Genomic DNA, 131423 nt, shown 5'->3' on the forward strand with positions numbered 1-131423 from the left:
TAACAGATCAGAGATGCTAGTTGTAACTGATGAGAGATGCTAGTTGTAACTGATCAGAGATGCTAGTTGTAACTGATGAGAGATGCTAGTTGTAACTGATGAGAGATGCTAGTTGTAACAGATCAGAGATGCTAGTTGTAACTGATGAGAGATGCTAGTTGTAACTGATGAGAGATGCTAGTTGTAACTGATCAGAGATGCTAGTTTTAACTGATCAGAGATGCTAGTTGTAACAGATCAGAGATGCTAGCTGTAACAGATCAGAGATGCTAGTTGTAACTGATGAGAGATGCTAGTTGTAACTGATGAGAGATGCTAGTTGTAATATATGAGAGATGCTAGTTGTAACTGATGAGAGATGCTAGTTGTAACTGATGAGAGATGCTAGTTGTAATATATGAGAGATGCTAGTTGTAACTGATGAGAGATGCTAGTTGTAACATATGAGAGATGCTAGTTGTAACTGATCAGAGATGCTAGTTGTAACTGATGAGAGATGCTAGTTGTAACTGATGAGAGATGCTAGTTGTAACTGATCAGAGATGCTAGTTTTAACTGATCAGCGATGCTAGTTGTAACAGATGAGAGATGCTAGCTGTAACAGATCAGAGATGCTAGTTGTAACAGATGAGAGATGCTAGTTGTAACTGATGAGAGATGCTAGTTGTAATATATGAGAGATGCTAGTTGTAACAGATCAGAGATGCTAGTTGTAATATATGAGAGATGCTAGTTGTAACATATGAGAGATGCTAGCTGTAACAGATGAGAGATGCTAGTTGTAACTGATGAGAGATGCTAGTTGTAATATATGAGAGATGCTAGTTGTAACAGATCAGAGATGCTAGTTGTAATATATGAGAGATGCTAGTTGTAATATATGAGAGATGCTAGTTGTAACAGATCAGAGATGCTAGTTGTAATATATGAGAGATGCTAGTTGTAACATATGAGAGATGCTAGTTGTAACAGATCAGAGATGCTAGTTGTAACTGATGAGAGATGCTAGTTGTAATATATGAGAGATGCTAGTTGTAACAGATCAGAGATGCTAGTTGTAATATATGAGAGATGCTAGTTGTAACATATGAGAGATGCTAGCTGTAACAGATCAGAGATGCTAGTTGTAACTGATGAGAGATGCTAGTTGTAACAGATCAGAGATGCTAGTTGTAACAGATCAGAGATGCTAGCTGTAACAGATCAGAGATGCTAGTTGTAACTGATGAGAGATGCTAGTTGTAACTGATGAGAGATGCTAGTTGTAACAGATGAGAGATGCTAGTTGTAACAGATCAGAGATGCTAGCAGTAACTGATGAGAGATGCTAGTTGTAACTGATGAGAGATGCTAGTTGTAACAGATCAGAGATGCTAGCTGTTACAGATAAGAGATGCTAGTTGTAACATATGAGAGATGCTAGTTGTAACAGATCAGAGATGCTAGTTGTAACAGATCAGAGATGCTAGAAGTAACTGATGAGAGATGCTAGTTGTAACTGATGAGAGATGCTAGTTGTAACTGATGAGAGATGCTAGTTGTAACTGATCAGAGATGCTAGTTGTAACAGATCAGAGATGCTAGTTGTAACAGATCAGAGATGCTAGTTGTAACAAATGAGAGATGCTAGTAGTAATATATGAGAGATGCTAGTTGTAACATATTCGAGATGCTAGTTGTAACTGATGAGAGATGCTAGTTGTAACATATGAGAGATGCTAGTTGTAACTGATGAGAGATGCTAGTTGTAACTGATCAGAGATGCTAGTTGTAACATATGAGAGATGCTAGTTGTAACTGATGAGAGATGCTAGTTGTAACAGATCAGAGATGCTAGTTGTAACAGATATGAAATTCAAGCTGTAACAGATTAGAGATGCTAGCTGTAACAGATCAGAGATGCTAGTTGTAACAGATCAGAGATGCTAGCAGTAACTGATGAGAGATGCTAGCAGTAACTGATGAGAGATGCTAGTTGTAACTGATGAGAGATGCTAGTTGTAACTGATCAGAGATGCTAGTTGTAACAGATCAGAGATGCTAGTTGTAACAGATGAGAGATGCTAGTAGTAATATATGAGAGATGCTAGTTGTAACATATTCGAGATGCTAGTTGTAACTGATGAGAGATGCTAGTTGTAACATATGAGAGATGCTAGTTGTTACAGATCAGAGATGCTAGTTGTAACTGATGAGAGATGCTAGTTGTTACAGATATGAAATTCAAGCTGTAACAGATTAGAGATGCTAGCTGTAACAGATCAGAGATGCTAGTTGTAACAGATCAGAGATGCTAGCAGTAACTGATGAGAGATGCTAGCAGTAACTGATGAGAGATGCTAGTTGTAACTGATGAGAGATGCTAGTTGTAACTGATCAGAGATGCTAGTTGTAACAGATCAGAGATGCTAGTTGTAACAGATCAGAGATGCTAGTTGTAACAGATGAGAGATGCTAGTAGTAATATATGAGAGATGCTAGTTGTAACAGATGAGAGATGCTAGTTGTAACAGATCAGAGATGCTAGTTGTAACAGATCAGAGATGCTAGTTGTAACAGATCAGAGATGCTAGTTGTAACAGATGAGAGATGCTAGTAGTAATATATGAGAGATGCTAGTTGTAACAGATGAGAGATGCTAGTTGTAACAGATGAGAGATGCTAGTTGTAACAGATCAGAGATGCTAGTTGTAACAGATCAGAGATGCTAGTTGTAACAGATGAGAGATGCTAGTAGTAATATATGAGAGATGCTAGTTGTAACAGATGAGAGATGCTAGTTGTAACAGATCAGAGATGCTAGTTGTAACATATGAGAGATGCTAGTTGTAACTGATGAGAGATGCTAGTTGTAACAGATCAGAGATGCTAGTTGTAACAGATCAGATATGCTAGCTGTAACAGATAGCCAGGGAAGCTTTCCAACCTAAAAACATAAATATATTTGCATCAAATTAAATATGGCAAACATCACAATCAATGCTAACATATGAAAATGCTTGGATTCCAGGACTTTTTGAGTTCAGGAATGAATTTTTTAATGGACAGACAACCAAACCCCAGGATGAATCTGGAAATCCTTGATGTGTGACAACCTTGGTTACAACGTACCCTGCTATGCAGAGGCTGCACTGTAGCCTGGTTAGCCCTCGGGTTCATTCCATACAAGCTGGAGCACATCTGTCTCCACTTATTTAATCATGTGTGCTCTTGCTTGTTTGGAATGAAAGCCTGCAGCTGCACCAGACCCTTTGGTTAAGATTGGACCTCTGCCCCCTGACCTAGAGTGTGCTAAAAGTATGGTAAAACTGTGTATGATAAAAGTAACTACTATGGTAACAGAAAAAAAGTGAGTCTTAGAGATACGCTATATGGCCAAACTCATTGGGACGCCTGCTCATTCATGGGTTCTTCTGCAATCAAGGGTATTAAAAAGAGTTCATCCTGATTTTGTTGGAATAGCTGTCTCTACTGTCCAGCGGAGGCTTTCTGGAGCATTGCTGTGAGGATTTGATTGCATTCAGCAACACAAGCATTAGTGAGATCAGATCACCACCTCAACCCTCACCCACCTGCTCAACTCATCCTAAATGTCTTCAATGGAGCACCATCATTCCACAGAATGCCTTTTTACTGCTCTACAGCTCAATGCTTGGGGGTTTTATACCCCACTAGCACAAGCCTGGCTTTAGGCACTGTGCCAACAGGTTCATGTTTATCTGCTCCTGAGAGTCCTGTTCTATTGCAATACTTCTCTACAGGGACTAGACAGGCTGTGTTACAGCAATAGGTGCAACTTAAAGTAGCCGAATGCATTCATTAGAAAGGGTGTCCACAAACATTTGAACATATGGTGTATCTTCCTAATTACTGTCAGAATTCACAAATGGCGCTGCAATGGGAATAGGAGACAGAAAAGGCCAACGTGTGGTTTATTTAAAATTTCAGCTATATAAAAAGTCAATGTAACCCTAAACCTTAGGTCTTTGTCCCTCTCCACCCTATGGTATAGAAGTATGTGGGCTGACTGCAGCCAAAACAAATGAAGAAAACTCCATATTTAACTTCTATTGCGTTTGCCTGATTTGGTAGCCATGTGGATCCTCATGCTAATCAGTTGTGACAGTATATTTGTTGTGGCCAAACTCTACAGATCAGGCCAAACTGAAGACAGATAGGAAAATGCAGTTATATTCAACTATTCTGGTGCATTATAGGGATGATTTTATTAGATTACAGTTGCAGTTAGAGATTTGTGCAGATGTGCATGCAATATCCTAAATATTCACTAGATGTCAGCCAAGGACAATAAAAAAATCACATCCAGTTTTAACTTGGCCGTCACAATTAATGGGTAATTTATTGATATATAATAACAAGGCTTTGCAAATATACATTCAAAACTGGTTACTCTTATAATTGACCATTCTCGCAAAAACGAGAACTGAAAGCATCCATGATGTTTCATAAATGTAAATCCTAAAGTAGTTTTCCAATCGAAGCCCCAAATCATTGGTTATGCAAGGTTAGAGGGGAGATTATGGCTTCTTCAAAAGATGATTAGTTATTAGTTAAGTGTGAAGGAAGCATGAGTCTTTTTCTCATTTGTTTTTAGGGAGCTCCACCACCTGCTGTGCTGGGCCTAATCAAAAATTAATAAGTGAAACAGTGGGGCGTGCAAGAATATCACACTACAAAACAACGTCCGCCAGTTTTGCATTGATATTCACATGGCGTAGACACTTTTGAGAAAGTGAACTCTGACACATGGGGTACCATTTAGTTTCTGTCCAGTCTTACGCAGGAAGGAGTCAGAGTGGAGAATCCCAATTGAGGACTCTTTTATACACCGAGATTAGAGTTAAGCTAACCCACTGTGTATAGTGGAGATCAGAGGTTTGGTGTTGCTGTCAAAAGGCCCTGATGCAACAGCAGCCGCAACACAGACTTGTTGGTCTAATTTTCAGTCTCCTTCCCCCTGAACCCAACCAGGCCTGAAACAGGATACCTGTTTAAGCTTAACGACTTTCATACAAGACATCCAACCAGAGTGACTGCTGTTTCTGTACCTGTGTGCCCAAACCGTCTACAACGAACACTGCCAGGGGGTCGGGTTTTGCTTAGGGGTCAAAGATGATTTCACTTTTTTTTTTTCCTTTTCAGGATTAATTAAGAGGATACATAAATAAATAAATAAAACTAAATAAAAACTCAGACAAGATCTCTTCAAGCTTCTTACACTGCATGCATTCATAAGACATCTGTCTCTGTAAACAACACAGTGCCAACTTTGCGAGCCTGGCCCTTTAAACCAAACGAAATGGATCGTTCAATTTTCATTGATATCCCGTCAAATCCTTTAAATATTTTCTTCATATTTAATATTTCCCATTATGTGTATGGAAAGAATAGACTAAGCTTATGTCTAGACTGTTGTTTACTTGTTTGAAGTGTATCTGCTGTTGGTATCTGCTAAAATAACGGCCTTATTCCATTGGCAGATTATTTAGCTAATTTGAACAAATACTGCAGATAATATAGTTTTGATGAAACAAGCACAGTTCTCTGACCAAATAAACACTTTCACTCCATTAAATGAATCAAAAAGTCTAGATTTAAGATGATCACACCCACCCAGACATCCTTTTTGCAGTGAAATGGCAGCTGATGGGGCTCATGTGTTCTCAGTCTGTACTGTTTGGTTGCTGGTGCAGGTACATTAGCCTTAATGATAAATTTAGAACAAAAAGGCCCAGTGAACTTTTTCAGCGGTCATTGTGAAACCATCTGACATTTCCCCAAGTGCATAAACATGTTCTGTTCCAAAAAGATGGAGACGCATCCTGCAGCAGTACACCCACACATTTATGCCAACTCTGAGTATTTTAGTTCCAGTAGTGTGTTTATAAGTCTGTTATGCACTTCACTCTTACAAAAAGAAACAAACAAAACTAAGTGCCATTTAAAAAGTACCATAAATGTGTCCCTAAATTAGCCTCTGCTCAGTGATCAGACTGGAGAAAGTCCACTCCTTAACTGAGCAGGGTGAGTTCAGGGAAAGTGGGGAACTTCAGCTCAGTAAAACGATAAAGCTGGAGTTTTTTTCTCAAGCATTATGTAACTGCCTTTGGTTTTTAAATGAGTAGCGTCCCATTTTATCTCTCCAAACTGTCCGACTCAATCTGAAAGCCACTGTACGAAATTTAAGTCAGATCCTCTTTAAACGCAATTCAGCATAGAAAAGTACATAGAAAAGCTCCACTTTAGCAAAAATGGCACCAGGCGTTTACCTGAAATCTCCCTTGATATTTTACTTTTTACACTTATCTTTCATTTGGACGGCTCTGAAGGGATTGCTTGTGGAGCGTATAGCTTGATAATTGATATTTGATTAATAAACACACACAAGTCTTGAAAAAGTCGGTCAGAGATATGGATGCTTTACATGGTCTACATTGTAGATCGATTACAATCTGGGCTGGATTTCCAGAATCCGTCTAGCTTAGAAAGCTTCCTCAATGGACGAGCGAGCCTCACACTCAACACTCTCCCTACCAATTAAAAAGATCTTAACTGTAGGATGCTGGCGGGAAACTGGGTCTATTTTTTGTTTAACTCTCAGGGCTCAGTTTCCCAAAAGCATCTGAGCGAGCATCACGCTGAACCCTCTCTCTTTCTCTTCCAGTTAAGATGAGTTTAACACTAAGATGCTTATGGGAAACTGAGTTCTGGACATTTGTGTGTTTTCTCAATAAAATGAACTAACTAAGTTGTAACATATCAGTAAAGAAGAGTTATGTCAGAAAAAAGAGAAGATAGAAAACACTAAACAATGAAAGAACCGGAGGGTCATATTGGATACACTGACAGGTCATTAGGAGGTGTTAGGACTGAATAGTGAAAGGGGAATTCCATTCATTTTACTATAGGTATAGTGGTTCAGTGACATTTATCAGTTATACAATATAATATAATATAGTATATAATATATAATATAAATAGTTCTGACCAGAGGAGGATGGGTCATGCTTGTGAGTCTTGGTTCTTCCCAAGATTTCCTTCTCCGGCTTTGAGGGAGTTTTTCCTTGCCACTGTGGCCTTCGGCTTTCTCACTGGGGGTCTTTGGTTTCATGTTGGTTATTTAATTTAATTATTTGATTATTTGATTTATTTTTTACTAATTACTGATTGTGTAAAGCTGCTTTGTGACAACACCAGTTATATATATATATATATATATATATATATATATATATATAGAGAGAGAGAGAGAGAGAGAGAGAGAGATCAATATATGTATTAAAAAGAAAAAAGGCCAAAAAGTTAAAAAGTTTGGTGCAAGACCCTTTATTCTAAAATGGGGGAGCCCACTCACTTCAAGACAATGTTACAAACTGTATCCTTAATAAAAGGATTAGCTGCTGTCAGTGGAAAGGCCTCTTCCTCGCCACACAGATTTTTAAGGGGATTTTCTTGCATTGAAAAGCCCAATAGTGTCTAAACCCACAGTCTATTAGTTTAACAGTACGTATACTGAAGCCTGAAAGATGAACGGCGAACCCGGGGCTGAAGGGGTTAACTGTGCCGGCGCGTGAGCGTATACTTTATATGGTCTCGTGCTGCTTCGTGCTCTCTTTCAAAACACCTCCATTCACTCCAGCACGTGCGCTCTGGAGCGCCTGGTCGAGGCTGGGCTGCCGCTAACAGGCTGCTCATTTCTGCGCGTTAGAGCCAAACGGCGAAGGGCTTTGTTTCTGTGAGGGGAGGGAGGGAGGGAGGGGAGCAGAGGCTTCGCTCCGGTTCTCCTGTTCTCACTCGCCGGGGGAAGAGAAGAAAAGGAGAGTAGAAGGGAGGAGAGGAGCGGAGAGGAGCGGAGCGGCAGACGGCGACCGGCCGCAGGGATGTACACCAAACACCGACAGAAACATGGACACAGCTCGCCGGAGACACACGCACGGATACTCTTCAGTCTCCTGCTGCTGAGCGGCTTGCTGGAGACGGGCAATGGAGAGCTAGGAGCTGAGAGAGGTGAGAAAAGGGGGCTTCAGCTGGAAAAGTTGCCCGGTTCAACATCGAGCGACCAGTTGCGCGCAACAGATGGAGAACTTTTGTACTGGGGGGGAGGCGAAGCTGTGTTGGTGCTCAGCAGCCTTTCAGAAAGTAAAGTAGAGGCTTGATGGCGTGTTTGTGGTTCTGTAGAGGCGGTGTGTGGTAATACCGTAAAAGGACGGATGGCGATGTACGAGGGAGGACGTGGGGGGACACGACCGTTAGCGTTGCCAAACTGCCCTCTTCTCTTCTCTGATGGCTTTAGCCCATATCCTAGCGGGGGGAGAAGGGGTATTGGTCAGTTTGCTGTTTCACAAGTCCAGCGTGGTCGATCGACGTTTATCAACAACAGTCGCAGCCCCCCTCTCCCCCCTCCCTCCCCTCTGAGACTTTTAAAAGTGAGGATCTGTCAGTCAGTGTAGCTGCGTGGTGCTGATTTCCACCTAAAGCAGCGGCTCTAGCCAGCTGTTCTCCCTCTCGATCTGCCGAGGTGTCTGCTGTGTGTGGGGACGCTGCACAGGGGAAACCCTGAGATTTGTCAGTGGACGAAGTTAAAAAATGACCCCTGACTACTCTACTGTAGTGGCTCATGACTGCTCTCTCCATTAGATGTGGAATGCCCTCACTTTCTGTGCGTAAAATGAGTTAGATGAGTCAGGTGTTAAGCTCAGGTATTGCTTTGTAATGCTGTAAATCATAAAACAAAAAAACAGGGGGAAACATGTTGTGAAGGAAGGGGAGCATCAATACTGGGTTTCCGGGCTGATACCAGCACACTGACATTTCTAATAAATGTAGAAATATAATTACAAAGATATTTTTGTGTTTGATCTTTTGTTTGTAAAGGGGCAGAAATGAGGCTTTGCTGTATTGCTGCTCCGCTGGGAGTGAATGGGTGCTTGTGGTATCCTGCGAATGACTGGGACCCTGTCCAGGGAGGGGGGTATAATCTGGCTGTGCACCCAGTGATTCTGGGTGTGCTTTGGACCCACCACCAGTTTTATTTTTTTTTTAAGTAGTTACCAGCAGTAGTTCCAGCACCCCTCTTCTAAATCATGCCATACTGCTAAGGTAATGTGGCAGCCCCATCCACTTCCTTGTAGCATTGTTCATAATTCTTTCTACCCTCTGCACCCTCGTAAACCGCCAGTGGCCACCTGACACGATGCAGCGAACTAAACTCGGTTTTACTACAGTTTTAACTTACCTGGCAAAAAGGCTCATCAATGCTATTAATAGCCTCCATCATTTCCTTCCTCAACCCGACAACCTCAAGCTCATCATTGAATAACCGGACCCAGTCCTCCATATCCTGATTTCCCCTGTATGTATCTAAGATCCATTTGTATGTCTCCATTCCACAATTCTGTCCGTGTTCTCCACATCGCAGAAATCACAGGGTCTTATTCGAGTGTCGTGAGAGATTGAGCTAATGACTGATCACATCATGCACATCAATGATCAATCACATCATTGAGCAGATGTTGCTCTCTGATTTTGTCTGTCCAGTCTGCCCATTGCCGATATAAGCAGCTAACTAACTGAGAGTGTCTGTTAGGTCCTCCTCTAGCTTTGATGACTGCCTCACAACACTTTAATGTATTTTTAATAAACATGGTTTCCCCCCAGTTGTACCCCATTTTTCCCCCCACAGGCCTCTTATAGAGGTTAGTCTTTTCTTCTTCACCTGAACGTCCTCACTCCTCAGCTCACTCCTCATGTGAGTGGTACAACTTCTTGCATTGTTTTGCTGGCACACCAAGGCATTTCTTTGTGGGTCTCCACCAAAAAAAGAAGAGACAGATGCCAACACATCCAACACAGCTGCTAAACATCAGAGTATGACATGTGTATCTGAGCAATTCCTTTTGACTGCCAGTTTAGACAGATAGACAGATTCTGCGTGGTTCAGTGGTGTGTGGGGAATGTGAGGTATTGCAGATGTGTGTGAGAAAATAATATGTGCAACACAAAAAAGCGTAATCATGTGAGAAGGAAGTGCTGTGTGTTACATAGGCTATTGTTTGTGTGGAAAGATTCAGTCCTGTTGTTCGTTCTGAGAGGCTGGGGGGTACCATAGCATGCTGAGCAGAGGAATTGTGGAGTGTGATGGCATTTGGAAGTACAGATCCCCAGTAGTGCTTCCTAGAGAAGCGCTAATTATTTTCTTCCTCTCATTTATCTGTAGGAAAGTGAGTTAAAAACCTTTAATGGCAAAAACAATTGTGAAACAGCATTTCGCAACTGTAAGGGTGATTACAGAAGGTTCAGCTGAAATGTTTTCATGGGAGACTTGTATGTATATTTTGTAGATATCAGCCTATTTTAGCACCAGTTTCTTGACTGAACATGTCACATTTGCTTCCAGGATTTTCCAGGATTTTCTAGAGATTTCTATGCTACTGGTTATCATACAGCTCCAAAGCAATAACTGATCCTCCTGATCCACTGTTTAACAGTTGACAAGGTGTTCTTTTCATCAAATGTTGCTCCTTATATTTGGCTGAAGGATTTCATGTTAACTTCTAGATAAGCCAGAGGCAATTTAGAAGCAAGTCCTGTGAAATCATTTTGCAGCACTTGTTTCTAAAATGCCTCTGGCTTATCTAGAAGTTGCTCTTCATACTTCACATGTCAGCGTTCGTGTTGAGCTCGCAGGTAAGCTTTCTTTCTGATAACACTTCCTTGCAGATCATGTTTAAGTAACACTGCACTTCTAAAAGGACAAGATTGTTGAAGAACCTTTGGAAGTTCTTCAGTTGAAAGCTTAAGGTGCTTTGAGGAACCACCAAGAAAAGGTTTTTAGAAGAAGAAGGTTCCTCCACGGAACGTGCTCCAAACGTTTCTCAACGATCTTATACAGTGTACCACCATTCCTGTGTCAGCTAATGCTAACCAAACACTAGAAGAATTTGACTCTCTAGATAGTTTGTCATAACTCACAGACAAAGACATCATTATGGTCAAAAGCCGATCCGCACCTAGAGCCCTTCAAGCTTCAAGTACGGCTCGGCTCGACCCGCCATCCCTCAAAATTTGTGGAAGACAAGCGTCCAGGCTTTTTTCTGTCCTGGCACCAAAGTGGTGGAACGAGCTTCCCCTGGGTGTCCGAACAGCAGAGTCGCTCGCTGTCTTCAAACATAGACTGAAGACCCACCTCTTCAGAGAGTACTTGGACGATTAGAGTACTATGGTCACCTTATTGTCTTGTGTTTAGTAATGTCTAAGCTTAGAGGTATCCTTTGATTTATTGGTAGATTTTTTGCAACGTCAAGACGAGCAATCCTGAACCATCGAGACGACAGGAACGCACTGCAACTCTAGCAAGACTCAAAGGATTTTACTCCAACATTGGAAATTTGCTTGAAGAATTGTTCGAACAGTCATTTGATGTGAGGCTGGCTGAAGCCTTCCTTGCAGGTCCTTTGCTGGTTATGCTTTGCTATTTGTTCTATTTGCCAGATTTAGTCTTGACTTAACTGTTATTTCTTAATGATGTTTCACACAGTGGAAACTACCCGCTTTATAAGTGAAAGGATTTCCAAACTTTTGCACATGCCACTTTGAGGCCTACTATTTTATTTTCTTCTTCTTTGTAGGTTAATCTAATATAAAGTAACTGTGTGAAAACTTTTGAATGGTCAAAGATCTGTCCAATCTGTTCTCTGATTCCCACATGTTCTTTCCCACTTAGTTCAGTACAAATGCGCCTCCAGCCTCCCGTATTCTGCACTGTACATGAGCCACCACTCGCCAGATTTGACCTGGGACTCTGGGATTTCAGTTCAAGTCCTGCTCTCGTTCTTGTCGGCGGACTTTTTAATGCATTTCTAACAAGGCTACAGATGTTATCCGGCTGTGCTTGTGGACAACATCTCCAAAGGCTTTTAAAGAGGGAGCCACTTTTTGCATACAGTTACCTTGCCTGCTTCGCCTTGCGAGTGATCACAGCAGCGCTCCGAATTACATAACCCATTAGGAGCTCTGCCTCCGCTGCCTATTCAGATCAGCCAGAGATTACAAGAATCGTATCTATGATAAAGTTGATAATGCGGTCATGCGTCATCGCGAAGGGGCTGTTTGATTTGCGCGAGAACTTGCTCTCAGGCTTGTTATGCAGCAGCATTTTTAGAGGTCTAATTCTCTGACTCATTCAACCCCAGCGCTCCCTGCATGCACACTCTGCTATTCTTGAGCAAGAAGGAATTTTAAAATGGGACAAGTGCTCTTGTCCATTGAGCTACAGAGCAGGACTATGCTGGACTACACACAGACACAAGCGCGCGCCATACTTAAACTAAGAGCGAGAAAGCCATTAGTGACCTGGTTTAAAATGAGCCAGAGACGTTTTCTTTTCTGTAGTCCATTGGCATCAGAACACATTCGTAAGAATAGCTCAGGTCCATTCCTTTCCTGTTTATGTAGAATATTTTCAAAGCATTACCGAGCCGAACGGAACAGTCAGGCTTTTTTAGCAGCTTTCCCACGGAGCCCACTGCTCCGCATTGCCGCTTCAGTTAGTTATGGTGCCATTACTCATTTATATGCCTTATGTTTATGCGATGAGAGGCAAGATAGATGACTTTTGGGGTTTCATCAGTATGTCTAAAAAGCCCCTAATTTCTGGAATGTTCCATTAGCCACTGGCCTATGGCGCTTTTGTCTCAAGATAATAGCTGAACATAAACCCTCTCAGATATTAGATATGGTGCACGTGCCTTTTGAGAGCTGTTAAGAGCAGTGTGGCCTGAGCGCTATCATAACAGTATTCTTTTTTATTTTGCGCCTAATCGTTTAGCATCCACTTCGTTAGGCCATTTGAAGCACTATGTGTTTTTATGAAGGTTCCATTTTCAAGCTTAGCTTTGCATAAACAATTTCACTCCATTTTTACAACCCTATGCATAGTGGATTTATTGCACACACTCACAACTGCACTCTATTTGAATAACTGCTTAATGCAGATGGACATGCAAACTATGCATTGTGATGTTGAACAGTATTTGGTTGCCACTGAAGGGGAATATTGAAACATGCCTGAGCCAGGCTGGATTATGTGCAAACTGGTAGGTGCACTTGTGCTGTAACTGTGGAAAAAAATGAAAACAGATAAATACACAGATAGAGAAAGGCAGTAAAAGAGGGTGCCGGCGAAAGCGTAGTGAGAGAAGAAGAGAGATGAAAGAGGGAAATTGGAAGAATTTAGGGTATTATTCGTTTGTGAAGGTGCCGGAACAGTGTTAGTGCGGTTTTGTGAGCTGTCAGTGTGGAGTCTGGTCCCTGGGGCGCTTTGAGATTGCACTCGCTTTAAACGGCGCCCTGGAAAGAGCGATAGAAACAGCTTCATTCAGGCCATCCTCTCGCGCTCCTGTAGCAAACCTCCATTCAAGGCCATCCTCTCGCATTCCTACACCAAACCTCATTCAAACCACTGTCTCACTCTGTTGGACCAAACCTCATTCCAACCAAACCACACAGCGTTAATGTTCAGTGCAGGCCTAGCACCGTACCACAGTCTCTGTCCTTTACCCTTAGATATCGACAGGTTACTTTTACAGTCGTACACCACGTGTACGTGCATCGGTACTGGAATGTCAGTTGTATTAAACCCAGTGTGCGGAAAGTAAATGTACTTCACCATTAGCTTGGCACTAACATGCCACAGAAAATCTCCTGTTATTCCACAGTTAGTTCCGTTTGCTCTGACCTTGCAATTCAATTGACCGAGAGGTATTCCATGAGTGCCAATAAAATGGCAATCTGACCGAACCTCTTTCAGTACCACTCAGTGCCTTATTCGGCTGTAACCTATCAATGACCATCAGCTCTTAAAAGTAGCAGACGAGCATAAAATTACGAGTAGCGAGCCCGGTACTCAAAAAAAAAAAAAAAAACTGCAACAAATAACACCTTGTCCTAACGACAAGTGACAGTGACAAAATCAAAACACCCCCATTATAAGCAATGAAGCTGTCCACACCAGCCGCAAAAGAATCGCATCGCACGGATGTTATATTTAGTCTATGACTAGCTCCTGACTGCTGCAGTTAAGTCAGTCACACTTCATGAAAAAACATGGAAAACATGAAGAACAAGAACACCAAAACGGAAGTAACCTATAAGGTAGAACACAGAGAGCTGTATGAGGCATTCTCTGTTTTTAATAAGGATAATAACTGAGAATATGCAGTCTTTAGGGCCATGCCTGAGTGCTGGAAGTTTCACTTAATAAATGCCTTCTGCCTTGTGGCTGCAACCACAGCGGACTAGTGCCAATATCTCATTCTATAGCACTACATCTTGGGTATTATTGCATATGAGCAGTGTGCATACGTACAGCATACAAAAAAGGCTTCTTACAACACATATGCTATTTAGTCACTCCCTACTAGTTAGGACACAATGCAACCTGTGCTGTGAGGGTGAAGGCTAGCATGTGCTTCCTCTGAGTCACATGAAGCCAGGCAGCTGTTTCCTATTCAGACAGGACAGTTGGACAGCTGAGCACGCATTGGAGGAGAACACAAACTGCCAAACTTTTACTAACTAGCTACTATCAGCAAACAGATGGCTAGCATCACACTGAGTGATGGGGGAGAGGGAGGGCCAACCTATCATCACAGAGAGAATGAGGTTAATTGTGCTGTCTGGGACTCCTGGTTGCGCTTGGCTGTGGCAACACTGAGAACGGAACCTGCAATATCGTAGTGCGTAGATAGCTGCACCACTCCAGAGTTCTGTTTCGTTGAACTGGCTACCTGATATGCATCCTCTGCTCAGTTAGCACAGCACAGATTGGGTGGGGGACGCGAAACGGGTAGCAACAAGCGTGCATGTTCTAGCCTACTGTAGGTAGCGACATATTAGTGCTAAGCATGTGTGCTGATTGTGATGCATCTAATATCCCATGATTAATGTAAGTACAGGGCAATGACTATACAAAATATGGACGCCGTGGTTCCAACCTAAATGATCAGAACTGGATTTATCAACTGCGTACTCAGTTTGTCCAGTAGGTGGAACGATTCAACAGTAAAAGTAAAGTTCATGTGTTTTATTTTTCCAGACCTGGGCTAGATAGTGTACGTTTGGTCAAGTGTGTGTAGTGTTTTTGAGCCTGGAAGCGGCCCAGAGAACCGATCTCTGGTCCTTCTAAATCGGTGGTCTGGGGTTTGCTTTAAGTGGACTCTGGTGCGGCCTGCCAGTGTGTGGAAGCTATCCACTTCCGGCGCCGAGTGTGAAGTTGTGTGATAGGTAAATTTTTTCATGTTTTTCAACGCTTATATGGCTTATATTTTCTATGAGACCGGCTTCTTGTTTGCAGGTAAAGTAGATCACATCAGACCACAGTTTCTTAAGGGGAAATAGAAATGTGCCAATATTAGCACAGCGACAACTAACATATTGGACACTGGAGATAGAAAGACAGATTAGAGGAGATACATGAGATGGAAATTGGGCTGTTTTGTCACAGAAACATACAGGGATGGGTGATGGGCAACGTAGCGATGAAGGAAACATGAATGCTGTAACCATATTCTGAGCTAGCGCACAATTTGTACATCATAAGAATGATTGAAAGATCGTCAATAACACAAATCTAAAATCTGTTCTACCATATCCAGTCATTAGTCCCTACAAATATAGTATATCATCATCATGCCATGCTTTTACTTTTTGACATAATTTGACCAAAGACCAAAATGTCTTTTTACATTAACTCCCATTGAAAGAAAAGATCATAGATCAGAGATTTGGAGGTTTTTGCATGGCAGCGCTAATATGTACCCGTACCACATTGCGACAGCCCAGAGTTTGCATTTTCATATTGCAGCCTTTTGCAATATCAGTATTGCACAGGCCAATATCCTGAAAATGAACAGATGCCACACAGCGCAGCACTAATTCTACCTCAGTTCCCCTGTACAAGCAAATGACTCCCTCAAGCTCCATAAACTGTTCGGATTGGGAAACAGTCTTTTTCTTGTGCAACAGGAAGGTGAGGTGGTTGTTCTGCAGACAGAAAGCTTAGCTTCTTTTTTTGTCGTTTTCTCAGAGAGAATGTTAAAAAGGAAGTCCTTGAAGAGCTGTTGATATGTGACTGTTAAAAGATCTTGAATTGCCTTCCCTCCCCTCTCTGTCTCCCCCCTTGTTGTTGAAGTAATGATGAAGGGATCTAAGAGGGAGTGGAACTCTAGAATCGCCTTATCCATTTATCTCATTGCTCTATAATGAAGTCTGTGTAGATGATCAATAGGTAATCATAACAGCACGGTTGCTTTTATATATTTAATGAGTTTTCACGGGAGAAATGAGAGTTCTGGCACCTTTGGAGCCTTTCATTTGATATGCTTGTCCATTTGTACTGACTGGCATACACGTGGAAATATATTTCACTAAAGTTGACACTAGTTCTTAGTGGAGTTTAGAAGAGGAAATGCTTCTTTCTGATTTGAGAAATAAAATGAAATGATTTCAGCTATAGATGAGCAATATGACATGTTATATGGCTGGGCGGTATGACCAAAAATATGTACTATGGTATTTTTTCAATGTGCTTTTTAGTTATATTTATTTATTTATTTATTTGACTGTGAATTTGACTGTTATATTGGTTACACATAAATAGAATTATATGTATTTTAAATTAGTACTGTCGGGTTTGCTTTGCACCATGAAAAGTAACAAATATGCATGAAACAGCTGTATAATGTCAACAATTTTTATTTTAATATTTAAGTATTAAAATGGCTGTTGATCAGTCACAATTCCCTTGGCTCTACCATAAAAAAGTCGTACAACAGTTTATGACAGTAAAGCCAACTTTACTCTAAAAAATGACTTATTGACTTCTTTTAAAAATAGAAACCTATTAGAAAGGCTTTGTATGCCAGCAGTAACTTATATTTCTACTAAGACACATATTTAACAACTAACCTGCATATCAAATATTTTTATTGTGCAAAACAGACCTAAACAATAACTATTAACATTTGAACACTGATCTTTTGAAAGGAAATAATTTATAATAAATAATTACAATAATGTTACCCCTGAACACTCCAAGGCTTTTTACACACTAAGCTGTATTACTCAGTAACTACAGGGACTTCTGTACAAACTGGGAAGGTTATTAATTGGTAATAGAAGTTTGTAATAACACTTGCTGGCATTTTAAGCGGTTAAAGTGAAGTTTGACCCCAGAAAGCTTGAGTTTCGCAACATTATTGTAACATGTTTAGAACGTGTTTGCCATCTCTGTAGAGTTTTGTGTGTGTGCTTGCCTGCTAACTCGACCTCTCTTCTCTTACACTAGCACTGAGTTAGCATGTTTAGCCAGTGTAGATATGGCAGCTAAAGTGTGATTTTGGGTAGCCAGTCTGGACTGTTTGTTTATCTGCATCAGAACAAGAGCCAGCAGCATCACTTAGCGTTTAAGACATCCTGAGCTTTTTGGCTTTACATAAAAATATATATATATAAATAAATAAATAAATTATATATATATATATATATATATATATACACATAATATATGATATTTATATAATAAACTATATAAATATAATATATTAAATTTATATTAATACATTTACTCCACTATTTAACAGTGGAGCAGATATCTGACTGGCTCATCTACACTGAACCACCCTACTACCTATCAAGAGATGACTGTCACATTCCAATGCCCTACTAACTCTAGCTGTGTATAGTTTTTTTGATCAGCAATTGGCAGGTCAGATTGCTACTGATTACCCGATATGCATCCTCTGCTCAGTCTGCTCAGGATGCGAAACAGGTAGCAACAAGCCTGCATGTTCTAGCCTACTGTTGGTAGCAACGTATTGGTGCTAAGCATTTGTGCTGATTGTGATGCATCTAAATTACGTGTGCTATATTTCGCATTGTGCTTTATTACCGTTGCATAACAGTAACGCAGACCATAAGGACAGATTTTAACCAGTAAACCGAATAAACTGGCATATCGCCCAGCACTACATGTTGTTATTTTTTTTTTTTATTGGTACTGTGATGCAATAAACTTTCCTGAGTGTTTTATATCATAGCTACTCGCAAATCCGTAATCACAGCTGGTTAAAGGCTACATCTAAACTAAACTCCTGTGAAAGCAAAAGTAGCTCAACTACACAATTAACAAGGATCACACATACCGTTACAGTTAGTAAGAGATATTTCATTCAGATGCAAACATGATGAATGAATGAACTTTCTGCAGAGCACAGCGTTCCATATAAATAAGGCTGAGTCAAATGAAGTCAAACGGCTGTTGTTTTTCTACATGTATATATTTCGAAACAGTTGACATGGACACCTCACATCCCGTCAAAAAAACACTTTGTCTTCCTCAGGAAGCTTTAACAGGCCGCTGAAACCCACAGACACTTCTACAGAATTTCCACAGGAGCTCCATCGAAAGCATCCTAACCCAACTGCGTAACAGTGTGGTATGCCAGCTGCACGGCCGGCGAGCAAAAGGGGCTGCATGCCACGGTGAAGGCGGCACAGTGCATTGTTGGAACAGGGCTCCCAAACTTGGACTTTTAATTATGCTAGCTGACTGAGGAAGAAGGCCAGCAGCATCATCAAAGACATCACACACCCCGGTTGCTCCTTGTTTGAACCTCTGCCGTCAAGCAAACGGTTCAGGACAATAAGATCCCACATCAGTAGACTGAGGGACAGCTTCTTTCCCAGAGCTGTGGCCTCCATCATAGCCCTCCCAGCCCAACTAAAGACCTGAATACAAGGAGGACCATGAGCACACACACATGCATCAAGGACCATGCATACACACACACATACACACTCAAGAAGGACTACAACACATTACATATCATTTCAGCAGTCTCTGTACTGCCTTTGAGATGCCTGTAGGAGAGATGTAATGTGAAGTTTCATTGTACCTGACATAAACATTTTATTTAACTTCTGCTGTTCTGCACATTTTAATGGGTCGATGTAGACTGGTCAGCCATACCATTAAAACCATTGACATGAACTTAAGTGAGTAATGTTGGTTATATACTCCACCAATGGTTCAGATGACACTAGTGAAACGTCGTGGCATGGACGATAAATGCTCCACAGTGGCGCATTGATTGCTCTGTACCACTTACCAGAATTGTTGGCCTCAGTGGCCTGTGTGGCACCATTTTTATGCCATTATGAGGCACTCAAAGTCAATTCTGGGTACACCTTCAGTACCACGGCTCTAGAATATCTCTCAAGGTTAGCGGTTTGAGAGATGCTACCACCCTTTGCAAACATATACAGTCATATCAGAATATTATGACCACCCCTGTCAGTTGTAGCAAAGTGAAAAATGATCGTCATTGGCAAAGGATGCGATCTGAATGTCCAAAAGAGCATGATAATAGGGTACAGAGCGAAGGGTAGTAGCATCTCGGAAACCCTTACTTTTGTGGTTATGTTCTAGAGCCGCCAAAGTGAAGGTGTACCCTTCGAGCCACTGATGCCAGAGGGGAACGCCAACTTCGGTGAATGCTACAGAGCACTGTGGAGCAGTTAACCTTTACAAGGAACACCTTCCGTCACCTAATACAGTCCATGCCACGACGTCTTGCTAGTTCCATCAGAGCCAAGGCTAGTCATAATATTCTGATATGACGCTGTATATATATGGCATAAAATGGCACCTGTCAAGGGGTGGGGTGCATTACACAGCAAATGAACAGTCAGTGCTTGAAGTGGATGACTTGGAACCTGCTAAAATAGGCAAATGTAAGAAACTGAGCAAATAACAAGTGCCGATTTGTGATGGCTAGACTGGGTCAGAGCATCTCTAAGCCAGGAGGTATTTTTGGGGTGTTTGCAGTGTACAGTTTAGTACCTACCAAAAGTGCTCCAAGGAAGGACAATCGATGAACTGACAACAGGCTCATGGGCACCCAGTGCTGATTGTTGCACATGCAGAGTAAATGCAAGCAAAAGCATCTGGTCCAATCCCACAGGAGAGCTACTGGAGGAGCTACTGGCTTCATGACTCGACTCGAAGTCAGAGCTGTTTTGGAGGCACGAGGAGGACATAGACAGTTTTAGGCATGTCGTTTTAATATTATGTTTGGTTTGGTAGTACAGACAGAGAAAACTGTGTGTGTGGGATAGCTAGAATTTTCTTTTGCTATATTGGAAGACAAAGACACACACAGAGAGAGAGAGAGAGAGAGAGAGAGAGAGAGAGAGAGAGAGAGAGAGAATAATCATCTTTCTCACTGACGTAGGATCTCTGAATTTCACCCAAGCCATATAATCGAAAATCCTGGTCAGAGGAGCGAGACCCCTTTAGAGAATCCCAGAGGAAAGTGGTGCACAATTGAACGCCCAAGGGACTGTGGATATGTCAACCAGAGAAAGGTCATTCTTTCAGTCTGTCTCTGTTTGGCTAGCGGTTAACCCCACTCCTGCTTTGGCCAAAATGTCCCTGTCTTTCTCACTGTCTCGCTCTCTTTCTCACACTCTTTCAGTCTTTCTCTCACTCTCTCTGTCTCTCTCTCTCTGTTTGATGATGGTGCAATGCCATGTGTTAGCTCATGGCGAATGCTTCACTTAAACCCATTATGGTTTGCTAAATAGTTTTCTCAGCGGAGGTCAGATACTGTGATGACGGACTCTGTGTGCGTGTGTGTGTGTGTGTGCAGTATTTTTGGGCAAGCAACAGGTCGCACTATGACCTACCGCTGTGGCATGGCTACAGGGTTTTTATGGTGTGTACTGCTGAAATGAAAGAAGAGATGTGTAGCATCAGAAGAATAAGAAGATGAAAAGAACCTAAAGAGAATGTGGATCTGTGAGAGACTCTCACACTCCCCCCTCTCTCCGATCAATTCCATCGCTTCCTTTTTAGTCGCCGAGGTATTTCATCAACTCGGGCCATAAATGGATATTGCGAGGACGGTAATGATCTTATTTTTCCACATTTGTGCTTGGTGACAGCCCTGGGTGAAGAGCTGTTATGGACAGATAAGCCCGAGTTCAAGCAGGGAGGGGGAACGCTTATGTGTTTCTCTTGGCAGTACGAGTCGCCCATTAAACATGGCTGTCACAGGGAGACAGAGAAAGAGCGGGAGAGAAAGAGATTTCTTGGCCCGTGGTAACCTGAACTCACCTTCATCTTCTAAAGAAATCTTTGAGCAGTTATTGATATTCAGAACGCCTTGCAAAGAATACCTGATTACGAACTGTTACTGTTGTTGGAGTCCCCTGGTTCGGATGTTCAGCCTCAGCGTCTTCAGCTCAAGCCCAGACATGTTTAAAGACCCCCAAAGAGGAGAGTTATGATCTATGGAACGATTCATGTTGTTGAATATCCCCCCTAATTGCCCATGATTAATGGAAAGCAAAAGTTTGACCCATTGACCACAATTAAATTTCACTCCGGAGCTGATGAGTCTAATAGCCAGTCTAAGCCAATTAGGCATTGTAGTGAGCAATATGGATGAGCCTGACCTTAGTATGTGGTGATTTCCATAAAAATGGGTTGTATTAACCTAAAGTATTCCCATATGCTGCATAACATGGTTTCTGCGCACAGACAGATAGATCTGTGATCTTTTTTTTTACAATGATATTATGACAGATAGGTTGAAAACCTCCCGATGCATTTGAAAACATGCAAATGGTAATACATGTATTTAAATGCAAATTGAATTTCTGTAGTCTTTCTGTCCGCGAAGTCATGTGTGTGACTTTGTTTCAGCAGGGAAGGACCGGGGGCAAAGAGCGAAGGCCCACTGGCTGACGCACAGAACGGTACAAAAAGATAAAGGAGCACCTATGCAGGTAAGGATTACACTCTTGATCAGTCAAGCAGCTATTGTTTAATTAAAGGGTCCATATTACGTACAACTGAATTTTCCCTCACTGTATAAAATCAAAGAGTTTAATGCAGTGTGAAAAGGCTGTTAAGAAAACCCCCCATTCATCTCCAGTTTAAACAAAAAAAAAAGTCTCTATATGATAATTAAGCTGCACAGACAGCCCATTTGAATGGATTGTTTTTGTGATGTGACAAAAAACAACAGATATATCGCTGCTGTCCAATGAAAAGCATGTATCTCCATTTTTGTCATTTTTCTTCATGAGTCGAACTCTGGAGCTGCTTTGTAAATGAATGGACCAATAGAAATGCTCTAAATGACTTGGAACAGACTCTTATTTTACATTGACTTCCTTTCTAAGTTAAGAACCCTTTTGCCTTCTCCTATAAAGTCACTATTTTGGAGTTACATGTTTTTCATTGGACAGCAATGTTATATCCACATCTTACAGCAGTTAGGCTTGTCCATTTATGTGTAAGTTACAAGCCGTGTTTCAGCCTGGACTGCTTTCTGAATAAGGCACATTATAGCACAGCCAATCTGAACAAAGTCCTAAAGGCACAGAAACTCAAACTGCCTGTTTAATTCTGAGGCAAAAAGAGCTTGAAGAGTGTAAAAATGGCCATGTAAGTAAAGGAATGAGTGTTTCATTCATTGATCAAAAATGAAAATAACATGAGGAGATATTTTTCATTGTTACTTTTGCATTTACTTTTGCACATAATAAAATTGCAGACGTTTTCACATTAAACTTCCCTATTTTGAATCTTTAAGCTTGTTACGGAAATCAGGAGTATGAACCTAGTTCTTCATTCATTTTGCGAGCGTGAATGCAGCAGTTGCTTTTCTGCAAAAGCTTGTTTCTTGTTCTGCTCTCGTTTTCTCTCTCCTCAGAATTGAACACATATATCTCTTCTGCTTCTGTTCAGCCTTTTTTTAATAGAAAAACAGATGTGATTACTGTTTCCTGTGAGAAATGGGCTTCCTGCACACAGTCAAATTTGTAGGCCAGCTAACTTGTTTCAAGGCAGGAGATGGCTAAGACAGTCTGCACACACATATATGCAACACATGCAGTGGCATGCAAACGTTTGAAAATTTCATGAACTGAGCTCCAAAATGCAAAAATGTTTGTTATCTTTAGTTTGCTATGGCTTGTTGACTATTGTTGTTAAGTAAGGCCATTTTGACTGTTCTTCTGTTCTACTGTGCAGTGACACCTGCACAAAAATGCCCTAATGGGGGAGTTACCAGAACCATTATACACCATTCCTGCATTCCCACCGCAAGATTTAACTCCAGAAATTCTAAAAGGAACAACAAAACAAACCTAAATAATTTGGGGAAGTTTTGTGATTAGAACAGGAATAGGGTGGATTGATCAGGCTTGCACATTCTGAAAGCAAACATCTCTCTGTCTCTAAAAACACTGATGTCCTGTACAGCAGAATAATGATTCTTAACACACGTCACAAAATCTATGGACTGTCTCAAGAGGTGCAAACTGAAGATTTTGCCATGGCCCTCAAAGTCCACTGACCTAAACATGATAAAAGAATCTGTTAGAAGACTTAATAGCAGTGCATGCGGGACCAAGAATGGCTCAAGAATTTCACAGTACTAGAAGCCTTTTTTAAGCATTTACAGGGGGCTCTCAGTGGCCCATTGAACTAAGGCGCTGTCACCATGCAGGGTGCCCAAACATGAGTTTTTCTTATTTTATTTTAAGGAATAAAAAAGTAAGCAAACACTTGGTCTGTCATCAGAGCCCTTTCTCACTTATTAACATATCCACCAGCATAGATCGGGTGACCTTCGCACACGTCTGACCTACTCTACATGATGCGAAGCTCCAAACAGACTAGAAATGTCAGACTATACAAAGACCATGAATGACAAAACGGAGCACTTTTTAACACGCATCTTCATTACTTGCACAGAACAGATGACGTTCATATGGGACATCTGAACGTATGGATGCCATTCAGCAATGAATTCTACATGTGGGCGTTCATGTACATATGTGTATGGCAGTGCTGGGATGTATTAAAGAGACAGGGTGGTTTGGTGCACCACTTTGTGTGGTCAGCATGGCCTTTTTACCCCAGCTCTGTAACTTGTAGCACCTGTGACCCAGATGTTGATGGAACCAATGTGTGCTGGTGTGGAGGTTTATTGAAGTAAACATGAAAGGCTGTGGATCTGCTGCTCCATTCGTTACGGGGCTGCTTAATGAATCGTACAAAGCAAGGGTAAAGCAGGATTTGGCATCGGAAATGAATAACATCATATGTAACATTTTTTTTTCCTTTTTATTTCTAGCATTTATAGTTCCCAATAGTAGGTGGATTTAATTAGCTTCATTTACGTAGGCGCCAAGGGCAAAGATTCCCAGGATTCAAAGGCAGCAGTACTTCATTGGACAAAGAGTCTTTTTGCTCAATTCCAGTTTATTTCTCAGATCTGATCTACTTGATGGTGCTTTGATAACTCGCATTAAAGGGGCACTAGAATGTCAAACTGTGTTTACCTTGGCATACCTGAATAATTAGTTTGGTACATGGAAATGACAAATTTCCTCTGTCGTCCTTCAAAAGAAAATCTGGCATAACCTAAACATCCCCCAAGCATGGGTTCGAGTTCTTCTACTGCGTACACTGACACAGGAGAAGTGACGCCACCAGACCCGGTTCACGTGACAACTCTTATTCCCGTAACTAGTAACGGGTCTGGTGGGGATGTGCTGCTCTCCAGTATTAACAGCATCATCATATTCTCTGGAAGTCGCTGTTGTGTTTTATTGTTTTGCCAGCTTTGGGGCTAGGTTTATGTACATTTTGAGGGTGTATATATGAGCCCTAAGGCTGTCCTGAAAGCCACTGGATCCTCAGAATTACAATGTTGAGCTTACACTGTTTCCTGTTGCCCTGGCATCATAAGACTGGCTACCTCAACAGAATACCTCTAGCTAATTACTGTCTATTTACCCATCTGTTCCTAACTCCACCTAGCACTAGCAATACTCCCCACGCTAGGAGGGTAAGGGCTTAATACATCTCCTCTAACATATATACAAAGGCAGCCACTGCCTCTTTTCGAACATTGTTGGGCAGTCAACACGCTCAGAGGAAGTCGCAGGGTCCAGACATATTAGTTGTTGAGTTTTGTGTAACACCATTTTAATGCGAGCAGTATTCGCTTGCTTGTAGCATCGAACTGTAGTTTGATTAGCTAATGGCCTCAGAATTCAGAGCATCCGGTGGTGCTTGGAAGAAAAACGTGCACAGTGCACATAAAAGCTATTGTGCTTGGAGCATGCTTGTTTACCACAGAGCGAAATGGCAGCGATTTTCAAAAATCTCATTCATTTCTCTCATATTGAGATTCAGAGCTCTTAGTAAGGTAAAGTATATAGCATTGATAACTTTTGGGACTGTGTTAGGAAATGCATGGATAGAAAAACAACCACTGTACGAGTCTGTGAAGAGCAGTGAAAATAAGTGTAGGAAAATATGAGTGTGAGACAGTCTTCAAGGCCAGAGGAGAGCTGACAAAATGCTGAAAGACACTCAGAAAGGTACATTTATGTTTCATTTGATTTCTGGCGTATATCAGTGGCAAAAAAAAGCAACAGTTGTACAGTTCTTTTGAACTGCCAAGCTATGGAAAGGCTGTGATTTGAAAATATCAGCCTTTACCTTCGCACAGCTTTGAAAAAAATCATATCTGTGTCACGTTAAGGCAAAAAAAATTGGATTTGTGCCACTTTAGGCCTTTATGTGAATGCAGCCAGATCCACACAATGTCCAATTCATTGGTTGAAATGGACGTAAATATGACTGCATGCAAGGGCTAGTTTCCCAGACAGGGATTTAACATAGTTTTGGACAGTGCTGCGATTCCCAGCTGGAATTCTGTTCAGTCTAGGCTTAGGAGATATGGTCCTAAATGTAGAAGCAATGGAGCTGTAATGTAAAATCAGAGGGCTGTAGCAGGCACTGTACTCGGCATACTCAGTGAAGGAATCAGAAAGCCAGTCTGAGTTGTTTGAATAGCCATGCGTTTTTGCAGCTGCTTCGACCGGCTGGAAAAATATTGAGCGCAGGCCACACCTACCTGTGAGTGTGCTGGGTTCGGACTGAGGCCACCCAGCACTACTGCTCACAGGAAGTCACAGGAACATCTGTTGTGTGCACTGCACTGGCATGGCAACTGCCCCGTCACCCGGATGCTTCCTTTTGTGAAGATTTTGTCACTGCAAATATGGTTCTTTTCCGAGAAGTCGTAGAATGTTCTGAATGCTAATTAGCATGAAGCCCAGGCACAGCACCGCTCTAGATAATTCATGTTGTCAGTTTTGTCCAAAAAAGGCAATGTTTTTTTCTACTTTGCTAATAATAGCAATAGTCAGTCATAAGTATTAGCCACATTTCTTTAAATTGCACTCTCTCTCTCTCTCTCCCTCTGTCTGTCTCTCTCTCTCTCTCTCTCCCTCTGTCTGTCTGTCTCTCACTCTTGATCAGACTTGCAGCCTTTTCCTCTCTCTCTCTCTCTCTGTCTCTCTCTCTTTCTGTCTGTATTACTCTTTTTATGTCTTTCCATCCCTCCCTCCCTCCCTCTCTCTCTCTCTCTCTCTCTCTCTCTCTCTCTCTCTCTCTCTCTGTCTCTCTGTCTCTCTTTCTCTCTTTCTGTCTGTCTCTCTCTCTCTCTCTCTCTCTCTCTCTCTCTCTCTTTCTTTCTGTCTGTATTACTCTTTTTGTGTCTTTCTCTCTCTCTCTCTCTCTCTCTCTCTCTCTCTCTCTCTGTCTCTCTGTCTGTATTACTCTTTTTATGTCTTTCCCCCCCCCCTCTCTCTCTCTCTCTCTCTCTCTGTCTCTCTCCCTCTCTCTCTCCCTCTCTCTTCCCCCCTCTCTCTCTCTCTCTCTCTCTGTCTCTCTGTCCCTCTTTCTCTCTTTCTGTCTGTCTCGCTCCCTCTCTCTCTCTCTCCCCCTCTCTCTCTCTTTCTTTCTCTTTCTGTCTGTATTACTCTTTTTGTGTCTCTCTCTCTCTCTCTCTATCTCTCTCTCTCTCTCTCTCTCTCTCTCTCTCTCTCTCTGTCTCTCTTTCTGTCTGTATTACTCTTTTTATGTCTTTCCCTCCCTCCCTCTCTCTCTCTCTCTCTCTCTCTGTCTCTCTCCCTCTCTCTCTCCCTCTCTCTTCCCCCCTCTCTCTCTCTCTCTCTCTCTCTCTCTGTCTCTCTCTGTCTCTCTCCCTCTCTCTCTCCCTCTCTCTTCCCCTCTCTCTCACTCTCTCTCTCTCTCTCTCTCTCTCTCTCTCTCTCTGTCTCTCTCTGTCTCTCTCCCTCTCTCTTCCCCTCTCTCTCACTCTCTCTCTCTCTCTCTCTCTCTCTCTCTCTCTCTCTCTCTCTCTCTTTCTCTCTCTGTCTGTCTCTCGCTACCTCTCGCTACCTCTCTCTCACAAGATCACTTCACAATTGGCCTCTCACACACACACATGCACATACACACACATATCATGAGAGATTTTGGCCTCTTGACTGGACTTGTTGCTGTTCTGCTGATGAGGTAATGAGTCACGGAGATGTTTGGAGTGGAACTGAATGTGTGTCATGCGGATGTAATTTTACTCACACACACTTGTGCGCGCACGCACACACACACACACATACTAGCATGCTCCTCCCTGAGAATAGGGGCCAGGGAGCAGGCTGTCTGCCAGACTACTCAGAAACAGAAAACCGTTAGAGACTCGGAGAGAAAGAAGTGGCCTCCTGCTTGCTGCTTGCCTTCTTTCCAGTGTGCACTGGGATTAGAGCTCCAGTTTTCACTTTCCAAAACTCTCCCATCTTCAAACTCCCCTCCCTTACTGCCGTTTATTTACTGTACAAAAATATCATTGTGCAATTGACGATCGCTTGCTCTGAGAGAATATCAGCAGATTCTGATTATGCACTCATGCTGTTTGTGACATACAGGCTGATTATCTTGTGGTTTTTCATTTACTCATTAGAGGTTAGAATGTTGTAGTCAGGGCCTTCAAGTACGCCTGAGTTGTAGAACCATGGCACTTTCTATGTGTGAGGGTGTGAGGGCGTTAATTACCTCTAAAATCATTGAACTGTGTTAATGAACATTAACCCTCTGGAGTCTACGAACGTGCTGGCACGTCAAATTTAATGTTTCTTGGTGTTTCTATTAATATATTTAAAAACAGTACAGAAATACAGAATCTGACAAATCTGTAGAGCCCACCCTTTCCACTGCACCTTATTGCCAGATCGTACATGTCTCACAATCCGAATTTACGAGGCAGAGACAGGTTGAGATACTCTTGAGTCTCTGTATCAAACTGGCAGATTCATGTGTCTGTCATCTGCCTTACATTTGTATGTGGTGGATCTGTGTGTCTGTCTATGGTTTTGTGTGAAACTTTTTCAGGTCAGGGTATCTGTTCACACAGGGCTCTAGGTTATATTGGGTCTCATAGAAAGAGCTGAGATTGTTCTGAACATTTTGATATAGAACGTGGGTTTTATTTTAGATGCAAGTGCATTTAAAGGTAAATTTAAAACATTTAAAAAAAATTAGGAAAATAATTTAAAAAAATATATATAGTAATATTGTAAGTAATGTAGAGTAATACATAAACATTTAGTCACAGTCACAAAAAGCAGAAAGGGTTTTATTGTAAACACCTTTTACATAATATTATTTTTCTATTATTTAGATAAACAGAATAAAATATAGTTGCCTTTAGGACTGTGTTTTGGCAGGAACCTAGCGATACGATATGTATCACGATACAGAGTTTACTGTAATATACTGTGATACTGTAAGCAGGACAATATATTGTGATGTTTCTAAATAAGATTTTAGAAAAACGTGTATAACGTTCATAGCATAAAAACACGGCACATTTGACATGAGAAATGAGTATGAGAAAAGTAGCAGTGGGATCTGAGGCCAGAGTACCACACTGCTATCTAGTGTTCTGGGTTTAAACGCAAAGCAGAATGAACCACTGTCTGACACCAATTTTTGCATCTATTTATTTATTTATTTTTTGACAATTTATATAATTCTGCAAAACATAATATTGCATTATTCTGTATATATCGATAGTTCCCTAGTGGCCATAAAAAAGTCCTCTATTTAGACAGTTCTAAATGTGTCTAAATAGTCCTCCTGGTGTGTCTGACAGGCTGATATTTTGTGTATGAGATTTTAATTTGATTTAAAGATCAATTGTTTTGGACCAAACAGTGGAGACTCTTTTGATGTGTTTTTTTACATTTATGTTTGGGCATCTCCTGCTCTAGCTCTCTTTATCTGAGAAGCAGTTGGACCATTTGGTGCATGTAGATGCAGGTACATGTTGATCAATCACGATGGAGAAGTAAACACTAACGTAAAATCTATGCGAAATTCCAGCCATTTTATGCTATTTAGAAATATTATGCATGTTTAGAACACAAAAAAAATGACTTGTCCAGAATAAAGAGGACAAATGGTCACTCCGTGTTTAAAGAACTCACTGCCTTCCATTGAATTTGCACTGCCGTGTCTGTGGACTAAAATATCACCTTATATCAGAGAATGTCATTAGTGTATTGAACACACTATCATCATCTGTCACAATATGGCGTGATCACATTCATGTGGAATTATTGTGAGCCTCTAGAGACTAACTGATGACAGCCAGCATGTTCTAATAGTTCTTATTTACTTTGTCTGATCAATAAAACAAAGATTTACCTTCAGCAATTGAAAATCGTGCACCTTCACAACCTCATAGCTTCTCAAATCCCTTTAGAATTCTCTCCGACATGAAAAAGAAGCATTGCCTCACTCTCTCCTCATGGAAACACTCCTTTAATTCCCTGAAATGTTGACCAGGATCCAAGAAAACAGGAGTGAGTAGGAGATAAACATACACAGAGAAAAAGAAGAGGCAGGAGGAGACGGGATGGGGCTGTGTAGGGGGAGAAAGAGAGAGCTATCAGTGCAGCTTTTCACCTCTGTCATTTCAGAAGAACTGTGATCATATATACACATTAGTGCAGACTGTAGGCTGAGGGGACCGAAGCCGGCCAGAGAGAAAGAGAAAGGCCGAGGGGACAGAAAGAGAGATTGCAGGGTTATGGGGGAGAGGGCCGGAGAAACAAAAATAAGCACATTTGACACCAGCAATCCACAAAGAATTAGGTTTACCCCATCCCCCAAACACACACACACTCCTCTACTCCACTTCCCCCCTCTCCTCTTCAGCCTCTTTACCTCATCACACAACACTAATGGTTTTAGGAGCGGTACGGAGAGACAAACATGTAGTTAACTATAATGTATGTCTCTTTGGATTGTTTTAAAATATAGGCAAAAGTATTGGGACACCTGCTCATTTATTGTTTCTTTTGAAATCTAGGGTATTATAAAGGTTTTTGTTGATGTAACTGTCTCTACTGTCCAGGGAAGGCTTTCTACTATATTTTCTACTAGAAGCATTGCTGTGAGGATTTTATTGCATCCAGCAACACGAGCCTTAGTGAGGTCAGGATGCTGGATAATGACCCCACAGCATCCCCAACTCCACAGCTCATCATTGCAGAGAACCCTGTTCCAGTGCTTATAAGCTTAATGCTTGGGGGCTTTATACTCCTCTATCCCAGGCCTGGCATTAGGCATGGTGCCAGGCCAAGGTTTATCTTTATGTGCTCCAGAGAGTCCTATTCTATTGCCGGTACTGCTCTACAGGGACTATACAAGCTGTGTGTACTTGCACATCTGTGTCATAAAGTGGTCGCAACTCAGAGTAGCTGAATGCATTTATTAGAAGGGGTGTCGAGAGCAAGACTCTGCGTTTAAGTCCTGGCAGGAAAAGGTTTGTTTCCTTTCTGAAACTCAGTTTCAGTCTGGTTATCATTCACATTGCACCCACATGAACTTAGATCAGATTAGTAAGACATTCCTTTAGCATGACGCAGTCGGGAATGTATTTAAAAAAATAAAACAGAAGTATCATCCTGTAAATTCCATTGATTTTTATCTTATCAGTCTGTTTATATATGACTCACTCTTTGGTCTTCACTCATTGGTTCCTCCATCTACTCATCCTTGTTTTCCCCCTTAAACCCTGTTTCCTTTTCTTCTCCATGCTCCGAGTTGTTTTTTTTACGTCACAAGCAGTCCAGGAAATCGTATTCTGCTGAGGCTCTATTTGGAATAGGGCTGAAGTTATGCCCCACTTAGACGGTGATGCGATGTTCAGACCGGCTCTGTTTGTGCTCCTTTGGACAAGCAGTAAAAAAAAAAGAGGCTGTGTTCCCGTCCAGTGCTGCTGCCCCCCCCCCCCCTTCCTCCACTGGTCGTGAGCGTGAACTCTTTTGACGTTTATGTATTCATGTTAGAGCCTTGCACAAAAGAATTAGAAAATGTGTTCCAGAAGTAGTCAGTGTTGCCTTATTATTCCGTGTGAATAGTGTGTATATGTGTGTGTGTGTGCAGGAGAGAGAGAGAGAGAGAGAGAGAGAGAGAGAGAGAGAGAGGTGGGGAGTGTTTTAGTGTGTTTGCGTATATTGCTCTGCTTGGCCCAGCCATTAACAGCATTGATAAGCCACAAAATAATGCAGACTGGAGCAAGTCTGTGGGCACTGGCTGAAAGGCCTCTTTTGTGCAGGCCAAGCTAATCTTATATAAAGTGACGAGAGGAGTGTAGCAATGAGGCCAGTGAATGCACAGCACACACACAGAGGCTAATAGAGCTTGACGAAGGACAACTAGCTGGTCATTCCAGTGTTCAACACGTTTATGTAATGTTTTCTTTAGTCAAGCAGGTCAAACAGCGACCCACTTTGCTGAAGTTCTGATTTGTGAAAGGGGAGGATGGCGTGTGGGTCTTTTTTATTTATTTCTTTTTTTGGTCTCTGGAAGGAATCAGATTCCACTGAAGTCTTCACGCAAGTTGTTAAAGGTTCTAAAGTGCTAGCAGAACAACAGCAGCTTCGAATGACGTTTATTGCGTCTTTCAGTTCCAGCAGATGAACAAACCAAGCCCGTTTCAGAGAGCTCAGATTTACTCTGTGCTTTTTGCGAGGTGCTGAAAAAATATGTGGAAATGCAGTCCATGTCTATGAAGATGGACAAGCTGTGATAGGACTTGAGCTGCAGTAAGTTACGACTACGCAATCTCTCTCTCTCTTTTTTTTTAGTTAGGCCACAGGAATTCAGAAGAGGCTGCTTTTGAAAAGGCAGGAATGCAGCGGCTCGGTGCTCTGGTAATGTTTTAATACACTGAGGTGAATGGGAGAACTTTCATTTCTGCCCTACAGTGTCTGTCGCCTACATGTTTCGGTGCACCTTGTGCCAGGGTTGTGTGAGTGTGTGTATGTGTGTGTGGTCTCCCACACAGTGCTCTCTCCCACTCTATATTTCAGAAGTGTTGGAGGCTAAATGTAAAGCTTAGCTAGACATTCGCTTCGCTACATATTATCACAGCATGCTGTATGTTTGCAAATTTCTGAAGGAGTTGAGTCGAGGACAGGAACAAAAACATTGGCATAAACAGGTAAATGTGCCATCATACCCAGGGCCCCCAGTAAGGTCTGGGGCTGTTACGATTACATAAATTGAACTTCATTGAAAATCATTTATTCAAAATTGCCTACTCAGTGAACCAGTAATGATTAGCTGGCAATTTGCATGGTAATTATGCATATTTAAAATTATTTAAGAAGCAGAACTCGATGGACATCATGTTTATATGTGCACAAGAATGCATTTTCATTGTGAACCAAGATGTTTCTTGATGTGTAAACAATATGTGAAAAATGCTCAGATACCGTTTTGCCCCAGAATGAAATTTTTCAATGCAGAACTGTCCAGCTTTACAGCAATACGACAGCCAATAGCACCAAAGCAATGCAACGCCTAGCCTAGCATAGAGTCTTACTGGATAATGTCGCTCTCCTCTCTTGGTCCTTTTGCCATTCACTCGGCAGGGTGTAGCTAGCTAAAGGGATTATAGTAGGGGAGCTGGTAGGGTTAGCTTCTAGCCTTGCACACCACTAGCAACAGGATAGCTTCGTATGCCTCCCCAGCTCACTCTCCCTAGACAGCTGTAGCACCTGGCTACTTTCATCAACTTCCCCGCAACATGCATCTGAGTGGTGCTTGTTTCTTCTGGTCAGCTGACTCCTGAAGTAGTTAAGGTATTTAGCCTCAAAAGGCTTTGGCTAGTGGGCTGGGTTTACACAAATTTTGGGGTTTTGGAATTGGCCCAATTTACAGCTCTAGTGTTTTGCTTTTGAAGAAGGACACAACAGTGTTGGAGGTGTATGCTATGTCATGTCCATGTACCGAATTCTCATTATTCAGGTATGCCAAGTGAATAGAGTTCTCCATTTAAACACTTACTCTACTAGTTAAATCAGGATTATGCGAGAATTGGAGTCTCTTGCTCCTGGGCCCCCTATAGTCGGGAAGTTGAATTGTGTGCTTTGAGCCACCCCTAAAGGACACTTTTTACATGCATTTTACAAGCTGAGAGATGCAGAACCGCCATCTGATGTAATTTGTTGAGTAATATACAGGATTTATACCAATAAGCCTTGGGTTTCACAGCTATACACAGTTTCCACAAGTATTACATAGAGCTGCTAACAACCTGGACTAGCAACAATAGCTGTGCTTTCCCCCCTAGTCACAGCATAGCATCAACCTGGTTTTACATTTACATTTACATTTATGGCATTTAGCAGACGCTCTTATCCAGAGCGACTTACAAGGTAACTCGTATTACAGAGGTGGGTTAGTGTAGTGTTAGGAGTCTTGCCCAAGGACTCTTATTGGTGTAGCGCAGCACAGTCACCCAGCCCGGGAATCGAACCCCAGTCTCCCACATGGTGTGGTAGCTCAGTGGCAGGTAGTGGTGTTATCTGTTGTGCCACACCAACCAGCTAGTGGTTTTAAAGCTGCTATTGTATTTGTAAAAATGCAACATATTGCTGTTTTAAGATGATCTGAATTCTACAAAGCATTTTGGAAGATGAGCCCAATTAATTGTATTTGTATTATTTGCCCTTTTAATAAACTGCTTCCAGTTAATCATAATATATGTAAATTGAGGAGCATAAGCAAGGACTGTTTTAGGATTTTTTTAGTCCTGATTCTGTGAAGTCTGAAATTAGGCCATACAACTTCAGACTTCAATATATTACACTATACTCTTCCTCAGGAACTGAAGCTGAAGGTGTGGATTTGGGTTTGGGTTTTGGGGCAGGGTGATAGGGAAGGGCTCATTTTTCAGTGTCATTTGGAAACATGGCAGTGCAGGTTTGCTGCATCTCTCTCCTGTGAAATTCTCTTTGGAGACAACACAAAGCATGAATGATGGTGGGTCAGGTAAGGCTGAATGTCATGAGGTGGCTGTGGTAAATGTGATCTGGGAGTAACAAAGACAGACAATGGCAGACAGGTCATATTAAATAGGTCTGTGCCGAAACGGTCTCTGTAGCATGTACTTTACCACTGCAGTGCTTCCTCTGACTTCCTGCTGAGCTTCTGAACATAATGTCTCATTTTCCTGAGTCAGAATCAGAAGGTTGTGCGTTGTAAAACTAACAAAAAAAACGAAGCAAGTAGGCTAGTAGCTATCTTGCTAAGATGTTATGTAAGTGTTGCTTACAAACTTAGCAGCCCACGAAAAATAAGGGTGGTTATGTAAATGAGAATGAGGTCCCGGGCAGAGAATGATGTGGCCTGTTACAGATGAGGGGGTTGTTTTAGTGTAATTGGATAGTGTGAGTGTCCCTTAATGACATTTTCTCAGTTGTCCTTGACTGCTATTGTGTGTTATAATTGCCCCTAATCATCTTAAAAAGGATCCCATGCTGTCAGCCCACTTAGGTGACCCTTGGAGCATCAGTGAAAGCTGAACACACATCACTCTTCCTGCTCATTTCAATGCACTGCCCTTTTTTTCTTTTTTTATAAAACCTTCTAAAATTGCAGGAGTGTTTTTGTATTTTCTCTCTGATAGCTAGAAGGCAGCGTAGGTTGATGTTTTATTCTCATCGCACAATTTACATTTTAACTCTACATCCTGCTTTGACTGTTTACCTCTTTGATGCTCTAAGAGATGTTCTACATCGCGGATCCACTGAAAGTGTTGCTTGGAGCGTGGGATTCCACAGGGAGTATGTTTTGAATGGATTATTTTTCAGTAGTGTACAATAGATTATTTATTTACACCGATCAGCCATAACAATAAAACCACCGACAGGTGAAGTAAATAACATTTATCTCGTTACAAAGTGGTGGGGTATAAATATTAGGAAGTGCAAGTGAACAGTCAGTTCTTTATAGCAGGACAAATGGGCATACATGACGCTCTACCATCAAATTGTGATGACGAGACGAATGGGTTAGAGCATGTCCAAAACTGTAGGTCTTGTGAGGTGCTTCCAGTAGGTAGTGGTTAGTACCTACCAAAAGTGGGCCAAAAAAGTCAATCAGTGAACTGGCGACATTAATGTACATCTCATTTGGACAGGTAACGTTGCCAGATACCACAGGACACCTTCTGATTTCTTGTGGAGTCCATGCCTTAATGAATAGGAGTTGTTTTGGTGGCACAAGGGGGGCCTACACAATATAAGCAGTGGTTTTAATTTTATGGCTGATGAGTATATATTTTTATTGTTTTATGCTGTTTTATAGTTTTGTTGCATGATTAGTTCTGGATCATCAGTGCCACTCTAACTCACACCTAAAGGCAATCGGTGGTCTCCATCACTTCAGAAAACACAGCCCAATTCAGCATCTTTATGCCCCTTCAGCCCACTCTTGGGTTAAGGCATGGTGACTTTAGGCTCATGTGTGATTGCTCCTGAACACCCCATTCTACTAGGAATGATTTTACAAATTGCTATAGCTGTGTAAACACCTCTGTTATGGTAGGTGACCTTAAAGTAGTTGAAGTCACTAAACAGAAGTACTCACTATATTAAAAGTACAGTGTGTGTGTGTGTGTGTGTGTGTGTGTTTGTGTCTGTATATATATTGAGAATCTGCACTTTTGGTGCTATAAGTGCAACCTTGCTTTTCTTGTCTGTGCAGAATGCATCTCTGCCTCTTGCTGCGCGAGCTCCAGCTGGGCTAGGTGGCTTAACGCTAGCATAGAGCCCCAGCAGGGTGCAGTCCTTCAGGCTGGTGCAGCGGCTCTGCAGCTCAGTGTGAGCTCTCTGTCAGTGGGCACCATGTACCGGGTGCCAGACTCCCGGATCTGCTCTCCTCTTTCATTTGTCATTCAGACGTAATCATGTCAGCAGAGGAGCGGCTAAGTCCACCCGTATAAATATTTATCCTGTGGCAGTGGAGAATATTCAGCCGTATCAGACTGTGTGTGTGTGTGTGAGCGCGTCACGCCGCTGGTGTTTGTTGTGATGGCTGGAGAAAATGATTTTTCTCCAATTGTTGTTTTTAATGTAGTCGAATGGATGTCTGTCAAGGACGATACAAAATGAGATTTCATAATAGCTCATTCGCAAAATCTGCCTAAAATATGGAAGATATTTGGTAACCTTGAGGAAGAAGAATTCCAGTAGTCTCGCACTGGATCATCCTGTTGCATACTCGACACACTTTCCAACCAGGGCTGAACAAAATGGACAAAATACCACATAGAGATTATGTAGCTATATGTTAGAATATGCGTTGCAGTATGTTAAAAATCCTAGTACTAACTCTTACTACTAGTACCTCTACTGTTACTACTACTGTTACAGCTTCTACTATTACAGCTACTTACAATTTAATTCTTTATAAGATTACTTCTATTACTACTACTAATACTGCTACCTCTACTACTACTTTTACTATTGTTACTACTACTGTTACAACTACTACTTCTACTATTACTGCCACTTACTATTTAATTCATTCTAAGACTACTTCTGTTACTACTACTACTTTTACTAGTACTGCTACTGCTACTACTATTACTACTGTCTCCATTACTTTTACAACTATCACTACAATTACTGCTACTTCTATTATTACTACTACTACCTGTACAACTTCTACTACTACTACTATACCACTATGTCTGCTACTACTACAACTGCTATCTCTTTTAATATTAGTACTTACTATTGCTACAACTGAAGTATTACTTCTATTACTACTGCTACTAAAACTACTATTGGTCTTACAAATTATAATAATTATAATAAAATGTATTTTACATAATAATATTAAATAATTAATACGATCACAATAGCTATTTCATCAATAGACAAAATGTGGATGTTGACTATCTTTTTTGCCATAGATCAATCAAACGAAGTGGAATCTTCAGCCTATAAATTGAAAGGGGCTTCAATTCCACTATACAATATACTATATATGGTGTTGCACTTTAATTAATAACACAGTTTTTGGAAAAGCAAAAACTCTACAAATCATTTTCAATTAATTTCATCTACAATTAAGATTGATGTGATATTATTCTCAGCCTTTCTACCGGTAGATGTGTTTAGACTGCAGACTGTGTCGACATGTTGTCCTGCCACACACGTTTCCAGGAAACCGCAGCATAATTTTTCTCGGTAAAAAGATGGAAACAACGCAAGTTACCGATGTTTGATATGGTAAGATTTCAACTACATTTTATACTGTGATATATCTTTAAAACTGATAACTGTCCCATCCCTACTGAAGACCCTTGTCTAACATCTTTGTCTCTTATCCTGTTCCACCTTCTCCATTCCATTCCTTCTTCCCCATTCCCTCCAGCATCTCAAGGCCTCTTAGAGTCACTAAATGATTGCATACTCAAGAAACGATCTCATCTCCCTCTTTCTCTCTTTCCCTCTCTCGCCGTCTCAACCTCTCCCCAGTCGGCACACTAGCCTGAATTGCTCTCAAGGCCTCTCCATCTCCCCTCCTCTTATCCCACGGAGACGAGCACTTCAGCCTATAATATTCTCACTTAGATCTAAATATACAGCGCTGTACTTTTCAGCGCATTAAACTGACATTAATTATGCATCTCTATATTAAATACTGTCCTAGGGAGTGCTATTAGCCTGAGTTAACTCAGAGTTCCCTCCATATGCATAGTGTCACAAAGTAAGATGTACTGCATTGTGTACAATGAAAGATGTTCAGTAATTCTGTGTCGTGGTTTTTGTGTGATCAAAGCGTTTAACACGCTTCATTATTGTAGGCCTTTAAAATACCTCATAACCTCATACCCTCAGTCTGACATACCAAACATCAACCTCAAAAAACATGTTTGGACTCATCACTGACTGTTTACTTGCAGCCCAGTCATGTCTGGGTTGTCCATAGTGAGGCTGTTTATAGAGCATTCTGGGCATTTTGGTCTCTGTTGGCCCGAAAGCGTTTCTCTCCTCTGTTCTTGTTGTATCTCTCCAGGCTGAGGGGCAGCGGGAGGGGGGGGGGGGGGGGGGGGGGGGCTTGTCTATTGACGAGGGCTTCTTGGAAAGGGGATACATGTTTGATGAAAACCCTCAGCCTCCTACTCAAAGGCGCTCTTTTTTATCAGCTAGCACAGCTAACCACATGCAATGCATATAGAGCAAACAGGAACAGAATAGCTAGCAGCTAGTGCTTGTGCGTTGGCTGCGGCACGATGCCTTTTCATAGTGACAGAGTTTAAGTGTATTGCTGGCACTAAAATGAGCACATTTGTTTGCCTGGAAAGGGATTTTGCTTGGGTCAATGAGTGGGATAACACTTTTTAAAAAATGTTTCATTTTTTTCCTTCTCTCACATTTTGGTCGTTTGGATTTTGGTTGTTTTGATGCTGCAAAACAAGCGTTGACAGTGTGTGTTGGTTCATGGCATTTAGAGAGCAACGCAATAAAAAAACATATTGGGCTCTGTTTTCCTAAAGCAATTTGTGACTGGATGAAGTGACCCTGCTATTAGGAGGTTTAGTTTTCAATCGTCACCTGTATAATATGACCACAATTGCTTATGCAGCATTTAAACCATATTTGAATAATATACTTAAAATGTATTTGTCATATTTCTTTGAAATATAAAAGGCCAACCGAGGACTGTTTTTGAAAAACCTACATTAAAGATGCTGATTATGATTTCAATTAGGGCTGGGCAATATGACAGTATATTACTGTATTGTGGTAAATTTTGTTATTGTAGTACACAATATTAGGAGTATATCATAGATTTCTTCAGTGCAGTGATTAAATAGTTTGTAATGAAATGTGCAGTTATTCCTAATTAATTGAATGGAGTGTTGCTTATTTTGAGCAAAAAGCACAGTACTCAGTATGGGAGAGTATTTGGTTAGCAGTAAAAAAAAAAATATATATATATATATATATATATATAGAGAGAGAGAGAGAGAGAGAGAGAGAGAGATATTACGCTGTTGGTGCATAGGTCTACATGACAAATTATTGCGATAAATATTGTACATCTAAAAAATGTCTTTAAATATTGTGATATAACATTTTTACCATATCGCTCAGCTCTAATTTCAATTGAGTAAACTATTTGTAAAATTCAGTAAATGATTCCTGATTGTTCGCAAGCTCTTCGGTCTGTTTGTGTGCTGAGGGAAATTCTGGTTTTCATACTCAGCCCTGGCTCTGAAAATGGGAAACAAACAAAAGTGGCTCTGGTTAAGCCACACAAAACTATTTCAGCCTATAAGCAACATGAGTTCCTGCTCATGCACAGGATGGGGGGGAGAGAAGGGGCAGGGGTGATTATCTGGTACTTGCTAGTTATTTGTTGGACTGCACGCATTGTCAAGGAGAGATGGTTGAGAAACAGCCAAAAAGGAAAAGATGTGATGAACAAAAACAAAGCAAAATAATTCTAGATCAGGCGAGGGTGAATGTCGAGGGCGAGGGACACATGTGAACATTAGTGAGGAGGTGGAGAGACCTCTGTATGTTAAAGGGCATGAAAAGGGTTGAGGATGTTGCTCTATTCCTGCTGGACTTATTTTTGCTGTTCACAGAAATAGCTCTGCATTGTTTTGTCTCATTTGCGAATGTTTGTAATAGATAATTACAATTTAGCAGCAGCAACTTTAGCAATAGTTTGCTATGGCTAACTTAGCAAAAGATATTTAAATGCCATGACATTGCTCTGTCTAACTTTATATCATGGTATTTGATCATACAACATTTGAGAAGGTTTTTATGGCCACAAAGTTCTAAGAAGATGTTTACTAGCACAGTGGGATTATTTGGTTTCATGCATTATTCAAAATGCTATGCCATGTAACATCAGTTGGATGAGGCTGAGGTGTGCAAATGCTGTGGTAGCGATGTTGGATGTTAATTATTATTATTATTTCTGCACCATTTGTTGGTGGTGTGAAAACGCAGGCCACCACAGGTGCTGCTACTCTGTCAGCGCAGTGTGCGGTTAGCCCTGCTAACTGAATCGCTTCATCACATGTGGAAGGAATAGGTTTTCAGTTTCCAGCTTTCACAGAAACAACATAACTGAGTCGTCAAACCTTACAGGTGGTGAAACCGCAAAGAGAGCTCATGACCTCTGTCCGAGTCGCGAGATTTTCAAGGAGATTCTTTTTCAACACAGCACATTCCTTCGAGGTTGCAGGTGTGTCACTTCCTAATTCTGGACTGTCACAACACTTGTTTTCATTGCAGTACAATGGATTTTTTAAATGTGTGGATCAAATGTTAGCATTCGGCTTCTATAAAAGAGGACATGCCTTAGGAAGTGCCTTCACTCTTTAGTTGAAGGCAACCTGGAATGAATGGAAGTTGATGAAGAATTTCTCTGAAATGCATATCTAGCCCTGAGAGGCCCAAAAAAGGTCACCTTCGCTGGATCGCATAAGGAGCCCTATGCAAACAAAGTTTGAGTGGAACAGAAAGCAGGGCGTGGTCATTAATTTCAGTCATATTACTCCAGACACATACTTAACCAGCTGTGCTTAGCGCAATTTCTATTCCCAAAAAGGCTTCATTAGAGAGGCAGCACTCAGAGTGCTTCACTAAATAGAAAAGTGAGGACTGCACCAGAGCATTTATTTGCCTCATATTCTTTGCAGTACTGTATTCCATTACTCAAACAAACCAAAGCAAAATAGATGAACCATTCACCAGGATAAGTAGTGAAAATCAAATATGCGGCATGCAGTGAATGGGGATAGAAATGTTGAGCTTAAAGAGATGCTACAATCTGTTCAATCTGATCTCTGTCCATTGTCATGGTAAACATGCTTTTCTGAGTGCACTGAGCATATTGTCAAAAGTGAAAGAACACTTACCAACGACATGTTTTGTTACAAACAGCACAATAAGTCCAGTAGTTTACAGTAGCTTTTAAAATCTGCCACTTTTGTTTCTTTGTCAAACTGTCAAAGTTACCCATCATGCAATTTGGAAATGTCTTTGCGTATCGCCCACCCTTATGTAGCATATGGTTAATTGCTATGGACAGTAATGTCCCTGTAATAGCAGAAATCCTGCCAAAGCTTCAGCACCTGTCCATTGGCTTCAGTAAGTATGTCTCCACTGAATGGGGGAATTAAATTTTTGTTCTTATACTCAGTACAAGAAAACCCACCAAAGGCATTGTCTGTGGAGAGGGTAGGTTGTAGTGTTCCTTTAAAAGTATCAAAGAATTTATATAATAAGTATTTTAGGTTCGATGTATAAATAGTATGTGACTAAGTGGTAAACCATTTGTCAACACACCAAACCGGGAATGAAACTAACGATTGTCAGCTCAAATTACAGAGAGTTGGACTCTACAGCGATCCATCCAAATGACTAAATCATTAATGAATCATGGACATCGATGTGTAGTCAGGAACTTCCAGCTAACTGAGGCTCAAATGACACCCGTTTATTAGGATAAAACCTCATATTTAAGAACACAAAGTCATTTTCAGCTGTGTTCAGGTTTGCTTGCATTCCCTCTTACTTGAACTTAGCATGTCACTAAATTTGCAACTACAGTGGGCTTGGTGTATTTCCAATTTCGGTGCCTGGATTCCAGTTCTTTCTGCAAATTGCAGCAATAAATTAGAGAGCTCCTGCTGAATCGGTTTGTACAGTCAATCACACGATAGCTCTTTTCCCTTTTGTGTAAGCAGCATTCACACTAAATGCTAACGCTGCCCATCACCCCGGTTGGCCGTCTTTTTGCCACTCAGTGGGCTTGGTCGCACTGATTCCCGCCACCTAACCAGTGACCAGTGATGTTGTCCTCTCGGGGTCTCAGCACAGTGTGTAGTTAGCTAGCTGAAGAGGTTGTAGCTGGTTAGCTTTTAGCCTTTTCACGCTAACTTCCCTGGGTTTGGCTTTCTCTATTATTACCAGTAAAAGAAGCCGGGACTTTGCTTTCCAATATGTGTTTAGCTCCAGTTTGGTAATCAGCTGAGGCTGTCCAGTTTGTTTTTGGGGAAAACGGACGTTGGAAAGAAGTGATGGTAAACGCTGGTCGCCTTGTACTAGCTTTGATCCTGGAACAGATTCTACAGACATTAGCACAGAAAATAATGTGGTCATGAGGCCTAGTGATGAGCTGCTCTATATTATCATCATAACCATATTCTCTTTTCCATTCTAGGTTACCTTAATTAATTTTCTCTTAACTCTTTATAGGCATGTCAGGTTAGGATGGAACGGCTCCATATCTGTGCTCAATTACTGTATATCCATGTATTGCCATATCATAAGTATAATTATTAAGGCTGTTATTCCATGATCTACTGGAATTGCTGCACAGTTCCAAAATGCATTTCACCAAATGATCAGACTGCACTGGGATTAGACAGGCTCCTTGGGGTTCTTACCACAATAACTTGAATTTCCACAAAAATCCCACCAGTTTGTCTTGTGATTCCTTGTTTCCATGCAACTACTTTTGGTGGTCTACCACTCCTTGCATTGCACAGTGTGCTCTGCAAAGGACAAAATGCACTTAAAGAATTCACTATAGCACCACTATAGCACAGCAAAAATGCCTTCAAAAAATGTTCTGTTTTTATCAATATCATCTACTCTCATGTTAGCATGAAACCCATTCCTGTATGCTGTTTGTGTGTGCAGGAGCAGTTCCCAGAGCGAGGGGAGATTCTGGTCTCAGCTGAGGATTTGGAGCTGGTGCTGGAAGTTGAGCGCAATCAGTAAGTTTCCTACTTAACTCAGAATCATACTGACATCACATGACATTTATTAATTAACAAAGAATACAATTTTATTTATGTAAACTCTGTATAAGCTTTAAGTAATACAGGGTTCCTTTACAATAAAAAAGACAAAGGGAAGCATCTTTAGAAGCATTTTAAGGACGAAGCAGAAGTGGTCTTGGGTAAGGAACTCCAAAGATTTGGGGAAATAACAAGGGTGGGTGTGTGGACACGTACACCACTTGAAACCCAGATTTGAGATTCTACTTAGCTGTTGGCTTCAGAGCCTCAGCCATTGGTTCTCCGCAGGAACAGACAGTTGCCATACTACTTGGCAACATTAGCTTAGCCCATTCTTCAGCTGTCACAGTCCTGCCAGCTCTTGATAAAATATACCCTTTGTTAATAAAGATTGAGGAAGACAGCCCTGGCATATTATGAGAACTATCCCTTATTGTAGAAGACACTTGAAAGATCTGTGACTGTGAGTAACTCTGCAGTCATATTTAACCCTTAGGAGCCAAGTTATTGCTTTTGTTTCTCTCTGCTTTTCAAATGCACGTAATTACGTAATTTAATTTAATTACGTATTGAGTTACACAATGGACAGCATTTATATTCGGTTTTGTGTTGTATTGACAGCTTTGAGTCCGCCCTTCTGTTTGTTTCCATCTCAAACAAAAGCAAAAACATGGCAAAAGTCTTACTGCGAGATCAGGACTACACACTTTTCTATCAAATTAAAATATATTTTCATCCACTTATGAACACAATTTTGGTATGGATAAAAAGTTTCAAATCTGCAGATTGAGACACAAGGCTGTAATAAATATGTAATTATATATAAATACCCAACATATTGAATGTTCTTGACTTCTATGGACGTTCTCTTGCTTTTTTCACAAAGGCAACAATGATGCTTATGTTGCTGCATGGGGCCCAGCTGCATAATGAATGTTAATAGGAGGAAGCTGTAGTACTATGCGACATTTCATCTGGTTCTGGGAAGGCAGCCTGGACAGTGCAGGAAACGAGCTGGACGTCAGACAGACTGTAAATGGCTTCAGCTGTAGATAATGTGACAGGAAAAAAGCCGGCCAGGTAGCTCCATCACAGGCTGATTGATTAGCGGAATGCTGACACACACAGCTGCGGAGTCCTGGTGAGAATGGCAGCGAAGAAGCCTTGGAGGATGGATCGAGTTTCCAGAGAGACTCAGGGCTCACATTAATGTCACTTGGCAGAGTTTATGTTTGTGTTAACCCCATGCGATGACTCGCATTCCCTCACTGTCTGGTCTGCTGTGGTTCTTGAAATGTAGGTCATGACGTACACACACGTACACGCTCACACACTGCAGCTACAGGCCAAAAGGAACCCTGCAAACCTTTTTTTGAACTTATCAAGTCAAAGTACTTTCCCAAGCAGGTCAGAGTGAAGTAGAGAGATGTTAAATGAGGAGGCAGAGAACAGAAAGGTGGCTAAGAATTTAGATCACGTCCTAAGTTTAATGGGTCTTGGGATAGGGGAAAAGTCTCCAGGGCTGTTTGATGAATTGACTCCAGTCATGACTTTCTTTTCTTTTCTTTTCTTTTTTTTACCCCCACTCCCATTATCTTCGGATATTATCATTGCCAATTCCCAGCAGCTCTCTGCCCAATGCACATAATCAAAATCTGAACTAATGGTCACAAGCCCCCACACACTTGCTGAGTAAACACTTGACCCTGACAAGAGGCCGTTCAGATTCCGGAACAGCTCGTACCAAAAAGAGGCAGTGACTGGCTTTACATGTGTTGGAGGAGACGTGCAAGTCTTTACCCCGTCCTAGTGTTGGTGGGCATCACTAGTGATAGGGAAGTTCACATAAATGGGGATTGGGTAATTTCAAATGTCACTTGGGTCCAAGCACTATATTTTATTTTTTTTTGTTGTAGATGTAGGGTCTCCAAAAAATTTTCTCCCACAAACTATAATGTCAGACTCCGCTACAGGGGTTTGGCTTCCTAACTTATCACCTTCTTCACTGCCCATAGGTTTTCATGTGTAAAAATGGATAGATGCGAGAATCCAACAACAAAATAAAAAGAAACTCAACATCAGAAGGTAAAGCAGAAGTAAGAAACAATCTAAGAGCTAAAGTAAATATAACTAGTTATACCCCCCACCTATACCTCCCCCCAAACCCCTTTCGACATCACTCCTCTACTAGTAATTTGGCCTAGCAAGTCTTAAAGGTTGTCTTCTTAAACTCAGTGTCAGGCGGCCCTGTTTGCTCCACAAAATCCATCTCTGTTCCTTAACAAAGGCATATTAGTTATATGCTTAAAAACAGAGACATACTCATTTCCATGCTTTTCGCCTCTCTCACTCAAATGAGTCTGGGGACTTGAACAAAGCGCTCAGCTCACTCTGGGCTTTACTGTGTGCTTTTAGTTAATGATTTAGAGTTTGTTTTTCTTAAGCCTGGGATTAGTGTGTTAAGTCAATAAATGCTGGGTTAAGTCAACAAATCTGAGGAATTGGAAACAGTAAATTACAACAAGGAGGAGCAGCCTTGCATTAAAGGCGCATTAGTCAAGCTTCAAGAAACACCACCTCTAGCAGTTAAAGCAACACTGTGGAAAATGAGCATTTCTTGCTCCTGGACCCCCTACAGTCAGGAAGTATAATTCGTGCTTTGAGCTACCACTATAGGACACATCTTTCTGGACTAGCTGAGAGATACAGAAAGAACTGTCAGTGAAAGTGAAATAAGCCCATAGACTTAGGCCAACTTAGGACATTAACAGAAATATGACGTAATGCAGTCAAACAGGCAAAGAAAGAGGTGGAGTAATGGACATTAAGGAGTGTTTCATTTTCATGACTTACAACAGTCTTTTTAAAGTCTTTTAAACACAGACAGTGCTCTGGTTCTGAAAGTGGTGTGTTAGAGTGAGGTTATCATATTTGCTTGTGGCTAGATTGTTAGAATGGGACACTGTAGAGCACAGCTTTTATACTGCTAAAGACTGTAATAAACTGAAAATTAAAAACAAAACATTAACATATTAATGTGAGGCGCATTTTCAGCCACTAGTTTCCATTGCTGTCATTTTTTAAATCATATGCATTAATAAATTATGCATTTTATCAACTGTTACACCCCTAGTCATCATACTCAGGGACGGATTACTGACCAGGCCTGTGAGGCCAGTAACTGGGGTCCTGCCGTGGATCTCACAAGACAATAGTAGGGACAGTCCAGTGTAGATGCCAGGAAATTAGGTTAACAAATACCCCTGAATATGTAATGACTAAATAAATTAAATAAAGACCCCCTCAGTCCATACCCTGCTACTCTATTTAAAATAATTAAAAGCCCCCAACAAATATGGAGAAATATGAAGCAATATAACAGGAACCAATAAAGCCTATTGCACACCAAAAGAAGATTAATATGCATGTTTTTCCAGCACTGTTTAAACCATGCATAAACACACAAGCTGTTTATTAAAGTTATTGTTCAGGTCTTTTTTCTTCTGTTGTTGTTTGTGGTATCATTAGATCATGAGGGTTGGGGTGGATCTCCAAAAACACTTGTGCCCAGCCTCCTCTTGGGATTGTCCCTGTTAGTTAAGTCCGGTCCTGGCTTCCAACATTTTAAGCTGAATAAGAGAATGGAAGGGGAGATGATTTGTTGAGAAATCAGTGGCAGCTGATCGCAAACCCCCCAAATATTTGAGGCAGAGTAGATAAATATAATCTCTGGTCTGTCTGAACTCAGAGGTCAGCAGTCATCTGCACTTAATCCATTTTTATTAGCCCTTTTAATGTGTAAAGAAGTCAATATAAAGTTTCCTCGTCAGTTTAAAGGTCCTTTACAATCACATCTCTCTTACAAAAATGTTTCGTTATGAAACCAAAAATGGTTCTTCTATGGCATTGTTTAAAGAACCCATTGTAGCATCTTTATTTTAGTGAAGCATTACAGTCTTACTCTGTTTAGGCTCAAGGATGCACAGGAATTACTAATAAAAGAATCTTCACAGATCTGAACAGTATAACAAGATCCCAAACTTCATTATTTTTTAGGAACTGTGTTTAGAAGATTATTTATTAGTAATTTCTGTGCATCCTTGAGCCTAAACACTAGTTATACTGTTTAGATATGTGAAGATTTTTTTTATTAGGAATTCCTGTGCATTCTGAATCAGATGGATAGGGATCATAACAAATGTTCATATATTTTCATTGGTTGACTTTAAAAACTTATTTCTGAACACCACCTCAAGCAGTTAAAGCAACAATATGGAAAAATGGCATTTCTTGCTCCTGGGCTCCCCCTAAAGTTAGGAAATGTAATTTGACATTGCTGACACTGCTAATGGACACTTTTTTTTGGACATGCAGAGAGATGAAGAACATTCACTGAAAGTAAAAGAAGCATGTGGACTGACCTGGTACAGTAATATTACAGAGATTTAGATAAGTAGGAGCGTTGTCCTGACCTCTTCTCCAAAGTGTAGTTAGCAGCGTGCCGAGCCCAGAGTAGAGATGCTATTCTCCCGTTTACAAGTCAGTGGAGCATTACAATGATTTAATACATTTATATTGACTTCTTTAAACTTTTAAAGTATGTTTCTCACACATACCTATTTTTTACAAAAATTATACTTTATGGAACCAAAATGGTTATTTTACGGCATCACTCAAAGAACCCTGTGTAGCACCTTCATTTTTAATAGTTTGGCCTGAAGCATCACTGAGGCCTCCTAACTTGACCCTAAAGTATATGTAAGTTTGGGATCTTTTTTCTCAGTTGAAGATTGCTCTTTTGTAATTCCTGTGCATCCTGAATCAGATGGATAGGTATTATAACAGTTGTTCATATGTTTCATTGGTTGGCTTTAAAAACTGCAGTACATATTTGATACTTTCTCATTTCTGAAAACCACCTCTAGCGGTTAAAGCAACACTATGGAAAATTGGTGTTTCTTGCTCTTGAGCTCCCCCTATAGTCAGTAAGTGTAATTTGCACGTTTGGCCACTGCTATAGGACACGTATTTCTGGACATGCTAAGTTCTTGTAAGCCTCTATCCTGCCAACTTTACCACTTACCAGCATGTCGAGCCCAGATTAGCAACAACAGATAAGCTATTTTGCCTTTTACAAGTCAGTGGAGCATCACAATAACTTAATGAACTTTTATATGTCGACTTCTTCAAACCATTAAAAGGTTCCTCACACATACGTATCTTTTACAAGAATGGTTCTTCATGGAGCTAAAAATGGTTCTATAATGGCATCCCTCAAAGTAACCTGTGTAGCACCTTTATTTTTAAGAGTATGGCTGTGAAGCGTTACTGAGGCCTCCTAACTTGACCCTAAGGAGATCTATGAAGATTTCTCATTCGAAACTGCATTCAGATTCACACGGCTAGGGATCATAACAGTTGTTCATATCTTCTCATTGGTTGGCTTTAAAAACTCCATTACATCGTTCATACTTTTCTCATTTCTATAGAGCCAGACGAAATGAGCAAAAGAGAAAAAGGAAGCAGCCTTGCTCTTCTTCGGTAGCCCTTTCTGAGATAGGGTGCTATGAGGTTGCATTTCATTTTAATTTTAAATTCACGCTCTGGATTAGATTACATTGCTCAGTTTATGGTAATGAAGAGGTTTTGGCATCTATTATGTTCTCTCCCGAGACGGCTACAGTGCAGGGCTTGTAAGTGAGTGAGTGCGTGTTAGCGAATGTGTATGTGAGTCCTGTGCATGTGAGTTTCAGTATGCTCTGTGTCTGTTTCTGTGCTGGGTATGTAAATGAATGGCTAGCAGACAGTATACAGTGAGCAAGTGGATTTCGGAGGTATATTCGAATGGCATCTGTGCTTTAGGCGCTGGTTTTAACCCCGAGTAATGAGTTTTAATCTCCTGCGAGTCAGACTTTACACAATAACTTTTAAATTAGATTTTTTTTAAAGCTTATTCCTCTGATTTCCTTATCTTTAAATGGAATCAGTCTCCTCAGGAATTAAGTTGGCTTGAACCTGTCTCCGCACAGTTGGCATTTAGAGTTTTATTGTGATTTAAATTGAGCACAAGCCTTTGATTGTGTGATGTAACTAATCTGGGAGAGAGCGCAGTGGTTGCTTGAGCGTTCCTTTTTTTTAAGGTGACCTGGAGCGCTGCCTGCCGCGCTTCAGAGGGAGCATCAAAAAGAGCATTTGGAAAAGTGGAGAAGAGGTGAGGAAGGCGCTTGAAGGTAATAGCGATGTATAAGCACTTATATAACACTGCAGGGGAAAGCGAAGGGGAAAGGGACGAGAGGAGCGATAGAACGACTGAGATGAGAGGTGTGTAAGAGAGCGACAGAGGTAAGGAAGAACTTGAGGTGTGAAGAAGGGCGATAAAGGCAAGGAGAGAAGAGAACAAGCAGAGTGAGGAGTATGGAGAGAAATGATAAGGAGCGAGAGAAGAGAGGAATTGAGATGCAGTGGAGAGAAATAAAAGGTGGTTCTGCTGGTCGCTTGCGTAAGACAATTGTAACTTTCCACATTTGACCTCAAACGTTAGCTTAATTAAAGCCAGCGACCTACATAGTTCATGTTCTTCCCTCATGGCCATGTACTGAAATCTTTAGAGAGTTATTTTATGGAGTACATTTCCGGACCTGACTTGAATTTTAACTTGGTCCGGATGTTAACTGAAGTAACACAATGGTAACTTTCCACATTCAACCTCAAATATCGACTTAAAGATTAAAGGACCTACACTGTCGAAAAGAGTTCTGTGGAGTCATGCAGCAGAAGAACCACTTGTGAATCCCTAAAAAGTAGGACTGGGCTGAGCAGCATTTGACAGTGTTTGCACCCTTGACAACAATACTTACATTTCCTAATTCTGCAATGATACACGAGTAGCGAGGTGATTATACACAAATCAAAGTGACAAAGATCAGTCACTTGTGCTCTGTGGTAACCTCAGCCATGGGTGGCTGTGGCATCACCTAGAACTGAAACATGGACCTCCCAATGATAAGCGCACTGCTTTAGATGTGTTGAGTCTATGCAGGAGGTTTTTAACCTTTTGAACCCTAGGTTTATTATTCTGTTATTTATCCTGGTATTAATGCAGAAACTTCTATGAATTCTTTGTCTGTTACAGTTTAGCACATTTTGTGGACTCCCACAGGGTTCTATTTTAGGGTATATAAAACTGTGGTTAATTGTGAGAGTTATCCAGTTATAGGGTGGAGAACTGAACTCCTGAAGCACAGGGTTTTAGGAGTTAACCTGAATGCTCATCAGTTCTATCTAGAGCCTATTAAGAGCCTATTTTTGTATTTAAATGTTGTTTTTCAGTCATATTGAGGGGAGTGTGGCTATGCCAGCATTTAGCTTACATTAGATAGATATGACATGGGTTTGATAACCTGATATTACATATCTGATTAAATCATTTTCTCCTGATTTATGCTAAAATATTTTGTTTTAAAAAATGTGATTAAAAAGTCACTCTAAAACTGTCAGAAACAAGTAAGAGTGTTTTGTAATGTTGCCGTTATTTGAATTACTGATTACTCTTCAGGACTGCTATAGAGCCTTTCAATCAATGTTCAGTTCTTTAAGAATCCACTTCTGTTAATATAGTGAGTGAGTGTGAAAAATATCTTACACAAAATGTCATTGTGTCATTGTGTTCTGTACCAACCTTACATCCAAGCCTGTTTTTTTTTCTTCTCTCATGGACACACACTAAAATCTGTGAGGGTTATTTTATAGAAAAGATTTTTTCTTCAGACGTAACTGTGAAAACTGACCACTGATAACTGGCCTGCCTTTTGAGTAGTTTGTGTCTGAATGTTAATGTGTCAGTGTTTGCTGTTCTCACACCCTGTTGACAGATTCATGTAGGTGCTTGGCCAGTGGGTGTTAAGTGTGTCACGTTTGCGGTTGCCTTGCAATCACTTTTAACCAAAGTGTGACCATCTGTTCCTTCATGTAACGGTCAATTCAGTAGTTCAACACCAAAAGCCAAGTTTTGGCTTTCACACTGCACTGAACAGGTAATGGATTTGAGTTACTTGATTCATAGGTATATTTTGTTTCCACATGAATAAATACATTGATACAACATAGTACAGACATAGTGTTGATTGATTAAACTGAGTAACTCTAATGCATTGCTTTTTTCATTATGTTTAATATAGATGCAGATTCAGAAGCCATTCTTCCTGATCTGCAGTATAAGGCCTGGCATTGATTTAGATCTTGGGAAACTTTAGGTCAACTCAAATGGAAGATTTTTTTTACCCAGATTAGTTAATGACACCACAGTGTTGACTGTAAATCTATAGTAATTCTGTTGACCAGATTAGCACTCCTGATTTCCAGTCTGGTCTCTGTGAGGATTTACGTCCCCTTTGTCTGTGGATCCTATGACCTTTAAGATAATGAGAGAAAGGCTGAATGCCCCTCAGGATTCTTATCAGCACTGGAGCTGCAGAGGCCTTTCTAGGGATGTCCACAGGGCCTCGGTTGGATTGTTAGTTTGAAGCAGGACCTGCTTTATGGTCTCGCTGGAAAAGAATTGGACCAGGGCACTTCCATTTGTCCTGACAAATCCTACTGCACCTGTATCTTGCTTGTAGTTTGTAAATAGACCATTGTGCTGTTGGTGACAGCCTTTTGCAGCTGTTGTTTGGCAGAGTCTCGCTGAAGACCATTTTTGGCAAATCACTGGATCGTGCGGTTTGAGAAGGTGTCGATGAGTTCATCCATCTCTGCTAATGAGTGCATCCGTCTCAGCTAAGCACAGGAAGTTGCACTCACGCAAATAAATTAACCTGTAAGCGCTACTTAGCGTAAGCGTTTTCCAATACCGCCGGTTCTAGAGAGCAGCTTCTTAGAAAAGCTGAAGTTAAATACACTGAAGTCTTACGTGTCTGCCTGTGTGAAACTTGCCCTGAGAAAAATGCTGGTGTTTTTGTTTTTCGCTGTGTTCGGCTCACAATGAGTAAGTGTTTATGAATGCTTTCTTTGGCGCTGAGAACAACATCTGCACGTCTGGCCCAAGGAGGCTGACTCATTTTGGGGCTCTGTGTTTCCCCCTGTCTTCTCTGGATGAGGCGGATTCTGTTCCACTCAGGAGAGGCAGACGATGTTTATGAAACATGACTCCTCCCCATCTGTGCGTCCATATTCAAAAGAGGGGTAACCTGTCAGCCTTAACACAACGCCATAACTAATAAGAACTTGGTGTTCTCATGACTCTGATGAGTGTTTACAGTACAGGGATGAAGTATCACGAGTATCACAGATTTATCAGGTGAATGTGGACAGATATACTATAAGACCAAATGTTTGTGGACACTTCCACAATCCCTTCTAATGAATGTATTCACAGCTGCTGTAAGTTGCGCCCATTGCTGACACAGATGTGCAAATGCATACAAACTGCTTGTCTAGTTCCTGTAGAGCGGTATTGCCAATACAATAGAACTGTCTGGAGCAATTAAACATGAACTATATAGTCTACATTAGCATCATGCCTAATGCCAGGCATGGGCTATAGGTGTATAAAGCCTCCCAGCATTGAGATGTGGAGCAGTGGAAATGAGTTCTCTGGAATGATGGTGCCCCATCCAGTGCTTTTGGTACTTTTTAGAATTGGGGAATAGAAGGGGGGCGGTGATCATTCAACATCCTGACCTCACTAATGCTTTTCTCTTAGTACTGAATGCAATCCAGTTCACACAGCAATGCTCCATAATCAAGTATAAAGTCTTCCCTGGAGAGTAGAGACAGTTACTCCAACACAAGCAGGATAAACTCTTTTTAATACCCATTTTTTTGGGAGGAACTTTGAATGCACAAGTGTCTCAATACTTATGTCCATATAATCTGCATGTCCCATATGTGGCCATGTGACTGTGTTAAGATAAGTGTAGTGTATCACATTCTATCACTTCAGAAGACTAACTTATAGCTAGAATGGTACTGTAGCTTGAGGCTAACTTATTAGCTTGTGGATAGAAGTCAAAGAACCATCTGAATGTGGACAAAAGTATTGGGACATCTGTTCATTCATTGTTTCTTCCCAAATGGGGGGTATTAAAAAAGAGTATATCCTGCTTTTGCTGGAGTAACTGTCTCTACTGTCCATGGGATTCTTTCTATTAGATTGTGGAACACTGCTGTGAGGATTTGATTGCATTCAGTGACAAGAGTGTTAGATGATCACTGTCGCACCTTATCCCCAACTCCCTAACGCATCCTAAAAGTATTGGAAGGAGCAGCATCATCCCAGAGAACACAGTTCCACTGCTCCACAGCTCAATGCTGGGGGTTTATACATGGCAGTACTTCTGTACAGGGACAAGACAAGCTATGTGTGTGTATGTATGTGCATTTGCACATCTGTGTCAGCGATGGGTGCAACTGAAAGTAGCTAAGTGCATTCATTAAAGAGGATGACCACAAACATTTGGCCAAAAAGTGTCGATTGATTCTGAGTGAAAATTGGAGTAAAAATTGGCCCGTCTCATAAATAACAGCTAAGCTTCAGACTGTATAAGTGATTGATGGCCAAAAGAAATGGTGAGAGCGCTGATGTCAGCTGCGAATGTGACATATAGCTTGTAAATGATACTGCAGAATGAAGGGCCGGTCGTTTTTGAATATTGCTCAGCTGTGCTGGACAGTGTTAGCGTTCCTTCTGCCAGTACAAACTGTCACTGTAGTGTGTCAAGTCCGCGCAGTGCCAGAGACGTGCGAGCAGAACACAGTTCGATGTTCCAGTCAAATCTTACTGCTCATCCAGAATCATGTTTTTTGGATGGGAAACTCACGGCAAGAGGGGCCTTAGAAACCTTTACTCCAGCAGCGACTGTTTCCAAACTTTCTGCCTGCTCTGCTTGCGTAACCGATCCTGTGTTGCTGGACCGGAGGCTTTGCAGTACAGAGAACTTGGAGTCTGGAGGTGTGGAGTTTGTGTTTTCCTCATCGGGGAACAGTGCGTGTGATTGTTTTAGCATGAAGCCAGCAGGCTTACAGTGCACAGCTAACTCACTGTATTGTTAGCACTGAAATATTTATAGTCCCTCCCCCACCCTGCCCCCAATATCCTGCCACGTCTTGAGCTCCAGCCCAAGAGAAGGAGAGGAGTACTCACAGTGGAAGAGGGGAGAGCGAGAGAGCAAGTGAGGGAGGAAAGAGTTCACAGGGGTTTATTGCCTTTCCTTCTGTCCTTTTTTTCTGTCTGTCTGTCTTTTTTTGTTTTCTTTCTTTGTGTTCTTTGGGCGGTCTGCAATTACCCAGCAGTAATTAAAGTCCTTCACTCTCTCTCTCTCTCTCTCTCTCTCTCTCTCTCTCTCTCTCTCTCTTCTCCCTCTCTTTCTTTCCTGCACTCTTTTCTACTCTCTCTCTCTCAAACCCACTGTCTTTCTCTGTTTCTGCGTTTCTTCTCTCATTTCCTGCCTTTCTCTTTTTTTCTTCATTCTCTGTTCTTCTCTCTCTCTCTTTCTTGCTCTCTCCTACTCTCTCCCTCTCAAGCCCACTGACTGTCTCTCCTTCTCTGTCTTTTTTCTCTTTCATATTATCTTTCTCACCACCTCTCTCTCTCTCTCTCGCCTCCTCTGTTTATCTACCTCCCTGTTTTTTTTCTCATCTTGTCTGTCTTCTTGCTGTTTTCCCTCTTTCACTCTCTCTTTCTATGTTTTCTCTCTCCCTTTCTCTGTTGTATTCCCCCTCCCTCTTGCTGCCGTTTTCCCTCTCCCTTTATCTCTCTCCCTTTCTGTCGTTTTCCCTCTCCCTATTCTCTCTCTCTCTCTCTCTCTCTCTCTCTCTCTCTCTCTCTCTCTCTTTCTGTCTGTCTGTCTCTCCCTTTCTATGTTGTTCTCTCTCTCTCTTTCTCTCTCTTTTTCTATGTTGTTTTCTCTATCTTTTTTCTCTCCCTTTCTGTGTTATGCTCTCTCTCCCGTTCTCTCTCCAACTCTCTTCCTCTCACACACACTCTCCTTTCTCTCTTTCTCTCGTCTTCCTTTCTTCCTTTCTTCCCTCCTCTCTTTCTCCCCTCTTTCTTTATTTACCTCTCTGTTTCTGCTCCCTTTTGTTTTATCCACCTCTTTTTCTCTTGTTTCTCTCTCTCTCTCTCTCTCTCTCTCTCTCTCTCTCTCTCTCTCTCTCTCTCTCTCTCTCTCTCTCTCCCTCTCTCTCTCTCACTCATCCTTTTTATGTTTTTTCTGTCACACATCTTTTTCTCTCCCTTCTCTGCCTTTCTCTTTTTCTCTAGTCCCCCCATAGTCTGCCTCTGTGTTTCTGGTCTCTCTCTCTCTCTCTCTCTCTCTCTCTCTCTCTCTCTCTCTCTCTCTCTCTCTTTGTGTCAGACTGCCTTTGTCTTAACTGTTACAGCTCACAGTGTATGAGGTGATTGCCCACAGATGGTCCTGCTAAAGGAAGGAAGGAATGCAATGCCCTCAGTGGGTCACTGGGTCAATTTCTCTACTCACAGTCTCTCTCTCTCTCTCTCTCTCTCTCTCTCTCTCTCTCTCTCTCTCTCTCTCTCATTCACACACACACACATGCACGCGCAAACAGATTTGGCATGGTTTCATCTTCAAACAGCTTGCAGCTGGCCTCTCTATGTCCACAATGTCTGAAAACCTGGAAATGAGCACCATGTTTTGACACAAAGAAAAAGAGAACATTTGCTGTACAGGATGTCACAGTGTGTGTGTGTGTGTGTGTGTGTGTGTGTAAAGTATGCTTCTTGCTGAGCTAATGTTCTCTTTATCTCCAAGCAGATTTATCATATCGTCCTGTCTGGGTGGAATTACGCCACAGCCATAGATAAAGTTATTTGTTTCAATAAACATCACGATGTGATCTGCTAATCCAGTATGGAGCGCATTCCGGTATTCTGTCATCCGTCACTTTGACTTCCTGCAGAGCTTGTCAAAGCAGCAGACGCATTCAATAATACAGTCGGGGGGTGGGGTGGGGTGGGGGAGAGAGGGGTAGCAGACTTTCAAAGATGACTGACAAAAAAAAAACAGAGCAGAGTATGGGTTTATATTAAGTCTCCTTCAGGCTCTTCACAATCCAGCCTTGACTTAAACCATGTAGCATTAAACGACGCATCTTATAGTAAGCAACATTTTGGCTCCCCCTGGCCAAATGACGGATTCTGTTGATTATTGAAGAGGAGTAAGCACAACGTCTGTAGCAAACTATTTAAAAAAGAACAAAAGTGCAAAGGTTTGGACATTCTTCCAGGACAGACTGAACGTGAACTGTGTTTCGCACTTTTATGAGTGTATCGTGGATATCGTCAGTGCTTAAAGAGTTTCATTGTAAGATGTAATGAGTGTAATAAGGCTAATTTAATTGAATGGAGTGCAGCATATTTTGAGTAAAAATCATGGTACTCAGTATGGGAGAGTATTTGGATTGCATATTTTTTATTTACACTGTTGGTGCATTTTGTCTACATGACGAAATATTGTGATAAATATCGTATATCAGAAGAATTGTCTTTAAACATTGTGATGTAATTTTTTGATGTTTCACCCAGCTCTAATTCCATCCTGTCTTTACTTGTGAATTAAGCCTGATTGGAAACAAAACTATGATGGAAATGCTCCGTTCTACTAGCGAGGGAACCAAACTCCTTTCGTTGGAGGCTAATGCACACACACTAAGTGATCTGACAGCAGAGTTGTAAAGGAACTGGCAGCTGAATGGTCTGGTGGGTCAGTCAGACTGGACAGTAAGACATTAAACACTACAGAGTTTAAAACAGTCATTTAAAAAACTGCTCCAAACAAAGTATTGTAAAGTGTAGAATTTAGTCTGATTATAGAAACTGTTCCTAAAAATAGTGATTCTACTGCTGTTTACTTTTGTGCATTAGCACATATTCACTACATTGTGGGGCTGCATCATTTATATATATATATATATATATATATATATATATATATATATATATATATATATATATATATATATATATATATATGTGGTTGTGTCCACAAACATTTGGCCAAATAGTGTACACTTCTCCATTACTGTAGACCGTAGTTCATTAAACACTTTCAGAAAGCACATAATCCAGTCTGTTTGATATCATTAAGCCACACATTTGAGGTGGTTTGAGGTCATATAGACCTGCAGTTAGCTCAGTGCAAATCTGGCAACCCTTCATTTGGCCTGTAGCCCCAGTGCAAAACTAATAAAGCACATCTCAGGAACTACACTTGGGCCTACAAGGGGAAAACTCTGTCAATCTGAAACTCTGTAGCTGCTGCTACCGTTACTGATGAAGCATCTAATGAGACACACCTCCGGTGTGGTCGAACGTTCTGGGTTGAGGTGTGCCGGCAGTGGTAGATGGTGCGGTAAACAGTTGAGGATATTTTCTGCTCGCACCCACATTGACTTCCTGCTTACACCTGTTTTTTTTGTGCAGAGCAGAATGAAAATGGCAAACACACACAGCCGCGTTGTGTCCTCTGTTTGAGTAAGGCGTAGCAGCGGGCCTTGTTATTGCATTTATACTCTGCTTTCATACACAACCTCCCACAAACAGCAAACCAGGGGGGAGACGGTGACTTTTTTTCTTCTTTTGCCGCTGCATCGCACTCCAGCCTGGTCTTTCCTGTTGGTCGTACCACACACATACACACACACAGACACAGACGCACACTGTGCTTTATTAGTTGCTGTAAACAGGAGGAGAGAGGGGCAGTTGGACTGAGCCTGGCTTTCATACTCCGCACTAAAGGAAGATGCTTCAGCCTCTCTCAGGACATCCATTATTTTGGATGAAGTAAAGTGTTTCAAATGAGAGGGGTGAGTAATTTCCACATACTGCTGATTGCTTAAGTGCACCTGTTTTAATTCTGGCAGAGGACACACACGCACACACACATACAACTGTCCTAGAATCCTCGGTGCAGCTGCACATAAACAAAGACATTAATCTAGAAAGCCCACTGGACAGCTCTTCCAGACTCTCCTCAGAGTGGTTTGAAATAGCAATGTAGGAACACGCATGCACACACATATACACACACACACACACACACACACACATGCGCGCACACACACTTATTTTCACTATTACTCTGCCCCTCTGTTTCTTCAACAGTATACTTTCTCATCAATGCACCACCCTTGTATCTCTCTCTATCTCTCTCTCTCTCTCTCTCTCTCTCTCTCTCTGTATCTCTCTCTCTGTTTTTCAAGGTTCAGAGCAGCTTTATTGGCATGTCTGTAATGAGTACAATATGGGCAAAGCATTATACCAACAACAGAAAACCAAAAATGACAATAAAGCAACAATAATTCCACAAGATAATAATAATAAAGATAATAATAGTGCAAATTATAAGTATGTACATATATACTTTACTTAAAAAAGAATAGCTACACTAAGTATTACTGTAAATAGTGAATAGTAAAATATGATTAGGTAGGTGTCACTGTCTCTCTTTCTCTGTTTCTGTTGCCCCTGTTTTTCTATCTCTCTCTCCCAGTTTCTCTCTGTATTCCCTCTTTTACATTTACATTTACATTTATGGCATTTAGCTGACGCTCTTATCCAGAGCGACTTACAAGGTTACTCGTATTACAGAGGTGGGCCAATGTAGTGTTAGGAGTCTTGCCCAAGGACTCTTATTGGTGTAGCGCAGCATGGTGTTGTAACTCAGTGGCAGGTAGTGGTGTTGGCTGTTGCGCCACACCAACTCTTTTCTCTGTCTCTCTCTCCTAGGTTCTCTCTCTCTCTCTCTCTCTCTCTCTCTCTCTCTCTCTTTAGAGCCGCATTTATTTAAATTTCTCAATTTATTTCATTTTCCTTTTTTTGTCTCTCTCGCTTTCTCTGTCCTCATTCTCTGTTTCTCAATTCAATGTAATAAGCTTCACCGGCAAGGCCTTATTTAGATAGAGAAAGTATCATCAAAACAACACAAATGAGCTTTCTGAACATTAAAGTAATAAAAACAAGTAATTCAACATATTAATAATATATTTCTATGATAGATATATATATATATATATATATATATATATATATATATATATATATATATATATATATATATATAGTATTCTCTTTTTTCTCTCTTTGTCTCTCTGTCCCTCGCCCTCATTCTCTCTGTTTCAGCCACATGTCTTGCATTTGATTGACACAGCCTCTCTTCTTTAACCCCCCCCCCTTCATTATCTCTCCCAATGGTTAAAATACCCTGAACTGGACCGATCATCCATATCACACATACACACACTTTAAGAAGTATCTTGTGCCCTGTGCCGGCTCATTAAAAGGAATTACATCAGCTGAGCAGAGTTTAATTCTGAAGTAGCCACTATCTCCCCCTGCCCCAGCGCCGCTGTGCTGAAATATTGAGCTCCAGGCTCGGTGTGGAATACTTTTACCCCATTAAAGCACAAGTTCAACTAGAGACACTACTTGCCATTCCGTGTGAATCAAGCTGGGGCTTCTAACCTGCAGAGCATGATCCACCACTGCTATGTCACAACGGTTAGCCAATAATCGTGATCTGAATGGAAACAAGGTATATGAATATTATGAATATAAACATGTCTTTGCTTTTGGTTTGTCAGAGGAGCAAATTACTGGCTCCCTGCGTTGGTCGGCTCTGAAAAAGACCAATTAAGTGGAACATGCATAGCTATACTTTCCTCTACAGCTCATCTGTTTGCAAAACTCATTTAATAGGTGCATAAAATGCCAGTTCTTGAGTGACCTTGTATGTGTTCACCTAAGCAAGATCCTGTTGTGTCGTATAAAAATACATCCACACGTGTTTGCATTGAAGTCTGTTATTATGGAGTATTCATTGACATGTACAGTAAAACACACCAGCCTCTTGTGCTGTTCTGAGGGCAGTGTTTCTATTTGCCTTTGAAGGTTAAGTACAGAGTTGCCGGTGAAGAAGCTGAACCTAAACCAGCACGAGCACCTTAGGAGAGCGCGTGCAGCCAGAGGGCAGTGCGTGATACTGCGCTCCACGCAATTTAAAGAGCTTTGATGCTCTCAGCTGCAGAGGGCTTGTTGTTGCTATTATCTGTCTTCCCTCTGGTTGTGTTTAGAGAGCACATAGCTGTTTACCCACATGCCTTTGGGAGCTGCCGCTCTGTTTGTGCTAAAGTCTGGGCTAATTGGAGGAGCTAATCAGGGGCTTTCTTAGGCCGGGAGTCACAGGGCTTTTGGGCAGTCGAGAGCAGGTGAAACTGGAGGCAGTCTCCTTGGAGTTGGGGGCAGTCCACATGAACAACATGAAGTTTAATGTGCTATGTAAACATTGTTTGGGTCTCATAATATACCAAAACACATATACATAAACATATAGTAAAATCCTTTTACTAAAGAGTTTTTTTATTTTTGCCTATTTTTTGAAAGCTTTGCTGGGGCAGTGGAGGCTCAGCGGTTAGAGCTCCGGGCTGTTGATGACAGGGTTGTGGGTTTGATACCCGGGCTCGGCAAGCTGCTACTGTTGGGCCCTTGAGCAAGGCTCTTCACTGGGCCCTAGAGTTAGCTGCCCACCGCTCTGGCTATGTGTGCTTACTGCCCCTAGTTCACTAGTATGTGTGTATGTGTGTGTGTGTGTTGTGTGTGTTCACTACTGCAGATGGGTAAAATGCAGAGGACACATTTCGCTGTACATTGGACAGTGACAAATCTGTGCACCTTTACCACAGTATGCTCACAGTCCATGTATAGAAACGAAGCTGCCAAAATGTATTTACATATACCCACCCATTACAGCACCGAAGCTCCACCCATTCACCACGAAGCTGCTGGTGTTTCAGTCCAGATTGCTGTTTATTGTGTTAATGTGTGTGTTAATATTAGCACAGTAAACGATATTACAGTGGGCAGGGAGGAGCAAAAGCTGGGCAGATGACTGTTGGTCTGTTGGGTTGGGCTTCCATTCAAGCTCATCCTGCATTATTTTAAAAGTAAAAAACTTTGCTTAGCTTAAAGGGTCACAGATTACGTGAACACCATGCACCCTTTTAAATCAGTCATAAATGTAATAAATGTTGGCATTAGTTTAGTTAGCAGGATAATCTGTTCATCCCAGTACACTTGTGGTTCTAGCTGAGAGAACCTCCACGTCTAAACATTTAGATGAGAGCGACTGCTGCTGGAAGGACAGTAAGCTGAATTGTTGTTCTGTACGTTAGCCCTCTTGCAATCACAGCCTTTGCTTAGCTAGCTTGGCTACATCTACAGACAACTAGAGTATCTAACAGCTCAGTGCTGCTGCTGTTGACATCTGACATGAGTGTTGATGATAAAAACGTGTGTCAGAAAGCGAGGGTGAGCGACTGCTGTTGGAGTGACAGAATTTCAGATTGAGACCAGTTCTGCAATGCTTGTACCTGTCGCCAGCCAGCTAGTCTCCACAGCACCACAGCAAGTCACGTCTCGCACGTTTAGAAGATAAAGCCTCATACCTTAGAGCACAAAGTCGAGTGAATAGTCTTAGGAGTGTTTCCACTGTCTTCAGGCACATTTAGTTGACTAGTTGCTCTGCCTTTTAATTAAACTCAGCAATTACGGTGGGCCTGATTTTCCCAGCTGTATTCAAAGTGTGGCATCACTAATCAGTCATCTCCCACAGCACCACCACTCTGTGGCCTTATCTGAAATGCACATGAATCAATGAGCTATTTTGTCTGTGTACTAGATAGACATAGAAGAGAAATCTGATACATCAGACGCATCGTGATTTTCGAATACCTTCATCATTATTAAATACGGCAGTACTGCATTTGGGCTCATGTGTAAATATGTGTGTGTGTGTGTGTGTGTGTGTGTGTGTGTGTTTGGAAGGGTGTTCTGCAGCATCATTCCTGAGTATAAATGTAGTTCAAAATGTCCTGGACCTCCACTCGACATGAACTTCACATGCCTTCACAAAAACACACACACACACACAACACCCTCTGAAATCACAGTGGTAGTCTGCATTGAAACTGCAGCCAAACAACATAGCACTATTCAGCATTTGCTGAAGGCTAAAGGGCATGTTGTCTGGTGATTGCTACAGACATGTTGGGAGATTTCTTTCACTCCTTGCTTCGTTCCTGACAGCTTCCGACTTCTATTCAAGGTCCCGTGTCATATGATTTCACACTCTGCGTCGCTTTGGTGGCATTTTCATTTTTACTTTCCACTGTTTGGAAAGCTTGAAAAGCTGCAGCGCAATTTCATACAACAGAATATTGGATTTAAACCTGCTGTGTATGAAAGGGCTGTTCATAGATACAGCCTGTATTAGGAAATGGCAAATCTCTCCTCTTTCTTTCTACGCGCACGCATAGATCGTCTTCCTATACACATACAGTTGTTTACTATTAGTTGTCATTCAGTAGAACATCCTGCAATATATAATTTATTTTCCATTAGGGGTCGGTACTGGCGGGTAATGACTAGTGCAGAGGGGCGTTAGGTCAACGCTTGTGCTTCAGTCTCTACCAGCTGCACTTATGATGCCTATTTATTTGTGGCTCTGGCAGGAAATTGGGCATCATGCAAATGCAGCACTATTTTAGCCAAAAAGCCATCTATCACCCCCGCCGCCATGTCCAGCAAGCAGAGCCAAGAGACTGCAATTACAACAGCTTGAGCGTGATCTGCACTGCCACACATGATATGACATAGGTGTATGTGTGTATTTGTGTGAGTTGCTGGGGTTCAGATTGTGTTCAAAATGCAGTCATGTCTACTATAGTAAATGCATGTTTGTGTATGTATGAATGTGCACGTTGGTGTGTTGTAGTTGGTGGCTGCACTCCATCATAATTGAATATCATCACTGAAAAACCAGTAGAAACCAACAGACCAATAGAAATGCTCCAAAAAACCTGCTTACACTTTTTTCGATTGAAAGTTAATAATGTTTTTTTTTCTCCTGCAAAGTTGCCATTTTGGAGATATAAGATTTTTGCTGCAACGATATGTGTGCACACATATCGTCGACACACCCCTACAAAACAGTATAGTATACTGATTGTTACACACATCCTACTGTGCGTGAGTGTGAGTGAGTAATGTGTGTTGGGAAGTTTTGTGCTTTGTGAGTTAGCAGTGTAAATATGTATTCATGTCCACTATACTAGTTGTGTGTAGATGTGTTGGTGTGTGTGTTGGGTGTGTGGGTTCATTATGTGTGAATGTGTGTGTTTATTCATGTTTTACAACGTGTGTGTGTGTGTGTAAGGGGGGGGGGGGGAGGAGGGTGGTTATGAGTGTTAGCATCTGTAAATATGCATTCATGTCCATTCTACGAGATGTGTGTGTGTGTGTTTGGGCCTGTGTGTGTGGGCCTATAGTGAGGGTGGTATGTATGTATGTATTTATATATTCGTACATACAAACAGTGGCTCTCTGTATAAGCGTGTGTGTTTGGGAGGGAGTGAAATGTGTGTGTGTGTGTGTGTGTGTGTGTGTGTGTGTGTGTGTCATTCTGCATGTATGTATGTTTTACAAATGTGTGTGTATGTGTGTGTGCGGGCCTGTGTGCCAGGAGGTCATATGTTATTATGTGACCCGTGTGTGTGTTCCTATCCATTACGTAACATACAGTGTGTCCATATGTGTGTGAGTGAGAGATAGAGAGAGGGAGAGAGATAGGGAGGGAGATCGAGGTGCAGAATAAATGTGGTGATTAGGCTGCGGAGCAGATCCTCACATTTTCCACTCCGTCTCTCTCTAATCACAGCCTCTCTCTGACAGGATCACGTCTCTCCCTCTCTCCCTCTCTCTCTCTCTCTTTCGCGCTCTCGCTTGCTCCATCCTCGTTCAGAAGCCAGAGCAGCACAACACCGTACTGTAGCTTAAGCCAGTCTCTTCTTATCGCGCTTGTGTTTTGTGAAAGCGTGATGAGAAAGATTTCACTTCTAAAGTGGAGGATTGATGGAATAGAGGAGAATTGGTGGCGGCTGGGATCACCTCGCTCTCTGATCAGGGAGAGTGCTCTGCTTTGAAGCTCGGGGAGCATCTAAAGGGGGGGAAGGAAAGTGTTTTGTAGATATGTCTCACAGCTGAGTGTGGAGCTAGTATTAGTCAGAGAGGTGCAAGAGCACAGCAGCCGTTTTTCATCACGCCGCTGCGTCCAGTTACTTTTGTTTTCGCGGCTGTCCTCCTCACAACGTGATGAATTTGGCTGGGGAAGAGGTAGAATATTGGGGGCAGCCAAAACATCTTATCGCTCCAGCGAAAGGGTTTTGATCCAAATCGCATGGTTTGCCAAGACCGCAGCTTTCTGCTATAGAGGAAATGTGTTTATAAGATGTGAGCGATAAGGCGGCTCCACCACGAAAAAAAACAAAAAAACATTATGGGATGTGGGTTTTCAGTGCCAGTGTTTTCATGAGCAAAAATGAAATTAAACAGTTGTTGTTGTTTGTTTGTGTGTGTGTGTGTGTGTGTGTGTGTGTGTGTTTTAGGGATCTTCTAGGAAAAGACTTCACTGCAACTCACTATGAAGATGGACGGCCTGTAACCCTCAGTACCAATCACACTGTAAGCAAGATTTATGCTCTTTCTCTCACACTCTTACTACTCTACTTACTACTCTCTGTTCCTCTTGTGCGCTTTAGCCCCCTTTTGCACTCAAACACAGAACTTTGCCAACATTTGCAGCATACTTTCACTGCTAATACTGTGGCTGTGCCTCAGCCACGCATGTAGCTCTTAAATGGTAATTTACCAAGATGTAAACATATGTATTTTTGTTGTAATTTACACTGACATGCAAAAAGTCATGGGATGTCAGCGTGTAAATTTAACGTGAAGTGGTGTTACCTCAGGGGGACGGCTTGGGAAGACCACACCTGTATGAGTTGAGGTGTTATCTTGTGAGTGGCCAGACCGCTCATGGCAAAGCGACGTGAGTGACCAGAGTTTGAGCGAGGCGTGATAGTGGGTGACAGATGGAAAGAACCTTCTTTTTCCAAGGTTGTGTAAGGCATTTAACATTCCTCCATCCACAGCACAGTGGCTGCCCACGTGTGCTTAATGATCACCACCGGCGGTCAGAGCTAGAATTATCCACAACAGAGTAACTTCCACTTTGCAGGCTGCCAGCGCTTCCATACTGGTGTGGGGTGATGGTGCCCGCTGCCAACCGTTTCACTTCTTGATGACCATTTGTAGCCCTTCATGGGCTTCAGGTCCAAGCTGTCCAGAATTGGCTCCATACCCTCCAGACATCTTCTGTCCACTTGTGAAATCGATGCCACATCGAGTTTCTGTGCTTTGCCGGGCTAGAAGGGCTCCTACATGGTACTAGATCCTTTCCAATGATTGTGGGCATACAGGACTGTGCTACTAGTACATGTGGTAAAACAGGAAAGCAAATAAACATACAAACCAAATAAGTGAAGAAATTAATGAGCAGTTTAAGTTTAAATTTAATAGGATAATATCCACAGCTGACAAATTTGCCAGAATTTATTACAAAAAAATACATTTTCTGATGTAAATTATATGTCAGTTGCTCTAGTGGAAGCACTGTTGTGCCTTGAGTCAACCAGAAACTAACAGATGAAATCTGAGGAGTTGATCATAAAAGCAAAATGCATTTTTTATCCAAAGACACTAAAGTACAAAATAACTGCTTTGTTTTCATAATTAATCCCAGATGTTGCTTCTAAATTCAAAAGAACCAGAGTGGGACAAAAAGCAAAGCACACCTTAAACACTTTCTCAAGTTCATGATGTATTCTTCTTCCAAAAACATGATATCTTGTCATGTAACCAGAAACGATGCTGATGCGTACATTGTTTCCTGTTTACATTTAAAAACAAAGAGCAGAATAATCTAGGAAGATCTTGTGGAGGTGGACTGGTATAAGATAAATCCTTTCAATACGTTTAAAGTTAATTTCGTAAGTAGATATCGATCATAGTTTAGAGTATAGGCCCTGCCAAGTAGTTTTCCATTTGTCATCACTTTTCCCTTTTTATATACTCTTTCATATACAAATGAGGTAGAGATGATATTTCAGAATTTTGTACAAAGGCACACTTGTCTGGTATTTAACTATTTTTGGAAAAGTGAAATCTCAACATTTTACAAAGACATCCGCTTTGCTGAATATGCTGTATAGCGTTTGCACACAAGTGTCCAGAATTACAGGTGTCTCTGACACGTTCCATTGTGCTGGCTGTAATCTGGACAGTACTGTATTACCTGCTAATGTATTTATTGGCTTCTGTTCAGACATGAACTTTCTGGTATTGTACCGCATGCACTAAGCACAGGTGAATTGTCAGGTCAGCTATTCACTGACTTTAGCTCGTGTTCACATTTAATGTCTTGCCATTCTTCCTGCACATATGTGAAAGGGGCTTTTCTGTCTGTCTCTCTGCAGGGTGCAAATTACACAGGGTTTGGAAGCTCTGACCCCACTCATTAAGACATTAGCTTCCTCAAAGGAACTAAAGACTTTGAGAATTAAGAAAAAAATTGGGATTGCTCTTAGTAAAAAAGGTGTTTTTTGTTTAAATTGAGAGGCAGGATTTATTTTATTTTTTTTTTTACCCAATATTCTCATTTGACTATCTGTCTGTCTTTCTGTCTGTCTTTCTGTATATCTATCTATCTTTCTAGCTATCGATCTGTCTATTTGATCTAGATCTAGACGATTTAGATCTATGTAGTTTATTCGTCTCTATTTAGCCATCTGTCTGCTGGTCAATCTCTCTAGCTATCTATTGCCACTAATAGTAAAAAGGTCTGTAAGTTCCATATTACATAATTGCTATATGTGGGATGGATGGCTAAAAACTCCACGGTTCACTAGACAAAAAAAACTGTCACAAGTATTATTTCTTTTTAATACTTGGTCAATCCAGTCCTGTAATGTAAGAATTACACCTTGAGATTTCTTTTGTCACATCATGCTCTGCAGCAGTGGTCACTAGTCCTGCTCCTGGAGATATACTTTTAGCTCCAACCCTAATGAGCCACACATAATCCATCTAATTACTGCCATCACAGGCTTTTTAAAAGCGGAAGGAGGAGTGTTAGATAAGTGATGGAGGTGAAACCTGCAGATTTCCAGGAAGACAATCAATGACCACTGCTGTACTGCACACAAATGCTCTCCCTGTCCATTTCAGTCCACTCATGCACAAACTGCTGCACATTTCAGCTAGAGTGTTTACCTATTTCAGCATTTCACCTGCTGTTCCAGATTCAGAACTGGGATTGAGGTCTGGAGATGGTGCTGGCCAGTGAAAGTGTTCCATCCTGTTTGTTGAACCCGTCTTATGCAGACATCCTACGGTTGTCATCCTGGAAAGTGGAAGCGTCGGGATTGTGTTCTGCTTGGATATAGAGCAGAAAGTTGGTGGAATAGTGGACTATAATGAGGACGAACTCAGGAAGCAGGTGTAATCCTTACCCCAAAGGATTGATGTTGTTATTAAAGTAAATGGAAGTGTAACCAAGTATCCGAGAAGAAATGATGCATGTGGCAAATTCTTTTTCTCCTAAGGACTGAACTAAAGAGAATGAAGAAAAAATGGAGGAAAAGCCCAGAATGTCACTGTATAATTCACACTTTCATCTGCCACACTCTGTCTTCCATATCTTATATCCATATTCCATATCCATATTTCTCTCTCTCTTTGTCTTTGTTTGTGCTCCGACTCCTGTGTCCTCTCCTTTCTTCCTCCTGAGGGCATCATTCTCACTTGTTAAGCCAAATGTTCACATGATTTTATACTTGGGAAAACAACAGGGCCGCACACACCCTGATAGCACATGCTCTGCACTCATATTCAGTCATGAACAATGAATACCATTGAGGGCAACATGTTCTGCTGAGAACATCTTTTTTGCTATCGTTGATAGCTTCAAAACACACAGTTCAAAGTCGCAGCAGACTTTGCTGTTGCCCCTTTTTTGCGCTGTATATATATATTTTTTTTTTTGCTGCCGACTGCAGTTTTATTTGGGCCAGTTTATTGCACACTCTTGCAGAAAGGTGTGAAGAGTTGTCACCTGTGTTGTTGTTGTACATCAGTGAGGTGTGAACTGCCAGGTTCAATTAAGATGAGAAAATGACGCACACTAGAGTGTGTAACATATCCTGCTCACATCTGGCCTTGTTGCCCTTGCAAAGGTGGATTTTTTTTTTGTCGGAGGACAAAAAACAAGGCAGTGGGTTCAGATTTTTTGGGCACGGAATGTACGAGAGCAAAATCCCACATGAGTAAAACCATACTGATCAGCATCACCAACCATTCTCAAGAGGAAATAAGAAGAACACAGAATAGGCTGCAGGTCTTGTTTTCTTTTCACAATTCAGTGACTTTCAAGATGACTTCATTCAGAACTTGAAGAGAGAAGTTTCCTCTCACTGTGCAAGGAGACGTATAAGTCCCCAAATATATTCACTTACATTTTCTAGCATGCACAGTCAATGTACAACTGTGCTACTCTATATAATACATGTACTGGACAACTGTTTATTAATTCTCTAATTGTTACTTAGATAATAAAAAACATTTTATTAGTAATCAATGCAATAATAAATATCTATCTATCTATATGTATATATAAATATACATATACACACAGCAACCAATAGATTGTCGCTGTTGGACAAAACCTCTTCATTTTCACTTGTTCACACAATGACAATCTATCGGTTGCTGTGTATATATATTTTGTATGTACAATGTGTATATATCATTGCAATATATTCTTATATATATTCACAATATATATACATTTTTGTATATTGCAACATTAAAAGTACAGAGAATTTCACATTGGAGTAATGTGATTTTCCTTTTATATCAAGCAGCAAAAAGTATATATATTTATTATATATATTAAAATATATATAACCATTATATATATAAAATTTATATATATATAATGGTCATGCATTAAAAAACTAAAAAAACTCAAATTTTCTATTATTTGGAACAATATATATATATATAGTTTTTTTATGCATGACCATTAGCTCACAAAACCACTGTGATGTTCATGAAATAATGTTGCCCACTGTTAACAAACTATATTGCTTATGAATAATACATGTAATTATTTATTGAGCATTGCTGTATTTTAGATCATATTTCATATCGTGTTTTCACACCATTCCGCTTCATTCACTGTCACTGCTTATTTCTGTACTAAGCTGCTGTTCAGCAGTTTTGCTAAGTGGTTTGACACTGAATATTGTTAAAATGACCCCTTTCCCACATACGCGCACATTCATTCAGACCTGTGGTATTCAGGTGAAATATTGATTGCATTGTCTTGTGTCAATGAAAAAGTCACACGTCACAGGAAATCAAGTGGATGTGAATCGTGCCTCTGGCAGATTATACTGTCATCACACGGGGCAACACATTTATAAGAATTCAATATTATACGTCAGATCTAGTTATTAAAGCCAACTCAGCTCTCTCCTAATTTACTGTTATAAAGCAAGTTCATAATTATGTGCTGCACGACTGTGAAAAGTTCAGCGTGCATGTGGATGAAGTGAAAACGTGTGGCCTTTGGCCAGTGGTCATTATTTCATATTGAGTGTCTTTCCGAGCTCTGCTCTGTCTCTTTATTAGGAAACATCTGCTTCAGCTGTTAGAGGAAGCCAAAGAGGAACTGCAGCTGCTAATTTCACTCATGTGGCTCGGTTATGGTACTAACCCGAAGACACTGCCCTCCTTTTTTAAAAGGGCTTGGTCTGATGCCTTGTAAGGAGAAATATTATCCTCTTATTAAAAGTAGTTTTGATGTGGAGCTCTCAATGTAGGTCATGAGTGACTCAATACACAGACTGACGGTTGGTTTTTGATAAGAATTCTTTTTAAAGAAATGCTAACATCCATATAGCATTTTTGGTGAAAGTCTGATGCCCGAAGAACACCACTCTCCCTGGTAAAATAGCACATTACTGTCTGATCAAAACCTTGCAACAGTTCTTTACATTGTGTAGACATTTCATGATGAATAGAGCATGGCATGGGCAAAAAAAGTACTTGCTTTGAAATCTTAAAACGTCTGTATAATTCAGTCATTTAGAGCGGTTTGATGTGTTGTTTTACATTGTAAAAAAAAAATAATGATAGTGATAATAGGAACCATCATGATGCCTAAAACACAATTGTAGTCTATTTGTTTATTATTCAAAACCACTAGTGAACTGGAATCTAAACATGCCAAACAACAAAAAAAAAAAGAAAAAATAATACAATTGCAAATACATTAATAAATGAGTGTCATACCAGCTAAAATAAATATATAAATAAATATTAGCTGATGTAATGGTGCACAAAACCATGGTTTGGTCCACATCAACTATGGTACAACAGGAAAACCCCAGGTTTCTTTTTGTTTAATTTGACAATTCTGCAAGTTACAGTTTGTCCCATATAGTGCCATAAGGTTTCTGAGTGATATGCGCTCTTGTTAAATGGCCGTATGGTCTATAATAGCACATACTGTGTATTCTCTGGGCCTTAAGGTATCAGGGTGAAACTCGCTCTTGTTAAATGTCCGTATTGTCCCTATTAGCGCATACTGTGTATTCTCTTTATTAGACCCTATGACGGTACGAATACATGTAATATTGTAAACATACAAGTGTATTCATATTAGAATACTATTTATTTCTGTTTTAATTTATTTTTGTTTCTCTATTTACTTATTTCTGAATCCCTTCCTCAAATCCATGCTCTAGCAGAATACATAGTGATGCACGACTTTGGGTTTTATGGATTCAAGCCCGACTCCTTGACTCACGCGATGAGGCTGCTGAAGTGAAGGGAGTGTGAGCTCAAGCAGCCGCAGGGTGAGGGGAAACTTGGAAACTGAGGAAGTCATTACTCCACTCATAATTCTTTTAGAATGAACCATTATTAACCAGATAACCAGTGAGGTTTTCATTCCAGAGCAGATGGATGTGATCTAGTTCCAGCTTTTGCCAGCTTCTTATCTGAATTGTGGTGCAGCAGTTAAATACAGTAAATACTAAGCTGGTGTCAAAATCGAACAGCTGTGTCTTTTAAGGTAGAATGGAAACTGTAGTCAGGTGGCTAATGCTAGGCCACAGATGTTAAACATCCAAGCAGTAGCAGATTAAGTTTGCCGCAGAGTCAGCATCAGAAAAAATCACTTTCGGTTCCATGTTTGTTCTAGAGACGTGAGTGTGAAGAACCCTCAATAGACCCCCCAAAAATATTTCTTGATCTAAAGGTTCTTTATCATTTTAATGGTCATATCTGTATTCCTAAATGGTTCTTCATGAAACCAAAATTGGTTCTTCTATGGCATCGCTCTAAGATTCTTTTGTAGCGCCTTTATTTTTAGAGTGTATGATATTGACCTAATTCACACTACATACACACATTTAAATTAAGAGTTAAGATCTTTTATTATGATATGAAGTCATGAAGAAGTTTTCTTAAAAGGCAAATTTGAAATCGAGAAAATTGTAAATGGTTTCAGGTGCAGTGCCGGGGTAAGACAGGCCTAACAGCTGTGTACTCCTGACAGCTCCCATTTATTCACATTGTAACTACAATCCACCAGCAAATGCTCATGCTGTGCATTCTGTTCAGAATCCATGTCCTGGTAATGGTAATACTGCATGTATAGCTCTTAGTAAAAGCCTCCCGGCATTTCTCTGTGTTCAGTTTGGTCTGTTGGCTTGATTGGCAATTAGGTTATTTGACACTAACGTGCCATGTTTACCTCATAATTTGGTTTCTATTCAGATCGACTCTGCAGGCAAGAGTGGAATGAAGAAGCACTGAATTGGGGTTTAACTACATCATCATGTAAAGGCATTTTAAGTGGCATGCTATTACATTAGCAACCAGGGCCAAATATTGGCAGGTGTATGCTGCACCGGGTGAAAGTTTTTGATAAAATCTCTCTGAATGCAATCTTCTCTGCCATCTCACTCTCTCTTTCTGAGCCTTGCCACACACAGTATTCCCAGCTGTTCACAGCCTGCAACCTTGTGGTTATAAATGTCAAGCACTTTACCACTGAAGTCTTATAGCTTTCTCCTGACTAAGTATCCTTAGTGTTCATTTTTTAGCACTGGATGTGCAGGTTCTACTTCTTTGCCTACACTATTTTCAACATAGCGCTTTTAAGGTATGCACATACGCTATATGTCCAAATGTTTGTGGACACCCCTTCTAATGAATGCATTCTGCTTCACCTGTTGGCACCATGGAACCATGCCAATACCCTGCCAGGCATGGGCTAGATGGGTATAAAGATCCCATCATTGAGCTGTGGAGCAGTGGTACTGTGTTCTCTGGTGCTCCATTCAATGTTATTGGGATGAGTTGGGAGGTGGGGTGGTGACCTCACGAACACTCTGAATGCTATCAAATCCTCACGGCAATGCTCCGGAATCTTGTAGAAAGCTTTCCCTGGACAGTAGAGGAAGTTAATTCAACATAAGAAGGATAAACTTTCCCATATAGTGTACAAAAACTGCAGTTATAGCTGCATTTTAGGATGGTCCTTAATATAGCAAAAAAAAATGTATCATAATGTGCGTTGTCTTCAGTACTATCTACAAGGAATCTACAAGGTAGTGATGAGCACTACTGATCAAATTCAATCTCAAGACACTTTTTCAAATATATCATAATATCACGGTATTTGATGATATTTAATTTTGCATTATTAAAGTTAATGAGCCCATGCATCCTGAGTACTAGTATCTTGCACACCTCATTTGGCTTGATTTGATTGGACTGGTGTTCTGTTTTTTTCCCTGAAAGGAAACCTTGCACAGTATATTTCTATCAGCAACAAGAACATCACTATGATATGGGATATGAGTGGTAGCATAGGCAGTGCTTGATTTCTGTCAATATCACTAAAGCTAAAACTCGTTGTGTGACACCAGTATCCGATGATATGCTGGTATATGCTGGCATTATGACCCAATATGCTGTTGGTCGGATGCGTGCCACTAGAACAACTCACTCTACAAGACCTGAAGATCTCCTGTGGTTTCCTGCATTAAGGCATTATATAGGATCCTACAAATCCAGTAATTTCAAAGTGAAGATGCCATGGATCAGATAGGGATCGGCACATTCCGCAGGTATATGGTGCACATGCACCTACCACCTACCGTGATGCTATAGAAAACATGGGACTTGATCCAATGGGACAAGCTCCACGTCCGATACTCACTCAAGTCTTCACGCCTGATCATTCCACCCGCATCCAACACACTGACTACTAGAAACGGCTGTTCACTTACTGACTAACAGGTATCCCAGACCTTGACATCCACCACTGTTATGTGATAATCAGTGTTCTATGGCTCATCATTGCATATCACCCAGGACATCCCAGCACATCCCAAAAATCCCATTTAGAACCGGCATTTGAAATGTGCACCTTTAAAGACCTGCTAGGTATGCCATGCTAGTCCGGAACACTCCTGTTGGTGCGGTGCCGACTGAATAGCCAATGACATACGCAGCAGTCTGGATTGTCAGCCAGTGTCTCCAGTGACAGCTGATTTGTGTGTCCGCTGCGCATGAGTGTCCCGCCTTGCTTCCTTTCTGTTCAAATAAATGAGTTAATTTCACGCTCTGGTCGTTCGAAGGAGCTCTTTAAATAGCCAGAGACGCTCACGCACAGTTTGGATCTGTTTCAGAAAAATTAAGTGGAGCAATTATTTTCCAAATGTTAGTCGAAGACTCAGGAGAGCGATTATTATGAGAGAGTTTTCCCAAAAGAGGTCAAAGGTCGATAATAGCACTCTTTCTACTTCCAACTGAGTCACCGCTGGCATGTCCGTGGATAAGAACAGGGTAGAAAATCCTGTTTGGTTTATAAATACCATCACTAGAGCAGCTATTGATTGGACTGTTCCACAGGATTATTTTAGTTTCAAATGTCACCCCAGCTGAAAAGCTTGTGTTTTTTATTTTCAAACAAACATCCTAGAACCTGGACAAGTTGTGTAGCATTGATTTCTAGCCCTGCCACCCTGACCTTGAGGTCTGACTCACCAACCTCTTTCTCTCTTTCTGCCTCTCTTTCTCTGTAGGACCATTGCTTCTATCATGGGCGAGTTAAGGGCCACTCATCCTCCTGGGTTGCTCTGAGCACATGCTCCGGAGTGAGGTACGTCCTGAATGCTTTCTGTAATTTGATTTTCTCGGTTCCAAAGAAAGCCACAATGACTTCAATTCATTCATGTCTCATGAATTTCTGTGGTTGATAACAGCAGCAAATGGCATTGAACTGCTGTTGTATTGCTGCATTGTACACCATTAGTGTGACAATAGTTGCTCAATTGTTTCTGGGTTATGTCTGTGTCTGTGTGTGCCTTAGGACGAGTCACATGTAGCCTTTAGAAGAATGCATCCATTTTCACACAGAAACACATACACACATTTTTTGTGTGTGTCTTGTTTGGACATGGGGTCAAGGTTCTGTCCTATGTGTATCACAGCCTATATACACTATATGTGTGAAAGTCTCCAGGCCTCCAGTTTAATTAGCTAATTCAGCTACTTTATGATGCACAGCCGATCAATTGCACACAATCTGCTTCAGGGAAAAGCAGATGGGACGCGAGGGGCCAGAGGGGAAATAAGACCCCCAGTATTAAGTGGGTTATCTAATAAGAACTCCCATGCAAAGAAACATAAACATAACAGAGGAGCATATAAAAGCAGCGCTGTAGTACATAATTTATAGACAGAACAAGTCAGTGTGACGGGGTGGTAAGTGAAACTTAGGGATGCACACAAATCAAAAGTTTTTATTCTAATTGAATATATGTTATGTAAAGAGGGAAACACAAAATCCTGAAAATATTTGGTTATTTTTTGGTTTGATACAAGAAAAAGATGTATTTAATGCCATTTTGACATGTGATTATGGCAGTGCAGTAATGGAAAATGAGTAACTACTGTTAAAAAGATAGCTTTGGAAACAAGTTTGGCATCTTTTTTGAGCTTAATGCATGTCATAAAACATTGCGGACGAAAATTGCACCCATTTAGTAGAATGACTCGGTCATTATTTTGCATTCATTTTCAGCTGGTATGATGAGCAGAACTTCAGTTCAGTGTTGAGTGCGTTTTGAAAGTAAAATTATTGTAAAAATACCTAATCAATTTCACGCATGCTGGCCATTCGAAAACTTTTTGTGTTTTTTGGGCATAATATGCAATAAACCAATTAGCGTTTCACTTGCCATTCCCTTTAAGAGACAGGTGTGGTCTGACTTTGGTGGATTGCTATTTCATTGGCACATTGAGCACGGTCTGGGAAGGCTTGCTGATGCGGTGGTGCACCTCACCTCTAGAATGACTTTATTTTATTTTGTTTTATGTTTAATGTAAAAGTTTGCATAGCTGCCAAATGGCACCGGCTAAGGGTTTCACTGCTGTCCATGTGTCTGTGTGTGTAACATGCGGTAGTGTACGCGCGTTGGGCACATAATTCACTGCCAAGCTATGCAATGAACATCTGCCTAGGTTGTTTTTAGTCAGTGCCAAGATAGCAATACACCAGAAACCTGAACACACCTCATTTCGAGACCATCATGCCTGTCTGCGTTGCTATTTAGACTACGCAGAAGACACGGAAGGCGTGAAAACCTAAGACCCCAGTGATTAAGCCACAGACGACAGTAGCAAGGATGAAACCTTGGGAGGAATCAAGACTCACAAGGGGTACCCACCCTCCTCTGGGCAAGAATCTGAATGCTACATGTGACTATATAACTATGTAACATGATTCAATTGTATGTCAGTCTGGACAAGTGTGTCAGACAAATGCCGTAATGTAAATGCTCATCCTTGTTCTACATTTCAGTGAGCAAGTTTGTTTGTCGCAAATGCAAAGAATGACCAAGGTTGTGCAGTGTCTCCCGCGTGAGTTTAAGCAGTTGGCCCAGATAGATTTGAATTCTCATTCAAGGACCTACGACAAAATGTACTTTATCATGGAGAACGGCATCTATTGACATAATAGTTGCAGCCATTGGCGACTCTGTGGTGTATTGTTCAAGTGTGCAGTTATTGAAAGCGCACTGCTGATGTTTTCTTCCAAGTTCTAGATTGGGATTGAGCTGAATCTTACTTGAGCCAGCGTTAGAGTACTAGAGCGTTATTGGCAGCTTCTATATACAATGCTTGAAAACGCTGTGTGGGAGAAAGAGCTTAGAGAGGATTGAAATGAACGCCATAAAGCAGTGCTTAAGTCAGGCATACAGAATGTACAGTGTTCGTCCATAGTGATGGAGGACACTCTGTACACCAGTCATCACTCATCAGACATTCTCTGTGCTCTCCGCAATGTTCTGACTATTAGAACGTATTTGATAGAGATATTAATATGACAGCGTTATTAACTGCAATCCCCAAGAGGCTGTCTCTAGAGATACCGACAAAGGTCCTTCAATTAAGAAAACAGACAGATGAGTAATGATAGTTCATTTTGAAGCCTTTGGTAAAAATGAGAGTAATAAGGAGTAGTTATAGGTTTTCAATTTTATGGCTTTTATGGATTACTTTGAAGCACCTACAACTGGACATTCCAGTTGTCCAGAGTTCCAGAAATCAATAATTTGGTGTTGTATGTAAAAAAAAAGGTTAAAAAATGTATCATTCACTGCACTGTCCATAGAGTCGATATATACACTGAACAGCCATTACATTAGTACCACAGGTGAAGTGAAAAACATTGCTTATCTTCATCTACAGTGCCATCTGTGAAGGACAGCAAATAAACAGTCAGTTCTTTAAGGTTATAAAAGCAAGAACATGGGCAAGCATAAGGATCCGAGCCACTTCGACAAAGGCCAAATTGCGATGGGTAGACTCTGCAACAGAACCCACAGTGTGCAGCAAGTAACACACTGGTATGCAGTGGTCAGTCGCTACCAAACGTGGTCCAGGAAAGAACAACTTGTGAACCAACAACCGGGCCGTATTCACCTAAGGCTCATTGATTCGATCCATGCAGGCCCCACCTTACAACTTACTGGACTGAAATAATCTGCTGCTAATATCTTGGTTCCGGATACCACAGGATGCCTTGAAAGGTCTTGTAGAGTCCATGCCTCAAATGGTTAGATCTGTTGTGGTGGCACAAGGGGAACCTATTCAATATTAGGTGGTGCTAATGTTATAACTGATTAGTGTAAAGTGTTTAATGTGAAAGAAAATGTGTATTTTTAATTGGACTGACGTTTGGATTAAGGGATAAAGAGAGGGTGGAGATTGGTCCCCTAAAAATGGTACATAAGGTAACATCAGGCAGAAAACACCTTGTAATCCACCCTTCAGATCATCACCACCATCTCTGGCCAGGCTTGAGAATCAACCCAGCCTGCTCCAGTCATCCCCCTGATAAGATTGGTCCCTCTGTAGTCTCTTAACAAAACCATTACTACTAATATAAACAATCAGCCTTCGTTCTTTTACATATTTATATTAACATGGCAATCATCATCTAATTTCAATGCCCATGAAGATGAGACTTCTAACATCTGAGTTCTTCTGTGTAAGTTTAGGCTTGCTTTGCTTTTTATTACTGTGTATCCTCCAGTCACTATTTCATGCTTTTGTCCTGACTGGAGGACAAAGGGTTCGCCATTTGAGTCTTGGTTCCTTTTTTTGCCTTTCCACTGTTGCCATTTGCTTGCTCACTTGGGGCTCGGACACGGGCCTTTGTAAAGCTGCATTGTGGCAATATCTACATAAAAACCTGAACTTGAACATACATTGTCATGTACTTTCACTACAAGTCCTGTTTCAGGCTGAGTCAGGCTGTGGGAGTCAGTGGAGGTGAAAATGGCCAATGTGTATTTCTCTAAAGCTCTGTGGAAATGAAAGAGGAATTAAAAAATATGGCCGTTATGAAACGGAACGATGTTTGAAAACATAATAAGGGTCATGCCAGAGCAATTAAAAGGAAAGCCAAACTTGCCTGAGGCTTTAGTGACCGGGATCTGCGTCAAGCAACGTTCAGCACAATTTCCCAGTTTGAGGCTTTGGCCGCTGGTTAAGCAAGAACAGCAGTCATTTTGAAGTTTAGGCCTTCCAGCATAAACAAAAAATGTCTTCAATCAATTAACAAACAAATAGATTTGGAAAATGGTACTGAGCAGTCAATGTTTTTGCTTGGTGTTGAGTATTTGAGATGACTGTTCAGATGTTTTTTTTTTTAATATACCATGTGTGAACATCCTTAAAACATCTTTCCAGAGATGTGAAGAACATGACTGATATTGTTGTATAACATTTTTCAAAAAGCTAATTAACCTTCAACTTTGTTAATGCTCTGAGGGAACATACAAGCAGTGGTTCATGTGAGGGCTTCTGAGTGGCTTTCCCATTCACTGTGATTAGAAAACGCATAGCTACCATTACAGTAAAGCCCACTCCACTCATGGCCAATTACCAGTCAAACTGTGGCCAGACAAAGGCCTCAGAGTTATTAAAATTCCACTCACCACACTGTGTGTGTGTGTGTGTGTGTGTTGGAAATGAGATAGATGGTGCGACAGAAACAGCCACCATTAAACATTGAATTGAGTGTCACCAGTAATTATATCGAGCCCATATAAGCTACTAGTTATTCTACTTTTAATTGCCTTGATTTAGTATTTTTGCCTAAGGCCAAAACCATGATAACCATCTGGTCTTTCAGGAGCCCCCTGCTGATGGCTAATAGAAAAGCAACTCTTCAATGCCTGCTACCCACAGCAAAGTTTGCTGTAAAAAAACTTATTTTGGAAACACACTGTCTGTAAAGTTGTTACTATCGATTATGTATCATTAATAGGTATATATATATATAATCTACTTCTCTACTGTGATTCTTTCCTAAATACTTTACCGTATGAAAAATAATTTAGGAAGCCTTTTTAACCATTTAAGGTAAACTAGAACCAACTGCTTAGGCATAACCTGTTATACAATACACTATCTGTGAGCGCATTGTGTCATCTGATTTAGCTGATAGTCAGATTTTCAGTAATACGTGTGATTAAATACATTTAAATTGAAAAACATTTCATAAATACTTAGTCTTTTCCAATCACAGTACCTCTCAAAAGTTTGGACACACCTGGTTGAATGTGTGCTGATCATCATCTTAAAAATGTTTGATCCAAATGCTGGGGTGACCATATTTCTGTTTTGAAAAAAGAAGACACCGTAGTTAAAATGTCCTGGCTGTTGGGTTTCAAGTAGGCCTAAGTTGTACGTTGAATTGAAAGGAGGTGATTTGGTCGTACATGTGATTTGACTATTAAGATATTGATCTGGCTAAATAAGTGAATGTGTATGTGCAAATCATACATTAACATACTGTGGCTGCATGGTTTGACACATTGCCCCAGCCCTACAACTTAGGCCTGCTTCAGACTCCCCCAGCCATGACATCCTAACTGTGGTGATCCCCAGTGTCCTCTCTCTCTCTATATATATATATATTATATTATTATTATTATACTTAGGCCCACTTGAAACCCAACAGCCAGGACATTTTACCTATGGTGTTCATACTTGACTCGACTGGTGCCGTATATGTATGCAGGTATGGGACCATTTTCCCAGTCTTATCAGGAAGCATCTTTAATGATGTGTGTTGCTATTTGATTGTATCACATAATAATTGTGATATTGTTCATTCTTGTTCATGCGTCTCTGGTGTTCCTATTACTGTCCAAAGGGCAGTTTGTTTAGCAGTCTAGAATGAGCTTACTCTGTGTTGACATGTCACATTTTGAAATATAGTGTAAGAGGCTTTATACAGCTAAATCCATGCTTTGACTGGATCTCCTGGATGAATCTAAAAATGACAAAACCAGTGGATCTGTAAACACTGTGATCTAAAGGATGGATACTACAGCTGACTCTACAGATGTAGTGTAGATCAGGTCTAGGATTTCATAGAGAAATATGACACACACACATGTGCCATATGTGTGTGTTATGTGTGTCGTATTTCACTGTTTTCTGGAAGCTCCGGTCCTGTAGTTTAACATGAACTTTAATATTTGAAAAACACAAATAAATGTCGTAATGTTAACATTTTGGCTGGTCGCCATGGTGACGCCTGATTTGCTGCTTTTCTACCCTGCTCACTCCTCACAAAGTCCCACTTCCACACGTTCAATCTTGACCCCCTAAACGTGCATTTTTCAAACATGCTGAGAGGGCAGGAAACCCGCTGATATTGAGGGTGAATGTACTCTTTAGCAGTAACAGAATTGCACCTTGCAAAACGTGTGACCAGGTCAGACCTGTCAGACCAAACATGAGTTAAAAACGTACAAAATTAAATTTAGTTAAGTCCATCTTCTCTTCACTTCATGAGAAATCTACCGGTGCGTTTTATGAGTCTTGCCCAATATGTTGTGAATGCTTGGCCAGCAGAGCATTCAGCCCTGTAGAGGTAAAAAGACTTAATTATAGAAATGAATCTCTCCATCAAGCTGTGTTTCCTACTTTCTGCAAATTGCTTACAAATGATTCCTGATTGATTCCAACTGATTAATCAAGTTTATTAGATAATTGTGAAAGTCCTTAATGTCTGTCATTCTTTTTTACAGGGGCCTGATTGTGCTGAACTCCAGTGAAACATATTACCTGGAGCCAGAAGGAGGACAGGAGATTCTCCACCACACATTCTACCACACAGACAACCTGCCAATCAAAGGTGGCACATGTGGACATGGCCATCAGACTGGACATGAAAACCTGTTCAGCAGCCTCCTTAAACCTTTGCATCAAAGGGTCTGTTAACCAAATACACTCATTATAAAGTTTCTTTTCATTTTATTCTTCATCTTAATTTTATCACCACTTTTACCTATATATGCAAAGAGCACAACCTTACAAAGCCATTGAATCTTGTTCATTAATAAGCTGTTCACAAAACGATCTGTGCTCTGAATGCATGCACATTCTCTGTTAAACTAGCACAGTGCACCCAACAATACAGGTAGTATCATGCTTCTTTTATATAGTGGTAGAAAACACAGCAGCCCACCAAAACCCACAACAACTCCACATGCTCAGAAATGTTACTCCACCTATGATATGTACACTATGTCCACACTATTACACTATATGTCCAAATGTTTGTGGACACACCTTCTAATGTGTACCACTTTAAGTAGCACCCATTGCAGACACAGATGTACAAATGCACACACAGCTTGCCTAGTCTGTGTAAAGAAGTATTGCCAATAGAATAGACTTTCTAGTGCTTAATGCCAGGTAGCTGTGGAGCAATGGAACTGTGTACTCTGGATTAATGGTGCTCTATTCAATACGTTTGGGATGAGTTGGGGATGAGGTGGGTTGGTGATCATCCAACATCCTGATCTAACCAACATTCTTGTCACTGAATGCAGATTCCTGCAGTCATGCTCCAAAATCTAGTTACAGTTTCTAGACAGATGCTCCAGTAAAAGCAGGATAAGCTTTTTTCAGTGAATGAGCAGGTGCCCCAATACATTACTTTTAAAATGCATCACCTTTGCTATATTTACAACTGCCATTCACACAAAAACTGGAGATTTTGAGCACCCAAAACTAAGATGTTTGGAAGTACTGTTTCATGGGCCTTGTCATAAAATACCTCAACTTGTCTCTGAATGTATCCCCCCTGCAATATATTTGGTAAGACTTACTTTAGGTAAGAGTTAAACCACAAAGCACCCCTAAGCTCTCCTCAGTATAATGTGTGAGTGTCTTTAGCTAATAATGAATAACAATGAGTCATCGTCATTATTAGCAAAGTGACTTCGGTCTTGCCTGCTGTGCTTCATGGCTTCAATTGCATGTAACGTAATCAAAGAGGCAACCTCTTGTGCACACACTCACACACAGTCGAGTGACAGTGTAATCGCGCTCTCAGCGCTGCCATGCTTGTGTTGTTATTGAACCAGGAGCACTCATGTACAGGAACATTTTGTTCCGCTGAGAAATGGCGGCACTTGCAACTCTGCAATTCACCGCGGTCTGGGGTTTGATGCAGGCACGTTCTGGGACCCCACACTGAAAGCTAAACCAAGGGGCTTGATGTTTCAGAGCTCGGTTAACCATTCAGCCCAGGTTAACCTTGGTTACCCATTCAGCCCAGGGCAACCATTCAGACTGAGGACGAGCTTGAGTGCAGACGATAAAAGGCTTCTAACATCTGCTCTGTGTTTGCCGTTTTTTTGGGGGCTTGTGTACACAGTAATCCTGTTTGCTTAGGAGAGCAAAAGCTCCTCGTGTTTTCTGTTCTAAATAAGCAACACAAGGTCGGTCATAAGCCAGTAAACGCAATGGACCCATTCTGCTGTCTTCATTAGTTCGAATGGCTTTAATATGTCTTTTTCAATCCAGTCGTTAATATTGGGTAAAGTCATTTAGTCTCTGTTGAGAAAAGCAAATATGACATTCTGATGAAGGCATTTTAAGTTAATGAGCAGCGCTTTCGTCCGTTGTGTATCTTGGCTCGCCAGAGCCCCAGGAAATCAACAGCTCATTTTTTTCAGGCAAGAAAACACACAGGCCTCAAAGATCTTCACGAAATACTTCTAATCTGTGATGTTGACGAGAAGTTTCTAATGGCTCTCTGTTGTGAAAGATGGATTCCCCCCCCCCACCCCCCACCCCCCAAGATCTTTCCATACGCAGCAAATCTGTTGGCACAGTCGGTTATTACTCACTGGATCATGCTTTTTTGGCTTGCTGCTCAAGAAGATTCATCAAAAAGCACTCTTACTTTCTGAGATGGAATCAATGACTCACGTATGCAAATCAACCTAATTACTCCTTCCCTTTCACTCGTCTTTCACTCGAAAGGCGTATTTTATAGAACACACACCAGCTCACACAGATTTAAATGGCCAGCCCTGGCTGACTTAATGAGGCTTTGAAATGAGTGGACACTTTTCATTACTTCTTAGTGAAAACAAGCTCGTCTCCATCGTGCTGCGGGATAGTGAGGCAGAATCAGCCTGGAAGATTAGTATAGATGGGGATTCTGGGAAATGACACAAGGACAGCAGCACTGCTGGCTCAGTTATTGACTGCCTCTCTATAACAATTACCTTTATCCGGCGACATATTCCAGGGCCTTTCTGCATTCACTGCCACCCTAAACACCCACAACTCTTCTTTGCTGTTTCTACTTCCTATTAAATGTACTTCCTTATGATTGCCATGAAAGCTCCAGCTAAATGAAAATGTAAAACAAAGGCTTAGGAAGAATAAACGTACCTTGTGACTCAGGTTTTTTCAGATAGAATACTCATTTATACCCATATTTTAAAATCATTGCCTTGTAATATGACCATTTCACAGATGTCAGTGTTTTGATGTTTGCATTGAGCCTAACTGAGGAAGGATACTGAATGAGGAAGAATACTAAATGAAGATCTTTCCTTTTTTACAAAACTGTCAAAGATTGTAGTCATGTGTAGGCCATACAAACCAAGGCCATACTTGTATGTATGTATGTGTTTTTGTGTATGTGATTGTTTTAACTGAATATCAACAAACCACAATTTTAATAGATCTAGTGATCATTAAAACAAATATATAATTATTCTGATTATGAATCACTCAATTACCAAATAACCCTTATGTAGCTTGCTTTCAAATTTAGATTGAGATTATTTTATGCATTTACTAACAATTAAGTAAATGCATAACAATTAACAATTAATAATTACTAATAATTAAGATACTGTTTTAATTAATTTTCCCACTAATATATTATTAATATAGTATTTGTAGACACCAAGGAATTGCCTCTTTTTGTTAAAGGGTGTGTCTTAATCCATAAAGATGTGAATCACTGCTAAAACTACATATTTACAACAACCTGTGGCCATTCTCCTCATTTATTTATTTTAACATCTCTTGGTTGACTTACTTGAAGATTTCTTGTTTTAACACTCCATCCTTGTCCATATAAGACTCCCACATCACAGATTAAAACTCTACTCTCCACAGAGTAGGACTCTCCACACCAGAGTGATGACGTTACAAATGTATAGTCAAGTTTTCCTTCTGACTCTGTAACAGTTTATCCACATGCTCCTTTCACATGACAGACAGCTGCTCAATCTGTATGTTTTCATGGCAGCTCTGTGTAAAGATTGAGGGGGTTACTGCTGTAAAAAGGAACAGCAGCAGTAAAACTGTATTACACACTGTTATGGTTAAACTTTTAAACTATTCTCAACTATTAAATTAGTTGCCAACTAATCTGGTTGTCAGTTTTAGTTAACTGATTACGGACTGGGGCATAAGTCAGGCGTTGGCTAGAGGGCTGTCAACCCCCCAGCACTGGTCAGTGGAACATTGGGACTGTGTTTTCCAGAGAGATAGATCTGGATACAGGACCTGAATTGTTTTTGATGCAGAACTAATCATCCAACATTCATTCAGCAGGAGACTTTAGGTGAAATGTTGGTTAGGGTGTCTACAAACAAATGGGCACATAGTGTATAAACATATCTGAATGGTTACTTTATTTTTTTATGCATACTTGGAGTACAAATTTAAAGAAGACGTTTGTTGTCTTTGTTTTTGCTAGTACTTTTTCATTACAGTCCTCAGTGTCACTATCCAGCTCATATCTAGTTTTTAAAGTAAATCATACACTTTTCTATGTGTGCATAATAATGAAAAAAATTCTTAGCCTTATTTTTGTGTACTTCCACAGGTGAAACGAAATGCCGGGGGCACAACCAAGTACATGGAGCTTTTTATAGTAGCTGACAACGCACTGGTAAGCCCATGATCCTTTTGCACCCACAGCTATGTTAATTACAGCTTATACAGCGGAGAAAATGATATGCAATGTTCACACCCATAACTCGGCAACGGCTAATCTGAGTCTTAAAAGGGAGGTAGAGGAAGAGCAGACACAAGCTTTGAACTTGAAATTAGCAAAGGTTTAGGCTTAATGATCGCCTTCTTTCTTTACATACAGTAACCAAGCAAGTGGTGTTCTAATAGTGTTTGACTTTCTCTCATCTTCTCTCTCTGTCTTTTGTGTTCTTGCTTTTCTTTGTGTGCTACTAAGTGAAGTGAAAGTGTCCCGGTCTGATCCAGCACATTGATGCTTGAATAGCATCACCTATTTAAATATGTCTTTTTGTTGGTCTTTTTGTCTAGTATTTGTCATTGGAAATGTGTCGACAGGTTTTAAAATGTCTGTGTCGTATTATTATACAGTGCAATTATACAGTTGTTTTTGCATTTTAAGTAGTATAATTAAAAAAGGTGTATACAGACACATACATAGACACACACCCCAGTGTTTGTGGACACGCCTTCTAATGAATACATTCAACTACTTGCACCCATTGCTGACATAAATGTACAAATGCCTAGTCCCTGTAGAACTATTGGCAATCGAAATGGAGACTGTGGAGCAGATAAGGGGTATGAAGCCCCCTAGCTTTGAGGTGTGGAGCAGTGGAACTGTGTTCTCTGGAGTTATGGTGCTCTATCACTTTTGGGATGAGTTGGGTCGTGACCATCCAACATCTCGACCTCTCTAATGTTGACCTCTCTTGTTGCTGAATGCAATCAAATTCTTAATGCTTTAATATCTAGTAGAACCTTAAATCAAGTATTTCTCTTGGACCACTCAACATGACAATTGGTCACAGTCTAAAAAACAACTGCCAGATTCATGTTAAGTCAAAAAATAAAGGACGTAATAATGTAATAATGTTTATCAAGCCTTTCTCATAATGTCTTACTATGTTTTTAGTACAAGAAGCAAAACAGGGACATTGAAAAAACAAAACGAAGAATTATGGAAATCGCCAATTACGTTGATAAGGTATGCAAGAGCATCAACACACTTGTTAACTTGAGCTTATGAACGTTTTTCTGTTGTTCAGTTGCTATTCTGTTCTCAGTGGGTGGAACATTAACATGTCTGAATTTATCAGGTTTTCTTCATATATGAACTCAGTTTTGCTTTGTCATAAGCTTCAGTAATAATCAGTAGGTCATGTTACTGATTGTATATTGTGTTTTGATTGGTCAGTTCTACAGGGCTCTGAATATCCGGGTGCCTCTGATTGGTTTGGAGGTGTGGACAGATCGAGATCATTGCATCATCAATGAGGAACCCAACTCAACTCTGTGGTCTTTTCTTCAGTGGAGACAGAAGCTCAAATCCCGCAAGAAACACGACAATGCACAACTCCTCACGTTAGTCACAACTTCTAGTACTTGTGTACATTTAAAGATGTAATGATTTTAAAAAATGTAGACCTTCCCTGGTCAGGTTTCTGCTAGAAGTCAGCACGAGGATGTAATGGAAGCGCAAACCTGACTCATACCTATGACTGTAAGACCTGACTTTAAGACCAGGCCCAATGGGAGCTGCTGATTCTTGCATGCACTAACGGAGATGGATTATCACAGACTTACTTTGTCATCAATATTCTTGAGTTAATGTTTGAAGTTTTATGCTGGGATAAGCTGAAATTTAACACATTTGCATAAGATACTAAACATCATGCTCTGCTGGTGTTGCCAAATATTCAACAGTAGAATCAGTATTGTCTCATAAGTATCAAACATTTTTGGTACCATGGTTGATTTAGAAAATACCTCTACAATGAATCACTTCATGAATTTCATTTTCTTCTGTGGCTGCATTTTCGAAACTAAACCAATTTGACAGGAAAATCAGTAATCTATCAACCCCATGGGACGGAGAAACTCAGAGAACGAAATGCACACATGATGCAGCACAATGTTTCTGTTTGCTGTAGCAACCCTGCAGCTTGAAACCCCTTTGAATATCCAGTTTCACAACCATGACTTTTCTTGTGCTTGGTGGTAACACCCCCCCCCCCCCTTTATTGGTTCCTATGATTTTCAATATATTTTTGCTGATTGTACCTGTCAGAAAACATCTACCCACTTTCTACTTTCAGAACTGCTTAATCCTCTATGACCTTTCCACCAACCAAACACATCCTTCTCATCATCCATGGCATGATTGCCACTGATGTACAAATGAACTTTATCCCTGGTTCAATTCAAGGGCACATTAACTTATTTTCCACACTCCACAGCTATTCAGTGAAAGAGAGAGATAGAGAGAGAGAAAGAGAGAGAATGTGTGTTCCTTCAAATAAAAAATAAAATACACTTCTAATGAAATCATGAAAAAAAATCACACATTACAAAACAAACCTGACACTTGTCCTATCATTGGGAAACTGCAAATTCAATCTGCAGTAACGCCAAAGCAATGCAAGGCTGAGAGCACAGTCAGAGCACAATTGTCCTCACTCTCTCTGGGTGGGTAGGTTGACCCTCCCTCTCCTACATCACACGGCACAGTGTTAGCCAATATAGGAATCCAATATCTGATGGAAGGTGATGGAAGAGAATCAGACAGTTATCGTTCTTCTCCAAGCGTGTTCAGCTGCATAATGACGTTGCATTAGTGTCAGTCTGAAAGTTGCAGTGGGTCTTAATGTTTTTTGGAAGGAACCATTAGCTTGCCTTCATCCCTTCAGCACTGGTAGCATTGTATCATTGGTAGAATTGGTCTTAACAAAACTGAGCCAAAAAAACAAGACTCGAGCCAATATTGTGTGTAAGAAATTATTCCAAATTCACCACAAATCTGATAAGTTCTCAGGCCCTGTTGGTCTTGAGTTCAGTAGAAGACCCCCCTTCAGTAGTTTTTGTCTAAACCCAGACAAAAGACCCAGATGCTAAAACCAATAAACTATTGAGAGTGTTTGACTAAGTGTTTATTTTAACCGGTGTAACTTTTGTAGCTTTTGCGATACTGGTTTAACGGCCCAGGAAACTCACAGACCAATCGCATGTGTTGTACATAACACACGTCACTACTCAGCCAATCAGATCTGTACATACTAACGTACAGGGAAGAGACGAGAGATAGCGATCAGAGAAGAAAGTGTGCCAGAGGAAAAATCATACACATGGCGTCCTCTAAAAAAGAAACCAAGCCTGAAACCGAGATAAACCCGTGCGTTTATTCTTCCCACCGGCGATTCTGGACCAGTATGTCTCTTATGTTTATTATATGTAATTATTAAAATCAGTAATGCCACTATGCGAGAAGGTATTAAGTGCTTTATTTTTAAATGCACATTTATTTGGAGTGTTTGTTATTGATAATTTATCCAGTTCAGTGTGACAGTGTCAAACTGACAATAAATATGGTTGAAATATATCTATATAATTGTATGTATATATAATTGTAATTGTCTCTGAATTTGATTTCAGTTCATAGACATTCAGTTGTTGACTGCAAAAATTGCTAATATAACTACTAGGCCACATCAACAAGCAGGATATGTCAATGAATCAGAATGCAGGTTAAACATGTAGATGTTCCTGGCCTTGGCTTAAGGAAATTTGCCCTAACTGGACCTTATTGAATTTTAACCCCATTAAGCTATGTGACGTTTATTACACCCTGAGGATTACTGATCAGTAACTACATGCAAAGCGATGCAAACTGGCTGAGTTGTTCCTATGTTATAAGAGTGGGGGGGAAACAGAAACCACCAGTGATTTCAGGGAGTTTAAGAGGTTACTTTTGCATTGGGAGCTTAAGAAATGTAAAATTTAATGTTTTCATTTTTTAAAAATAAAATAGATTGATGAAGGATGTAACCACTGTTGATGTTTCAAAATATACCCTTCATGCCATACAGTTCATATATGGAAGCTAAGCTGCAAAAAGAGGCCTATTGGTATCATTTCATAGCAATTTTCAAATATTTCTTTTCATACTTCTTTACTTCAGGTTTGTAAAAATTGTATTGTTCATTGTGGGACCAAAATTTTCCTCTCAGTACACTTTGGCATCCAGTTGTCTTTTTGTTGTTTTAAATGCTAGGGACATGACGTTTACCGATAACTGAAATTGTAACATTTATACAAAGTTCCAACCCCACAAACACACACGGCTTTAAACTAGATTCCAGACTCTCTTACTGTATCGGTAATCAATAACTGCTCCTTTCTCTTTGTGCGCTCTCATCAGAAGCTTCATAATACTCCACAGTGCCACACGGTGTCAGCGCTCATGTTTATTGATGTGTTGTTTTCCTTTTCTCCCTCACAGTGGGGTGATCTTCAAGGGCACCACCATCGGCATGGCACCCCTGGAGGGCATGTGCAGTCTTGAAAACTCTGGCGGCATCAATGTGGTAAGCCAACAAGTGGACATCCTTTTGAACTTTACCATTGTACAGCTGTAGGCATTGTGCGTGCGTGTGAAAGTGTGTACATGTGTGTATGTGTGTGTGTGTGTAATTCCAGTGTACAAGGGGGTCTGATTAAGAGATCAATATCTCTCACACAGCTGATTAGTCTCTAATGGGCTCTATTAGCTTGCTCAGTAGCAGAGAAGAGGCTGTGCGGAATACTAATAGGAAGCGATGAATCCTAGTATTGCACTAAAAGTGAACAGATTCATAATAATGGAGAAATATAGTGAGCATTAAAGCCTTGTAAAAACAACGCTCATTTCTTTTAGTTACTTCGGGGCAGAAATGTAGTGGAAAAAGGATGGGGAAGCCCTAAACTTTAGTCGGCTGGAAGTGTAACTGCAGAACAATGGAAAATGTTCATGAGCCAAGTCAGTCATATCTAAAAGGCGTTATAGACAGGTGAAGTGAATTCTCTCATTACAATGGCACCTGTCAAGGGGTCAGATATACATATTAGGCAGCAAGTGAACAGTCAGTTGATGTGTTGGAAGCTGGTAAAATGGGCAAGCATAAGGATCTGTGCCACTTTGACAAGGACCAACTTGTGATGGCTAGATGACTAGGTCAGAACATCTCTAAAGCACAGGTCTTGTGGGGTTTTTCTGGTATGTAGTGGTCAGTACGAAAGTACCAAAAGTGGTCCAAGAAAGGACAACCGGTGAAGCGGTGACGGGGTCATGGGTTATTATTCTACCATTTTAAGATGCCAACTGACTGACCACTACTGCCACTGACCTCTCTTTCTCTTTCCCTAAATGATCAGATCTACCTGTTGAATTGCACTGCCGGATGTTGCCGGTGGTCTTGTTATTTGTTACATTAGCTGATTTCCAGGCAACGTAATTGCTTTAAACTGCTCCATTACTGAGAGCTAACACTGAGAGCTCTCCTTCTGCCAGCTACCACCATGCAAGCTATAGCTGATAAAGTAGTTCTTTTATTCTAATACACAATAATTGCTGTCACACGAGAGACCTCCAGGAGCGGGATTTACCACTACTTTAAAAGTAATGCTCTGCATTTGGTGAGAAGGTGAGGGTGGATTGGGAGAACATTTAAACAGAGCAGAACTGTCTTAAGGCTTGTTTATACTCCCTTTACGTACCAAAAGTAAGTTATACGATTCAAGTGTTGGAATCGTCACTGCCCTTAAACATCCATATGTCCTTTACGGCAGTGGTGGCTCAGCGGTTAGAGCGCCGGGATATCGATAACAGGGTTGTGGGTTCGATTCCCTGGCTCGGCAAGCTGCCACTGTTGGGCCCTTGAGCAAGGCCCTTTACCCTCTCTGCTCCCCGGGCGCTGGAGTTGGCTGCCCACCGCTCTGGGTGTGTGTACTCACTGCCCCTAACACGTGAGTGTGTGTTCACTACCAGATGGGTTAAATGCGGAGGACACATTTCGCTGTACAGTGACAAATACGTGCACCTTTACCTTTTACGTTGGCATTAATATATATACCAATATATATATCAATACCTATACCAAAGGGTAGTTCAGTATCTAAAGTTTCTGACAACAAAAACACAATGATGGTGGAGGAGGATGTGATAATGTACTTTTAAAGGCAAACTTTAGTTGTTTTTTTTTCTGGTGTCTTGAAGAATTTGTTTTCTGGTGTCTTGAAGAATTTGCTACACTGCCCCCATGATTTCCAGTGGTACTGCTCCATTTCATCCATATTACAGAAGGTTCTGACCGTATCTGAATCTGTAATTAACATTGACCATAAAGGAGCCATTAAACACAGCTGTGTTGAGTTAAACGAGATTTTTAAAATCTCAATAATTAGTCAATGAGTAAACTTAGTTAAACTACATACAATTTTAACATCAACATGAATTATAATACAGTAAGACAGAAATACATTAGGGAGGGTCTGAGATGTAGCAAAGTGTTTTTAAACTCTATATTAAGATTTCAATAATAGGTGTGGTTAGGGGTGGGGAGCATGATATTGTTGGTTAATATTGTATTTTCAAGCCAGAAAATGTTTTAGAGGTGGCCAAAACTCATCACATTTTGATGGGTCATTTAATGATTTATGGTGAATCCCATTTGATATGATCGCAGATATGAACTAGAAAGGTATATTTTAGTCCACACTTTTAATTCCTGACTCCACAGCTACACCCCTTACATATTAGCTTCACAGCAGTGTTGGAGTAATACGTTTTATGATTAAAGTTTTACAATTATAAGCAAAATAGGCCTAAGCTCAAGGAGTTTTTCCTCTGTGTTTCTCAGTGCCAGTAATCGCTCAACTGTACTGGTGTAATTGCTCTGGATTAAATATCACCAGGTACAATATCATTTTCAGGGATTTTGTAGTGAGGTGCCAACCTCATAAGGGCAGGGGAAGTGTAATACTGCTGCGTGCTATATTTCATTTTTGATCTCATAACGACAAACGGGGATGGTGTTGATGTAGCTGTCCACAAAATCAATGCTACATGCTCATCATCCCTGGTTTATCAGATTGTGTCCTACAGTGAAGCGCGAGAGAGAGAGACGGAGAAAGACAATGTCACACGGAGATAAAAGAAAGGCCATTTTGGTACCAAGTGTGCTCCCTTCAAATAAAGCAGATCCCAGCCTTTTCTAACACTTCGTCTTAGAAGACACAGTGTCCTATATATAGTCGTAGTTCAGCTGAAACCAGTGTTTACTTGCAAAGAAAAACATTAGAATTTTGCTGTTCGTGTTTCCTTTCAGACTCACTGAGAAAGATTGCTTGACAGAGACATTTTATAAAACCTGAATGAAAAAAATGCATAAACGCATGTTCTGCAGAAATGGGAACAACGCACATTATGAGCATGTAAATATAAAAACTAATAAATGATTTTGGCATTTCATTATCCACAGATTTTTGCTGTATGGCCAATTTCTGACATATAAGGTCATGCTGAACAAAATATAATAAGATGTTGTCAGTGAAAGATATCCAAGGCATGAGGCTAGGCGGAAATGCAGCCTAAACACCTTTGGAATCCTAAGCAGCTCGTCTAACTCTAATGGCCTCTAATAGCACAGGGATATGTTGTAATCTCTGTGAACCTAAATTAACAGCCTTATTCCAAGTGGCTGCTCGCCCCTCAGCGACTGTCCGTTCCCAGCAGCCACACATAACCAATGATTGATGTGGAGTTGTCTAATCCCCTAGCAGGGATTTTGTTCCAACTACAAAATTGACTCACACATGCAAAAAATATGCCAGACCTCATACGAGAGCAGAACTGAGTAAGAAACTGCTTTCCTAATGTGGATCAGCTTTGATCATGACAGTGTTTGCAGAACAGTGCCAAAAGATCAGTCCAAAATAATCATTTAAGCAGCCTGGGAACTTTTTCAGTAGACTACCTGTAGTTTACAAGGGGTGTAACATTCCGTTTATTTTATGAGCTGTCACCCAAATGCTGTCAGTCTTTGGGGAAAAAAAGTCCTTCTATTAGTCACCTGAGTTGCTGCTAGACTGAGCTCATTTTGCAGCTTTGGCAAGTATCATGATTTGTAGCCAGTTTTCAGTTCTTTTTTGGGGGGTGGTGTACTTTACAAAATGCTACTGAATTTGTGAGATTTTTGGGACACCTTGAATTCTCCACAGATGAAGTCTATCCACAGATTTCCAAACAAATTTCATGACTTTACCATGAAGGTCATATTTGCGCAGGTGTCGCCGCACAGTAAAACAGTGCACCACCACTCCTGAGTCTGGCTAATCTTCCGGAAGGTCTTTTGCACTTAAACAGGGGTGTTGATTTGCCCTTTAGCAATAATATGAACAATTCTCTATGAAAACGTTCTTAATTTTTGCAGACATTTCACATTTACATTTAAGGCATTTAGCAGACGCTCTTATCCAGAGCAACTTACAAAAGTGCTTTGCTATTTACCCAAGGATAACCTCAGCTATTTTGAAGGATACCTCTAGTAGAAATGGCTATGTTCAAATGCTTTGTGAGCTTCAGATATTTTATTTATTTTTTAGATTGCCAGGCAATTACTTAGAGGTTTTAGTGGCCACTGATTTTTAAGGAGTGTTATTATTAATAAAGCTTTGAAATTTGCATCAGCTGGCTATTCCTAATGACGACGGTGAACAAGCCATAGCCCTAACAACCTAAATAGTTAAAAGTTATCTAAAAATCCAACTTATTTGGGTGCTCAGATTTTTGCACACTTTTAACTACACCACAGGCCATGCAGACCTTTTAAAGTTGAAAGTATACTTTTCACTTTTTCACACATGCACATTAACCTAAAACGTTTCCGGATGTTACCCAGAGTAGAGCAGTACATTTCTTGAGAATTCACAGTGGGTCATGCCGTGCCTCTTGCATGTGTTACATGACCGCCCCTTGACTATATCACGTGGAACTGTAGTGACAACACGCCTATCACAGAAAATCTTCTGCTGTACACTACATGTGCGAAAGGGGAACTCTTTGCAGTTTAACTGAAGCATTTTCCCAGAATATTCCATTGGTTTCTGAGAATTTACTGTACTGTATTATATGGAAAAAGCCATCACACATCACACTAATTATTGATTTTTTTTTTGTCTTGATTCAAGTGTGTCTATCAATCCCACGTCCTCTTCAGTGTATGTATTCTGGAATTCCTTTAGGATCATTCAGATTTGCCCATTGGAGCGGCTGCCACCATGGCCCATGAGATTGGCCATAACTTTGGCATGAGCCATGACCATGAGGGCTGCTGTGTGGAGGCTACTGCTGAGCAGGGAGGCTGTGTGATGGCAGCGGCTACGGGGTAAGCAACACCTTCACCTTCCTTACTGGGAAAACTCTACTGTTCCTACATGTAAAAGTTGGAATGGTCCGCTGCACTCTGCCAGAGTTTGCTCCATCTATATTCACCTTTTATCTTGTACTTATCTTGCCGTTTTCCATGCCTGACAGGCATCCGTTCCCTAAGGTATTCAGTCACTGTAGCAAGAAAGACCTGGACAACTACTTTCAGAAAGGAGGGGGCATGTGCCTGTTCAACATGCCAAACATGAAGGACCTGGTTGGTGGGAAAAGGTGTGGGAATGGCTTTGTGGAGGATGGGGAGGAATGTGACTGCGGTGAACCAGAGGTAATATGCATGCACACACACACACACACTGTACTTGTCTGATTCTAGCAAACTGAGCATCCTTTGATGAATTTAACAAACAGTTTGATTGTGTTACAAACTACCATTTTAATTAGATCATATGATCTAATTAGCCTTAGATGGGTTAAAGCAATCCTGTGCTTCCTCTGAACCACTGCAAACGCAATGCAATTAGACAGCTGAAGGTCTTTGGAAAAGGACACTAACTGCCAGTGTATCCAGCAATAAATGTAACATCATACTTTTTTATATATAAAGCAAAGCCAGTAGCACACAGAAAGCTCCAATATCAAATACTGATCAATTTTACATCCCATCCCATTATGCACATAACATAACAACTACGCTGAAGCAGATTTCAGTGAGTAGGACCAGAAACATACTCCAGCATACAACGCAGGTAACAGAGGACAAATCAAAATCAACACTGTTCCACCATGACAGTTTCAGAATGGTGTTGCATTATGAACTGTGTCTATACACCTTTTTATGTCTGCGTAGCTTGAAGCGTCTGCGTTTGCATCTTTGTGTGAAGTATGTTTCAAGCCTTAAAGGGCTGACAAAACATTAGGCACGATAGAATTGAACATGGATTATTCAAATAAAGAAAACTTTTATTCAACAAAATGATTATGTTGCATTATTATGATTATAAACAAATAATCAATATTATTTTTCTATATGAACAGGTGATGAAATATAATTTCACAGTAACTGGAATGCTTATTCATTTGATGACAATTATTTATGACTTATTTATGAAATTTGTTTTCTTAAACAATTGGAGGAACGTGATTAATCAAAATGTTCTCAAGTGCAATTACACAAACTGTAAGGCAGAAAATAGGACGCATAACAATGAGTGACAGAAGTGTGGTGGGGAGAGAAAAATCTCACCTTCCTGCAAAGCTGCAATTGGCAGGTTGTCAGTGCTCATATCATGGGTGGATAGTTTGCCATCTGGTGTAGGTATACTTTGGTAGAGACTCTAAATCCTGATTCTAAATTAACACCTGGACTCTGTTATATACTGCATTAGCTATATCTACAGTGGGTTATGCTAGAAGAGTTGTTTACTGTCTAATGCAGTGCTTCCCAATCCTATTCCTCAGGCGTTGTCAATATGAGCAGTTTCCCTGCTCTAACGCACCATTCATACCATTATCTAATTATCAAGTCCTTCTTGAACTGAATCAGGTGTGTTTGAGTACAAAAACACAAAACAGAGGTGTAGTGTAGTGGGGAGTTTACTTATTTACTTATAGGTCAAAAATGTGTTGATCTGTTGATTAGCTTGATATTCTCATGTAGGACTGGGCAGTTTGATTAAAAATACATATGGCATATGGCATATATATATATATTCATATCAGAATATTATGAACACCCCTGGTTTGGAATGAACTTGTCATATGAGCACCTTGTAGTTCTGTCATTACAGCCTGTAGTACTGGTTTGAGTGAATCAGACACCACAGAGCTGCTGGTTTCACTCGATTAGACATCCCTATCTAGTTGGTCCACCTTGTAGATGTAAAGTCTGTGTAGGTCATCCTCTAGTCTTTCATAAGTGGTAACAGGATGCTGCTCACAGGCTGCAGTTGGTGAGATGTTTTTAAAAACATATGTGACATATCTGCATGTGAGCACTGAACCCTGAGAGATGCCTCCTTATCCGAGTCGTTTTTCCTATGGCAGCCTTTTACTTTAGTAGGTGGATTGAACCCCAACCTCCTATGAGTGGAACAGAGGTGTTTTCCATTCCGTCCCTCTGTTGAATTATTGCTTATCGTTTCCCTGTTGCTAATGAGGCTAATACTCACGAGGTGTGGTGGCGGGGGTTCACAAGATTAGTTCAAATGCCACGGTTCTCATGAAACTCAACAGACTGCATGAAATGTGAGTTAAGGCAGAGCTGTTCATTAGAGGGTCCCATTAGACAGTGTCATGTTTGGGGCCACTTTGACTTTTAGCACAAAGCCAGTATTCACAATGTTGGCTAATTTTATATCTCAAATAAATGATCATGAATATGTTGTTAAATGGCACATACATTATATATCCTAGGATACTTAGCCTTCTAATGAATGCGTTCTGCTACTTTGAGTTGCACCTCTTGCTAACAGAGATGTGCAAATGCACACAAATAGCTTGTCTATTCTATTGCCAATAGAATAGGACTTTCTGGAGCAACTAAACATGAACCTGTGCCTAATGCCAGGCGTGGTCTAGAAGGCTAAAAAGCCTCCAGCATTGATCTGTGGAGCAGTGGAGTTGTACTTTCTGGAAAGACGGCACTCCAGCCAATACTTTAGAGATTAGTGGGGATGAGGTGGGTGGGAACGCTCTTATCGCTGAGTGCAAAATTGCTGAGTCAAATTCTCGCAGCAATGCTTCGGAATCTAAAATAACGCTTTTTCTGGACAGCAGACATTTACTTTAACAAAATAACAATTTTTTTGCAATACTGTTGAGACCCAGTGAATGAGCAGGTATCCCAATACTTGTGTGGCATATCTTCTTTGTTAGACAAAACCTTTGTATGTCCCAAATGGCAGCTTTACAGGAAAAAGAAAAAACCTTCTATGGAAGTCGATGTTATTTTGGAGCATTTTTGTTTCTCCATTCATCAGAAATATGTGATACAGCTGCCAAGATTCACATAATGTCAGAAAGTCTAAAGCGGCAAAACTGAAGATACAGTGACATAGGCCAGAAGATGTTTGCCTCGTTCAAGGGCATCCTATAAGCTTTCCACTGGCTGCGCTATGAGAAAATTAATGTTTCCTAACCTCAGGGCCACCTCTCAACACAGTACACTTATCTGGCTGTCCAACCCTCCAGCTCCAGACAGATTTGTTGGCGTTGGTCCCGCCATGCAATTGTTGTGGGTGTGTTAATTATACCTAATTGCGCTTAGTCTGTCACTCTTTCTACCACCTGCTCTTCTAGCTTTGGAGGAAATGTCAAAGGAAGCAGTGGCAGAAGTGGAAACTTTGCATAGCACGTGTGCATGTGCTGTATTTATGCACGCATCTGTGCGCACACACAACACTACACATAATCAAATTTACCAGCACACATGTCAGCCTGATCCTGTTCTATATATCCGCCTGATGGCTGTCAAAAAACCTGCATCTAACACACTGCAGTGATGTGCCAGTGGCAGGCATCATTTAGCATCTGACTCCCAGAGTTCAGTCTGTATTTCCCTCCTCGTCTGTACTTTGTCTGACACAGCGATTAAAAAAAAAAGCATTGCATACACCACCCACAGTCTATACGCAGGTGGTGCCTATGTGTGCCGTATGTGCGCTGGATAAGGCCTGTGCTAGCGGTGAATGACTGTACTAAGTGACTGACTGTGTGGGTACAGGGTCACACACTGATGTGCTCAGCAGCCTGTAACAAAGCAAGGAGGTGGCTTACGTATGTGTGCATGTGTGCGTTTTCATCTTCCTACAGGAGTGTACGAATGACTGCTGCCACGCCAGTAACTGCACGCTGAAGGAAGACGCGCAGTGTGCCCACGGTGTCTGCTGCGAAGGCTGCAAGGTGTCCAACTGTCATCACTCTATTTATGTCTTCATCTCTCCTTCCTCCTGGCCTTTTCTTTTCCTTTATGCCATATCCTTTATTCTGTTCTCCATCACTCTTCCCTGTCAGCCTTTCCAAGTTCCGTTCTCTCTCTCACTCATCTATACACACACACACACACACACACAGTCAGCTCCAAAAGTATTTGGACAGTGACATAATTTCTGTACTTTAGTCTCTGTAGACCACCTCAATGGATTTGAAATGGAGCAATCAAGATGCGAAAGAGATATGGCATTACTTATCGAGGAGCTGAAGCCATTCTTGTATTTGTTGGATCATTATTCATGCACCGCACAATCGGTTTTGCTGTATTTTGACTGAATCTGTGCAGAAAGTACAGCTCTATACTGAATTCATCAGTAAGTACCAGTGATCCAGTTCCATTGGTGGCCATGTCCATGCTACAACAGTGCTTGCACCACGTTTAATGAATAATTTGGTATGCTTCTGATATGAACCCTTTCCTTCAACATATCCAAGTTATTTAAAGGTGTTATTTGCCCCAAACGTTTCTGCTATTTCAGTTCTTCCACCTTATTGAAGACCTCCTTTATTTGAATCGACACCTCTTAGGACCATATATTTTATTAATTGTTTCCTTTAGTAGTTCCTCAACTCCAGACCTTTTATCTCTTTGATTTGTACTGAAATAATGAGGGAACAGGCCACACCTGACCATGAAAACTGCTTGTCAGTTAACTGTCCAATTACTTTTGAGCCTGTGGAAATGGAGGGACTATGTAACAAACAGCCGTATTTTAGCCGTATCTTAAAAAAAAAAAGCTTACAGTGTGCACTTCAATCTTATCTTGATTGCCTCATGTCGAATCCGTTAAGGTGGTGTATAACGACAACATTACAAAAATTGTGTAGTTGTCCAAATACTTATGGATCTGGCTATATATTGATACGCTGTCTCTGGTTTCAGTCATTTCTTGCTCATTTCACTCTTAAAATGATCTCCTCCTTCAGTATTCTTCTTCTTTGTAACTGCCTGTTCTCTGTCATTAGAAAGTTGTGAGAGTTAGGTCAGTTTGCCAGTACAACACACTGAGATTTACGGTCGTTTAACAAAATAAGCTTTCCCAAAGAACTTCTTTGTAGTGAGGTATTACTTTGGAAACACCTCCACTATCCTTGAAGGTAACAGTCCCTCACATTAACCATTTTTAATTATTTAAAAACTCCTAATTCAACACTCCTGATTCACTTCATTAGGCCTTCAGCAGCATCCAAACAGAGCAGTCAGGATGTAATATGGTCAGAACTGCAGTGAAACTGCAGGAGAATCACCAGGAGCAAAAGAAAATAAATAACCATCCAGTTAGTTGCAAAAACGTAGTAGTGTTTTTCAACATTTCACACTTTGCTGCACTAATTCCTATTAACTAGGACTAATTATGTATTGCAGTGTAAATACTCTTCTCATTGTAATGAAATATACTAGTATTGATAATATCCACGGTATGTTCAGAAACGCATGAAATATGTGTTGTACATTGATGTACATTATCCCAATAATGTTAAATGTCAGAATATTGTCTAGTCATATGTTACTTTCTTCCGAACGTATAGGCCTGTTGAGTATATTCCAGCCTTTTCTAAACAGTCTACTATTAAATTTGTCATACAAACAAATCCAATTATGCAAATGCGTACCTAACCCTCTGCCATCCCTCGTCTCTCTTAGCTGAAGCAGGCAGGCACTATGTGCCGTGGTCCAGCTGGTGCATGTGATCTCCCAGAGTACTGCACTGGAGGATCACCTTACTGCCCCTCCAACGTTTACCTGCTGGACGGCACCTCCTGCCAGTATGGCAGCGCCTACTGCTATAATGGCATGTGTCTCACTCACGAGCAACAGTGCCTGCAGCTCTGGGGCTATGGTGAGAAGAACACACACTCACTATACTATAAAATCTTTTGTCATGCATTCTTGATAGCTTGGTTAGGTATTTTATACACAATGTCTTATGTTATAGTAGTCATATATCTTCTTATACTATATATGACAATTGAACTACTATGCTAATATGGAGTCAATACTAAAATCATAATATCCTATCATTCAAATCAGATTGTATTTTTTGTACATTTTTAAAGCAATTTTCATAATAGGTTCAATTAAATAGTTGATATTGGTGTTAACATTTTCTCATGATTTTCATTTTTTATTATTTGCATTTCATATTCATTTACATTATTTATAAATTTCATGACAAAGGGTACAAAAGACATTTTGAAGAGGACACTTGAATTGCATTTTTTTCCTCCTGTTTTCCATTTCTTCCATTTTCTGTAACTGTTTCAGAGGTGTGAGATTTCCTTTTGAAAGTGACAGTTTGTTCCAAACCATTTTTTTGTTTGTTTGTTTGTTTTCCATCTGGTTCATAGCAGTTCTGTTTTTGACAAAATGATCTTTGTCTTGCAGCTTTACAATCTAAAATGTCTGGCTCTTTGTCTGCTGTATTTCTCAACTTTCAAAGGATTCTTAAGAAAGGTTTGCTGTTCTTGGATCTTAAGCTAAATCCTGGAAGTTGAATAGGCCCCCTTAAACTTCATCTGGCCCTTGTTGTAAAGACAGCGACTCAGAAGAAGTTAAACGACTTAGGAGAAGGTCATTTCCTGAAGTTTGAAGCCGACTGGAGCGTCATTTCTCTCTGATGGCTGATTGAGTAAAGCGCTGATTTGGGGTGGTTGTAGATGGCACAGCTGGCTGGGCATAAGGGTTTTGTTTACCAACGTGAAATAGGCTGCAGATTTGACTCATCAAGAATTCAGATTTGCATTTCGTGATTTGGCTTCATTTCGTTTGCATCAGTCCTTTTTGTTTGGCCTGTCTGCGGAAACAGTTAAGGACCCAAATCCCTAAATCAATCCCTTCCAACAGAAATCCCCTTGAGAAGCACCACTTTTCTCTAATCTGTAATTGAACGCTTTTTGGGGGTTTGTCAGCCCTGCTGATCAAACGCTAGTTAAAGTTTCTGCTGGTGCAACTCCTCTCCAGCTGGCTGTGGGATCCATTCCAGTCAGGCTTGTAGTTAGTGACACTATATTATATTAATATATTTTTATTCCTATTGAACATGAACATATTTATATGTTCATTTTTACCAGCATTTAGACCACATTGAGGGTCTTCACTGAGAATAAACAAGTGTAGAATTGAACTGAACACTCTAGTGCTCTTAGATCCAGTCTCATTCTACCATATCTGTAGCATATGGCTATATTTACATTAATTGGTTTTGGTAGATGCTCTTGGTGTTTTACTGTTCACCTCCCTACGATCCTTCATTGTAAATAGGCAAGAAACAAGCCATCTAACATGTTTGCTAACAAGCATATCAATTTTCTTTTCTGAGATTTTTTTTTCTCGGTTTAAGTTGTAGCACCACTCAAGCATGCCTAACCACCACTGCACAGCTGCACAGCATTTAGCCCAGTGATCACACACTAGTGATTAGTGCAGTGAAAAGAAAGTGATACCACAGCCGCCAGGGAGCGACTGGAGAGATTGGTGCCTTGCTCGAGGGCACCTCAGCTGTGGATGCCTATCCTGGAGATCGAACCAGCCATCCTCTGGTTCCAAGGCTGCTTTTCTAACCTTTAGGGCACAGCTGCCCCATAAACAATTAATTACCATGAATATCAAACTGTTTTCCTTGTACATTTAAAAAAACATAGAAGTTCATAGTTCATAGACATTTAATAGAAGTTCATGGGCAAGTGTCCAAGCCTCCAAGTCAATGTTATTGAGATAATACAGATGCAGCACATTGAGATTAGGTTGAATGATATTGGAGTGTTTCTTTAGGTAAGTGTTCATGAGAGCGTAGGAGATTGTCCTTGATTAAAGCTGAAGAAGTGAATGTGATTTGTCCAGGTGCACGGCCAGCACACGACGCCTGTTTCCAGGACGTGAATGCGGCAGGAAATGCCTTCGGAAACTGCGGCAAAGACGCACACGGCAACTACATGAAGTGTAAGAAAAGGTGAGTGAAATGGCTACATGAAAGAGGCTTGCTGAGCATGAGGAGAAAAGATGGTTGATTACGGTGAAACTTCACAGTTCCATTCATTTAAAACCAATCACTCCTTATTTTCAGGCAGATAATTGCAGAACGCTCTGTAAAATTGTCTCTATTGTGATATTTGGCCAGTGTCAGTGTCAGGGACATAGAATTATCTCCTGAATTTCGACTGTTCTTTGTGCTTCTTTCTGTAGTGGAAACATTTGAAGGAATTAAGAATTCACTTGAGTAAAACCATCTCCCTTCCACTTTTTTTATCCACAGTGATGCCAAGTGTGGGAAGATTCAGTGCCACAGTGCTGCCAAGAAGCCAAAGGGCACCAACGCTGTGTCCATTGACACCACCATCCGCACAGACGGCATTGAGGTGAAGTGCCGTGGTACGTACGTGTACAGCACACAGGATGGCCAGGGGGACCTACCAGATCCTGGCCTCGTTATGACTGGAACCAAGTGCGGAGAGGGCAAGGCAAGTATAGTAAGATAATGCTGTGTTTACATTAGCAGCAGGCTAAAGACGGAAAACTAGACATTCTGGACGTCTTTGGAATTTTTTAACCATGTCAAGAATGGAATTTTCCGTGCTGTTCCCATTTTGGTAATCATGGATGCAGAACAGCCAGAGAAGTCTAGGTTCTATTGAGATGCTCTATATGTTCAAAGCACAATGGAGAGTACTTCTGCTTCACACATGGAAGATCTAATGTTTGATTTTTTTCACCCAAGCACAAACAGCACCTCTACCTGTACTGCCATCATAGCAGTATTAACAAAGGGTGTTTGGTGCCTTTGGGTATGATCCCCTAATTGTTTACCTCAGTTCTGCATTTTGGCACGGAAAGACAGCATGGCAGCATGTCAATATGTAAACACACCTTAATTCTAAATACCACTGCTAAGCTTTTTTTTCAGTAGTTGGGGGAATAGTGGATCTGCTACAGGATCCTGCATATACATACTACTACACTACTGATATTTAGCCCCTTAAAAAGCCTGTGGACCACCAGCGTTATTACAAAGTTCTATTACCAGACACTAGCCCCACCAGTTTGTACAGAAGTCTCTGTAGTTACTGAGTAATTCACTTATTGTGTATTAAAACCTATTGTTAAGGGGTTAAGAAATCAGCAACTGAAGCCAGTGAAATTACAGCGAGTACACTCTCAAAAATAAAGATGCTACAAAAGCAACCATAGAAGAACCATTTTTGCTAAAAAGAGATGTGAGCCTAAAGAAATTTTAAGTTGGTAACAACCTTTACCTGTACATCTTACAACTTTTTAAAGGTTCTTCACACATATATCTGTTTTACAAACAGATAACATCACTCAAAAGCCTATATAGCATCTTTCATTTTAAGAGACATAACTTAAAAATATTAATGTATATTACCTTGTCTTGTTTATCAGTGACTAAAGCAGTTTTTTTTTTTCACTTTTCTAGGTGTGCAAAGATCGCCGGTGCCAAAATGCCTCTTTCTCTGAGCTGGAGACTTGTATAGCTCGTTGCAATGGTCATGGGGTAAGATGATTTTAATGACTGTTACCAATCCAGAATTATGGTTTGACAGGTCTCTTCTATTATGAAACCAAGTCCAAACCAAGTACAACTTAACTCACCAACATGACGGGCATAAATGTAAAGAGAAAAGTATCTCCTTTTTTTAAGCTCTTCTTAACCTTGACTGAGTCAGGCCAAATTTCACACCTCTAAATCCTTTAAAACCACCCCCTGGCTCGCTCAGATTCCTGCCCCTGCTGGCACTCCTGAACATGAACGTTTTCAGCCAAGCTACGGCTAAGTTGATTTGTGTGTGTTTTTGGTCAAATGGTCCTAAAGCAGCCTAAAGAGCATAAACACTCAACTTCGTCTTCCTTAATCCTTTTGCATTTGCTCTATTTCCATTTTCTTCTTTTCCTTCCTTTCTCTCATTATTTATTTCTGTCTTGTTTACTCTGTCAGGTTTCGAAAGGGCAGCCAAACAAGAATGGGCTTTGAGGGTGGATTAGTGACTCGAAAAAAAGCCCTTTTTATTATTCATTTGCATTATCATTTGATTCCTATTGATCCTGTGGCTTAGGAAGCGGGTGTGGATTGTGAGCAAAGTATGCTGCGTTATTGCAATACCTCAGGCTTCTGCTTTTCTCTGTGTAGGCCTCAGGATCTGGGCTTATATTAGGCATGAACAGAATTCTGAATATCAAACATTCCATTTAGAGGGAAAGGGAATAGATCATAAGCGTGTAACATCAACAAAGGACAATGGCAATAACATAAAAGCAATATGTTTAGATATTGCAGATTGCAGCAATTTGGCTTTAAGGTGGAAAAATGTCCATTGCCTAAATCCAATATCCATTTACAGTAACCCAATGGAATCTCATTTCTTGAAGGATCCATCCATACCGGCACTTGAATGAAATATATAAAGAAAATGTTAGAAAAAAAGCCATAAAACAGGGAGCAGAAGCACAGGGCAGGTGAAAAGCATGCTAAAATCAGACTGAAGGTGATTTCTATTTGTCCTTACTGACTGTAATGTGCTGGTTTGTATGCAGGTGTGCAACAGTAACGGGAATTGCCACTGTAACCGCGGCTGGGCGCCACCCTACTGTGACAAACCTGGACTGGGAGGCAGTGTGGATAGTGGGCCGGTGCAGTACGACAGTAAGCTTCATCTTCTCTCTTTCAGCTATCCCCCACTTCTTCTCCTCCCTTACCACTGAAAGATTTATATCACTATGATTTTATCTCTCATTCTCCCGCTATGCAGTCTGCCATCTCTCTATTTCGTTCTCTCTCTCCCTCTCATTCTCTCTCTCTCACCTTTTATCAGAATGTCACCTTCACCGTTTATCTCCATCCTTCCATTTTTTTTTTCATTTTTATGCCCAATTCAAGGTGATGGCTTTGCCATTATTGCTATATATCAAGCTCTCGTATGAGATGATAAGAAAATCTCTCCATAATTTATAATACAGTATGTCACAGTTCTGTGTAGTGATTGCTTGCAGACTGTTGTTTTAATATTTAGAGGTCTGCACTCCGCAGTGAAAGTGGTAGGTATTTATGTCTGTCTAAAAGGTCTCTTTCAGTCTCTCTGTATTTGCTGTGTGCACTCAGGTCAGGTGGGGCTGGTGGTTGGCCTGCTGTTTGCTTTTCTGGTGCTGTTACCTGCTGTTCTCATTGCCTTTTACTGCATCAAGATCAAGACCTCCTATTACCACAAGTGGCTGTCACAGAGAGAGAAGAACAAGGCTAACAGGTATTACAGCTAGTAGGCCAGTAAAAGTGGTCCTTCAAGAACAAATCCAGAAACGAAAGTATTTTGGTCAAGAAAATGTGGGAGAGATTTGTTGGTATACTTTTATCAACCCACTATTTTTATTTGTGGTAGACTCAGTCATGCTACAAACCTGATTGTTCAGTCTTGACAGCAACAGAAGGATGGTTCAAGTGGAACCAACCTTGTCTCTTTAAGATGGATGGGTTTAGACCTAAACTAGGGATGAACAGAAAAAAAAATGAAGACAACATGCAGTAGAAAGATACTAGAACCGTTTGGCATCAGTGTTAGAAATAAGGGCTGAACGATATTGTAAAAAAATGACATCGCGATATTTGGCTGTTTCGAAAAAAAAGCAAAAACAATTTCACCAGATGTCATGGTATTAATGATGCATTCTGTGTTTTGAATGGAGTAAAGAAAATGACATTGGGCAGATGTAATGTACCTCTGGTCGATATGTCATGGAAAATGAGAACTGTGGGATATTTTTCCTTTTTTATTAAGGACGTTGTAGCATGACATGTTTCATTAAATTTGCCTTGCATGACATTGCACATCCTGCAGTATGACTATTGCACATAAATTATGCATACATGTGATGATGCTGAAGCAACACATAGTGCATTCCTGTTAGAAGTTGCACCTTTTAGAAGTTTCAAGGTAGATTCAGTGTTTACTTAAGAAGTTATTTTACTGCATACAGTTACATTTTTGTCATGTTTACTTTACGACAGTACAGAAAGTACTGTTGATACAAAAGGAAATATAAATAAAATAAAATAAAGCTGCCACTGTTGGGCCCTTGAGCAAGGCCCTTTACCCTCTCTGCTCCCCGGGCGCTGGAGTTGGCTGCCCACCGCTCTGGGTGTGTGTGTGTACTCACTGCCCCTAGCTCACTAGTGTGTGTGTGTGAGTGTGTGTTCACTACCACAGATGGGTTAAATGCGGAGGACACATGTCGCTGTACAGTGTACACTGTACAGTGACAAATACGTGCACCTTTTTAAAGATTCAAGATTCAAGATTCAAAGCTTTATTGCTTTGAATCTATCTATTTATTGCTTTCACTACCACAGATGGGTTAAATGCGGAGGACACATGTCGCTGTACAGTGTACACTGTACAGTGACAAATACGTGCACCTTTTTAAATGTAATTCACTTCGTGATTAAATAAGTAATCATGTAAATGTAATTAAATAGTGTAACAAAAGATCCTTACTTCTAATAGCAACGTTAAAAGACGTAGTAGTCTGAAATCGTCTGTACCTTTGTGGCAGTAAAAAAAAACGATAAGACAAAAAGACAAAAGATATGTCCAAAATACACTCATTGACAAAAAAAAAACACCCACATGACAGCCACCCACCGTCGCCTTGGTTTGCAGTGGTGTTGGAACATGAAACCTGGACTACTAGGAACTGGAATCTGGATCTGACAGCAGTTGGGTTCGAGTATGGAGGCAATGTGGTGAAAGCGACATACTGTCCCAACTGCTGCTATGAAGATCTGGAGAGACTGTCTGGAGCGACAGCTGACAGCTCAGCGATATGTGCAAGATATCCTGCAGCCACATGTGTTGTCTCGCATAGCAGGGCTCCCAACAGGCATTTTTCAGCAGGATAATGCTCGTCCACAGACAGCAAGGGTTTCCCAGGAATGTCTCCTCCTGATAGCAATTTTTTCTTAACCTGCCCGGTCACCATATTTATTGCTAATCGAGCATTTATGGGACCAGCTGGAACCCCAGGTGGCAACCTATGAGTGTGCAGGATCTCAAGACCCAGCTGCAACATCTGTGGGCAAATGTGCCAAAGGATGGCATACGGTGCCTGTAGGCCTCCATGCCCAACTATAGCTAAAGCTGGCCCAACTGGGTACTAGAGCCTCCTTTCAGTTATTCAGTTTTCATGAATAAAATGATCTTTTCGCTCAGTTATTGTCATATCATCATTTCATTCACACATATAAAGTTTCATACGATTCCAGCAACCCCTTCTTGGTGCGTTATTTTGTGGTTTATTCTTTTGTCAATGAGTGTATGTCCCAATAAAGTCATGGGCAACAGTTCAATCCAATGGGATCTTTATCATATCCACATGCAGTCTACGTGTTAATCAAGGTGTGCACTGGAGCATCTTAGAGCAACTGGACCTGTTGTCTAAACAAACACTTCAGTGCTGGAAATATGCTTTTATGCATTATCTAAAATGGGCAAGACATATGCTGCTGATAGTAAATATTAGTTCAGAGTTTCAAGGACAACATGCTCTATTTGCCGGAAGGCATTTGTGTTGCTGGCCTTCACACACCAGTGAAAGTTTAATTTTTGTGTTTGAGAAAATGGGACGCAAAAAAAGTAAAATAATAATGCATTTAAAATGTACCAACATTCCTCTATAGTCTTGTGAAATGAACTGAATGTCCTTCAGAAGATCTTTGTCCTGTCACATAAACTGTGTGTGTGTGTGTGTGTGTGTGTGTGTGTGTGTGTGTGTGGCGTCTTACTTCAGTAGACATGAGAGCTCCATAGAAAAGGGGAAGAATGGACACTTAAACCCGGCTTTCCATCTGAAAGTGGTGGGGCCTTCTAACAAAAACACCAATCTCAAGGTACACACACAACAACACCAGAGCACACAATGCAGGCTGTTTCTAGTTTGTTTTAGGTTCCAGATGCAGATCACTGTGATCATTAAATGGTATTAGCTTTCATTACTTGTTATATTAGCTGCAGCATTATGGCGCCTGATCTAAAGGCCTAGAGACATCAGACTTGAACTACATATGTAGGAAGGAGAAATTTTGTTGGATCAATGTGTTATTTAATGGTATCTACAATATTGTAAGACTTTATTATGCTTTAGGATGGCTGATTATTCAGTATTTTTCTCATCTCTCATCTCTCTAGCTACCTCACACCAGTAAGGAGGTTCTCCCACTCCGACCAGGCCTTGCCTCTAATGGCACGCAGCCAGTCAACATTGTCCGCCCCCTTCGTCCCGCCCCCTCTCCACACCTTCGGGATGTCAAAGTGCCTCGGCCTCCCCCTCCCATCAGCAAACCTCTGGAGGCAGCCAAGTCCAACCCTACAACTCCTAAACTCAGCCCACCCAAGAAACCCCTGCCTCTCAATCCCACACGTAACCCAGGAGTAAGTCCATACCTCTCTTTTATTTGCTCAAGCTGGGTTTACTGAAAGGACCTTGGCTTTTATAGAAACACCCAGGGGCTAATTTTCTTCAGTGGCCCTGAGATTTTTTACTGTTAGAGATTTTCAGCTCCAGTCTTGGGCCTACACCACAGAGTTGTATTTTTTCCCAGTTCTAACATATTTAGTTTATCTTCTAACCGTCAAGGCCTTTATGACAGGTGTGTTAGAGCAGGGAAACAATACCTGAATTCCTTTTACTTAAACAGTGCTTATAAAAACACATCTTCTCCCTCAAGAGTTTGCTTTGTAATGGGAAGGCTATCTTTACAGTATGTTTGACCCCCTAGGATTGTCATTTGTCAAGTTGATAAAACTGTATGTCAGTTTAACCCCTTTAACCCTAGTATGTAAGCCCACATATTTTAACTCTTATAACCATTTTACTCATAATTAACCTCATACTTAACATAAATTTTATAGGCCCTAAAATAAAACTCTGTTGGACACCACAGATACAAAATCAAAGGTGTACTATACAAATTCACAATAGCTTAAGCATTCAGAATAATTGAATAACTGAATAATGCATGTAGGGTTCAGTAGGTTAAACTAGTTCAATGCAAAGCTGTATTAGCATACATTTGTTTGTGTCACACTGCATTTTCTAAAGCCTGATTTCACTTGACCTATCTCACACATGCATTCTTTTGTAGCTATTGTTGTGAGGTTGGAGAAGCTTTACATAATCTTTTCCAGAATTAACCTCTGACCAATATTTGGTCAAGCAGATCAGTGACTGTGTTTAGCTGTTTGAATGTTGTTGATAGCTAAAATAGCATAAATAAATCTGGCATTAGTAGCTGCTAAAAGTAACTGCAAGTGATTTACACACAAACTTTTCCAGTTACTGGATATGGATGTTCTTCAGCGAAATGACAGCAAGTTTATAGCATTTTTGTTAGGCCTGGCACCACTTTTAGACAACAGAAATTAAATCAATGCGTTGGATGGATTTTTTTTCTTTACCTTTCTTGTGCATGAGCTCTGAGCACATCAAACCATTATCCAAGCCTTCACTCACAGAAAGAGGGAAAATGCAGAAACAGTATTTTTTTTAAAATGCTTAACCCCTTAGAGCCTATTTGATACATATGTTTCAAGAGTTTTTGAGAACTCTGCAACATCAATGTAATACTTACTATACTAATGAATTATCCCAAATGAATGTGAAACAATATACCATCAATAACAATAATGTATAATACATTAAATGACTAATATTTAATTAAATAAAAATTATTTTCTAGTAGATTACCTATGCACTGCCTGAACCAGAAGAATATATGCACATTTATACACACTTTCACTTTTTTACATTTAAGAATTTATTGCAAAGGAAGCAACAACAACAGGGTTAACATTTTCTGTTCAGTCATTGCTACTCTGTTCAGGCACAATCACATAGGAGCTGTAGCAGTGCTGTGTGTGTGTGTGTGTGTGTGTGTGTGTGGTCAGCTTCAGCAACCATGATTAGATTTGGTGTGAAAGGCTTTGAAACATTGTTGCCCCCTTTGGCTCAAGTGAAAGCAATCCTACATTTCATGAACATGTAACTAAAACATCTATGGCTTTAAATAATGAAAAATATCAATATTTGTCAATGATTAAAAAAATGCTTATTGTCCCATCTCTATTTTTGCTAGACTTATCTTAATCTTTTAACCCCTAAATGCTCTTTTTTACCCTTTTCTCTTCAGATGGCTTCCGTGCTACAGCCGAAACCTTCCCCCACGCCCCCTCAGAGGCCACTCCCTGTGAGCCCCGCTCGAGGAATCCAAGCCAAATCCTCCAGTGGGGGGCTGCTGGTGATGATGCCCCCTGCTCTGGGCCCCAAGCCCGTAGGCAAGGTGACCGCCGTCCCCCCTCTCAAAGCACTCAGGTGAGAAAGCCCTAGCGAGCTTGCCAGTCTTAATGCATGTCCTTAAGCATCTGAGTAATGAACATGACATTTATCTTATGCCGACGTCATGCATAGAAAGTCCTTTGGCTGAGTCCTAACACACTGGACATATAATCAGATAATGCATATGACATGAGTCTATTATGAGTGTCCTGTACTTTACCTAGATGGAGGACTCTCCAAATACAATTTCTGTGTCCTTCTTTTATCATTTGTCAAGGACCTTCGAAGTGGTCAGAGCTCATTCACAGCACTGCACCAAAATAACACTGAACAGGCACGGATAACCCGGCAACCACTGACCCGCTGAACACTTTTAAAAAAAGAGTGCATGTGAACCTTTATTATAATCTCCACATCTGTGTCAGCCTGTCCATTATCTGCAGACACAAAAGCATCCAGAGAAAGAGAAAAGAAACAGCAGCACCTCAATTCTAGCCTCCTCCTATCAGCTGATCTCTAACTTTCCACACTCTATTGTCAACAAAGCCCTTAGAGATCAGAGTCGCCATAGCAAATAGAGCTTAAGCTTCTAGATAAGGCTGCTTTTACATCTCTCCATGGGTGTCTGAGGCTCTGGATAGAAGCTGCCCTTTTATGCAGATGAAGGAACAGGTCTGCCTATGTGCATCCAAATTGAAGGCACTGGAAAAGACGTGAAAGTGGAGGCAGTGCTTCCACTGGCACTGTGCAATATATGAAATATGGATTACGTTGGAAGGCTGCAGCCGCAATCGGCCGTTGGTGCCACTGTGACTCAGAAGAATCAGACACGCATTGTGAAAACTGGATTTTATTTCGATAAGCTCAGCAGGATGTCCATCTTGTTCTTGCTCTTTGTATGTGTGTGTAGCAGTGGGTGTGAGTTCACACAATAAGCAATTATTATTTTGCCTCTCTGTACATGAGCACAAACAGGACTGGAATGGAAAAGGGCTCTGCTCAATTTAGATGAAGCCAAGGTCACTGAAAGATGCACGATAATGACGTCCTTCACCTCTGCAGTGCTTTGTGAAGAAAAAGCTCAACAGAAATTCTAAAAGACTTTAATGGACTTGCACAGACCTTTAAACCCGTTGTAAAAGAAATAAGACAGAGTCTGTGTTTTTTAAACATTTGCTAGATAATGAGGTCGGTTTTAGGGTATTTTGTTGCTATAAAGAACTCCTTTTAAAAGGTTCTTTCAAAAAACATCTACTATAGATTTTCCTTGTGCAGAGGTTTTCAGAATGCATGAAGCTTGATTAGATGTCCCAGGAAAGGTATTTTTGTTATGATTCCTTCACTAAGGTCAAATTTGTTCAGGTGTCGCTGCACAGTAGAACAGTGCACCACCAATCTATAGAGTCTGCTAAATCTTCCTAAAGGTCTTTTGAAGTCTGCTAACTGAAAACGCTTTATTGTCTTCTGATAGCTTTCTCCTGCTTTCTTGGCATTAGCTCATTTGATTCGAGTGCTAGGCAGTTACTTACAGAAGTCTTGTGTGTTGGAACAAGGTTTAAGAAGTCAGAGTATTTCAAAAGCTTTGAAATTTGCATCACAGGCCATAGCTATAAGGCCTCGCCCACACGTGTCTGGTTCTTTTTGGAGATTTTTGAAAACTCAGCATTATGGAAAATGGAGCTTTATGAAAACGCTTATATCACAACACATGCATGTTTCAAGCTAAATACCTCCTTGCTATCTCATAAACCTACAATGTCTACACAAAACTTGCACTAGATTTCCAATTCTGAGCACATCAATAAATGTAAATACTGTTTTATTACAGATATTTAAGGATGAGATTTACAGTTTGTGATTTTGTGACTTGCTTAGTTCACTACATAGGGAGTAGTATGTAATCTAGGATTTAACATCTGTGTTTTTGTCCGTCTTTGTGTTATAATGTCTCTCTTTATGAGGTACTGTCGCTAAATTCAAGAGTAGCATGCTCGTGTAAGCATTTCTGTCTCTGCGTGGACAAAAATATTTTCAAAAATAGAGGAAGTGTCTGTTTTTAAAAATAGCCACATATATTCTTAAAAATAAAGGTGCTGCAAAGGGTTATTTGAGTCATGCCATGGAAGAACCACGTTTGGTGCCATAATGAGCCATGTTTGTCATAGATGTGTGAGTGGGAAGAACATTTAAAAGACCCCAAAAAGGTTCTTTATCAGTTTAAAGGTCAAATAGCCAAAACCTTTATTTTTTAAAGTGTACAAGTGGGCAGGGCCTATGAAGCTAAGAAGCCGAGACCTTGGTAAAAGTTTTCTAGGAGCATATAGGTTGCCCAAATCTTTGTATGGTGTTTTCAGTCAACTGTACAAAACAAAAACAATAAATAAATAACAAAATCAAATGTTTCAAAGAAAAAAGATTTTGGAGATCAGTTCATCTTCTCCTCCAGTGTTTCTCTACCTACTTGTTTCTGGTCCTGGAGGCATCCTGCCCTGTACATTTATTGCTTTCCCTTCTCCTGAGCCAACCAATCAGTTAATTAACACATCTTTTCAGAGTTGCAGTGGTTGTGTTAAAGCTGAGAATCTACAAAAATGTGCAGGGCAGGGAGCCTTCAGGACCAGGGTTGAGAAACACTGTTCTGCTCAACTCAACTATTCACAATAACAAATTTACACCAGGGGTGCCCAAACCTCCTGCACGCCTCTGTATACGAAGAACCATTTAACCAGGCAAAGAACCACTTAAGCTAGTTGTTCTTCAAGTGGTCATGTTTCTATGTTGAACCACTGTTTTTTTATGTATTGATTGTAAGCAACATTATTATTTTTATTTATGTGTGTTTTATATTTCAGACCTGTTCCAGGACCCAAGCCAAACACAGTCTCACAGTCACCTTTTCGAAAATGACCTTCGTAGGATCAACTGTAACATACAGCAGCCAGCCTTTTTTGCACTATATAAAGGCCTTTGATTGGAGACCGAATGCGGTACGGTACTAGTTTGGAGGAGCACGGGACTAACGAGTACGGTGCTAAGGCCTGAGTTTCCAAGGCCTCACTTATTTAAGCCAGAGTACAATCCAGCCCAGCATAAGAGAAGACGCGGTTGTGCATGGATGAAGATGCAGACTTAGACAAGATGCTTCTGGTGGGCCATTACATTGCCAAAACTTTGAATCATTTGGTTTGTTTGTTTTAGTTTATTTCTTTTTTGTTGTTTGTTTTTTTTACTTTACAGTTTCTTGTTCAAAGTGTTGATTGTCGTGTTATGCCATCGTCTTGTTTACATTTTTTTAATTAATATTATGCCATCTGCCAAAGATGTTGTTTTGTTTGTTTGTTGATTTAATTTGTTCTTTGCTGTATTAAGATGCATTTGTTATAATAAATGCCTCATTATAAGTTTTTGCTAAAAACAATACTATTGGCTGATTTTTATGATCGTGCGTTTAAACACAACAGGCAAGAATGAACTAGATAAGAAAAGAACAGAGATGCTTCAGGTACATTTTGTGCAGTTTGCTGGTGAAGTATATTAACAGCAGGAAATTCTCAGAATGAATGAATTCTGCAGATTCTCAGTTTAGAAATTTAGAAATACCATTGCCAAGTTTAACAAAAACGCATGACACATGCCCAATGACTTCTATTACAGGGTCAATTTGCTTCTCTGTATATGAGCACAAACAAAAGAATTGGAATAGAAAAGAAGGGCTCTGCTCAGTGTAAATGGAGTCAAGGTCAGCTCCTAAAAGCTGCACAATAATGATGTGTTTCGCCTCAACAGAAGGTCAACAGAAATTCTAAAAGATGTTTATAGACTTTTACATCTGAAGAAAAAAGAATGTGTCACTCTCCTGCTATATAATATGTTCTATTATATTACAAGAAGAAGAATATGTCCATTTGCACTCTAAGCAGAAAGGGTTCTGTGTAGGATAATTTTTTGGGTGGTATATAGAACCCGTTTTAAAAGTTTTTATAAAGAGCCACCTGTAAGAGGTTATCCTTGTACAGCAGCAGACACATGTTTTCAAAATGCATTAGAGGCTTGTTTAGAATTTTGTAGCGAGGACACAAGAAAGGTTTTCTTGTAATGAAGGTCATATTTACGCAGGGTGTTGCTGCACAGTAGAACAGTGCACCGCTACTCCAGAGTCTGCTAAATCTTACTGAAGGCCTTTTGCACTCAGAGGACACTGTTTTGTTGTTGTTGTCACTGTTCTTTTCAGGTGCAATGGTATTAGGTTGAAAAATTCTGAAGTATGCCTTCAGGGCATGCTGAACTAATACCAGACAACAACTGCGACACTTTAACACCACGTTTGTAAGACACTAGACAGACACGTAGGCATGCTGTGCCAAACAGAACCACATCCCCTCGCTTCAGGTGGAAGCAGGAGACCAGGAGCTGTCCAGCATCAGAGAGATAGAGAGAGTGCAGACAGACAGAGAATAAAGGGCTGGAGGACATGGGGAGCGCCAGAAGGAGCTGGATGTTGCACAAACTCACTCTAGCCAGGCTTTTCTCTCCATAATGGATTCCGGCGAACTGAAAATGAAATCTCTACAAGCCTCCATCTCATTTCTCTGGAGAGTAATGTATTTGGAGAGCGTGAGGCTTCGGAGTGGTCCAGCGGGGGAGCTAGATTTATTGACGCAGACGTTTTCCAAGCCATTACCGAGACGCCCCAACAGCCCCGGAGGCAGGACCCACTGCGCTTGGTGATGTGATCTAAATGAAATATGGGCTGTTTGCCAAGATGTGGGGCACTAATCATAAGGTCCTGCTCTTGAGTGCAGTACAACAATGGATGTGTGATACCACAATCTGTTCATAAAAAGAGCATGAATAGCCAAATGTCTGAGTGGACACTTTTCAGACACGACTGTAAGGCTGCTTAAAAGGTGGAACAATAAATCATAACTCAGAATAGCACAAGCTTTTACCTTCTCAAAACAAAACTAACTGGAGTTTAATTCATTTAAGTGTGTTGTAGGGGTCAGGGCACACTGTTGTAAGGGAGATACATCCATCCATTCGTCTTCTTATGCACTCCTTCCAGGTAAGGGTCGCTGTGGGTCCGGAGCCTATCCAGAATCATTGGGCACTATCACAGTCCATCGCAGGGTGAGGTAAACGCAGAGAGCAATAACACACTCAAAATAAGTTGTTCCTAAGCACTATAAAGTTATAGGGTTTGCACTGTCAGCACACAAAAAAACTCCTTGATAAACTATGTATCTCCAAAATTGCAACTTTACAGGAGAGGGAAATCCCTTTCAAACTTCCAATGGAAGTCAATGTAAAATGATTACTTTGTAAGTACTTCTAGACCATTTCTATTGGTCTATTCATCATGAAACTTTAAAGCAATGTAAAGAACAACTGCCAGATTCATATTATGTCAAAAAGTGAAAAACTGCAGAATTACGATAAGTATTTATGATATGTTTGACTACGATAAGCGATTTAATAAAAATACAGCTGAGCAGCCAAGACATGTCTGATCTCTGAAGTTCTGCTTCCTGTACTTCCTGTACTTTCTGGTGTGTGTGAAAGTAAATGTTAGCTTGGCATCACTAGAAATTCCCATAGAGGTACTAGGAAAAATACAAAATTAAATCTCTCATTGGTTATTAATCTGTCAAACATGTGTGTCTCACATGAGTCAGTTGGCCTCCCCCCTTGTTATACAGGATGTTGAGCAAGTGTGATATTTTTATAATATTATAATAATATTAATAATAACAATGTGTTCAATATTGTGTGCAGCAGGTAATGTGTGTGAGCACTGGAGTTGTTGGTTCAACACTCTGTCTGTTTGGTATGTTCTCCCAGTATTCGCATTTTCTCCAGGTGCTCCGGTTTCTTGACTGAATTGACTATTCTAGGTGAATTGGATATGCTAAATTGGCCCTGTGTGTGTGAGTGAATGCATGTGTGTGGTACCCTGCAATAGAGTGGCGTCCTGTCCAGGAGGCATTTATGCCTTATGCAGACTAATTTCAGGTAGGCTTGGGACCTACCGTGACCCTGACCAGGAAGAAGCGGATAAGAAGATGGATGGATAGATTGAAAATCTGGGAGTCCATAAACTGAGAGTAGATCAGACCAGAAATTTCACCTTTGTCAGAAGAAGTAAATCAGTCATTACTTCATTGCTTGGCTTTCATGCTAATTACAGGATGTATTCCAACACTGCTGATTGGTAATAGGTTCATTTAGCTTTCTGCGTATAAGAACTTGGTTCAGCTTCTTTAAAAGGACAGAAACCCCACATGATCCAAGCTCAAGACTTGAGTAAGTGAGGTCTAAAATGGCCTCATCATTTCCCGTAACTTAAGCCTATACAATCCTGATTGTTAGCAATAAGGCATGGGAAACCTTTGGTGGGGTATTTTTACAGCATATTTTTATTTCCTGCTGTGCAGAGGTTGTCTTGGCATTGATCTGGGACCGGTGTCAGCCATTACAAATGAATCTGCCAAGAAGACAAAAGGTGGTAGTAAAAGGGCAGTCCTATACCAGCACTGTGGTTTCAGAATGGTACAGCTGAAGCTGTTCATATTGTGCTATTATGTTGTGCCTCCTGCAGGATGTTTTGATGAAAGGTGGGCAGCGGGTTGATGAACAGTGGCACAAGGTAAAATGAACTAACCTGAAGTGGGACGCCAAATGGAAACTTGGATATATTGTATATATTATGTATATTTATATATATTGTTTTAATACACAATATCCTAAACAAAGCATATTGTTTCTGTTGTACATATATATATATATATATATATATATATATATATATATATATATATATATATATATATATATATATAAAGTGTACACGTCCCAGTTTAAATGCCAGGTTTTTGTCATGTAAAAAAAACAAAGACCCATAGTGTGTACAATTCCATAAAAAACAAACTAAAATAATGTGTTCACATACGTCTTAATCCCTACAGACACATCAAAGGGATCTGATTGGTGAAAGTTGTCAGTCAGGACATGAGATATACCATGGAACACAGTGAAGACCGTCATCAAGAGGTGGATTACATTTGGCACAACAGTGACATTACCAAGAACTGGACGTCCCTCAAAAATTGATGAAAAGACAAGAAGAAAATTGGTCTGGGAGGCTGCCAAGAGACCTACAGCAACATTTTGGGAGCTGCAGGAATTTCTAGCAAGTACTGCTTGTGTAATGCATGTGACAACAATCTCCTGTATCCTTCATATGTCTGGACCTTGGACTTTCTAACAAAGAAAAAGCCTCCAAGCCTGAATATATGTTGCCAGAACTCACATCAAGTCAGTCAAATGTATGTGGGAAACATGTTATGGTCTGATAGAGACCAAGGTTGAACCTTTTGGCCATCATTTCAAAAGGCATGTTTGACACAATGCCAACAATGCACATCACCAAAAAAAACACCATACTAACAGTGAAGCATGGTGGTGTACTATGCTTTGGGGCTGTTTTTTCTAAAGCTGGAACAGGGGCTTCAGTCAAGGTGAAGGGAATATCAGTCGATTTGGAACAGAAACTTCAGACCTCCACTAAAAAGCTGAGGTTGAAGTTAATGACTAGCATGTCAACGACCCAAAGCATTCCTCCAAATCAACAAAAGAACGGCCCAGCCAAAGCTCAGACCTGAGTCCCATTGAAAATCTGGGGGAAGACCTGAATGGGGCTGTACACAGGAGATGTCCTTGTAATGTGTCCTTGTAATATATATATAGCACCATTTAATCATATCTGTCCCCATTGTGCCACCACAAAATATCTGACAGCATGGACTAAGGCATGGACTCCACAAGACCCCTGAAGATGTCCTTTAGAATCTGGCACCAAGACGTTAGCAGTAGATCCTTTATTGTAAATTGTGAGGTAGGGCTCCATGCATCGCTTCAATGAGCCTTGGCGGCCCATGGCTCTGTCACCAATTCACCTTGTGTCCTCTCTTGGAGCACTTTTGGTAAGTTCTAACCACTGCATACAACAAAAAAACCCCACAGAACCTGCCTGATGTTTTTAGTTGTTCTGACCCTCCAGTCTTCTAGCCATCACTATTTTGCCTTTTGGTCAAAGTGGCTCAGATTCGTACACTCGCCTATTTTTCCTTGTTTTTAACACACCACCTTTAAGAACCGATGGTTCACTTGCTGCCTAATATATCCACCCTCAACAGATGTGTCTGTGGATGAAGATAACTATTTTTTATGACAGTGATATTTTCTATGAACATCAACTTTTTTATGGACAGTTTGGTTCTGATTCTGTTTGCTGCTTTGTAATGTATGTCTGCTCTCTCTCTCTCTCTCTCTCTCTCTATTGATATTTATATATATATATATATATATATATATATATATATATATATATATATATATATATATATATATATCAATTTCTCTTTCACTTTCTCTCTTTGCCCTTCACTTTTTCAAGTTAAAGAGAAAAACAGCTTCATCAAGGCCAGTTCAGAAAATGGTCGCTCCTATTACTCTTTACACCATTCTAACCACACAGCAGTGACCTGAAAGGGAAGCAATATCCTGTCTGTCTCAGATGGCTTCACCTAGCTCTTAGTATATTAGTAGTTTACACCCACATCATCATTAGCATTCTGATGGGACCATCCTACATTTTGCTAGCACCTTCTTTTTCGGAGGTCATCTTCTGACATTTATAAGGAGTTGTGTGCCAAAACTACTGTCATAAGTCATGTCATAACTGATTCTTAGATGGCAATTTCCCAACCTTTCTTTATACAGTAGAATTAAGTTGTAATGGCATCTCCGTCATTACCACTCCAGGGCAGAGTACTGGTACTGCGCTTTGCCACTTTGGAGGAACAGCATGAGAATTCCCACGAGAACTGTGTAGTGTGTAAAATCCTGTAATATTTACTCTTCAGCTTGTCAACAAATGCACAAGTAGAGCTGTTAATGAACGGGAGCTCAAGGCGTTATTTGTCTTTACAACAGTGGTGTAAAAGTGAATTACACTGCACATCTGTCTGATCTGACTGGTTGTCCTGTATTGTACCTCAATCAAAAAGTTCGGGAAACACTCCTGAATCACTCCTGACTCCAAATGTGGATACATGTTCTTATCATAAGACAACTGTTTTGTTGTTGTTGTTGTTATTTGAAGAACCTCATGGACCTCATTCACTCAGCCGCTCATGTTTAGCATGCTTTACGCTATTAAGCTCTCTTTGATCGATGCCACGGAAAAACTATAAAAGTTTATAAAAGGGATTGGATTGATAAGTGGAAAGGTTCTTTACCAATTGTATTATTTGCATTTACACGTCTTTTACAAACATGGTTCTTTACAGCTCCAAAAATGGTTCTTCTATGGCATTGCTCAAAAAAACCTTTGTAGCACTTGGGATGGGTGGTATAATAGTACCACCATTTACCACAGTATCTCAAAATGTTGACGGTATCTCGAAATTAGGACAATATTTCAAAATGAAGACGTGTCTGATGTGTCAAATTTCTGATCTAGTACATGGCCAGAATAGTTCATCCCACCCCTGCATTTAATATAGAGACACAGGGTGGGGGTGCTTACTGTAGGAGCCTACTGATTATTGATGTCAGAGTCTGAAAACAGGTAGGGAAAAAAACAAGCCCACAGTAGTTGCGAGTTTAGCAACGAGTTTGATTAAAGTGCAGAAACAGGAAACCTGGATGACGTAGTGTCCATTAAATGTGCCTGAACATTCAAAAGCACATTTGAACATTATTAGGCTTTATCCTCTAAACCTGTGTGATTTGAGACTACCTTAGCTGGAATAGGGTCTTTTTGTTGTGTTTAGCCTGCCAGTTATCTAACTTTGCTAAGCCTAGATCGCCGCTTATGACTAGGCCTGTCTAGGACTGGTCTTATTTGGCCTATCTGTTACTGCTCGACTTCACTCTCTCAGAAAACGTTTTGGTACACTTGTGTCAGTAGCTGCTACACTAGGCTGTCTGATACTCGGTGGACCTCTAGCCATGAAAAACGTGAATACCGCCCAACCCCAACATAGCTTTATTTTGAGGGGTTCTCTACAAGAAGGCATTATTAGCATTTGGTGCTTCACATCACTGACACTGTGTGTCCTTGTTTGTGAGATGGGTCCTTTAAGGTATGCTTATGCCAGCAGTCCATTTACTCACACATTATCTCCAGGGTCTTTTCTTAAAAGTCTAAGCAGCAAAATGAAAAGGATGCTGAACTTTACAATTTTTTTAAGATTCACAATCCAAAGCATCTATTTTAGAAACTGGTGAGCAAGCCATGTAGCCGACTCCACAGCGCAGTGGGAAGAATTCTTCATCCTAACAACCTGCTGCTAAATATAGCTTTAAATTCTTCTTTTGTAATGCACAGGTTTAACATCTTAACCTCCCCAAGTGTTGTCACTTGCATTCGACACTTTAAATCGCAGGTCCTTGAAAAAGCCGCTGTTGATTTGCAGCGTTACTGATTCTGCTTCGCCTCGCCTCACTTCTTTTCATAAGACACAATAAAGTTCCTCTGACAGCGAGTGTCTGGTGAACACTGAAGCTCAGGGTAGAACAGAATTTCTCCTGTCAGCAGAAAACTCTCATCACCCCCCACCCGCCACCCCACCCCACCCCACCCCCCAAAGTGACGAGCACCTTTGCTGCTTCGCTTTTTTTTTTTCTCTTGGAAATAAAACTTGCGAAGTGGTGGGGCCCTTTCCAACCTCTCTTTGCTGACCTGGCAGATCTACGCCAGCTCTGTGCATTGTATTGTATTGGTTTTAATTAAATTCAGTTCCTTACATTCTCCAGCTGCCCCATAGTCAATGTCTCCGGAGTCGGTGGGAGATGGGGTGTGATTAATTGCGGAGAAAGAGAGAGAGAGAGAGAGAGAGAGAGAGAGAGAGAGAGAGGTGGTAAGCCAGGTGCCACAGGAGTTCAGAATGGAGTGAGACACTAAGTCAGCAGGCAATGTAGTGGAAAATCAAAGCGGAATAGGCTTCCTCCTCTCATTCATTTACTCACGCTCTCTGTGTGTAAGAATGATGGGCTGCAGTGAAGCTGATTTCACATCATTCCAGAAGATCTGGACAGATGGAGAAAGGGCTCTGATGCGCCCCTTTTAGGAGGACTTCCTTGACTTCATTCAGATGTCGCGAGCATCTCATAAACAGATTAAGGTTTGCACGGGCTGCCACATTTTGACAGCACTGTGCTGATAGAGCATCATTTGATTAGAAAAGATGCAAATAAACTAAATAACACACTCCAATACACACTCCAAAAAGTGTTCTTTGAAGCAATGCGGTAAAACAGTGGTGCCCAGAAAAAAGAGTTTTATGACATTTCTAAGTATTGGACAAAAGTATTGGGACACCTGCTATCGATTCTTCCAAAATCAAGGGTATTAAAAAGGCTTTGGTCTCTACTGTCCAGGGAAGAAGGCTTTCTACTAGATTTTGGAGCATTACTGTGAGGATTTGATTGCATTCAGTGACAAGAATGTTAGTGAGGTCAGGATGTTGGATGATCACCATCCTTCCTCATCCCCAACTCCCCAACTTATCCATACCAAAAGTATTGAATAGAGCACCAGCATTCTATCACAGTTCCACTACTCCACAGCTCAATGTTGGGGGGCTTTGTACCTCTCTAGCTCATGGCTGATTAGGTATGGTGCCGATATATTCATGTTTATTCGATTGGCAATGTGTCTCTACAGGGACTAGACACACTGTTTGTGTGTGTGTGTGTGTGTGTGTGTGTTGTACATCTGTAGTGGATTTGTTCACTTATAATCTAGAAAATCAACAAAACATGCAGTTTGAACAGGGGTGTCCAAACTACAGTATGCAAATGTGTCCTCATGGGCCACACTTTGGGCAGCCTTGCCATAGAATGACCACTTTTGGTCTTCTAAAAGAATCTTGGAAAGAACCATTTTTAATGAAAGATGTGCAAGTTTGAAACAAGGTAGTTTTGTAAAGATTATATCACAATCAAATGGCTTATTTTCTCAGAACTGAACACCCAAGCCAAGAACCATTAGGAACCTTCAGGAACCTAGCCTTTTAAGCTTGTTTGTAGCTGTTTCTTGTAAGCATGAACGATTGTGTGCCGGAGTACATAAAAAAAACTCCAAAGTTTCTTTGAGAAGCTGAGGTCAGCCCTGTTGCCAGCTGCTTAATGTGGTGGCTCTTAGCCATGCCTCCTGGGAAAGGGTTCACTCTGGGCTTTCAGTTGAAGGCGTTCTAGTTTAGTTCAGACTGCCTTGCAATTTATATTCAGAAATGTATTAGGCAATATAAGGGAGCTGAATAATGTATAAAACCATACCCAACACTTAAGAAAAGATGTGCCTGTAGATTTATGCTAGTAATTTTAAAATAGTCTACATACTTTACCTTTGACCTTTGAGAGTAGGCATGAGCTGGACTTTGGGGCAGAGTCTTGTTCTTGACACCATCATATTGTCACTGTCATGCAAAAACTTGTCTACACTTGTTTTACACTTTTGGACATAATTTAAATCTGACAGTTGTTTGTCAGAATTTCCTGACCAACAATCAATAATATAATAAAATCTTTTCGCACTCTTTTTATTTCCATTGAAAGTTATGAAGGATCATTTTCCTAAAGTTGTCCTTTTGGATATACAAGGTTTTTGCATATAGTTATCAGAGCCTATTTCTATCAGATTATAAAAAAGTACAGTAGGCTATTTAAAGAAGACAGCATGTTGAACACACCCTGGCCTGACAGCTGTACCTCTGTTCTAATTCTGATGCTTACAGATGCATCTTTGATCCTTAGATAGAAGTCCTTACTATTTCTGTACTGGCTACAGATTGAGTACAAAGCCAGAACCGCTTGCTATGAAGCCATGGATAACTTGTAAAGCACTACTCTGGCCGGTGCTTGCAGCCTGGGCATTACAGCCCTGCACGTCCACTTCTGCTTCAGCTTGTGGCACTGCATGCGCGCTGTGGTCCACTGACAGGTCAGCTGCATGATCCTAGACCCACAGCCAAGGCTTAGACAGTGAACCTGTATAGCCCTCTAGTCCTTTTCAGTACTTTTCTATGCCAGACAGACAGAGGTCAGTTTTGTCCTGCGAATGGTGCTGAATGCTAATAATACTATATTTACAGTGGTATGCAAAGGTTTGGGTACAATATGGGTCAGTTTGGGTTAATTTGTTGCTGCGACTGCTTAGATGAGTAGGACATAGACTGATCTCCGAAAGGCATGATGTTGAAATATATTTTGTACATACTCCGAAACAAAATAAAAGAAAGCCAAGAGATTTGACCCAAGAGATTTGACCCAAGAGATTTGACCCAAGATCGTAGACTTTATGTAGCTTGTTCACAATCATCAATAGGAAAGAAAAATAAAATCTTAAACCTTGTCCCAACAACCAGCAGTAATCCTCTAAGCAGCTGCTGGACACTCTAAAAAATAGAAAATAGCAAAGCATTTTCAGGTAGCCTTAGTTTGTGAAGCAATTCAGTAAAACGGTAAATGTCAAGTTGGAAGACCAAAAAAAATCTCTGAGAGAACTGCTTGTAGGATTGTTAGAACATCAATAGACCTTCAGGAAGATCTAGCAAGAGTGGTGCTGCACTTTTCTACTATGCGGCAACACCTGCACAAATATGACTTTAATGGAAGAGTAAGTAGAAGAAAAATATTCCAGCGTCTTTCTTACAAAAGCTTAGAGAGAGCGAGCAAGCATTATGTCCTGAAGCTGTTGCTACAATGAATAAACGAAGTACCAACCAACCAAGATGTATTCATACTTTTTGAGAACTGTTCAACTCAACTGTTCCTTATTGCAAAAACTGATTTTAAACTACACTGTAACACGACCAGCTCATGCCATCATGTCAAGTGCAGTTCTGAGGGGGTGGCTTCCAAGCGAGGGACCATATGAAGCCCCTCCATGCCCCCTATAACTACATTTCTGATCCAAGCATCCAAGCTGCATAAATATGGCAATAATAACACTCAAGAATGCACCCAAGAAAATAGAACTAGAACACACCCCTACAAATAGAATATAACCCTGCAAACCCCTACCTAAGTGGTAAGTAGATCTTGGTCATCTGATTTCAGCCATAACAAATGCAGACAGAAAATCCACTCACACACTCTCAGAAATATTGGTGCCAACCATTTAAATGTTTGTTGATACTGAGGTGTTGCCACTATAATCCAAGGATTGCTGGTTCAAATCCCAAGTCATGGTGCTTGCCATCAGCAGCCAGATTTAGAAAGAGCACAATTGGCCTTGCTCGTGCTCCCATATTACTCCTTCTGTGTTGTTGGTCAGCATATGCGTCTGTTAGCTATAGTATCAGAGCTGGGGAGATGCGCTTTTCTCCAAACATGCTGGCTACCTAGTGATGCTACATCAGTTCCAGTTTAAAAAGAGGTGGTGGCTGGCTTCATATGTATTAGACTTCACTCCACTAGTGTTGGGGGCATCGCTAGTAATAGGGTGAGTGCACATGAACAGGGATTAACCAGGGGTAAAATTAGAAATAATTAATAATAGTAATAATAAAGGTTCTATGCCACCCCTCTCAAGATCTATTCCAGGAGCAGCATAAAACATGAACTGTTTGGAAGGGCAAATCTTGGTACTAAAGAGCAATTTTAGATTTATTATTGACATTCTGCTTGTGAAACCCATTTGTTAAAAATGACACAACTGTTCATTTTCTTTAGTCTTTAATTCAGTTTTATTCAGTTAATGTACTAATCTGTATTCAAAAGCATGTACAGTATGAATGTAAGAATTAATATATGCTATCAAACTATAGGCCTGAATGTTACTTTGCGCTATTGTAAACCTGATCAACCCCGCTTCTGTAGACTGCCAGTTTGAGACTGAATTGGAGACAGCAGCAGATGGCATCCAGAGCCTGTCAGCCTCTTCAACCAGCAACAACAACAAAGAAAAAACAGCTTATCACTGAAGCGACTGTTCAAGTGAGAAAGATATCTGCTGGTATTTAAACCACGAGTGTTGCAACATATCACATAACTTACCTTGTCATAGCTTTAGAGACAGTTTTACAACTGTTTTGTAAACAGTGTCAAATTATGTTACAAGCTAGGGGAGAGTTAGCAAGCATTATGTCTCTATGACTACCCCTTTTCAAGTTTTTGAGAACTCGGGCACTAGCACTGTACAGTTAAAGCAACATTATGCGAGAACTGGTATTTCTGGCTCCTGGGCTCCTCCTACAGTCAGGAAATGTCATTTAAGCTTTTAGCTACATGCTGTTCACATGCATTTCTGGATGAGCTGAGAGAAACAGAACCAGCATCTGAAATTGGAGGATGCCTGTGGACTGAGGTGGTAGAGTAATATTACAGGATTTTATACGAATGGCTCGGGTTATACAGCTTAACACAGTTCTTGCAAGCGTTGTTCTACCCGCTTCATTGGGAAAGCCTGGAGTGGCAATGACAGTGATGCTATTATCCCTGTTCAAGGTCAGTGGTGCATCAACAGAATTTGCTATAAGGCAAAATGCTACATAATGCTACTTTAAACGACCATAATCTAGGACAAATAATGTGCCCATGCTGGTCATTCAGACCAATGGCCTCATGATATCCTGTCAGAATTCCTGACAATGGCTTCCAAGTGGGAAATCTAGGTTCCTCCATGATCTCCAAAGCTATATCCCTGATCCACACATAAATAAAATTTTAATAAAATACAATACAAGAATGTACCCTAGAAAAAAGAACCAAGAAATACCCCCAGAAACAGACTGTACCTCTGTAAACCCATACCTCTGAGTAAGATGTAGCTCTTCTGATTTCAGCAATTACAAAACACAAAGAACATCCACCTACACTCTGAAAAACTCTTATAAAGGTTCTTAAATGGGTTATGGCTTGGTCATTTTGTTCAAGTTCCTTCAGTTTATAGCACCTTGTGTTGACCTCCATAGGTAAAGACCCCTTACAGTCTGACCAGAGCTAGCCACTTTGAGAAAAAAGGCCCAGCTGGATGCAAAGAGGGAACGACCATTTCTTTATCTGGTGCATTTGGTTTTAAGCTGTTTGCCATTTGTCATGATATAAAGAATGTTTGCACAGATACGATTACTTTGAGAAAGCAGACAAAAAGGTTAAACAGTCTTGTCTCCATAGATTTCATCTGATTTAAAAATGGTACCATTCCACTGGGATCCGTCTGACTGGTCAAGCAGACACAGTCTCCAGAGTGATACCGCTTCAAATTGAAGATGGTTAGAGTATGTGGTAGAGCAAATAGATGTCTTTACACAGTGTTTACCACAGATAAAATGTTCATTGCATTTCTGCTTCTGAAATGATGATGACTAGAGCAATCTTACTGCAGACGTGTCACTAGGGGCTGAGGAGAGATCTGATCACACACACACACATACACACATCCATTATTGTGTTTCCCCAAGGCATTGAAGTCCATAGAGATGAATGAATGTCCACATTGTCATATTCAGATGGACCTTTTTGCATGTCTAGGATTTTAGAGTTGGGAAGGCAAAAACACAGGTACAAAAAGAGTTAAAGGATAAATATGCTAGGGTGGAAAAGGTGCAGAAGGCTGAACCCTACAAACCAGAGTTAGAAGCCTCATCAAATAGTGTGACCAAATTCACTACTGTGTGGAAGACCAGTGCAGAACCTCTGGTTAATTAAAGTGCCCATATCCTATATATTTTTTCTTTGCATTAAACTGTTTCCTCTTATGATTTTATTACTTTAGTCCTTCCCGATTGGATGCCCTGCATCTTGCCCTATACAAAAATCAATCTTGGCTGAAACACTACTTATAACTTCAGTGGGAATAAGCCTTTTAAACCGTTGTAGGCTTGATAGGTGGGTGTATAGGTAGACATGTTATTTTTTGCTGCTCAATTTTTATTTATGTAATAAGTAATAACTATTATCTCTCACTCTTTTTTTATTTCTATATTTTTAATAAATGGTGTTATCCCTTTAAGAACAGAAGCTGATTTTGTTTGGTTTGTTTAGTTTCAGCATTTTGATAGTAAAATTAATTGAAATATTAAAAATACTGAAAATAAAAGCTTTAAAGGTCTCCTTGAATGGAAAACTGTATTTACTGGCATAGGCATAGTTAAACAATGAAACTTTGATACATGGAAGTGACACACCATGAACCTCTGACCAACTCCCCTCTGTACTGTAAGGAAAGGCAAATGCCAGAGACATCAGTGGGTGCCAGTGCTAGGCTAAAAGCTAATACTAGCCGACCAGCTTTCATCATCTCTTCTATCCAATGCCTGCTCCCTTGACAACAAACTGAACTACTTCAGACTAGAGAAAGGCTTTACTAACTTACTTTCTTTCATCTGCGTTATATTGCAGATGAAATATAATTTTTTATTTCATTTTACTGTGCTCCTCCTAACACCTTTGTTTCCTTTTCTGTTTTCTCTCTCTCTTTCCTATGGCCTAAGATGCCCTGTATCTGATGTTGTCGTGCTCTGGATCCTCAGTCTCAGCTTAATACACAGCAGTGCCTGTTTACCTGCATTGACTTTTAGATTTCACTAATTTTCATCATTAATGGCTGGATGTCACATTTGCCACAGTTGATTCATTTATTGTTTTTTTTAGGAATGCAAGAAGTGGTCCTTCCCTGGCATCGTTCCAAGGAACCCCTTTTTGCACCTTTATTGTTAAGTGTACGTGTTTGATGATTATTTAGACATTTCTCTGCTCTTTTGTTCCTCTATTCTTCTACTTTTTGAGAAAGCTGGTCATGATCATGCTGGTCGTGCTCGCTCTAAATTGCTTCTGTGTAGCGAATGACTCCTTCTGGACGTGTCAGACCTCTGTCAAATCACAATGAGTTGTTTGTTGTTATGTTGAGTAGATTGTTGCTGTGTTGAGCCATGAGCTGCAAAGTGCTTTTGCATTCTGTCTGTGTTGAGGTCCATTGGGTTGTGTTTAGAGATGCTGCATGAACACTGTGCCCTCACAGATATGCTAGTAGAATACCATTTCTGAGGTTTTACTCTTAGGCAGTGTTTTTCTAGCTATGGCTGCTCACAAAACAAAAGAGATCCATAGTTAAGAAACGGAAAAGGACTGTTAAATCATTGCAGTTCCACTCAGTAATGTACTTTGCCCAAGTTCGTATTTGTTTACTTTCCAGAACAAATGGATCATTAAAAAAAAAAGAAATACTGAGGTAGTATATAGCCCCTGGCTCTGTGCTGCAGCACATTGGATTTGAAATTAAACAATGCAAACAATTTAAATTGTACAATATCTGCTCTTCCCTAGACATTAATGTAGCATTCGCTGCTCATTTTTAGGGACTTTTTCTGCAGTCTTCAGTAAGTGAAATAGGGGTCGGTTTCCACACTGACTTCTCACTTTTTGGCCTAGAAAAAATTCCACTGTTGCTTTACTAGGATCATCCACTAAATTTTAAGGGATTTGGTTGGATCTGAGCAGTTAAGGTGCTGCAATACGCCCCAGAATTCAGCATGACCTCTCCACTGGCAGTAGCATTATCAATAAAGAAAAGTGAGCTATTGCCCCTCTGTTTCCACTAAGTACTCTTTTCAAGTATCTGAACTTTATGAAAGTGTTTTTATTTGTAAGATTTAGGTTTTTGCTTCTTATTTCAACATAAAATGTTCTACTTTACACTCCATTACTTTCTGCACCAATATATTCCTACTCTGTGGGAGAAAACTGGACTATCTGCAGGAATATCAAATCAAATTAATGCAAACCACAATTACATCACAACCAAACCCTCTCTAAATCCTACCCCTTGCTTGTCTGAGTTGTATGAGAGATGGTCCACTGGTTGAAATGTGAATGGGAGTTCCTGTAACTCTCAACATGGCCTCTGTTTATGGATAAAGTCCAGCCTCTCAACAAAGTGAGGCAATCAGCTTGCTGGTTATGCAGCGAGCGAAGGAGCCCCCCAATCGATATTGAGGTCTGTGCAAGCGCAGTAGCCAGAACAAGCTGAAAAATCATGTTTTTTATGCCTTTTTGAGACAAACGCTACAAACTATTTTTTTTGACCTTCAATTTCAAGTAGTTTGGTCTCTCCCCATTCACAGAGAGGAAAGCCTGTTCTTGTATGACTGGAAATAACCGGTGACATTGCAAAGATGGCCAACAAGTGAACAGACTTGCCTATGAAGACTCTGAAAATGTAAATGTTTCTGATAATAAACACAGAACTGTAAACTGCATTTATTCTATGTGCAGCCACACACTGTCTTAATAGAAATTATATAATAAGTAAGATATCTAGAATAAGTTACTTTCACATTTGATATTTAAATACTTTTATAAGCATATGTGTGTTCTACAATGCATTTATTGAGAATTTTACAATTCTTTAAGGCTGTTACAATTTATTTATTTTACAATTTTGACTTGTTCTATGATGTATAAATATGTATAAGTATGTGACTTTTGTGGGGCCTCAGATGTGATTTTACAAGCCTGTTTACAACTTTGTTTTTGCCTTAGAATAAAACATGCTAATTTTCTTTTTATTGATGGCTTGTACAAAAAAAAAATCCTTTTTACCAGATATTGTTGCTTTCCTCTCAGTGTCCTCTCGGCACGGTGTGCAGTTAGCTATCTGAAGAAACACTAGCACAGATACTTGCTTGATTTTCAGGCTTTGCAGAGTTTGAGTTATTCTTCTGTGGAAATTGGCACAGGAAAACCCAGTATTACTGGTCACTAGGTCTGGTTTGTATTGCAACTTGTTTTGTGATATTTAGTACAACTTGGCATATGAATAACAACATATTCTCCATAGTAGCTATTACATTTTACTGCATCACAGCTTTAGATGTTGAAGGGCTTTTGCCAGTGAACTGAGTGTATAATTTACATTTTTGGGCATAAATAAAATAAAACTTGCATTTTTTACAATGTTTTCTTCTGAACAAGTGTTTGAGGTTCACAGTGTGTCACTTCCATTTACATAATTTATATTATTCTAGGCCAAGAGAAATACAGTTTATCATTCTATGGCATCTTTAACCCAAGACAAACGTAAATAGAGAACTTTTTAAGTACAGGAGTTGTGTCATTTCTCCACCCTATATGTCTCACAGCTGGCATGTGGCATGCTGTAGACCAGTATTTCTCAGCCCTGCTGCTGGAGGCCCACTGTCCTGCCCTTTTTAAACGTTTTCCCTGCTCCCAACTCAACCTCATCAAACTAATCACCAAATTAATAATTAGCCCATTATTGAGTTACAGTGGGTGAATTAAAGCAGGAAAAGCACTAAACTGGGCAGAGAAGTGGGCCTCGAGGACTGGGATTGAGAAACACTGCTTTACATCACGTGTAGATCCCTTTTTTCCCATCCATATTTTCTAAGTTCTTTTGTTCTGCTTGAATTTTGTCTCATATGTACTTCTAAGCAAACTCTCTTTTCTTGGGGCTCACCAGTGGTTTGAATCTTGTTGTAAACCCAAATGAGTGCATGCTGGCTTATTCTTCCTCACTTTATCAAAACCTTTGACATTCATAATAGTGTTCTTAATCTGTTAAATAGCTGAATGACTGTACCTTAATGATTCCTTTCCCCCTTTGTGGTCAGCTAGACACACACTTTCCCCAGTGTGAACCATCTTTATAGTTTCTAGTAAATCATGCAGTGCCCGACACCACATGACCTGAACTAATGGTCCTAATGAAGACCTAGTTTGAGTAAGGCAGATAATAGTTGTGTGGGCCCGGTGTTAGTTAGCTCTCTACATTATTACTTGGACATCAGACCTGTCTTAGCTGATTGACTATATCTGAAGTAAGTGGAAAATTGTATACTTGTGATTTTCCTTTACCAATGCATCAAAGAGCTGATTCTGACATGCTTAATGTCTCTGATTGATGTC

The 131423-nt window shown here is 40.5% G+C and overlaps 1 protein-coding gene across 3 annotated transcripts; it reads left to right on the forward strand.

Annotated features, from left to right (window-relative positions):
* Positions 1-7790: 7790 nt before the first annotated feature.
* On the forward strand, positions 7791-113854 carry adam19a (ADAM metallopeptidase domain 19a). 3 transcript variants are annotated; one of them, XM_072687590.1, is made up of 23 exons: positions 7791-8028; positions 21788-21870; positions 42997-43073; positions 64551-64626; positions 74169-74245; positions 80700-80883; positions 84818-84883; positions 85877-85948; positions 86159-86325; positions 89240-89324; positions 94018-94160; positions 94310-94487; positions 97973-98062; positions 99798-99993; positions 101994-102102; positions 102406-102610; positions 103585-103662; positions 104700-104808; positions 105265-105406; positions 107943-108042; positions 108341-108583; positions 110341-110522; positions 113339-113854. In XM_072687590.1, exons 1-23 carry the CDS (start codon positions 7902-7904, stop codon positions 113391-113393), a joined length of 2844 nt encoding a protein of 947 aa, XP_072543691.1. In that variant the 5' UTR covers positions 7791-7901; the 3' UTR covers positions 113394-113854. The 3 variants fall into 3 exon arrangements, with proteins under 3 accessions (XP_072543691.1, XP_072543693.1, XP_072543692.1); XM_072687592.1 differs by having other exon boundaries at positions 107946-108042; XM_072687591.1 differs by having other exon boundaries at positions 21791-21870.
* The last annotated feature ends 17569 nt before the right edge of the window (positions 113855-131423 follow it).

Source organism: Salminus brasiliensis, chromosome 9 (assembly GCF_030463535.1).
Source record: "Salminus brasiliensis chromosome 9, fSalBra1.hap2, whole genome shotgun sequence".
NCBI classification, from domain to species: Eukaryota; Metazoa; Chordata; class Actinopteri; order Characiformes; family Bryconidae; genus Salminus; species Salminus brasiliensis.

Bases quoted from the DNA above. Each gene is read 5' to 3' on its own strand.
- adam19a (XM_072687590.1), top strand. From the start codon at position 7,902: ATGTACACCAAACACCGACAGAAACATGGACACAGCTCGCCGGAGACA. The intron at 86,326-89,239 runs GTTAGTCACAAC...TCTCCCTCACAG, and splicing joins GACAATGCACAACTCCTCAC to TGGGGTGATCTTCAAGGGCA. The intron at 108,584-110,340 runs GTAAGTCCATAC...TTTTCTCTTCAG, and splicing joins ATCCCACACGTAACCCAGGA to ATGGCTTCCGTGCTACAGCC.